The sequence below is a fragment of the Labeo rohita genome, chromosome 20 (assembly GCF_022985175.1).
Source record: "Labeo rohita strain BAU-BD-2019 chromosome 20, IGBB_LRoh.1.0, whole genome shotgun sequence".
NCBI classification, from domain to species: Eukaryota; Metazoa; Chordata; class Actinopteri; order Cypriniformes; family Cyprinidae; genus Labeo; species Labeo rohita.
The window spans coordinates 24,548,636-24,692,814 of record NC_066888.1 but is presented as its reverse complement, the minus strand read 5'-3'; the positions used below and the strand labels follow the sequence as shown (position 1 = coordinate 24,692,814).

Below are 144,179 nucleotides of genomic sequence, written 5' to 3'. Positions count from 1 at the left end.
CTATTCTTCAAATTCAAAAGTTTTTACTCCCTGACTCTTAATGCATCATGTTTCCTTCAGATGCATCAGTGAGCATTTCAACTTTCTGAAATGGTTGCAAATGAGTCCCTCAGTTGTCCTCAGTGTAAAATGATGGATCTCAAAATCATAGTCATCAAAGGGTTCAAATACACAAAAATGCCTAAAACCAAAGAATTTGTGTGACCTGCTAGATTTTTCTGAAGAACAGCAGGCAGTTTAACTGTTCAGGACAAAAAAGGGACTTGTGAACAACTATCACTAAACCAAAAAAAAAAAGAAAACAGCTGTGGATCATTCAGGTAACAACATTAAGAATCAAGAGAATGTAAACTTTTGAACAGGGTCATTTTTATAAATTCAACTATTATTTTCTTGTGGACTATATTAAAATGTTTATGTGAAATATCTTATTCAGGTCAGTACTAAATAAAAAATATCAATGTTTTTTTTCATCCTGTACATCAATCTGACCTGTCTTTGCCAATACATTAAAATAATATTGTGTAAGACACACCAGTTTGCAATATCAAGCAGTAAAATGAGCTGTTTTGTACAGCTAAAAATAGCTGGAAGTGAATCACAATGGAAGCAAGACTCATCAAATTTACAAATGGCCGCGCCCGCTCTTACGAGGAAAATAACAGCAAACTTTTAATATCTTGTACATAATTTTTCCACACCCCCTGCAGCTTGTCCTTAAGTAAGCATGTTCCATGAGCTGGACAGAATATTCCGTGACCGGTAGTGAGGGAAAAGTCAGGTGTTCCCTGCTTATCATATCCTGCTGTCAAGAAAATGACCAGATGAGAATCCACCCTGTGCTTGTGTTTCCTAGGACATACAGTACATGATGCAACAAACAGGAAGTCATCACTCATGCAGACCGCCCTGTTAATGCAGGACAAAGATCTGCTGAAAACATTATGTACCGTCTCCGTCGGTATGTTTTTATCATCCTGTACATCAATCTAACCGTCTTTACCATTTCTAGACACAGACATGCTTGGAATCGGGAAAAAGGGAACATTATTATTGCGGATATTGCATAACACAATTTTGTATTGTGAACTGCCATAATGAATAATTGCATGACAATTGCACAGTTCAAAGTCAAAATAATACTAAAAAAAAAAAAAAAAAAAAAAAAAATACAAAACTTATTTACCACTGATTTTGTTTAAAAGAAGCCAGAAAACACTTACTTTTTTTTTTTTACAGTAAGAAGAGTCAAACAGAAAACCCGAAGGACTTTTAAATGAGTTAGATCTTTATTAAGTTGAATAATGTCCACCTCCCTGAACAGTAGTCTCTCACATAGTTTGTCCACACTGGTTAAAACACAATGAGCAACGAGCACACATACACAGACTACTTCACAATACATTTTCAAACCATATTGCACCCATATACATGTACATACTTGGTCAAACGCACAAATGCACAACCCTACATTTATGGCCAAAAAAATATTTTGATGTGCAAAAACTTGATGAGCAAATCTGGAATTTTCTTTTTTAATTTGAGACTCACATTAAACTGCAAATGGAGCATTAATGAAAGTCTTTGAAGAATGTCTGTTTATTTCATGAGCATGTAATGGTACTGTAGAACACGACAGTGTGCTTTGTACATCTCTAGTGTCACAAATTGAGGCGGGTGTGTCTCAAGGCACCGAGGCAGCATATAGGTTTAACTGATCAAACTAAACAGACTTTAGCCAGTGGAGATATTTCACATAAGCAAATAGCCATTCAGATCAAAGCAGATCAGATTTAAAGAAACAGTACACCAAAAAGTAAAAATTCTGTCATCCTTCAGTCGTGTCCACTTTTTTTCATTTTTGAGCTCTTATATAAAATAGCAGTGCGACTATTTTGCTAAAAATTGAAATCATACAGGTTTAAAATGACATGAGAGTAAGTAAATGGTGACAGCATTGTTTTTTTGTTTTTTAGTGCACTATCCCTTTAATGACCATTTAGTTCAGTGCATAAAACCATAATTCACACTCAGATCCTAAAAATCCGAAAATGCTCTAGTTGCTTGTCAAGGGGTAGATATAGAGGTAAAGCTTCATTAAATGCCGATATTATAAGTATTATAACTAAATACATATTTAGATCCAAAGCCGCTGCTCTTTCAATGAGCATGTGAATGCAGAAACACTCAGAAAGAGAAGTTCACATCACTTGAATAAAGCTGTTTTGCAGCATCATTCTTTTCCCTCTTTGGAAATCAGACGGGAAGGATATAAACATTTCTATAACCCTAGTTAGTTTCGATTTGTTAGGTATTAACATATACAGTAGACTATTGACAAGGATACTAGCTCTACGGGTCCATCGAGAACACTAAACACTGAGTCTTCTGACGTGACGTCTATACAGGTTTAACAGTCTCTTGGTCAGGCTAGAAAGGACTCGCATTCATTAAAGATGCCGCCTTAACAAGAAGAGAATAACAATTACACCTACTTATAAAAGGAATTGCGCTTTTCTTGCTAGATTTTAATAGTTGCGCACTTAGAACAACAACTGATTCAGAATAAGATTCATGTTTTTCTGCATTAATTGATGTCTCGCCCCTTCTGAGACACAGATCAGTTTGATATACACTACCGTTCAAAAGTTTGAGGTTAGTGAGATTCTTATTCATTTTCATGTGACATGGAAGACGGGTAGTAACGGAAGTAATGTCTGATGCAAATTCAGATTTTCCATCACAGGAATGAATTACATTTTGAAACGCATTAAAACAGAAAAAAAGTTATCTTCAAGGCATAGTTCACCCAAAAATGAAAATCCTGTCATTAATAACTCACCCTTATGTCGTTATATACCTGTAAGACCTTTGTTATTCTTCAGAACACAAATACAGATAATTTTTATGAAATCCAAGAGCTTTCTGACCCTGCATAAAGAGCAATGCAACTGACACATTCAAGGCCCAGAAAGCGTGTAGCGCTGAAACCCTATTGTAATTGTTAGAATGGCCAGGGACCAGCAATCTCCACATTAAACTGATCGTGCAGACCAAACTGTAAGTCATAGAGACTTGAAACCTGGAGGGATGGTAGGACTCACACCGCTGACAACGTCACTAAGCCTCACCCCAATCGGCCTGACAGGGGTGCTACAGGATCAAAAATCGCTCATAACTTCTAAACTGTCAGTCACAGACTCAAGTCTTATGTCGTTGGAATCCTTGGCTCGCATTTTCGGTTATTTTGGATTTTTTAAATATTTACTTTTGTGAACTTTTGCGAATATCAAGATGACCTTTCAACTCACCCTTGTAAAGGGATGCCAAAACGTTTGAAAGGGGCAGAGCCACTTTTAGTAAAATGCCTATAACTCCTGAACGGAATGAGATATATTCGCCAAACTCAGAACACTTATGTAAGAACTCAGAATAAGATTCATGTTTTTCTGCATTATTTGATGTCTCGCCCCTTCTAAAACACAGATCAGTTTGATATACACTACCATTCAGAACACTTACGTAAGAACTCAATCTGAGGTCACAGGGAAAAATAAAATTGTGGAGCATGGCCGCTTGGTGGTGCTATAAGAGGGAAAAACCATAAAAATGGCTATAACTACACAACCATTTGTCCCCATCAACATGAAAATCACCACAACAGTCTGTAAGGACATTTTTGTTATCTCAAAACATAATGGCTGCCAATAGCTGCCATTGGCTGCCACTGGTTAATGGAGGGCCTGTTTGACTCACGGCCCCAAAGGTCTGAGAAATTTGAAATCAAGAGGGCAATATCGCATTTTTCAAGAGCCTAAATGATTGTACATTGCACGTTTTTCGCACATACACACGATATTCGTGTCATATCACAGAACTCCTCATTTGAGCTCATCAAAACTTTGCCTCTAGAACCACTGCTGTCAATCAAATCATTTGTTTGAGAAGATGCAAAAAAACCTACTTTAGCAAACTAGTCCTAGGTTTTTCACTCAATCTGGAAAAAAATACTGCAGTACAATTCTCTGGACTCCATAGGTCAATAATTATCAAAAAAATGCTGAAATTTACCCTTTGATAAAGTACTGTGTAGAAAAGGGGCCTGTCCAAATTTACCCAAAATCCTATAAAGCTGATGTCACATGGTTTATTTTAATGATGTCCTGTCTACCTTTTTTGGCCTTGAATGTGGTAATTGCGTTGCTGTTTATGCAGGGTCAGAAAGCTCTCGGATCTGATCAAGAAATATATTAATTTGTGTTCTGAAGATGAACGAAAGGTCTTACGGGTTTGGAATGAGGTTGAGTAATTAATGACAGAATTTTCGTTTTTGGGTGAACTAATCCTAATATTTCACAATATTAATGTTTTTACGACTTTCAAAACACAACTTATCGACCCTAAACTTTTGAACAGTAGTGTAAATTGAGCATGAAAATGAAATACATTGAAAAGCATTTTAGCGTGTCCTAACCTGGTGCAATGCAACAACTAATTGTCCGAACTTAAAACAAGAAGTAGGTTTTTAGACCTAGCAAGCAAATTGCCCCAGAAACTGAAATCAAGCAATCAGCAAAAGGTACACATCTGGTTAGGACACAGTGTTACAGTCATGCTAGCTGAATAGATGAAATTGAAATTATGGCATAAAAATATGACTAAAATCCGAAAGCACACATAAAACACTGCAGACAGCACTTTTTGTTCATTTAAAAAAAAAAAAAAAAAAAAAAACTAAATTAAAAACAAAAAAAAAAGGTCACAGGTCATACACAGGTCAACAGAGTTGAAAAGGTGGGTCATTTTTAAAATCCATTCTTGCTAGTGAAGCATAAACCACACATTTCAAAGAAGTCACTGTTTTTTTTCTATAATAATGGTTGTCCAGCCATCGATAATTCAACAGCAACCTAAATTCAAACCTATATGCTTTCCCAAAATCCATTTCAGTCTCACTCTGGAATTTTTCTCTTGGAGGGCGGCACAAGATGAGCGGGCAGTTCACTCGGAAGCTCGTGACCTTCTAGTTTGACCTTGATCAGGTGATTGGCCAAAGCAAACTCCTCATCATCGAGCATCCCATCTTTATCAATGTCAGCCAACTTCCAGATCTTACCAAGCACAGTGTTTGGCAGCTTGGACTTCACCATTTCCTTCTTAGCATTGGCTCCAGTCACTTTGCCATTGACGGGCGAGAGAGTGTAGAAGATTTCATCATACATAGGTTTATCACGTGCCACCACCCATTCGACTTCATCGATGCCCTCGCCGGCTCCCTCGCCATATCCGTGTCCGAACGGCCCGTTCATGGTGCCCTCGAAGGCACCGCCCTTTACTACCTGATTGGGGCGCTGCGTCTCCTCCTGACGCACCAGAACCATGAGCTGGGCAATGTCATGGGCCAACATGTCATCCACGGTGTCCAACAGCTTCATTTTAAGAGGCTGGAACTTGTTCAGATCGTGTGCTTGAAGCTGCTCCTATTCAGCAGGAAAGAAAGCAAGAAAAAACACTTGTAGGATGTAACAAAGAATCCTGTCAACATCTGTTGATATTTCCAGGGTAAACCAGCTCCGCTTCCTTCACATACTCTGTTCTAGACAGGCTGTGTCAGGCTGTTGATGCTTGGCAGCATGAAAAGGTTGATGCTTTGGCTTTTTGGAAATAGTTTCATTGGCAGAGAACGAACATACAAACTAACTAGCCAAATATCGCCTGAAACGCAAATGACTCAATATTCATTTGTTTATAAAGCGGTTGTATAAAAGTAACAGTAATCTAAACAGCATTTTTACACAAGTGATTTCTTAACTTAAAAAAAGGAATATGATCAGGTTTAGAGAGGTCCACCCAAAGCTGAAATTTAATTAGCTGTTTGTTGATTTAAAAAATGTGGGACAAATTATGCTGACTTTGAATGTGCACTGAAAGACTCCTTAGGAGTCCCATTAAAGCATTCTTAAATCAGCCTCTATGTTTGTTGGTTAAATTGACTTTACCTGCATTTTCTTAAGATTAGGGAAGTCTCCTGGGGAAATCTGGTGTTCTCTCTCAATGCGGCTGTAGATCTCACCCAAGCTATTAATCAGCTCCTTCTTTTTGTTCTCCTTCCCAAAGACTGAGGGCATTTCTTTTTTCAAGGAGCTAATGATGTACGCATGGACCTGAGAGAGCACAAAAGCAAAGCTCGTAAGTTTATAGAACAGACATCAGTGTATTACAATTACAAAGAGCATGCCTGGGTTGTTTTTAACACACACACAAAAAAAAGATAAAAAATGACTGAAACCTTTTGCTCAAAACCTAAAACAAAATTTAAATAAAATTCCTTGTCTCATAAATAAATACATTTTATTGTGATATTTTCTTAAAGGAGAAGTCCACTTCTGAAACAACAATTTACAAATAATCTACTCACCCCCTTGTCATCCAAGATGTTCATGTCTTTCTGTCTTCAGTCATAAAGAAATTATGGTTTTGGAGGAAAGCATTTCAGGATTTTCTTCATATAATGGACTTCAATTGTGCCCCTGATTTTGAACTTCCGAAATGTAGTTTAAATGCAGCTTCAAAGGGCTCTAAACGATCCCAGCCGAGGAAGAAGGGTCTTATCTAGTGAAACGATCGGTCATTTTTTCCGAAAAATAAAAATTTGTATACTTTTTAAGCACAAAAGCTTGCGTAGCACAGGCTGTCTGATGCGCGTCCACAGGTCGTTCTTGAACGATTTGTTCATTTTGAACGAATCTTTAAAGTGACTCGTGAAGAACGAGTCATCTCAGGCAGTGATTTGTTCAGTCGTGCATGCGCAACATCCTATTAGGTTTTGTACTGGAATTAGTTCACCTGTTTCGAGTCTTCGGGTTTTTCGAGTCGTTCGTTCATCTTATGGGGCTGTCACGTGACGCTGATTTTGCTAAATGAAATGACTCAAAAAAAAAGATTTGTTCATTTTGCTGAATGAGACTCAAAGGTCCGAATCGGTAAAATGATCCGAACTTCCCATCACTACTGCGAATCATGTCTAAGTTAATTGTCTGTGTACTCCAGCTAAAAAAGGTAGAGTATGTCGAAAAACTCCATCTTATTTTGTCCTACAACTTCAGAATCATCCAACACATTGTACTTTTTTGTTTATAAACAGCGTTTGACTTACTTGCACTTTCTTAGTCTTTGCGCGTTCGCTTTGTAAACACTGGGTCTGTAGTTCCACCTACGTTCCGCATGACCTTTCGACATGATTCAATAGTATGTCAGGAACGTGCATGCCAGAACCTGTGCTACACAAGCTTTTGTGCTTAAAAAGTATACAAATTTTTATTTTTTGAAAAAAAATTCCTTGGCTGGGATCGTTTAGAGCCCTTTGAAGCTGCATTTAAACTACATTTCGGAAGTTCAAAATCGGGGGCACAACTGAAGTCCATTATATGAAGAAAAATCTTGAAATGCTTTCCTCCAAAACCATAATTTCTTTATGACTGAAGACAGAAAGTCATGAACATGGATGACAAGGGGGTGAGTAAATTATTTGTAAATTGCTGTTTTGGAAGTGGACTTCTTTAAAAAAAATTAACATTTTTTCTAAATGTTTACAAAATACTTTGTAAACTCTGGAATACATGATTTTGATTAGTTAATTGAGCTGGCAATTTTTGCATATTTACCAACTCATTGGTCATTTTGCATCTGAATGTGTTTAAATATAATGAAAAAAAAAAAAAAAGATCCCAAAACAGGATTTTCTTTTTGGGATGTAACATGACACAAACATGTTTTTGACAGGCTGCATTAGACTCTATAGCTTTATTGATTTTGTAGTCAACAACAAATCGAGACATTAGCTATGTTTCCATCACCCTGTTTTTGCACATTTTGAAAAATCGCATCAGAAACGAGTAATGGAAATGCCACATTTAGAATAAAAATCCCTTAATTCGGAAAAAGGTTTTAATGCCCGCTTGAGGTGGTTTTTGAAGTGTGAAAAAGGGTTAATGCGAATAATGGGAGATAAAAACGCATTTACCGAATAAATTCCTCCATACGCATCAAAAAAGTCATGTGACTTTGCACTATGGGATAGTAAAACCTGTCTAACCGGGGGACCGATCTTGTTTCACAGCATCTGAAACGTTGTTATGTCACTCTGAAAATCTTGAGCAAAGTCTGTCATCAAAATTCTATATGAAAATTACTACATTCAGTGTTTCCTACTTTTCTTAGTAATTTATAGTGTCAGTTTATCAGGAAGTGACAATTTTGTTCTCTTTGACTTGTTGGATGGAAATGGTGCTTATTCGCAAATGTTTTATGTGAAATTCCATCTTTGGATGGAAACCTGGCTATTGAATATAAAACGCTGCTGCTTTTTACTACTGTATTTAACCCAAATGTGTTAACACATTTATTCTGAAGCTGGATAGTAGCAAAAATACACAAGCTACTAAATAAATCGTCGTCTGCGGCAGAGAGAGGCCTGGCCCCTGTGTGGAAGGAAGGTGACTGTATAAATGATGACAAGAGGGGAAGCACATCTGTATGATCGGGGTGAGGGACAGGGAGAGAACTTAAATGTGCTTTTTTAATGCATCCAGCTGGATCTGGAGATTTAAATTGAGTTTGACAAGAGACCAGTACTGATAGTCCCCAACATTTCCTCTTCCAGAGGGGGGTCTCTATAGCCCAGCCCATGTGTTTGTGCAACGTTTGTACTGATGGGGATAATAAAGGATTTCAGACATAAATGAACCGACATCAGAGCGTTTCAGTTTCCTTTTAAATGACAGCTTTATGTTCGACAACCTAAGTTACTGTTCTTTAATATATGTAGGTGATGGACTGTTTAAAAACAAGTTTTAGTGTAGAATCTGGCAATTTCAAGACATTAAAATATTAAGACTTTAATATTTCCAAATATAACGTACTAAACAATTATGTCATTTAATAATATCAAGAGACAATAATGTGTTTTGCGGATAAAGGCCTTAAATTATTCTCGTCTTGCTTTGAAGAGGAAAAAGTCACAGGTTTAGAACATGACAACATTTCTGAGCGAACTTCCTTTAGACGTGATATGTTATAATAAGTAATTAAAGCCAGGAAGGCTGTAAGATCACTCAAGGTCATTTATAACCATGTCTTTATGGAGAATGACATTATGACTCATGGTCCCGGAGTATCTTTCAACACATTTAACAATCCCCACTAATCATCTGACCCCTGAGTCAAAGTCAAGGACTTTCTTTGCATTTTCTGGTCTAGTTTTTCAGATGTAGCCGATTACCTGCACAACCAGTATCATCTATGACTTGCATGTTCAATATATGTATTCACATATGTTCGAATATATATAAAAAGAAAGATACACAGATATGACTACTTCATGTTCTTATGATCTTTTATACAGTTACAAAAACAGTCCTTAAAGGGACAGATCACACAAAAATTAAAATTACCCCATGACTTTCTCACCGTCAAGCCATCCTAGGTGTATGTGACTTTCTTTGTTTAGACAAATACAATTGGAGTTATATTAAACATGGCTTTTTCAAACTCTTTAATGACAGTGAATGGGTGTTAATATTCAATAGTCCAATAGAAGTTCAATAAAAACCTCCTGAACGAATCAATGCATAATGCTCCGCTTATGAATCATAATCATTATATGGACGGAACGCCTGAAAGAAGAAAGTCATATACACCAAGGATGGATTGAGGGTGTATGAATCATGGGGTAATTTTCATTTTTGAGTGAACTATCCCTTTAAATATAGCTGAATCAAACTTGGATTTAAAGTTACTGTAGAAGCAAACATTATGTGCTTAATGTGGAGAGAAAAAAATATCAATGACTGCAGGCAAACATTAGGCTCATGCACAGAGCCTCGTCAGCAGACGATACAGTTTGGAAAATGGCCTCATTACTTGGGCAAAGTCTGCAAGATCAGACAGACAACTGCTATTACTTTTACACTAGAGCTATATGCTGAACCACATCAAAACATGTTGAAACGACAACAGCATGTCAACTCAATAAATAGAGAAACAGACCTTTTATTCTGAATCACACATACTAAATATTGTCCTTTGAACATCAACATATAAATCCTTATGTGCTTGTTTTGCTTTGAACAAAATTTGCTAGCCAAACTTTGAGCAATTTCCTGTTTTTTGTTTCAGGAGTGGTTTGTTTAAGAACTTTCCAAGACTTTAGAACTTAAAGGATTAGTTCACCCAAAAATGAACATTCTATCATTATTGTCTGACATTCCAAAAGCTGTTATTTTTTCTGTGGGACACATTCTTTCCCATACACAAGAGGAGTTTGTAGTGCTGACTGCTGTTTTTATTTTCATAGCCATGGTAACTATGAACTATTGTTTGAAAAAGAGCAGCATAAAGAGATTCTTCAAATGTATTATTTTGTGTTCTTAAGGAAAGAGTAACAGTTAATGGGTTTGGAGTGGCATAAGGACAAATTATTTTTTGAATACAAAATTTCCAGAAAACTCAGACTTCCTTTATTTATATGCTAATTCCAGCTTTTTAACTTGTACTGTAGATAAAACCTTAGTAACAGTCTAGATGGGTCATTTGTGACCAAGGATGGGAATGATGGCGTTACAAATAAACGGCATTACTAACGGCGTAATTTTTTTTCAGTAACGAGTAATCACGCCTCAAAAAAACAAAAAAACAAACAACAACATTTTTTTACGAATAAATTTCTTTACGACTGAAGAAAAAAAAAAGATATGAACATCTTGGATTACAAGGGGGTGAGTACATTATCTGTAAATTGTTGTTCTGGAAGTGGACTTCTCTAAGTTAGGACAATATTTGGCCGAGATACAACTATTTGAAAATCTGAAATTTAAAAAAACAATAATAATAATAATAAAAAAAATCAAAAGTTTTGATACATTAACAGTAGGAAATTTACAAAATATCTTAATAGAACATGATCTTTACTTAATATCCTAATGATTTTTGGCATAAAAAAAATTGATAGTTTTGACCCATACAATGTATTTTTGGCTACTGCTACAAATATACCCGTGCTACTTAAGACTGATTTTGCTAGGCTACATGTCAAATCTCAAAGACTACTGTAACAGAAGCTTACCTTAGCAAGACGAGCTCTCTTGATCAGATCGTTGAGCTTGCGAAGGGCAGCATTACGGGGCAGCGACTGGATATCCTTGAACAGATCTTGTTCTTCCGCTTCAAACAGTTTGCGATTGTCTGGAATCAGCAAAGGATGCGACCAAAACGAGCCGATGTAGACACGAATCACCTCAGGTGTGTTGACGATCTTCCCGAGCGACCACATGAGAGCGCCGTAGACACGCATCAGCTGCTGCGTCTCGATCTGGTCGGCCTTGTTGAGAACCACGCGGATCTTGTCCTCGTGGTTTTTGAGGGCCTTGATGACCTCTGAGAACTCATCTGAGATGTCCAACTTATGGGCATCAAACAGCAGAATGATGCGGTCCACGCGTTCGGCGAACCACTCCAACACCGCGGCGAAGTCATAGCCTGAAGGAGAGATTGGATAAGAGATTGATATCCTGTCCAGTATTTACGGTTCATAAAGCTTTCGCGCCGGATGGATGCTCGCACGAGAGCGAGGAGGCAGTCGGCCAATCGGAAAGGGCAAAATGACCTTGTTAGACCTGGCGCTCAACAGTACCGGAGCTGCTGAGTCGCTTCCAAGTATCGTTAAAATTCTAAGGCCTGTTGCGGTTTTCATGATCTAATGTCTGCCAGTTAATGGTTTCTGCAGCTCGACTTTACTCCCTCTCCAAGGATGCAGAGAATCAAACAGCAAGTCCACCATTCAAGAGGACAGCCAGACGATGAATCATTTTAAACCAAAGCTGAATTACATAGAACATTCTGGAAATATTTTAACTAAATGATGCATTTAGATGCTATAACCAATATTAGCAAATGTCTTTTACTGTATGCATGAACATGCCTATGGTGAATTTTGGTTTTGACTTTTTTTTTTTAATGTATGATTTATGCATGCAATGTCTGTATGATTCAGAATAGCCATTTCTAAGTCTGGCTCTCATTTTAAGGAGCCACAGACATTTGTGAAGGATTGTAAAACTACCTTTTACATTATCTGGGTGACTGCACGTTCAACTTCCTAGCTGCTGAGATTTGGAAAGAAGTAGATCGCTAACTCAGCCAAGAAAGCCAGAATCGTCCAAATGAAACCTAATGCTCTGGTCTAATTAGTTTTGTAATGCATGATTTGATATCTCGGAATACATTTGCGCAGCTGCCAAGCAACCGAAGACAGAAAAAGGTTATGACAACGCAATATTGATAAAATTAATCAAAATCCACGCCAGTGTCTAAACCAGACTTAAAAAAGAGATTGTTATTGTGCAGAATTTTTGCTTTTAGTGGGGACAGACAAATTACAATCCCATCTCAACCGGTTAGGACGCTGTGTGCTCGTGACAAGAAAATCATAACCTTGCTAGAGAAAACAAAGCTCACACTGACAGATGAAAACCTTGAACTGATGAGCTATCAGAACTTATAAACCGCAAAAAATATATATATTTTTGTCTCCTCGGTCTGTCTCTAGGCTACATGATAACATTTGCTCTGCTCAGTGTTGCTGTTGTTTACTAAAATTAAAATTATTAAAATTTTTTGGTAAATCAAATGTTATAAAGTAAAAGTAAAATAGAAACATTACATGGAAAAACTTCGAACTGTTGCCAACTAAATGAAAAGTACTAAAGTAACCAACACAAAAACTGAAATAAAAAGAAATTAAAGCTACATAGAAATTACAAAAAATAAATAAATAAATAAAATAAATAAAAATAATATTTCACAAAACACTGATGCTTAAACTAAGATAAATAAAATAATATAAAATAAATTAATTAATTAAATAAATAAAATAAATTAAAATTGCATAAATATAACGGGGGTTGGGGTTAATAAAAGTTGACAAAACACTGACGCTTAAACTAAAAGCTATTTATTACTAACAATAAAACTGAAATAAAAATAAATTAAAGCTACATACAAATAACGAAAAAAAGCAAAAAAAAAAATAATAAAATAATATATATAAATTTGACAAAACACTGAAACATAAAGTTAAATTAAAATGAAAACCTAAAATGTAAAAATAAGTACTAAAGTTACTAACACTAAAACTGAAATAAGAATTAATTATTAATTATAAAAAGGAAAACCAATATATATAAAATTGGACAAATCATTGACGCTTAAACTACAATTAAAATGAAAACCTAAAATGTAAAAATAAAAGAATTAAAAATATTGATAAATACAATAATAGTATGTAAATTTTTCTATTATTATTATTATTATTATTCTATTATAGTATTCATTCATATTTTTAATTAGATTTTTTTGGGTACATTTTATGTTTTTGGCTCTACTTTGTCAGCAAGTTTGGACATAAAATGGTTTACGAACAAACTTAATATTTGTAATATGTTGTAATTTTCCACCCTGGAACATTAAGTTGAAAGATACTTGAAATGAGGAAAAGTGGAAATTGATGATTCTGACCAGGCTCTGCTTTTGTTCTGACGTTTATCTTTTGTAACAACGTCCAGCTTATCATCAGTTACACCATCAGTGCGCTACCTTCATACCCAAGCATTTTTTGGCATGACCTTGATTGAAAAGGAGTACATTTCCAAAACTGGCAGTTCTGCTGGCAGGAATTAGTATGTTAATATTTCAAATCAGTGACATGGAATATGGCAGAAATAGCCATTTCTTCCACAGGAAGATCCCATGCCTACAGGAATGGGGTGGACCATCCCTTCCGATTTGGCAGTTTCACATAGGGAGGCTTTATTGTCACCTGCAATAGTGTGGTTTGTCTTGTCAACAACTTATAGATCTGAATTGTTGTAACTTCAGACTGGGACTAGCTTGCATTCAATGAAGGTCTAAGAAAAACAACATCTACAGTAACAGACACATGAGACAGTGTCATTGAGAGCAGGACAATAACAGCGGTGAAACTGGGCTTGGTATTACAGCTGTGATTATATTGTTGAAGAAGGACAGATCTGAGGGTTAATATCAGGAGGGCCTGAGATTTCACAGCACGCCTGGAGTCGAGCGGTGCTGGAACTTCATTGGCGTAATAAGCTGCAGGTGTTAACAGTAGTTTGGCAGTATCTACAATACCTCCGTACGGACATTTACGCAGGCAGCTATAACCAAAGCCATCTTCTGTAGCAGCTGTTCATGGAGAGAGAAAGATACAAAGATGTAAAATTACAGTAACACAAGAAAAAAGGATAGACTTTTAATTATAAATTTCTTAGATTCTTCCTTGAAGGACAGAAGTGAAAGTTTAAGTTGTTCATGGCACTAGAAAGAGAAACAGTCTGAACTAAAAAGAACATGAAAAAAAGGAAATGGTTTTGGTTGATGCTGTACTACGTTTGCACTCTGCAACATCCTGAACTGATGAAGATGCTAAAACAGGATGTTATTGAAAGAACATGCACAATCAAAACCACAACGCATCATTCGGATGATTTCCTGCTATTCAGGTAAGATGTTGATTCAGTAACTGCTTTAATGGATTCAGTTTAGTGAAAGAATTTTAGTCAACGTTTTACATTTTTCATTAAAAGATACAATTCATTTGCCTGGGAATCAGATTACACTGGTTGTGCTTCACAAAAAGTGACTATAAATATTAGACTACTAGCTGTCATCTGTTTGTGAATCAAACTACACTAGTTGTGCTGGATGTTATCAATTCACTGAAAAGAACCAAATCATGAGAATCACTTGTTTATGAATGTACTACAATGGTTGTTTTAGATGCTATTCATTTACTGAAAAGAACCAGTTCGTGAGAATCATTTGTTTGTGAATTGCACTACACTGGTTGTGCTGAATGTTACTGATTCACTGAAAAGAACCAGCTCGTGAGACTCATTTGTTTATGAATCTTACTAAACTGGTTGTGCTGAATGTTACTGATTCACTGAAAAGAACCAGATTATGAGAATCATTTGTTTATGAATCATACTACATTGGTTGTGCTAAATGTTACTGGTTCATTGAAAAGAACCAGCTTGCAAAAATCATTTGTTTGTGAATTGTACTACACTGGTTGTGCTGAATGTTACTGATTCACCGAAAAGAACAAGATTGTGAGAATCACTTGTTTATGAATCGTACTACATTAGTTGTGATGAAAGTTATTGGTTCATTGAAAAGAACCAGCTTGTGAAAATCATTTATTTGTGAATCATACTCTACTGGTTGTGCTGAATGTTACTGATTCGCTGAAAAGAACCAACTCGTGAGAATCATTTATTTGTGAATCGTACTACACTGGTTTTGCTGAATGTTACTGATTCGCTGAAAAGAACCAGATTGTGAGAATCATTTGTTTATGTATCATACTACATTAGTTGTGATAAAAGTTATTGGTTCACTGAAAAGAACCAGCTCGTGAGAATCATTTGTTTATGAACTGTACTACACTGGCTGTGTCAGATGTTACTGATTCACTGAAAAGAACCAGCTCATGAGAATCATTTGTTTATGAATCATACTACATTGGTTGTGCTAAATGTTACTTGTTCATTGAAAAGAACCAGCTCGCAAAAATCATTTGTTTGTGAATCGTACTACACTGGTTGTGCCGATGTAATCAATTCACTGACAAGAACCAGCTCATAAGAATAATTTGTTTATGAATTATACTACACTGGTTGTGTCAGATGTTACTGATTCACTGAAAAGAACCAGCTTGTGAGAATCATTTGTTTACAAATCATACTACATTGGTTGTGCTAAATGTTACAGGTTCACTGAAAATAACCAGCTTGCAAAAATCATTTGTTTGTGAATTGCACTACACTGATTGTATAGAATGTTACTGATTCACTGAAAAGAACCAGCTTGTGAGAATCATTTGATTATGAATCATACTACACTGATTACGGTAGATGCTACTAATTCACTAAAAAGAACCAGTTAATGAAAATTATGTTTATGAATCATACAGCAGTAGTTGTGCTGAATGTTACTGGTTCACTGAAAAGAACCAGCTTATAAAAGTCATTTGTTTGTGAATCAGACTACACTGGTCACATGGTATGTTTTGTTTTGCACAGTGTAAATTAATACAATTTTCAGACCTTAATGTCTGTTTACACCAACTGTGATATGACTAAATGACAAATAAAAAATATTCACACCAAGTTTATTGCAGAATAATGCGGAAATCAATTTAAATAAAATATACCATCAGTTACGATGTATTCATTTCAATGTAATTTAGCTACAAGGTGTTTCAACATATTGTTGCAATCTAAACCTAACATTTTCACAATTAAACACAGCAGCAGGTGTGTGGTTTTGAGCCCTGAGGTTCAGGGCCGAGGCATTATGTACCACAGCATGCTACTACAACAAAACAGTAATGCCATTAAATGAACCTTAACCACAAACAGAGTGATTTAAGTGACCACTGCTTATCTACAAACCTACACCGGAGCCATGATCATCTGTTACACAGTCAGCTGAACATATAATACAACATAACCACTCCAGTGATTGGATTTGGCGGACAGCATTTCCTGGAGGAAATAAGATCTATTTCACAGCACCTGCCTGTGGTGGAGTTAGAGGAGAACTGGGAATGATAAAGCTGCTCATGGGAGCCATGTTGGCAAGCGCTCAATGGAGCCTTACAGCTGCATGCTCAGAAACTCACTGCACTGCCAAACACTTCATAACGGAGTAGAAGAGAGAGAGAAACGGATAATGGGTCCTGCAGTATTATAGCGACGAAAGGTTGAATGACAGAGCTAATAGCTATTCTCTACTAATGATTCTCTATGTAGAGGTGTATCTAGGATCATATAGGCCCATATTATTAGAGAGAGAGAGAGATGCTATGTTGATGTTTGTCAGACAAAGCAGTTTTTAAGCAAATGCCTTCTGTGAGATGCTGTTCTTGTAATGGATGCATAAAAAAGTGCTGATGGGTGTCAGAACTGTATAGATGTTATTAATGGAGTGATCTGGGTGGGGAACTGTCTCTCAGTGTCGGTGAGGATCAATGCACTACAACCTCTGATCGATCAGGTTACACAGTGATGCTGTAGGCACTGCAGTTAATCTCACCGAGCCAAATTATGATTACATATAAAATACAGTATTCAGAATGATAGATACTGCAGCATATTTTAATCAAGATCCGTCAACTCTGTCCGTCTGACAGGAAGAATCTATCTGACAACTGTTTAAAAAGGATTTGGTTTAGTAATATTTTTTAGTTTTTTAAAGAAATATATTTTTATTCTTCAAAGATGCAATAAAGTGCATAATTGTGACAGTAAAGCAAAAAGACGAAAACATTTTCAAAATCAATAACCATAAGAAATGTTCCTTAATCTAAGTAGTATATTAGAATGATTTCTGTATATTATGTGACACCGAAAACTGGAGTAATGATGCTGAAAATTCAGCTTTGCCACAACGGGAATACATTTTATTTTAAAATATAATAAAAGTAGAAAACAGTTATTTTATTTCATAATATTTCACAATAGACATTAATATTTTTATTCAGCAAGAAGTGCTCAGTAGTGACAGTTAAGACATTTATAATTTTACAAAGACATTTTCAAAATCATTAATATTAAGAAATGTTTCTCAATCTCCAAATTAGTATATTAGAATGATTTCTGAAGATCATGTGACACCAAAAACTAGAGTAAAGATGCTGAAAATTCAGCTTTGCCCTAACGGAAATAAATGTTATTTTAAAATATAATGAAATAAATACAAAAAAGTTATTTTGATTCACAGTATTATTATATTAGTAATAAATGCAGCCTTGGTGAGCATCAGAGACTAGAAACATTAAACACTTTGAACAACAGTGTAGTAGAAACATATGCAAATCTTTCTGTACATGTACAAAGGGGTCCAAAAATCCAGAAGTGAAAATGTTTCGATTTTGCACTTTTGATATGTTAATACATTACCTTTTTACAAATTATGTTACTATCCTAACAATACGTTGTAGGTAAAACTAAAGAAGTTCAGAATTAAAATCCCTATTTTTTATGCATTTTAAATATTTTAAAAATATATATACACTGTCCTTGTAAATTTTATGGGCCTGGCTTCCAGTCTCATCCCCATCCAGCTATTTTTAGCTGTACAAAACATCTTGTTTTGCTGCTTAATATTGCAAATTGGTGTGTCTTACCATATTATTTTATTGCATTATCTTAATTATGAGCACACTGGTTTGTATTGCAAACAGTTGCAAACTGCATGTTTTTCTTCTCGTTATTTTCCTATAGCAAATAATGAATGGGAAGTCCCACCCATAGACTTACTTCCACATAGATAAAACGGTGGATATCTAAAGCATTATTTCCACATTTTAAATCTGATTTTAAATCCGACTCTTCTATGTCTTCCGTAAAGCATTTTATAAACAGAAATAAGGATAAATTGACCAACTACAGAATTGTGTACAAGCAAGACAATCTGACTGGAAAGTTTCAGCCAGTTCTTGGTGTTTGTGCATGCAATATGTATCAAACAGTGTTCATGTATGATCTGTGGGTGTGCCGTCTGGGACGAAGGCTGAGTAGAAAGACAACAAGAGCTGTTAATTACAGACACACACAGTGGGTATAAACAAACATAAACATACACCTGGCTGAATACACCCGGCCAAATGCTCCTTAGAAACAGAATTCACAGAGCAATGCAGACAAGAGAAATCTTATGTTACTGATGTGATTCAGTGCATACGAGTAAAACAAACAAGATGAACTGCCAGTAGCCATGAATATGAGCAAGAAAGTTCCTCCCTATAATCTCATGTGACTGCTGGAGAAATTCCACAGACCTGCTTGACAATCAAAGAAGAGAGGACGCATGACAGACATTTTCTCATTATGTCCTGTTAAATACAACCATCACACTGATGTGTAAATGTAAATGAGACTTCTAGACTGGAAAAATGGAGGAGAAACAAAAAAGACAGCAGGGACGGGAATTAAACCAATCCGGTTCTTTTAAAATCAGCATGAAACAAAAACTCACCCTATCTATTTTGTAAACGGACATCATAGATCTTTTTGTTCACATTAATTAACCTTACGTTACTTTTTGGGTGCAATGGACTTTTAAAAATCAGTCATTCATTTGCAAATGAAAACTGGGAAGAGATTTCTTTTGTAAATCCGGCAACTCTTGTCAGCTGCTACAGAACCAAATCTCATGAAAATCATTCCGTTCCAGTATTTTTAAAACAAAATGAACCAGTTCTCGGTTTCCAACCCTAAAAGAGAGAAAGATGGTGAGACAAGGTTAAAACGATAACCGTTGTAGCAGCACATGCTTAGATACGGTGTCTAAACAAGAAGAAAGATCACTAAACACTACAAGATTGTTATGAGAGTAGCAGAATGCAGTTTAGTGTGAAAGCACAATAGTTGTCACGAAACTGCTTGCTCTTCTTACATGCACTCATGTGCGAGAACACTCCAAATGACTTAATCCACAATTCAATGCCAACTTTAAAAGCTCACAAACAACACGTTCACTGCGATCAATAGCTCTTTAAAGCTGAAGCTGAGCAGCCATAGACTAGCACACACACTGATGTCACTTGGTCACAGGGCACTGTAGCATAATAGTGTTTGAAATTATTTTAGGCAGTAGCGATTGTATATACAGTAGAGGTCAAAAGTTTACATACACCTTGCAGAATCTGCAAAATGTTAATTTTACCAAAATAAGAGGGTTCATACAAAATGCATGTTTTTTTTTTTTTTTTTTAGTACTGACCTGAATAAGATATTTCATATAAGTTTACCAATAGTCCACAAGAGAAACTAAGAGTTGAATTTATAAAAATTACCCCATTCAAAAGTTCTTGATTCTTACTGTGTTGTTACCAAATGATTCACAGCTGTTTTTTGTTTTGTTTTGTTTTGTTTAGTGATAGTTGTTCATGAGTCCCTTGTTTGTCCTGAACAGTTAAAGTGTCTGCTGTTCTTCAGAAAAATCTTTCAGGTCCCAAAAATGCTTTGGTTTTCAGCATTTTCATGTATTTGAACCATTTTTCAAAAATGACTATGATTTTGAGATCCATCTTTTCACACTGAGGACAACTGAGAGACTCATATGCAACTATTACACAAGGTTCAAATGCTCACTGATGCTTCAGAAGAGAAAAAAAAAAAAAAAAAGGATGCATTAAATTTACCCTGATCTTCAAATTCCAAAAGTGATCTTCAAATTCTCCCCCCCCCCATGGTTTTTACTTCTGGAGCATCAGTGAACCTTCTGTAATAGTTGCATATGAGTCCCTCAGTTGTCCTCAGTGTGAAAAGATGGATCTCAAAATCACACAGGCATTGTTGGAAATTTATAAAAATGACTGAATTTATAAAAATGACCATTTTCAAATACATGAAAATGCTGAAATGCATTTTCAAATACATGAAAATGGTGAAAAACCAAAGAATTTGTGGGACCTAAAGGATTTTTTTTCGAAGAACAGTGGGCAGTTTACCTGTTCAGGACAAACAAGGGACTCATGAACAACTATCACTAAACTGTGGATCAATCAGGTATCAACAGTATTAAATATCTGTATCTATATCTATTTTTATAAATTCAACTATTATTTTCTCATCTATATGTAAACATCTTCTATGTGAAATTCCTTATTCAGCTCAGTATTAAATAAAAAAAATAACATGCATTTTGTATGATCCCTCTTATTTTGGTAAAATAATTAACATTTTGCAGATTCTGCAAGCAAGGTGCATGTAAAATTTTGACCTCAACTGTATACTAGTATTCCAGTGTGCATCCATTTGATGCACAAAAATGACACACTTCTACTTGTTTGTTTTCTACAGAAGCTTCAGTATCAGCTGGCAACTAATTTCACTGCCAAATTAAAGCACTTGCCTTTAAACCTACATTTACTGCTTTAAGCGCAAAAGAGAGCTACTAAATATTCGCCTCTGAAACCACATCTAAAATGACCTTGGAGAGCCGGCTCTTGGCTCTGGCCTCAGAAACATGAGTGTCTATAATCCTCAGGCCGTATCAGTTCAGTCTGCGAGTCTGTGTGCAGTGGGAAGAGAGTGACCGGGTAAAATGGAAAGTGCTGATGCCAGGAAGCCTAGTGGTAATACTATGGGCCACTCAGCTGCAATGGGCTTTTCTGAATGAGCGATGAAGTAACCATGTGATAAACAAGCTTACAGTTACGAGGGCATCAGTACAGTAATTCTTTGTATAGAAATTAAATACTTGAATCAAATAAGTTACAAAATATCTGCCAAACTTGTTATACGTTACTATAAGTTGCAAACCAGAGAACAAAAAGGAGCACACATCCACTATCCTTTGGTACAAATACAGATGTGGCTGAAAAAATGTAAAACTATAAATACAATTTAGTGCAAACTCAAACTGTTTTATGTATCAGTTTCACATTATAAGGCCTGCATGAGGCCTTGTATCTGTCCTTACAGTTTTTTTATGAGCCGAAACAAAATCTTCATCGTGATAAAGCCCTGTCTCATCATATTGACACAGACTTTCAACACACCACAATTAAAAACAGATTGAAACTTCAGTTACACAATACACCAACACACAGTGTTGCTTTTCATGAGGAAATCACGAAGACATCATGAAAAAATTATAAATCACTTTTTTTTCTCAATAATGCGATCAAGTGAACTCTTTAGTGGTTAGAGTTTCCTAAGGAAAAATCTTTTCAGTTGATGCCACAGGGAAGAACAAGAACTAGTATTCAAATCTGAAATTTGAGATCACATGATCTTATACTCTTGTGCTTTGAAAACATTCTATATCTGGTATAACCAACCACAATAATGCTACATCATTAAACCTAGTTATACTAAAAGGAGTCATTTTAAACCTCCAACCTTTAATATTCAAATACTCCCTGCTAAATATTACAAACTAAATGTAAAACAAAAACAGGAAAATCAGACATATTAAAAATAAACGTTTGGCAAATCTCAATTAATGCATCTGAGATATTTCTAGATACCCAAAACAGGGGGGAAAAATGTACATTAAAACAAATGTTTGGAAAATCTCTTTGGAAAGCCAAGGAGAAATTTTGGGGTCTTTTTTTTTTTTTTTTTTTTAAATACTGTTATTTAATAGGGACGCATTGAATTAATCAAAAGGCTTTTACATCGTCTCAAAATATTTCTATTTCAAATATCTAACTTTTTTTTTTTTTTTTAAGTTCTACACTACCAGTCAAAAGTTTTTGAACAGTGAGATTTGTAATTTTTTTTTATTTTTTATTAAAGACATCTCTTTTGCTCTCCAAGCCTGCATTTATTCGATCCAAAATACAGCAAAAGCAGTAATATTGTGAAATATTTTACCATTTTAAAAAACTGCTTTCTATTTGAATATATTTTAAAATGTCACTTATTCCCGTGGTCAAAGCTATATTTTCAGCATCATTACTCCATGTCACATGATCCTTCAGAAATCTTTTTTTTTTTTTTTTTTTAATCATCAATATTTTATAATTTTTTTTTTTATTTACCAAGGATGGTTTAAATTGATCAAAAGCAATGAAAAAACATTTATAATGTTACAAAAGATTCCTATTTCAGATAAATGCTGTTTTTAAATGCTTTTAATTCACCAAAGAAACCTGAAATAATTCTACTTAGCTGTTTTCAACCTAATAATAATAATAATAATAATAATAATAATAATAAATGTTTTTGAGCAGAAAATCAGAATATTAGAATGATTTCTGAAGGATCATGTTACTGGAGTAAAGATGCTAAAAATTAAGTATTTAAAATCACAAGAATAAATTACATTTTAAAATATATTCAAATAGAAAACAGTTACTTTATATTGTAAAAATATTTCAAAATTTTACTGTTTTTGCTGTATTTTGGGTCAAATAAATGCAGGCTTCGTGAGCTGAGGAGACTTCTTTAAAAACATTTTTAAAACCAATCTTTTACAAAATGTATCATGGGTTTCACAAAAATATTAAACAACTGTTTTCAACATTAATAATAATAATAATAAATGTTAATTCAGCAGCAAATCAGGATATTAGAATGATTTCTGAAGAATCACATGACACTGAAGACTAAAGTAATTGATGCTGAAAATTCAGCTTTGCCATCACAGAAATAAATATAATATAAATATAATATAACATAACAGTTCAACAGTTCATCTCACAATATTACTGTTTTTACTGCTTTGACCAAAGCAGTCTTGACAAGAATAAGAGAGTTCTTTTATAAACATCACAAAATCTTACCCACCCTAAATTTTTGAATGGTAATTTACATATTTCAATAGCTTCTGATTCAGGTGAAATTTTTCATGCATGTTGATGCATTTTGGCAGCGAGTTACCTCTGCTGATCCTCTGTTTCTCTCCACTCAGAATTCCTGGAGTGTCAATCACGCTGATGCTCTCCAGAACAGGGTTGGGCAGCTGGGCACACACAAACCTGAGGGCCAACCCAAACAAACCAGAGTCACACTCAAGGACATTGCAGAAATCTTACAAGCACATGACTGGCACAGTTTCCACGCTTCATTCTTAATTTGAGCTTTGTCTTTGTTCTTTCTTTAAAGTGAAAACATTTTTCACAGAGTAAAACAAGCTCTTTGATTTCACACCGCTAAAAAGTCCTTAATATCTCAAACCGCTAACTCATAGTAACTTGGCATGGAGCAGAATGCCACAACTCATTATTTTGTTACCATCTATGGCAGTAGTTTGACCAAGCTGGACATAGTAAAACATATAAAGCAAGACAGACTTCAAATTTTTTATAGCTTAAAGAGAAAAGTCTGCTGCAAGATGCTTTAATACCAAGCCAAAAAATAGTATGCATGGCTTTTGTGGCTTAGTGTGTGAACTAGGCCCAGAAAAAGTATGTCATGTTTTGGAGTGAATCGCTTAGGACCTTAGGCTAGGAAAACATTATCCTAACATTTTCTGAACATTATTTACTGTCCTTTTGACAGTCCCTATTGCAACATGTTGGGCAGAAATAACTCAAAACCACTGGAGAACACATTCTAGCATACTGAACATCTGGCACCAGACCACACGCTAGTACAATGTGTTAAGCAGAAGAGTTTTAATCACTAACGCAAACTACTCAAAACCAAACATTAATCTACTTACAAAATTACCATATTTGTAGCCATTGTCAAATAAATTAATGTGCAATTCAGCGTGCTAGTTTACACCATGTGCACTGAGCTGCTGCTATTTGTGAATTCATAAATGATATACATCTCTAAAAATAAATCTGAAAACCAGGGCAGTTGTCTCAGGCATTTCAAATTACATAAACAGACTGCCAAACAGGGTGCATGGCAAGTAATGTCTCATGAGCATGTTTACAATCTCCATGTGCCAAAATGTGAAATAAAAAAAAATGGCGTTTCCTAGCATAACTCGGATGGTAAAAGAATAGTTCACCCAAAAATGTAAATTCTGTCACTCCATTTATATCCATATGGACATGTAAACACAAAGATATTCTGAAGAGAGTCTTACAGGTTTAGAAAAACATGAGGGTGAGTAAATGATGACAGTACTTCCATTTCTGGATGAACTTTTCCATTAAAGTGCATGTTGCTGCACTTCTAACAGAATTACATGAGAAATATTCAAAAATATGCAGGGTTTGTGATTGCAAAAGGCGAACAGACATTTTTCTCAAGAGTTTCTGCTGATTTGCACAACAAGCAGTGCAGCCTGCCAAACCAGACTACAGCAAAGACCACCTGCAAAAATAATCACATGCATGCGACTGCATCACTTGGAAGTTTTATAAAGGACTGCCACTCTATCATACATTTTATAGTGGATAATTTTCCATGCCTGCTTAATAATATGTGATCCTGGACCACAAAACCAGTCTTAAGTAACACGGGTATATTTGTAGCAATAGCCAAAAATACATTGTATGGGTCAAAATGATAGATTTTTCTTTTATGCCAATAATCATTAGGATATTAAAGGGGTCATCGGATGCAAAGTTCACTTTTACATGTTGTCTGAACATTAATGTGTGTTTTGGTAGTGTATGTATAAATCTACCCTACAATGTTTTTTTTTATCAATCTGTAAAAATAATATCCCTTTTTCAAATCGAGCCATTCTCAATGCCTGACGGTGTGGCATCACACCGAAAGAGGCCGCTCCCACGATAGTTGATTGACATGAGCGTCTTACCTCAGACCCGCCTTACATCAGGTGTAACAGTCCGACCTCCATTGTTTTGATGCCGGAGCAGGGATGTAAGTTAGACAAGAATATCTCCGATTGAGCGATGGAGGTGTTGTGTTGCTGGATGTAATGGTGAACATAGTGGTCGTCATTCATCCCAACATCTGAGCCACTGAAGATGCAGTGGATTACGTTTGTTTGTGAAGGGAATGCGCCTCCCGATCTACATATATCCATCTATGTTCACGCGATTCATTCGTGATCCAGCTTCACTTACAGCAGAAGTGAGTATATGGGTTTGTTTTTATGAATCTTTGTGATCGCCTTTCCTAATAATGTGCTAGTTATCAAGTTTAGCGGCTAAACGCGGCTAAAGTAAACAGGCTCGTCACTCCACAGGAAGAAGAGAGGGGGCGGGGCGAGCAGAGCTCATTAACATTTAAAGCAGCCTCGACCAGAACAGGATTTTTGCAGAGCTGATTTTGGCAAGGTAAAAAAGGTGTTATTTACACTACCATTGAGAATTTTTAACCAAAGCATGTTATAGACTTTTAATTAAAACCCTAAAGAATCATATCAATTTGTGGAAAACGGGCATCCGATGACCCCTTTAAATAAACATCATATTCCATAAAGATATTTTGTAAATTTCCTACCGTAAACATATCAAAATCTTATTTTTGCTTAGTAATATGCATTGCTAAAACTGCATTTGGACCACTTTATATGGGATTTTCTCAATATTTTGATTTTTTTGCATCCCCAGATTCCAGATTTTCAAATAGTTGCATCTCAAACAAATATTGTCCTATCCTAACAAACCATACATCAATGGAAAGACTGTTTGTTCAGCATTTAGGTGATGTATAAATCTCAATAATAATAAAAAAAATTAACAATATGACTGGTTTTGTGGTCTCGAGTCACATATGCTGGTGAGCTTAATGATATGATGTTCTGTCATCTGCCTGTTGCCAAATCGCATGACAGGAGGTCAGTGGATCAGACAGCATGAGGAAACTCAATTAGGACAAGGAATGTTTGCTAGCACCAGCCCCCCTCTGTGACATCATCATGAGTCAGGAAGACCATGTTACACATGCAAGCCTCTGCCCAAACTAAAGCTCTAAATGCTTAGTTTCAAATCATGTCCATTTTAATAAACACGAGAACTAAAAACACACTGTTTTATTGTTGTTTTAGTCCCACCTGTTTAGGAAGGCATTGCCAAAGGCGTTGAGTTTCCGAAAGGGTTTTTTGGGATCCACAACCAGCGCGTTTCCTGGAATTAGTCCCTCCATGGTGCCATGCATCACTGCTATGAAGGAGTCAGTTGTGGGTTCTGGACCAATCCGCATACCAGGGAAGTCCTGCTCCAGGAGATATCTATGAAAAAAAGATGCATCATTTAAAATCATGATGGTCATTAAAATCAGATAGTCATTTAAAATAATTTTATTTGAAATATACTGTGTATTTAATATATATATATATATATATATATATATATTTTTTTATTATTATTATTTATTTATATTTTAACTGGTAGTATTAAATTAAAAAATTAAACATTTTATTTTAATTTTCAACATAATTGTTGGAAGTAAATAAAAAAAGGCTAATTAGGTACTTAAAAATGACACAATCTTAAATATGCCAATCATTATATCATGACTTTTACATACATCAAAATTCTAAAACTTATTTCTGTGATTAAAAATTTAAGCAAGGGGGAAAAAAAAAGTTTAAGTCTCAGGGAAATAAAACGTAAAAATTCCAAAAATTCTAATGTGTTTTCAGATTTTTGGAACACGTATTGCTACCCGTTGACGTCAGTTCTCGTAATGAATGCCTCATGTATTTTGTCTTCCTTCCTTTCTTTTTCTTTTTTTTGAAAGAAAGAAATGAAAAGTTTTATTCTGCAAGTATGCATTAAAATGATCAAAAGTGACAGTAAAGACTTATAAAGCAACAACAACAACAAAAAAATGTTCTTTTAAAATTTGAAAAAATGTATCACAGTTTCCACAAACATATTAAGCAACTTTTTTGGAGCTAATAACACATTTTTTGAGCACCAAATCAGCATATTAGAAGGATTTCTAAAGAACCATGTGAGTAATGGCTGCAAAAAAAAAAAAAAAAAAAAAATCAGCTGGTAAGACTACGTTCCGGTGATTTAGATGATTTCCGCTGCTGTTAAAGGGAACACTGCAAAGAACACACTCTAATGGAGAATGTGAGCTTGCAAAGATAATGTTTATTCTTCTCAGCACAGAGCCATTCAAACAGACCCTGCTGTGAACATGTGACGGCACTGAGGCTGTTTGGAATACAGTGCAGGTCAAAATGACACTCTGAGTAACAACAGGACCCTTGGCTTCAACTGAAAACTTATTAGCTGTGGTTTATCCCAGTAACACAAGAGGGTAAACAGGACACTGGTGTCATTTATGATAGGATGTCTGGCCATGGCCAATTTATCCAATACAGAGGAAGTTATCATACCATTCAAACATTTAAGGAGTCAACAGGGTTTAAAAGCGACAATAAACATTTATTAAGTTACATAATACTTCTATTTTAAACTTTCTATTCACCAAAGCACCTTGAAATAAATGTATCACAAAAATGTTGAACAACTGTTTTCACCAAGCACCAAATTTAGCATATTAGAATGATTTCTGAAGGATTATGTGACAGAAGACTGGAGTAATGATGCTGAAAATTAAGAATCGCATCACAGGAATCAGTTTCATTTTAAAACATATTAGTTACAAAACCCTGTTTTGTTACATAACCCCGGGACTGTCAGTGGTGGATGTAGGGATGAAATAAAAAGTGACAAGTTCACTTGAGCATTTAAATTGTTCAGCTAGAATGATTGCTTCCACATCTCACTGTTATGAGTGCAATTCATTTCACACTGACAAAAATTACTAGACATGAGTGTCTTCAGCTACTATTAAAACAAAGTGGAAACTGGCCATAAGCCCAGCTTTTGTATTAGGTGACCATGTTGAAAAGATTAAATGTTAAACATGAAATTTCCCCTGACATTATAATGAGGTGTTTCATGCGCTTTCTCACATTCAGGAAGCATACACAGAAAGTGAAGCTTATTTACTTTCATAGTTATGTGTTCAGTCAGCAGAACAGCCGCTGTGTCCACTGAGGCTCTCTCACGACCCTTATGAATAATGCACAGGAGGAAAGAGAGCCAGAGCGAAAATGAGGAGGCACATTTGTTACTGCCAGTGCAGGACAATACCTCACTCTCACATTTAACACTCACCTCGAGCAGAAAACACAGCTCAGTTACTCAAAAAATACAAAATAATGTGATTAACTATAGCCAAATGACATATTTAATGATTGGAAAGAATTAGAAAAGACATTCTGTCAAAAGACACTACTGTTCAGAAGTTTGTGATTTTATACATGCTAAAAAATACTGGGTTAAAAACAACCTAGCACTGGGTGAAATATGGACAAACCCAGCGAATAGGTTGTTTTGACCCAACCTGGGTCAAATGTTTAACCAAACCTTCTGTATAGTTTTATTTAACTCAACTATTGTTTAAAAATTACTATGTGACTGTCTTAAAATGAACCCAAAATATGTTCTAAATTAAAAATCAGACACGTATTTGCTAAACGCATCAGCAATTTATTAAAGGAGAACTCCACTTCCAGAAAGCGAATGCGCAAAGACTAAGGAAGTGCAAGTTTGTAAACGCTGTTTACAAACAAAGAGGTACAACGATGTCCTCCTCTCAAGATGTAGGAGAAAATAAGTTTTTCACCATACTCAGTACACAGACGATGAATTACACGTTATTCGTAGTAGTGATGGGAAGTTCGAATCATTTTACCAACTCTGGCCTTTGAGTCTCGTTCAGCAAAATGAACTAATCTTTTTGAGTCATTTCATTCATTTTAGCAAAATATAATTAAAATATTATTTGTTACTTCCCTAACACATCTACTGCTTACATAAACGTTGATCACACTACAAACAAGACAAAACTATAATGCTATAAGAAACAGAAAAGATTAATTCATTGTTTACCTGGGTCTTTAGTCTATGATTAGCTCACCTCACCTCTTATCTGACAAGTTTTCGGGTTTGAGTCGTTCATTCATCACGTGACAGCCCCATAAGATGAATGAATGACTCGAAAAATCAGAAGACTCGAAACAGGTGAGCTAATTCCAGTACAGAACCTAATAGGATGTTGCGCATGCGCGACTGAATGAATCACTCACCGAGACGACTCGCTCATTGACTCACATTGAAGATTCGTTCAAATTTAAAGAATCGTTCAAGAACAACCCATTACTAATTCACAGCATCATGGACGCGCATCCCAGAGCCTGTGCTACACGAGCTTTTGTGCTTAAAAAGTATACAAATTTTTATTTTTCAAAAAAAAATGACAGATCGTTTTGCTAGATAAGACCCTTCTTCCTGGGTTGGGATCGTTTAGAGAACTCTGAAGCTGCATTTAAACTACATTTTGGAAGTTCAAAATCGGGGCACCAGTGAAGTCCACTATAATGGAGAAAAATCCTGAAATGTTTTCCTCAAAAACCATAATTTCTTTACGACATTTTTTGAACATATTAATAAATGTTCATTCCAACCTATTTTGGATTCATTTTTATAGGCAAGAATATAGTCATTTTCAAGCAATAGTTGAGTTGAGTAAAACTACCCAGAAGGCTAGGATAAACATTTCACCCAACTGCTTGGTCAAAACACATGTCTATATTTCACCCAGTGTTGGGTTATTTTTAACACAGCATTTTTAGTGTACAGTACAGTAAAACATTAATATTGTTAAAAATTATTAGAATTTTAAATAATTGTTTTCTATTTTAAGTATCCTTCAGAAATTATTCTAATATGCTGATTAGATGCTCAAGGAATAATCACTATTATTAGCAGTTGTGCAACTTAATATTTGTGTGAAAACTATGATTCCCCCCCCCAGGATTTTTGATTATTAGAAGGTTCAAAAGAACAGCATTTATTTGATATATATTTTTGTAATGCTAAAATCATTTCTGCCACTTTTAATACATTGAATGCATCCTTGATGATTAAAAGTATTAATTTCATTCATTTAAACTGAAAAAAATTCTCATTTACTCCAAACTTTTGGAGTAATTTCTGGGTAGAATAAAGTTGACTCATATTAAATGCTTACTTAATGTAATTGCTAAAATATCTACAAACTTGCTAATGAATTCAGAATAATCTTCCGTTTAGTTTTAAAAACATTAGAATGACTACACGAGTCCTTCTAAAAAAGATCTCTGGTATGTCTCCATTCACATTTCTATGTCTTAACTTTTCTACATTCTGGAACCTATTAGTGACAAGTTACTATAGCAATGCTGGAGTCACTGGAAGAGTCTCTCGTTGCCTGGTGATCTTTAGCAGTTTGTTGCCTTTCATCTTAGACCCATAAGCCTTAAATCACCCAGGAGACAACCATCATGCCACAGCAGCGACATTGTGTCATACAGATACATCTTAGAGCTGGAGCCAGGCCTGGTCTGTTTACAAGGTAACCGTCTCTGTCTAAGCTAAAATTATAGTACTATGTTGAGAACTTTGTTTAGCATGCAACACCGAGATCTGTTTTTAATAAACACAGAAATGTGGTTCTCATGTAAACAGATACAGAATAATGATAAATCTGTATCGCAGAAGAATATTTTGGCTTGAACTTCAAATGTCAATTTATTTTTTAATCTATTTACATGCTTCTCAAACAGATGAATCATGCTTGGATTAATAAAGCTTTTGTAAAGTCACACGTTTTCTCTCAATACAAGCAAGTCCTCCTGGTGAACTGACAAGGAGCCATTAACAATCCTATAGGACTGTGAGGAATCTCACATGGAGCTTGCAAAGCTGGTTTTGGGCGTTACAAATGTTTGCCAGTTATTCAAATATATACATTACCAGTCAAAAGTTTTAGAACAGTAAGATTTTTAATGTTTTTTAAAGAAGTCTCTTCTGCTCACCAAGCCTGCATTTATTTGATCCAAAGTGCAGCAAAAACAGTACAATTTTGAAATATTTTTACTGTTCAAAAGAACGGTTTTCTATCTGAATATATTTTAAGATGTCATTTATTTCTATGATTTCAAAGCTGAATTTTAGCATCATTACTCCAGACACATGATCCTTCAGAAATCATTCTAATATTATGATTTGCTGCTCAAAAATAATTTATTATTATGTTGAAAAAAGCGGAGTAGAATTTTTTTGATGAATGGAAAGTTTAGAAGAATTTATCTGAAATAAAAATCTTTTGTAACATTATAAATGTCTTTATCATCACTTTTAACGTCCAATTTAAAGCATCCTTGCTAAATAAAAGTATTAATTTCTATAATTTCTTTTAATTCTTCTAATCTATAATGTTCTTCTTAATTTCTACATGATCATGAATGAATTTATAATATTAACAAACATCACATTACACTCTATTTAAAACATCTTTATTGTACATTAAAATAGTCCTAAATTACAAAAAAAGACTTACATAAAAAGCATGTATATCCACTTGATACTACTCATATGATGCATTATATAATGTTTGTGCATGTATGACTTATTCATAAAAATATTATAAAGTGCTTAATTGACTGATGTCTTTAAAGGGCTCAGGACACCAGCAAATGTTTCACAGGAGCCAAAACTCACATCTTACCTTATAAAGCTTGTTTTGCCAGTGGAATACTGTCCCACCAGGAGAACCATGGGCTTATTGTCAAAGTCTGCATCCTCCAAAGCGGGTGAGTGGAACTCATGGAATTTGTAGTGTTCCTCCAGTGGAAGCAGTTTGGTTTTGTAAAGCTTCTTGAGTCCTTCACTGACAGTCTGGAAGACCTCTGGATCTTTCTTCCTCCTGTCATCGGTACCCAACCAGCTGAACATGATGCAACTCGAGTATGGGCAAGCTTAGACGATAAATCTGTTTTTCTTGGATAATTATTTCACAATATGCACAAACGCGCCGTAGTGTATTCAAATGAATGGATCTGTACTGACGTCGATGTATTTTAAGAGTCCATTGAAACTGTTCCCTTGTCTCTAGGCCACTAACGACACAAAACGCACAAAAGACTAGACCATAATTATAAAATATGATGCCTTACATAATATTCTGCTTATATGTTACGGTCTAAAACATGGCCAAACGGGCAGCCTTTCATTCAGGCTTTGTTGGAATAAAAGCGCGCGCCGCTAGAGGCTACAATGTATCACTCAGCAAATGCAAGAGATACAATTGCTATTATGAAAGAGAAGAGAAAAGAAAACGAGCGCCAAATCTTCCACCAGAGCAGATTCACTCACGATGACAGGCGTCCACAGGCTTCCCACTGCAGCAGATTTAAATGCCAGTGCGCTGGAGAAACCCGACACTAGAGGAAATGCTCCACTGACAAAGCCCCACCCAGAACACGAGAGCTCCAGTGAGGGATGCAGCGCCATTGTAGCGGATGGTGATGGTTGGTACTGCTGCTGCTTTACTGCTTTCCTTCAGAGAGATTTTTATCAGCAAAATGACAGATGCATAAAACCATATTTTATGAATTATTATATAATATAATATAATATAATATAATATAATATAACACAATATAATGCTCCAACGCCCCTGATACCCTATAGAACATGAGGTTTAGAAAATATAATATACAATAAGTAAATCAAATAATGCTCCTGCATTACAAAATTACAAAATAATATTAATTTACACTGGATGCATGTACCTCTAATAATATAATAATATGACAGTATATAATGTATAATATAGTGTAATAATATAATATAATGCTTCATCACCCCTGAGACCCTACAGAACATGAGATTCATAAAATAAAATAAAATAAAAAAAGCTCCATCACCTGAGACCCTAAAGAACATGAGATTTAGAAAATACAAAATAAAATAAAATGAAAAATAAAAAATAAAAAATGACCCTATAGAACATGAGATTTAGAAAATATAAAATAAAATAAAAAAAAAATAATGCTCCATCACCCGAGACCCTATAGAACATGAGATTTAGAAAATATAAAATAAAAAAATAATGCTCCATCACCCGAGACCCTATTGAACATGAGATTTAGAAAATATTAAATTAAAACAAAATAAAAAAATAAAATAAAATAAAATAGAACATGAGATTTAGAAAATATAAAATAAAAAATAATGCCCATCACCCGAGACCCTATAGAACATGAGATTTAGAAAATATAAAATAAAATAAAATGAAAAATAAAAAAAGTTCCATCACCCCTGAGACCCTATAGAACATGAGATTCATAAAATAAAATAAAATACAAAAAGCTCCATCACCCCTGAGACCCTATAGAACATGAGATTTAGAAAATATAAAATAAAAACAAAATAAAAAAATAAAATAAAATAATGCTCTATTACCCCTGAGACCCTATAGAACATGAGATTTAGAAAATATAAAATAAAATAAAAAAATAATGCTCCATCACCCGAGACCCTACAGAATATGAGATTTAGAAAATATAAAATTAAAACAAAATAAAAAATAAAATAAAATAATGCTCTATTACCCCTGAGACCCTATAGAACAAGAGATTTAGAAAATATAAAATAAAATAAAAAACAAATAAAAAAACAATGGTCCATTACCCCTGAGACCCTATAGAACATGAGATTTAAAAAATATAGTATAAAATAAACAACAACAATAATAATAACAACAATAATAATAATAATGCTCCTGCACACCTAAAATGGTATAGAACATAAGATTTAGAAAATAATAATATAATATAATATAATATAATATAATTATGATATTACAAAATAATATTAATTGACACTGGATGCATGCATCTCTAGTAAAATAAAAAACGTCTTATTAACAGATGATCAGCAAGAAACAATGCATTATTTTTAAGAATTAGAGACAATTTAACAAATTACTGTAAAGAATTATCTACAATATATGTCAAAAACCGATAATATTGGATATGTATGCATATTTAATGTATAAAATAAACCTAAACCAAGTGCAGTGGAAATATCAACCTAGTGGTAAGTCTTCGTTGAACAATAAAATTGATAATGAAAATCTCTCTCTCTCTCTCTCTCTAATGGTGTGTTCATTCAGTTTAGTGTTGATTGTAACGACCTATTCTGTTAGGAAAGACTAAGGTGGGCTGAAAGACTGTGTAGTCAAGCATGTCAGAACAAATTAAATATGCTGAAAGATAAGTCTGCTGCCAATATTCAGCATAGTGAGGGTACCATGTACTGTACATCACAGCAGTGGAAAAGGATTCAATAAATATTTTTTTAATTTAAATGATATTTCCACAATAATAAAACCTTGTAGAAATGATTGTAAATGTATTAAATCAACAGAAAAAAAAAAAAAAAAAAAAAAAAATAGAAAGCCAGACATTGTTTCAAATCATTTTTCTTTGCCAGTACGCAAATATTAACCAGATGCAGCGAGTGTAACAGAACACACCACTAGATGGTGCAATAAGACAATGGAACACTAACCTGGGGAGTCTATCTAACAATGACAGCTGTTAATAAACTGTTTTTTCATTTTTTCCTCCTTTTGAGTGTTTATTCCTAAATCTTTATACAGTAATAACCACTGTATAGCGATGCACAATAACATTTCTGGTCACTATTTTCCTTTCAAACTATACATTTTGCATTTCATAAAGCTGTGGATGAATGCAAACAGAAGCGAAGATATATTATCCGTCAAACTCAGACTTTTAAAACACAAACACGCACAAAGTACGTACAGTCTATCACAAAGTGAAAACTGTGACTATACGCTTTCACCACTAGATGTCTCTCCCACTCACACAATAGATTTTGATCTTTCATTTCCAAGTTTAATTCAAGTCGAGGACAAAAACACAGGATTACTGGAGAAACAAATGAAAACAAACTGCTGCTGTAATTAAATCATATTATTATTCCATTCTTGCGAGTTAAAAGACAGAGCCAGATAATAGATGTAATATGCTGTGAAGCAGTTTCATCATGTAATGGAGAATAGAAACAAATTCCTCTCCTTTGTGTTTTTGATGAAAGGAACATGGAAGTAAACAACCATGACACGTTTTCCTAGACGAGAGGTTAGAGTTTTTATAATTGAAAGAGGAAGATAATTGAAAGCGGGCTATTTAATATTCAGGACCTGTATTGTATCCCACTGTTGTCCTTGTTAGTGGCTGATGAAGCACAACAGATATGAAGACGCACTTCTGCTAAGCTCTGTTTCGTGTGCGTGAAGGCCTGAGGCTGTTCGTATTGCTCTCTGAATCCCCATTAAGAGCCAAATGTTGTTCAGTAGTACTCTGACACAACAGCTATTCACCTAATGGACAATCAAAGCAAAATAAGCAACCTGTTACACAAGATAAGAAGACTTTTGCCCTTGTAGAACTGTGAAAATGTCTTAATTTAACATGAAACTACACTGTATAAAAGCTAAACAAGTTTCAAAGACTATTAAAGGGACAGTTCATCAAAAATAAAAACTCTCTTGATTTGCTCACCTTTTTGTATGATTTTTTTCTGCAGAACATAAAATAAGACATATTGAACACTGTTGGAAACTAAACACATATTGTTTTAATATCTTCTTTATGTTCCAAAGAAGAAAGTAAATCATACAGTTTTGGAATTAAATGAGGTTGAGTAGATAACAGAATTTTCATTTTCAGGTGAACTATGCTTTTAATAAAAACATCCACAGTGCTTTTTTTTCTCATTTTTCTTGGGTAGAATCATTGTTCTAAAGTAGTTTTCCTATAAGAATTGTTTTAGCTATTATTAGAAGGACAGTTTATGCAAAAATTATTCATTCTCATATTGTTGCGAACTTTAAGACTTTATTTTTTGTGTGTGTTTCTGTGAAACACAAAAGGCGATATTTTCAATGACATACAGCATCATACACTACTACCAGTCAAAAGTTTTTGAACAGTAAGATTTTTAATGTTTTTAATGAAGTCTCTTCTGCTCACCAAGCCTGCATTTATTTGATACAAAGCGCAGCAAAAACAGTAAAATTGTGAAATATTTTTACTATTTAAAATAACAGTTTTCTATTTGAATATATTTTAAAATGTAATTTATTCCTGTGATCAAAGCTACATTTTTAGTATCATTACTCCAGTCTTCAGTGTCACATGATCCTTTAGAAATCATTCTAATATGCTGATTTGCTGTTCAAGAAACATTTATTTATTTATTTATTATTAATTTCATTAATATTTAAAACAGTTGAGTAATTTTTTCAGGATTCTTGGATGAACAGAAAGATCCAAAAATCAGCATTGATCTGAAATGGAGTCAGTATAATTATTTATTTATTTCGGAACGAAATTACAGAAACTAATATTTTTATTTATCATCAGTTTTGATCCTTGGTAAAGACATTTACAATGTTACAAATGATTTCCATTTCAGATAAATAGTGTTCTTCTGAACTTTCTATTCAACAAAAAACCTAAAGAAATTCTACTCAGCTGTTTTCAACATAATAATAATAATAATATTTTTTTGTTTGTTTGTTTTTGAGCAGCAAATCAGAATATTAGAATGATTTCTGAAGGATCATGTGACTGGAGTGATGATGCTAAAAATTCAGCTTTGAAATCACAGGAATAAATTACATTTTAAAATATATTCAAATAGAAAACAGTTATTTTAAATAGTAAAAATATAAAAAAAAAAAAAAAATCTGTTTTTGCTGTACTTTGAAAAACCCCCATTAAAAATTGTACACCATTCATCTTGTTACATGACTATGGACATAAAATACTAATTCAAGTTCCTATATTGTCCTATAATTTACAATTGGTCTTAAAACATTCACTACAAAAAAATAAAAAATAAATAAATCAATTTCAGCGTATAAAACAACCAGCCAAGCATAAATAAATAAATAAATAAAGTATTAAAATGGTATTAAGAAACTTCCGACAACTGAATACTGCTTGACTGAAATTGCAGGAGATATTTGAGTACATTTTGAGGGAACAATGAAAGAAGACAGTCTTGTAAAGCAGAGCGAGAGGTGGATACCTGGGGAGCGTGATGCTCCATCTGTCTTATCATATTTAAGGACTAAATCTCTGGGGCAGCTCGAGCAGACTTGATTTATAATGTGTCATACATCCTGACGAGTTCGCCGGGCATAGCATCTATGAGCAGCAGCGTGTGTTTGTGTGATTCTGTCACTTTGGCGGAGCCCATGAGGCTATGCAAACCTGCTGCTCGTTTGTGCCATTTCACTCTCGAATTATCTGGGCAAATCTCTATATAGTGATAGCACAAATAGAGGTTACTGTAAAGGAATCTGTCATCCTGCATTTATCTTTTTACGGTTTTGTCACACGTCCAATTTCCTAGTTCATGGCTATGTAGCATTACATACAGACTTAATGTATTGATGGGAAAAAACATCATTTTCTCTCACTCGCTCCTCTTGAGCTGTGATGTGGGCTGGCGGCTCATTCTGAGCATTTAACAGTTTGAGTGGCTCCACAAGGATCCAATTATACACACATATTAAGCCATACAGCGGAGTGTTTAATGGCATAAATGCTAAGGCGTATTTTTCAATCCTGTTAAAATTACGACCATATCAGGTGTTGGGTGTTTTGCAGCAAGAGATATCACAAATGAGATTGCTTTACAGTAATATCTTAGTTGTTGCTTCTTAGACAGCACTGAGATTAAATGAATAGTTCACCCAAAACTGAAAATCTGTGGAAAATGTGCTCCCACTCATCTGAGATGTAGATGAATTTGTTTCTTAAAGGATTAGTTCACTTCCAGGATAAAAATTTCCTGATAATTTACTCACCCCCACGCCATCCAAGATGTTCATGTCTTTATTTCTTCAGGCGAAAAGAATTAAGGTTTTTGAGAAAAACCTTCACAGAGTGGACTTCAATGGGAGCCATTGGGTTGACGGTCCAAATTGCAGTTTCAATGCAGCTTCAAAGGGATCTACACGATCCCAGCTGAGGAATAATGGTCTTATCTAGCGAAACGATCGGTTATAAATTTATATCCTTTTTAACCACAGATGCTTGTCTTGCCATAGCTCGACTTCATACATAAGGTCACACGTGACATAGGCTGAAGAACCAACCCAGTGTTACCAACCGAACATGCAAAGAAAGTCGATGTTGGATAATTCTGATGTTGGAAGAGAAGATAAGAGTTTTTTCGCCCTACCCTACCTTTTTAAAGCGAAGTACACAGGCGAAGAACTAACCAAGCATGACCTTTCCAACGTGATTATGTAATGCGTGAAGATGCAGATACGCAACGTAGAGCTAGTGCAAGACAAACATTTGTGGTTAAAAAGTATATACAGTTTAAAATGATTAATCGGTTTGCTAGATAAGACCCGTATTCCTCGGCTGGGATTGTGTAGAGCCCTTTGAAGCTGAACTGAAACTGCGATTTGGACCTTCAACCCACTGATCCCCATTGAAGTCCACTATATGGAGAAAAATCCTGGAATGTTTTCCTCAAAAACCTTCATTTCTTTTGGACTGTATAAGACATGAACATTCTGGATGACATGGGGTAAATTCTAAGAATTTATTTATTCTGGATGTGAACTAATCTTTTAATCAGAACAGATTTGGAGAAACATAGCATTACATCACCAATAGATGCTCTGCAGTGAATGGGTGCCATCAGCATGTCCAAACACTTGATAACAACATCATAATAATTCACAAGTAATCGTTATGACTCTTCCCTCTTCAAAATTTCAGCAATTATTCATGTTTTGGTGAACTAACTGTAGAGTAAAGGGAGGCCTAGAAACACCGGAGTCGTTTCAGATGAGATCTCATCAACTGTGATTTGGCAAAATATTAAATTATGCATTGAAAAGTCAGCAAGCTCCATATGAACTCATATGATCATTTGGTTTAGGAATAATTTCATTACAAATTGCTTGAGTCATGTTAACCACATTCATTTTATAGCCGTATACCTACTTAAAGTACAGTATGTCAACAACTGCCACATTTTCTATTTTTATTAGAACTTTAACAGAAATATTAGACACAGTATAATGAGAGCTCAATATGAACTAAAAATATGATGCTGCTTGTCGTGAATTAATAATTTGTAAAGCACATGATGTTCCAAAAAAAGGTTTGTTTTAATATCTTTTATCAAAATGTTCTTGCTCTGCCTCTGACATAACTTTGCTGTTTTACTTCTTATTTTTCATGAACGAATTAGTTCCTAGTGAATGAAGTCACTCCCACCCTGCATTTATTCTTATTTAATAAATATATATATTATGGAATTAAAATGGTTGTGAATGCCGTTTCATGTTTCAACTTTTGGCAATACAATAAACAACATTTAAGCATTAACATATCCTCTGAGAGGACTGATGGTTTTTCAGTCACACTTTTTATCAGACATTAGACAATAATCAAAATGAATGCACGGTGAATATTGTTCAAAGAGATAAAATAAGATAAAAAGGCATAATATGCATGCAAATGCATGAGTGTATAGTGGTGGGAGTAATGGAGAAATTGAAAGGAGGACAGAGTGAGATGTGAAAATTGCCCGGCCTGATCACTAATGGTGAGAAAGCTAATGGACTGATGGACTAAACTGCAGGTGGGTCAGAACCACAGGCAGATTAGTGGGTCAATCATACAGCACTCCCATCCACTGCACAGCAGGATTAAACAGCACTGTAAATGTGTGGCCTGTATCAAATATTACTGCCCTACGCTAATAGCTGAACATTATTATGGCCATTAAGGCAATTCAGTGTTCCCACAATGTCCAGAATCACTTCCTATGGACGCCTACTGCTACGTGATTTGTGCCTCTGATTTTCTGTGATTTTCAGAAAAACGTTAGATTTTATTATGTTAAATTCTCTATTCATTTTTAGATTGTTACATTGTGCTTCTTTAGCGGTTAATGAGATTTCAGCCTTTTATATGAAGGCATTTTCAATCTAATGCATAACTGCAGAAATGACTTTCTCTGGTTCTAGTGTAGATTCACAGCCTATGCATGAAGACATGAGTCATTTTGAAATGCATTCAAGTCTTGGACTGTAAAGGTCACCCTTCATGGCATATTAAAGTGTGATGTGTTTGCTCATTTTCAGCTGACAAAAATCTGTTCTAAGAACATTTTGCTTATTAAGTTATGAAATTGTTATTTCGGAATGTTGCGAACCAAACATTCCATTTGATCATTTTTCAAACATTTTGGGAATGTTCCCTGAACATTTGAAAAATGTTACACAAAGCCCAACAAAAACACATTGCATGAACAATGTATAAATAGTGTTTTTGTGCTAATGTTTTGAGAACATTACTATAGAACTTATAACTACTGAAAGAATGTTTGTTTATAATTTTGAGAGAACCTCACCTAAGAACTTTTCCTGTTAGATGGCTTGTTACTAATGTCTGCAATAGCACCGCTCTCAAGAATGATGCTTGAATGGCACATTAATTCATCTGACACAGAACAAGACAGCTTCAAAGATGAAACACCTGTAAATAATAGAGGAGCTACATCAATGCTAGCAATCTCACAGAGGAATACAAAGTTTTTACATAAACAATTCTAACTCTTAAATATCAACACAGCTGTTTTTAATGCATTCCGTAAGTGATGTACCGTGATTCAAATGAGCCATTGTTTAAGAACTCAAGGAGTTGTGTCAGTAAAGAGATTGAGGATGACGTCCTGCCAGTCAGGTGCACTCATGCGGAGTGATTCCCTCTGTCAGACACTCACAGGCACTCTTCCCACAGTTCAGCTCTTTGTCACCGCTCTGACTGGAGTGGGAATTTGCTGCTACAGCCGTGATGGATGACATTCTAATTGAGGATAGAGAAGGTGATGTTCAAAATAATCAGGTGGCCTCATGAGGTGACCAGATAATCAGAATAAAAAAAAATAAAAAAAAATCAGGACAGGCCAGAAATGTGGATAGTGTGCAGTGGTAGAAATAATATGCTGGGGAACTGAGTTTGAATCTTTTATGGTTTGTTTTAAGTGAATGTTTTTTATTTTAAAGGTAAATTTTTAAAGAATATAGCCTTCCTGCTTCACATTGTTTGTGTTTAAAAGGTGAATTGTTGAAAAATAGACGTATGCAGAAGAACACGTCTTCTGGTTCACCTTACTTTTCCTGTAAGAACGTAAATTTAATGTATCTGGCTTCCGGGCTCATCTGCGTCCAGCTATTTTTAGCTGTACAAATCAGCTAATTTTGCTGCTTGATATTGCAAACACATAGTGCTAAAACCGTATTGCAATTATTAGAATGGCCAAGGATCAGCAATCTCCACATAAAACTGATTGTGCAGACCAAACTATAAGTCGCAGAGACTTAAAACGTGGAGGGATGGTAGTACTCACACCGCTAACAATGTCACCAAGGCTCACCCCAATCGGCCTGACAGGGGCTCTACAGCAATCAAAAGTACGCTCATAACTCCTAAACTGTCAGTCGCAGGCTCAAGTGTCTGATGTTGTTGAAATCCTTGGCTCAAGCCAGACAACATGCATGAGCTTGGTGAAATTTTTGGGTATTTTTTGATTTTTTTGAAAAACCTACTTTTGCGAACTAGTCCTAGGTTTTTCGCCCGATTGGAACCAAACCAATGCAGATTCTCTAGAGAGTGAATATCAATAAGTTTAACTTTCGACTCGCAAAGTGACACCAAAACGTTTGAAAGGGGCAGAGCCACTTTTAATAAAATGCCCATAACTCCTGAACGGAATGAGATATTTTCGGCAAACTCAGAACACTTATATAAGAGCTCAATCTGAGGTCACATGACAAAAAACACGGAGCTTGGCCACTTGGTGGCACTATGAGAGGGAAAGAACACAAAAATGGCTATACCTACAGTACGCAAACATTTGTCCTATCAACATGAAAATTGCTGTGCATGGTCTTGGTCCAAAGTGCTACAAGTGTCTATATGGACATTTGCGTATCTCAAAAAACATAGCCGCCATTGACTGATGAAGTTTAAGCACCAATTAGACAAGGTTAATGGAGGCTGATCGGAATGAAACTTGGTGGGCATGTTTGGCTCACGGCCCCTATCGCATTTTTCAGACGATTGTATATTGCACGGATTTTCCCCAAATACACACAATATTGGTATCATATGACAGAATTGCTCATTCCAGACAACTTTGCCTCTAAAACCACTGCTGTCAATCAAATCATTTGTTAAATGATTGAGAAGATGAAAAAACCTACTTTTGCTAACAAGTTCTAGGTTTTCACTCTACTTGGGAAAAAAACACTGTAGTACAATTCTCTGCACTCTCACGGTCAATAATTATCAAAAAAAAAAAAAAAAAAAAGTTAAAATTTACCCTTTGGGAAGCTATAACGGGGTCCCTTATAAAAGGGGCCTTTCCAAATGTACCCAAAATCCTATAAAGCCTAAAGGAAAACTCAAAACTTCAAGAAACCTGGTGAGCACATGCGACAGGTGATTCTAAACAAGCATGCAAAGTTTTAAGCAGCTGGTACTATAACAGTTAAAAAGGATTCAAAAACACTGTATTTCTATGGCAAATTGAGTGGATCTGCCAAAAATAATTTTTGAAATCATTGATTTAGGTGGTTACAGGCTAACTAATGTCTTTTTTCATATGTGCTTAAATGCCTTAATGCGCCTGAACCCCGGTAATCGCTGGTTGCAGCTGTTTTCCTTCTTGTTATTTCCTTAAAGCGGCTAACGAATCAGAAGTCTCACCCATAGGCTTACTTCTGCATTGAAGAATAAGGTGGATACAGTAGCATACTGAAATGTAAGTAGTTTTTGAAACTAGTTGCTAGTTTTACTGGAACATGTTCCAGCCCACCTTTGCACGTTAATGAAAACAAATAGTTTGAGTCAGATCATTTCTAATGAATTAATCAATTGATCCAGTTCTCAAAATTGGTGTGAATGAATTATTCATGAATCAAACTGATTCCCTGGTCACCTAAATGACTCTGGTAAGAGCCTACTAAAATGAAGACATTTCATTATTAATGATTCTTGATATTACTTCTCTCTGAAATACTTGATTCTGATTTGTAAGATACTTTAATGTATCTCGTATCACACGAGAATGGCGCCATCTTGTGTCTCAAATATCAATTGTAGTGAAAATGATCTCAGTATTAGTGTATTACTGTAATACTGCTACAAGGTTCATCTTGCTACTAGGTCAGTTGGCTAATAAGCTATATTGTAATGGACTATTTTAGCGCAATTTTTAAAATGTAGCCTGCAGGTTTCATGCCAGTCACTATAATTGCATGCAAAAAAGAGACCTGCACAGCATTCAAAATTCTCCTGATTCTAGTTTCACAGAATGTCATGTGGGTTTGGAATGACATGCGGGTGAGTAAGTGATGCCAGATTATTCATTTTTTGGGTTAACTATCCTTTAAGCAAGAAAAAAATCACATCACCTCAAGGGGTTTAGAGTATTAAAAAAAACATACTGTAACTTTAGCTGCTATGTATAACAATTATTGTTGCTTTATAAATAGTCCCTAATCTATCATTTTGCCTAACATATGTTACAGACAGAAGCTCAAAATAATAAAGCTGCACTGCACAGATGGGCTTAGGTCTCTTTCTTTCACGCTCTTCTCTGTATTCGCACCTACAATAAAAGAGAGAGAGAGTTTCTTCCTGGCCGATTCAATATTGAAAGCATGAATGTGTCACTCCTTGCTATTATTGCCTGCAGTAACTGCTTTTCCGCCATGATAGGCCTGCAAATCTGAATTTAAAACTGCAGTAGTGCTAGTATAGGATGTAATACACACAGGTCCTAATAACTCATTTTGACAGAGTTGCTATATAGTATCTTTCTTTAAAAGTTCCTCAGTGTGGGCTGTGTGAGATAATGGTTCAGAATTCATGCACAGGTACAGCTAAAGATTGTGTATTGCTGTGAAGCAGCCCATTGTGAGCTTAGGAGAATGCACGCATGTGTTTGAGGCCATTTCTAACACATAATAAGACAATCAAAGCCAATAATTTTGCCTGCTTTAGGAGAATAACGAACATCCTCGTCCAAAAAGGCGAAATCCATTTGCACAGTTTCCATCTGTATTGCAACAGTCCCAAAACACATTAAAAAGTCAGATGAAGTGTACAAATTCATACTGATGCATTAAAGCACAGTCAAAATGTAAAAATAGGTACAATGCACCAGTCTCGCACAATAATGTTTCTGCTGCAGTCAGCAACTAAGAAGCTCAGCGGATCAATGAAGCTCTATTGACACCACATCTTTTTCATGTCATGAGCTATAGCTGCATGAATAATTAAACTGATCAATCTAAGCTGGGCAAGAGCTATTATCCCTATTGACTCTGACATTTCTTTATGAGCACAGTTGAGCTTTTGAATAGACGGTGAGATTGTCTCTTTCAGACAGTATGAAGAGACATAAGTTTATGTTGACAGGGCCAAAGGAAGACAACAAGAACAAGAAGAAGTTGGAAAATACAAAACTCTTTAATATGTTAAGACAATATTAGTTTGATCTCTTGTTAGAAGCAATGGAAATATTAGAATTATTATTAGTAGTAGTTCATAGTGAAAAACAAATATACTAAAATGTATTTAAAATACATTTATTTTATGCTAAGTATACTACAAATACATCTACATCTTATGTACTTGGAAAGTAAAGTACTAAAGTACTAAATTGGAACAACTAATTTTGTACCTAATGCACTTTAATTGTGTGGAAGAAGTCCAACTAAAGATATACTTAACTATATTTGATTGTGCTAAAGTGGAACTACAGCAAGTATAGTTTAGGTAAAATCACACAATCCTCATAAATAGTAAAATTGTGAAAATGTTTTAGGCTTAATATTAAGAAATGTGCATTGTGCACAAGTAGTACTCCCAAATGAAGTTTAATTACAACCAACAGTTTCAAGCGATATGTCTGTAAATATGTTAATAGACTTGAACTATGAATAGTATAAAATAAATGCATTTTAAATCTATTTTTTTTTACTAGGGGTGTTATAGCCATTTATATAAAAATTAAGGATTCATAATTATTAATAATCTTATTGTACATTAATTTGTTATTAATTTGCTGTATTATGTTTGTGTTATACTTTTTCTATTTATCAAATAAGAAGTATCACAGGATTTATGTTTTAAAATTAAATAAAAATAATTCTATTCTTGCTTTTTTTTTAACATCAAGTTACATTGCGGTGTAAACCCTAAAACTAACAATTAAATATTAATAAACACAACCAAGTGGTCTTAATTAAGTATTTTTTTGGAATCATAACTCTAATATCAAATACCTTTTTGGATTCCGTTTTTGGAATCATAACTCAAATATCTGCATTCTTTAAACTTTTTGGCTTCAGAATAATTTGAGTTTTAAATTATTAAATTATTTATTAAATTATTAATAATTTAATAAATGATCAAGAACAATGATCAACTGAGGCTGTAGGGAAAACTCATAAGTCCTTGAATATTTAATTAAGCACGGGAACTTATGGGGGCATGTAATAGTTGTTATGAAAAATTCATAGGTTTGAGCTGTTTTGACTAGTGTTGTTATAGCTCAAGCTTCAAACTGAACAAAAACACAGTTCCTTCATTTCACCTTGATTATTCAAGCAGTATTGTATTGTAGTTGTAAGCTCGACTTAAATTGTGTAGCTCAATACAATGCTGTATTTAATTGCACCTAATTAAGATGACGTGATAAGGGTCATTGCATCAAATCTGTCTCACATGACCTCACAGTGACTCTGAACTGACTCAGACAGTAACCTTGGTTATTATGGGCTGGTCAGACTGCCTCAGGTCTGTTCAGCTTGATTTCACAACTAAAGAGTAGAAAATCAATGAGCGCTAGGATGATCCGCATGGGTCAACAAGACGAACATGAGCCTGTGTACTTTATAGATCTCATTCATCTCGTTCGTTATGTCTCTCTCTTTCCACGTAATGACACACAAAATAACACATTAATTCAAGTGGATACACAAACATTTGCTTGATATAGCTCCAGTCTAGAATTATAAACTGGGGAATTTATTTATTTCTCTTGCATTGTATATATTTTATAGGCAGTCAATAGACTGTCAGTGTATTAGTGGTGGAGATTATTACATAGTTTCACCATTAGGGGGTGACAAACGACCGTCTTCATGAGTGAATCTTTAATTCATTCATTTGGTCGATTCGAAATCGTAAATCTATTTCACATGCTGTCAGATGGAGTGGCATTTACTACACAGTCGTAGTTCACTGACAACGGACATGCGCAAGTTAATGGCATCAGATTTTTTTGCACAGCCCTAGAAACAAGCCACTGTCCTGAATGAGTCATTGAATCATTTACTCAATCGATTCCTTGAAACACTGACTTGGTTTCATTTTAACTTTTTTCACTGGTGGAGCAAAAATATTAACTACCTAAGAATATTGTATCCAAAATGTACCTTACTCAATAGTGTCTTCTTGTTTATTTAACTGTTGAATAAAATCACATTTGTGGCCATCACTTTCACTTTGTTATTCTTCTTATTATTTCCCTAAAGCGGATAATTCACTGAAAACGGCTTAAGGCCCCGATATACTTCAAACTGACACGTCATTTCGAACAAAATCAGGCAGAAATGAAACTTGTCTTGAATTTGTTTAAGCAGTCTGAGAAGGCCCTGATATGATTCAATTGAAATCGACAAAAGAACTGATACTGTAAGATGTCACTTTGAACAAATTCAGGCCGAAACAAAGTTAGTTTTGAGTTAATTTCGGCAGTTTGAAAAGGCCCCGATATACTTCAAATGAAATCGAACAACGAACTGATATGACGTAATTTCGAACAAACTCAGGCTGAAACAAAGTTAGTTTTGAGTTCATTTTGGCATTTCGAAAAAAGGCTTCAATATACTTCAAACGAAATCAAATAACCAACTGATATGACGTTATTTCTAACAAATTCAGGCTGAAACGAAGTTAGTTTTAAGTTCATTTTGGTAGTTCAAAAGGCCTCGATATACATCAAATGAAATCGAAGAACAAACTGATATGACGTAATTTCTAACAAATTTAGGCTGAAATGAAGTTAGTTTTAAGTTCATTTTGGCAGTTTGAAAAGGCCTCAATATACTTCAAATGAAATCAAAGAACGAACTGATATGACGTAATTTCGAACTAAATATGGCCGAAACGAAGTTTGTTTCGAGTTTGTTTCGGCAGTTCTTCTGTGTTGGAAAATAAATCATTTTCCTGACAATATTTTAAAACTTGTTGTGTGTTTTCTATCCGGTCAATCGGCTCAGTTTGATTCATTCGGACAGTTTACTCACACACCGACGTTTCCAGCTGTTTCTCACATCGAAATAGTAGCAGGAGCCAAAATATAAGCCAAATTATAAGCCAAAATATATAACAAAACAAACCTGAAATGTCAGCGATGACGCACATCTATACTCTGACTTTACTACAGGTGAAAACATAGGTTATCAACCTTTTTCTTCCCGTAAGAGTGGGTGTGGCCATTTGTAAATGTTATGGGTCTGGTTTCCGGTCTCATCCACGTCCAGCTATTTTTAGCTGTACAAAACAGTTCGTTTTGCTGCTTGATATTGCAAATTGGTGTGTCTTACTATGTAATTTTACTGTTTTATTTTAATTATGAGCACACCGCAAACAGTTTTACCGTTTACTGCACATTCATCTAGTTATTTCCCTATAGCGGCTAATAAACTGGAAGTCTCACCCAAAGGCTTACTTCTGCATTCAGGAAAAAGGTGGATACAGTATATTAAGTGCAAACCTGTTACATCACAATCCTTGTCACTACTACCCTGTCCACTATCCATGTAGAAAATATGTCACTTTGGTTGAAAGTGTCAACTAAATGACAGATGAGTAATTAGTAAAACGGGGGCTTTAGGGGAGTAGCATCTTGATAACTGCAATATAAAATGGTTTTCCCCTATTAAAGCATTTAATGGCTGAAGGACGTACGTTTGGGCTGAGCAGTCACATCAACAGGGCTTGACAGAGGACGTGGTGTCATTGTGAAAGTGCACAACCATTGTTAAAGTTCCACATGGCACTTTTGACTCCAGCTAATTAAAATTCCCATTTCACCCTCAATAACACTTTATTATTTGGTTGAGTGACTTCCCCTTCCCCTGCAACACTCTGACTTTGTGTAGCAGTACATGCTTTGCTGTATCAGATGAGGTTTAAGAGGTCTAATCTGGCCAGACAGACCCAATAGCAGACTGATCCTCCTACCATGAGGTAACACAACAAAATAGCATAAATTACTGCGTTGTGTGCCCACTAACTGCCACTCATCACAACCGCTAATTTGCTTAGCAGTGCCAGACACACTTTGAAGCATCCAACATTTTCCTTTCAGAGTTAAGTTGTTGAAGCCAAGTTGAATACAACAGAGTACCATAGTGTTACCATGTTGGTTCGGCAACATAAAACAAGTGAATTTAAACTGTAAAAATATTTTTTTGAGTTGTAAATGAAGAGAGTATTGCAGTATGTGTTGTTACAGTTCAGAATGTTATATTTATTTCAATGAGTTACTTACTAGCAATTTCTGAGTGAATATTTAGTTTAAGTAAGTTTTCAGTGTATAAAACTTCATAATGTTTAATAAATTATCTAGATCCCAGAGGTATTGATCTTCTTGGCTGAATCTATATTAAATTTTACTGATCGGTTAAATTTTAAATTCTTAAAAACAATTTTTAATAATGAACATAGATTGTTTAAATTGCTAAATAGTCCATTTACTGAATTATTCAATTTCTATGAGAAAAAAACAACAGATCATTTTTCTTTATTTTGAGGGAAATATAAATACATTAAAAACTACAAATCATTTTCATTTTTGTTTATTTTTGATTTTCATCTAATAAGTATTGTAATAAGTACACTGTCACTTACGTCCCAATATGAGTGCAAAAATCACAAACCTCTTAGAAAATAAAACTATAAAAATAATAATATTATACCAATTATAAAAAAATATGCAGTTAAAAAAATAAAACCTAGTTCGACATTCAAAGATTGACAAATCCATGTTTTCTGAAAGTTAAACATCTACACTGTAAAAAATAAAATCAAATAAATAAAGAACGTCATAAATAAAACAGTTTTGGAACATGTTTTACAATAAAATAATTGTTTGCGAAACTTAGTTTCAGTTTTCAGTGTATTTCCCAAGATTAAATCCCATAATGTTTAATAAATTATCTAGAACTCAGAGGTCTTAAATTGAAATTTCTTAAAAACTATTTTTAATTATTATTAAATATAAATAATATAAATTATTAAATATATTTAAATGGCTAAAATGTACAATTCTATTTATTCAATTCTTATTTTTTAATTTTTTAAATATATATATATACACAGATAATTTGTCTTCATTTTGAGGAAAATATCAATACAGTAAAAACTGCTAAACATTTTTATTTATTTTTATCTAATAATTACTGCTAAAAAAAAAAAAACAGTATCACACCTATATGTCCCAACATGAGTGAAATAAAACTATAAAATAGTAATACTATACTAACTATAAAAATAACGTTTGATATAGTTTGAAATTCTAAGATTGACAAAAAATTAAAGTTGTGAATAAAATGTTTATTGAAGTATGTTTTACAATAATATACTATTTCAGTTTTTCTACTTTCTTAAACATTTAATGTTTAATTCAAAGTATTACTTGTCAATTATTTTTTAAAGGTATTAAAAATTTCTGAGTGAATCTAGCTTTTTTTAATATACCAGTAATTCTGACTACTTTATTTGTGATAGAATCACATGCTCACAGTAACATTGTATCTATTTAGAATGTTTGCAATGCTAGCTTTAATAACAAAATATGATAACATATTTTGAATGCCTCTAATAGCTTGAAGACCGAGAACATCATGTACACATTCATAACTAATAAAATTAGCCATAAGAACGGCATCAGTTTTCCTCAGACTGTTTTCGTCTCTGATGAAAGTATATACTGCTTAACTGTTAGGGCATTAAGCAATGTTATTTTTCTCCTCCTTTTCTCAGCAATGCAGAAGGTTGCGTGAAGTTCATCTGATTAATTCTGCTGGTGAGCTCTCTGCAGGAAACTTCAAAGACTTTTTATGGACACCTCTACATACAGCAATCTACATACTCATTAAGGCCTAATTCTGCTGGATTGCACAGGAGGCAGACACTATCATCAGAGACAGCTGGCTCCACATTTAATGAGATCTTCTCAATCTTTTACTGACCGTTTATTATAAACTGATTTTTATGAAGGTCTTTCGCGACACTGGATAAATATTTGCTACAGACAGACAAAAGCCATCACAACACAACAGAGTAAACCGCCACTTCTGCAAAGCAAATTAAACAACATCCATCCTCTGAAACACTGTGCCGTTCTTCTGTCCAGAAGACTTAATGCATGTTGTGAATACACTGGACCGACGGCATCTGCTGCCAACACACCGCAGTCATCACCACAGACTGTTGTTATCTCTCCAAAACAAAATCCAACCTGCTGTTAGATCACTTCACAAGCTAGCAGCTGCTTAGGAGAACCATAACAACATTACAACAGGCGCACTGCCAGGGCCCCCGTTTGGAAATGCTAGAAGCCACAGATTGCATTATTTCATTGAGCTACAAGGATAAGAACATTCTTTCCCAAGAAAGTAAGGTTATTATTAGATTATTTTTATGTCCTGGAAGCCATTAATCTTTTCAAGCTGTGACCACAGACCATGCAGATTGCATTTTCTTTCCCCTCTGTTGTATATTTAATTAAATTAATGGAAAAATCTCAGTGGTGCCCCAGTACAGCTGAATAACCATGTTTGAAATTCACAATGACTCAGTGTTTTCATATATTTTCATATAGGGCAATAAAAAAAAAAAAAAAGTCAAAAGTTTACATACACCTTGCAGAATCTGCAAAATGTTAATTATTTTACCAAACTACAAGGATCATACCAAATTCATGTTATTTTTTATTTAGTACTTACCTGAATAAGATATTTCACATAAAGGATGTTTACATACAGTCCACAGAGAAAATAATCTATTAAAAATGAATTTAATTTAATTATATAATTGAAACACAATGCCTTAAGAGTCGGGGGGGGCAAAAACTTTTGAATTTTAAGATAAGAGGGTAAATTGTGGATCATTCAGGTAACAACACAGTACTAAGAATCAAGTGTATGTAAACTTTTGTTTGACAGTTTGTTTGACAGCCATAGTCAGTACAAAATAAAAATATAACATGCATTTTGTATGATCCCTCTTATTTTGGTAAAATAATTAACATTTAGCAGATTCTGCAAGGTGTATGTAAACTTTTGACCTTAACTGTATATATCACAATTTCTGCAGTTTTATTTTGTTTTTTGTAGGAATATGCTCATCACAAGAATAACTGCAAATAAAGAGTTAATATATTTTCAGATTAATTAAGCTATTATAATATTATTATTTCACAGAATTAATACAAACATAAAATTAATACATACTAAAATGATTTATAATTTACAACTTAATTGTGATATTGCGATGAAACAAAGATGTTTTCTCTCTTTATAAACTGTGATTTCAGACATTTTATTCAAGATATTACTACATAAGGCTACTGTATAGCTAAAATATGAATATGACATTTTGAGGGAGAAAAATAATCCACTAAGTACAAGATTATCCGCCTAGCAACAAGACGCACACTGGGAGATGAAAGATGGCACCAGTTGCATCAAAAAATGTGAAAAATATAAAAAGCCTTTATTCACATGGCTTTAAAGTTTTAGGACACCCTGATGAAGGCAAGTTAGCCGCAACGTGTTGGTGCGCAAATGTGTTGTTTTTAAAATTTTAAAGGCTTTTTATATTTATCACATTATTCGAGAACCTTGGACTTTTTATGAGTTTTATGATGTAACAAAAGAATCAAGAACAAAAAGAAAAAAATTTTGTCTTTGACCATGTGAAAAAAAAAACTATTTATATATATATATATATATATGTATATATATATATATATCCTGTAACAGCAGGTGTGGCCATTTGTAAATTTTATGGGTCATGCTTTTGGTCTCATCCATGTCCAGTTATTTTACAAAACAGTTTGTTTCGCTGCTTGATATTGCAAATTGGTTGTTTTACCATATTATTTTAATTTATTTTCTTAATTATGAACAGACTGCTTTGTAGTGCAAACAGTTTTACCGTTTACTACACGTTGTTATTTTTCTCGTTAATTCCCTATAGCAGCTAATGAACCCGAAGCTTCGCCCATAGGCTTACTTCCATGTAGAAGAATAAGATAGATATATCTCTCTCTGTCCGCGATTGATTGACCAATCAGAATATAGTATTCCAGAGAGCTGCATAATAAGCTTGATCTAGTTAAGCCTAATAGTCAGACAGCTTGTGAGTGCAACACAATTAGAGTGGGTGGAAACATAATGTCTCTGAACCCCTCTGAAGCACTCAACTGAAGAATGTCATTTTTTTGCAGTTCAGTTTGCCAACTGGATGTCATTTTAGTCCATCCTTTAGTTTTCACACTCAACAGAAAACAAGAAAAATGATCATAGCCTTAAAAGATGATAAAGATAGCAACAGAGGAAACAATTAGTCTTTTTGTTTTCTTCATGTCTGCTTTAAAATGTGGGTGTAAACAGTTTGACTCTTAGCACTTTTTACACATTCATTAAACAAGGAAAGACGAAACAGAATTTGATTATGTAAGAAACAGTTCATCCAAAAATCAAAATTTGCTTAAAATTGACTCAGCCCCAGGCTATCCAAGATGAGTTTGTTTTTTTATCACAAAAGATTTGGAGAAATTTAGCACTAAATCACTTGCTTACCAATGGATCCTTGCAGTGAATGGGTGCCGTCAGAATGAGAGTTCAAACAGCTGATAAAAACATCATAATCCACATGACTTCATCCATCAATTAACGTATTGTGGAGTAAAAATCTGTATGTTTGTAATAAACAAATTCATCAGCAATTCTTTTTAACTTAAAAAATAGCTAAAATACAGGTCCTCTACACTGTAAAAAATAAAAAAGACAATTTGTTGAGTCAGCTTAAAATAATTTGTTACCCTGCTGCCTTAAAATTTTAAGTTCAGTCAACTAAAATAAGTTTATTCAACTTGAAATGTTAAGTTGTACTAAGTAACAACTTAGATATTTGTGTTTGCTAAACTTAACAAATGGGTAAGTAACCCAGCTGCCTTAAAATTTTAAGTTGATTCAACTCAAATATCTAAGTCGCCACTTAGTATAATTTAACATTTCAAGTTGAATAAACTTTTTTTAAATTGACTGAACTTAAAATTTTAAGGCAGCCAGGTTACAAATTATTTTAAGTTGACTCAACAAATTGTTTTTTACAGTGTATGCATAATATTGCTTTCTCTAGTGAAAAAGTCACCTCATCTGAATCAGGAGAAAAATATGCACAAAGCATCATTTAACAGAACTATTATTATTGATTATGCACTGGTATTTTGGAAGTTAAGAATTATTGTGATGACCTTATCAGCTCTTTGAACTCTCATTCTGACGGCACCCATTCACTGCAGAGGGTCCATTAGTGAGCAAGTGATGTAATGCTAAATTTCTCCAAATCTGTTCGGATGAAGAAGCAAACTCATCTACATCTCAGATGGCCTGAGGATGAGAAAACTGCCAGCAAATGTTCATTTTTGTGTAAAATATTCCTTTAAGAAATTAAGCTGTTGTAGGCTCACCTGTGCAAGTTAATATTAGGCTAGTGTTCACTTTATTAGCATGCAAATGCATTTTTCATGCTGATTCCACTTTTAAATGACCCAAGATTATTTTCTTCCCGAGACACAACTGTTTATTGAATTCGCTAGCTTTGTTTTTCAAACCAGAAATAAAATGCCCTTTCAATTTATACCTTCAATTAGCTTCACCTTCCCACCCCTCTCTTTGCCCTCTGCCATGATCTGTAGCCAGCAGCAGCTTGAAAGCGTGAACCGACACTACGAGAATGTTCTCTTGCACCTCTTAGCTGTGTAGTAATAGTTAGTGTCAAGACATACACCCATCAAACAATGCCCAAAGCCTGCTTTTCAAATCCACTCTCTGTCCAATTTAAGGTGAACTGTTTTTAAATGTGTTCACAGTTTCTGCAGAACTCAAGTTGAGATATGCTGTCAGGGTGGGAAAACTTTGGACCCTCAATGTGAGACGGTGACCAAGACAGCTAGACAACCTTATTAATGTTCTAGTTCTCAGCAAGCTGCTGTCAACATGTTTTAGATGTTGTGTACGCTCATATTCTCAAAAACAACAGCTCCACTGGCGGTCGAGTCGAGGCGGTTTTTAATTAAAATCCAGTTGCATGCAGGAAGTCATGAATCACCTGCCAAAACGTGCAAAACAGGGGGAAATTTGTCACACAGACATATGTTAAAAAGAGATTATTTATTTTATTTTTGCTAAGGAACGTCATTAAAAATAGGATAACGCTTTAGAACTACAAAATGTCAGTCATTCTGAATAGAGACAGCACAGATGAAAACTGCAGATGTTCGCTATCCAAGAAAAAGACTTTAATATGTTGAAGGGAGGTAATAGCTTGCTACAATTTGGAGACTAAAATAGCAAATCCCTCATGTAACCTGCAGTACCTTGTTCTATTCAATGGATGCCTTCAATATGCTTATAAGAAGCAATCTTCAGCTGCCGCTATGAGCTGCATTATTGTAGAGGAGCTTAAATTAGCATTTTTCCCCCTATAAATGTCAGTACAGATAACTTTTCACAGACTATATGGAACATTTGTACTTGAAATGTTAATTTGTCACACTGCAGGATATTTTTACATGAATTAGTGAAAGCAAAAAAAGTGACGGCTACAGAACACTTTCCCTTATACACTACCAGTCAAAAGTTTTTTGAAAAGATTTTTTTTTTTTTTTTTGGCCTTTTTCATGCTTTTGAACAGCCAGGACCATAGAGAATGACAGGAAAGCATGGGGTGGAGAGTTGGAAATGCAATATATGTCAGTGCTCTAACCGGCTATCAGCACTGACAGAACAGTAAGATTTTTAATGTTTTTAAAGAAGTTGCTTCTGCTCACCAAGCCTGCATTTATTTGATCAAAGTACAGCAAAAACTGTACAATTTTGAAATATTTTTTACTACTTTGAATATATTTTAAAATGTAATTTATTCCTGTGATTTCAAAGCTGATTTTTTAGTATCATTACTCCAGTCACATGATCCTTCAAAAATTATTCTAATATTTGCTGCTTAAAAAACACTATTATTTTTGTTGAAAACAGCTGAGTAAATTTTTATCAGGATTCTTTGATGAATAGAAATTCCAGAAAAACAATATTTATCTGAAATAGAAACCTTTTGTAACATTTTAAATGTCTTTATAAATCACTTTCAATCAATATAAAATCAATATTAAGCATCCTTGCTAAATAAAAGTATTAATTCTAATAATAAAAATTATACTGCCTCCAAGCTTTTGAATGGTATAGCGTATAATGTTATAACAGCTTTTTTATTTCAGATAAATGCTGGTCTTTGGATCTTTCTATTCGAAGAATCCTGGACAAAATATACTCAACTGTTTTAAATATTGATAATAATAATAACGTTTCTTGAACAGCAAATCAGCATATTAGAATTATTTCTGAAGGATCATGAGTCACTGAAGACTGGAGTAATGATGCTGAAAATGTAGATTTGATCACAGGAATAAATTGCATTTTAAAATATATTCGAATAGAAAACAGTTATTTTAAATAGTAAAAATATTTCACAATATTACTGCTGTATTTTGCTGTATTTTGGATCAAATACATGCAGGCTTGGTGAGCAGAAGAGAATTCTTTAAAAAACATTAAAAATCTTACTGTTCAAAAATATTTGACTGGTGTATTCAATAATATATTAATAATTACTCTACTTAAAGTTAGATATTCCATGGCAATTTCATTCATGTATCTTTTTCATACACTAAATGACTGTGTTTGCAACCCGATGCGAGCAGTAGGCCTATAAACATTTAATACAGAAGAAGCAACAAGAGACAGAAACAGCTGTCTGGAAGATCAAACCAGCAGACTGACTGATGCCAAGCAGCAAAGTGCACCAAGATGATGTCAGATCCTGGCATATAAGAGAAAACCCCCAGAGAGACTACAGACAACAGTGTAGTGGTGCCACTGGTGGGATCTTTTGAGAAACATGCGTCCTAGTTTCCAAACGGGTGGAGTGAAGGAACACATCCTCTGTTCTACTGATCTGATAGCGCGCTCCTTCCACACGCACAGCTGGGGGTCGCTTGAGATTTCCCACAAACCCATGGGAGCGACATCAGATGAGGTGCTCTACACCATGAATGGCTCACAAATCTTTTCGGATTTTTTTACGTGGCTCACATTCTTTCATGCATTACTTTAAGCGCAAGCTATTAAAAGATCACAGGTGAGCACTGACTCAGAAATTCAGGTCACAAAATCTCAGTGGAGACGCTTAAAGCTAAAAGTCTTCATAATAGAATCGTGGCATCTCATTAAAATCTGAAGCCGCGAATACCATATCGAGGTGAAATAAACAAGTAGCAAGCAAGGAAAAATAGAGCCTATACTGTACATTTAAAGACTTTTCTTAAATAAAAAGTTGCAAGGGTGAATTTAAATATTTAATTTACCAATACATGCTATTGTTCAAAAATGTGGGGTAGGCCTATTAAACTGATGAAAGGTGAAAGTAAAGACTTTTATTTTTACAAAAGATAAATATACAGTTTACCTTGCAAAATGTTCATTATTTTACCTAAATAGGAGGGATAATACAAAACACGTTATTTTTTTATTTAGTACTGACCTAAATAGGTATTTTACATAAAAGATGTTTACATAAAGTTCACAAGAAAAAAATAATAGTTGAATTTATAAAAACGACCCTGTTCAAAAGATTACATACACTTGATTCTTAATACTGTGTCACTACCTGAATGATTTGAATTTGAAGACCAGGGTAAATTGAACTTATTTTGTCTTCTGGGGAACATGTAAGTACCTTCTGTAGCTTCTGAAGAGCAGCACTAAATGAAAAAAATACGATAATTAGGCGAAATAAGAAAAATGCACACATCTTCATTCTGTTCACAAGTTTTCATCCCCTGACTCTTAATGCATTGTTTTACCTTCTGAAGCGTCAGTGAATGTTTTAACTTTCTGTAATACTTGCATATGAGTCCCTCAGTTGTCCTCAGTGTAAAAAGATGGATCTCGAAATCATACAGTCATTACTGGAAAGGGTTCAAATACACAAAAATGCTGAAAACCCAAAGATTTTATGAGACCTGAGGGACTTTTCTGAAGAACAGCAGGCAGTTTAACTGTTCTGGACAAACAAGGGACTCATGAACAACTATTAATAAACAAAGCAAAAAAACAGCTGTCGATCATTCAGTATTAAGAATCACGTGTATGTGAACTTTTGAACGGGGTCATTATAAATTCAACTATTATTTTCTATATCTATTAACTGTATATATTAGGGCTGGGTTTTGACACAAATTTCACAGTTTGATTTGATTCTGATTTACAAGCTTCTATTTTTGATTTGATTCAATGTTGATTATTTTGGATATGTGCAGTACATGCCAAATTTTTCTCAAGGAAAAAGAAATCTCAACTAATGCTGTAAAATATAAATGAGAGTCAGTTGGTACTACAATACTATATTGAAGGTCAAAATTAACTTATTTGTAGGCTATAAAATAACATTTAAATAGTGGCTGTCACAAAAACCTGACGGATTAAAACAAACATTAAACAAGAACAGTAAAAATTATAATGAATGTGTTATATAGTGCATATACTTAGCAAAATACTCCTCTCAAGAGTTAATTTTAAGCTGTCTGTCTAGTTTATGCTCACCAAATATGTTTTTTTCTGAGGTAAATGTGACGTTATGTAACACTGTTTACATGCTATTATAGGCTACTGACGTATTTCTGCCGTTGAAACACTGATTAAGCGATTACATGAGACAAGAATCAGATTTCAGTAAGCTGTACTCTTTCTTTTAACTTACCTTCGGATGATTATTCATCCGGTTAGGTTATTTCATGGTTTAGGTTAGGTTTAGGTTATTTCGTGATGAAACTGGTATTAAAACGGATAAGATGATCAGTCCTGCCGCTTCTCTTGAACTGAGGCGCTATAGTGATCTGTCACTCCACAATAAACAGCGCCAAAATGAATGAATATTGTAAAAGAATGGACAGAAATTAAAATCTGACACTGTTTCATATCAAAAGTAACAAGGCACGAAGCACATCGCAATTTATTGGATGGGAATTGAATGTTCCGTTCATTAACTGAAAACTAGCTAGACTAATCGATTCTTGGGCTTTAGGAATCGATCTCGTTTCCTAAAAATGAGAATCGATTAAAATCGAGAAATCAGTATTTTCACCCAGTTCTAATATATATTTATATAATAATAATAATTATTATTTTTATTATCGCAAATGATCTTTGTATAAATCTTTGCATGATTTGTATGATCTATGATAAATCTTTGTATATGTATTGTTTTGCAGTGTGAGAGAAACACTCTTGAAAGCCCAAATGGCCAGTCAGCACTCATGCAGCAGGTCTAAATAATGCAGGAATGGAGCAGCGGTTGATGTGATGGACCTGACAGATTGGGGTAAATGAAAGTACAGTCCTCAATGTCAAGCAGACAGTGGTTAGGCGGACAGTATTTATTCACCCATTGTGTCTCTGTCTGCCCATTGTGTGCTGTGAGAGGTAACAAATGTTATTAAGATTGCCTAGTTTAATTCGAACCCAACTCGGGGCCTTATCGTTAGCGGGATCTTAAAAAGCCTCTCGGCAGTGTATAGATTTCAAATATAAGATTTTACAGGGGCCATGAAGGACATTTGGATGTCATTAAACGGATGAGAAATAATTTATAGCCTAATTAAAACTGAAGAACATTTTCACCAACAATGCAACAGCAGAGGACAGAATCAGCATTCGTGAAAAAGGTGAAGACCTGCAGTTAATGATGCTTGCAGTTTTAAATCGCTTGCATAATAATACAAAAAAAATCATAGATAGACTCTAGACTACCACAGTTTGGGTAAAGAAGGCCTGAATTTCATGTATTTTTATATTCGACAGCTCCGGCTCATCAGGCCCTATGAGATGTGGAGAAGCAGCCACACAGAAGAGAAGGTGGACGTGTAGTTTGACACATAGTGCTGAACAGCAGCTGTGATCTGAGATGCTTGTACACGTCGCATGTTTGCTGTAAACACAAAGCACCAAAGCAGAAAAAAGCTTTTATGTCAGACAGGTTAGTGTGTACAGTGTACTGTACATGCTCACATTGTCTACTGGTGGTATTAGGAAAGAACAGTTCCTGTTACAGAACATTCCTATGCGGATTATTCTGGAGTCTCTTTGTTTGGTTTGGCTACTTTTTCAATACTAAAAAAAAAAACGCCCATGCAACCAGCTGGCAGAAGCTTCAGCTAGATCCTTTAGGGATAGTTGTTCACCCAAAAATAAAAAATTCTGAAAATCTGCCATAATTTACTCGTATTGTTTTCGAAAGGGTGTTTTTTTTTTTTTTTCTTCTTCTATGGTACAATAAGTTATATTTTGAAAAACAGTGATAACCTACCTATATTAAAGATATATAATTGTAATTAAATTATAAATTTAAGCATATATATTTAAGCAGAATGAGGAACTTAATATAACTGCTGTAAATTAAGTTGTTAATAATCCATTTAATTTCCAATATACTATATAGAAACAGTAATATAGTAATTTGTGGTAGTCTTGTGTATAATTTGTTTCTTTTATAGAACAAAAAAAGAAGATATTTTGAAGAATGTTGGTAATCAACAGTTTTACTGACCACTAACTTCCACTGTATTAATATATTTATACAATATATTTTATTTGTGAACTTTTAAATATTTTGAAATTTTTCGGATCATTAGTCATCAAAGCTTGATAAATATTGGTCACAAGCACTAAGAATTTCACTGATTACTCACTAAAAACTCTCATAGGTCATGTTTTCATGCAAATTTAAGCCTTATTTTGAAGGAACAATGTGGTTATATCTAAGTGTGCAAGTTGTTTACTTTTTAAAAATTAGGCGTCCCATTAACAGTATATTGTTTATTCAGACTGATTCGCACACTAATGCAAGAGGCGGGATTTACTGCATTAACCAATCACAGCCGAACATAGCCAAAAAATAAATAAATAAAAATCCACATTTTATATTTGTGTTCTAATAGAAGCAGGGTTGCCAAGACTGCAGTTAAACTAAAAGTAAAAGTAGCCCCGAATAGTTTTTAATGTCCGCGGGTTGAACCAACCCCAGTAGCGTCATATTTAGCCCCTGAAATGTGAATTTACCTGGGGAACAAATGTGTGCTTTATCCCCCGGAACGTGATTTTTAATGGGGGAACCCCTTCAAAACGCGGTTAGGCTAGTTTTGAGTTGTAATTGGGCGGGTTTTGTTGTGAAAACCTGGCAACCCTAATTAGAAGGCCTCTACTGAGCAAGGAAAATTTCCATACGTAGGTGGCTAATAAATGAACTTATCATATAATGCAATTATAAAATGATTTCTTTGTTTGAGTTGGTTCCTAAGCAGTTAAACATCAGGCCGCATGAAAACCGCATTAGTCGGAGGGACCCAGGAGGCATCAAAGCGCAATCAACTCATTTAGTGCCCCTGTGCTTGCTGTGTAATTACTAAACCACAGCAGCCAAATGGAGATCGATGGCTGACCGAGAGGCAGAGCGATGAAAACACCGAGCGAGAGAAAAAAGGCTTACGCTCAGCTGCACATCTGAAATACCATGTCTGCGCAATAAAATGTCACAACACGCCGTGTCTGCCGCAAAACAAGATTACCTGATGTCAAAAGCGCAAGATACATATACAGCCAGTCATGCACGGGGAAAAGCTTCAAGCATGGAAGATTCACTGCAGCTCAGACATCAAGCAAAGTCAAATTTGCTAGTGAGAGCTACAAAGGAGAGAAAACGAGAGAGAGGTAATGCAAGGGTGAATCAAGACAGTATTAATTTCACTCTAGAAGGAGCACTGATGGGGAATGAGGAGGGATTTTTTTCTCTCCAGAGTCGTCGTGTGGTTAACTAATTTCATTTAGCAAGCTACAGGAAAAGAAGCCGGTGCAAATCACTGAAATGCACCTTCTTCATTCTTATTATGTTAACATGTACAGGACTAAATTGGGCATTGCACAACACCCTTTATCATATAAATAGAACTGATACTGCCATATTTTAGCATTAAGAGAGGTCAAGACCACCTTCCATTACAGAGAATTTAAAGGAATTGTTTCCCAAGCTGAAACAACAGTCCCACAAAATATCCCCACACCATTACACCACCAGCAGCCTGAACCACTAATACAAAGTGGGATGGATGCATGTTTTCATGTTGTTTACACCAAGTTCTGACCCTACGATCTGAATGTCGCAGCAGAAATCAAGACTCATCAGACCAGACAACCTTTTTCCAATCTTCTACTGTCCAGTTCTGGTAAATCTGTGAGTTGTAGCCTGTTTGTAGCTGACAGGAGTGGTCTTCTGCTGCTGTAGTCCATCTGCTTCAAGGTTTAACATTTACAGATGCTGTTCAGTGAACTGCAGCTTACTGGATATTTTTTCTTATTGGACCATTCTCTGGAAACCCTAGAGATGGTTCTGTGTGAAAATCCCAGAAGATCAGCAATTTGTGAAATTCTCAGACCAGCTTGTCTGGCACTAACAACCATCCCATGTTCAAAGTCAACTCAATCTTCTTTTTATCCCCCAATCTGATGCTTGGTTTGAACATCAGCAGATCATCTTGACCATGTCTACATGCGTAAATGTTTTAAGTTGAGCATATATTTGCATTAACGAGCAGTTAAAGACGTGTACGTAAGTGGCTGGTGAAAAAAAAATATACATATGGATCATTTTATAATATAATCTCATGTCCTTGAAGTATATTTTGAATATATTTTCATCAGTATAAACCCCAATGCTTAATTTAATCTAGTACACAATTATATTTTCCCTAAATGTTGAAAAAGCCATATCTTTTGTTGAAAAATGATATTCATATCACATACTTTCCTGGTATTCAGCTGTCCAATTTTGTAAAGTTGCTCATTCTACTCTGCATTTAAGCATGAAAATTACCTCAAATATAAATTAATTTCAGTTTTTCATTTATTGTGATATAACTTATTTTATTTGTGTCCGAAAAACCATTGTCAACTAAGTTACCCACTGGAAAACCCCTCCTCATAAAGAAATGGTTTGTCCCATTCTCACATAATTTGCACAATATGATGATATTTTCATCTAGAAGCACATGGATGAAACACTAACAGTTATGTTCTCTCTCTTTCCCCTAATATTGGTTAAACTAGTAAACTTGTGTCAAGAGTGGATTAATTGACTGTCAACAGTGTTACACAAGTATTATTGCTGCAAATTTTAACATAATTTAACTAAAAGTTATGTTTTGTTCATGAAAATATATTTCTAAACATACCATATGCTCAGTAGTTCTAGGCTTCAGTGTTAAGTATAGGCCCAAAACACTAAAAATGTCAACTAAGTTACCTGTCAACTATGTTACCCAGTACAGGTAATATGGTGGATAGTAGCAAACATAGATGGTATTTTATGCACATATTTCTACAGATCATCTTTATTTATATAGCACTTTACACAATATAGATTGTTTCAGAGCAGCTATGTAAGGTCATGTTTGGGTTTTGGAAAACAGGAAAACTTTTCCTCACATTGTCAAATCCTAAATGTACCCCTAATTATAGAATGACCCATATATTGACCATATAAGAACAAGATTTTGTGAAAATAATTCTACAAAGGTGTCAGTACTCTATTAGAGAAAGTTTATTAATACACATTTGAGTAATTCTGAGAACGTAAGTTGATGAATAATGAAAAAAACCAAATTGGCTCTAAACGCTCATGTTCAAAATTATTCAACCATTAATTCAAATTTAATCTTTAAAACCCACCAATAAACACTGCTTGGAAGTGCTTAGAAGCTTGTCACCTCTCTACTGCAATCTTGGACCATTCCTGGCCTAAAAAAGCTTTCAGATCATTGATAATCTTTGGTTTTCACTTCGCCTCTGCTTTTTTCAAATTCAACCAAATATTTTCAATGAGAATTAAATCTGGAGACTAAACAGGCCATTCAAGAACATTCTGCTCCCTGAACCGAGCATAAGTAGATTGGGATGTATATTTTGTTATCACTAGTTTCAGTCTTTGCACCAAAGGCATCACAATTCTTGCCAAAATGACCTGATACTTCAAAGAATCCATGATGTCCTTCATACAGTCATGATTTCCACTTCCTGCAACAGTAAAACACCACAGTAACAGGACTGGTCCACCTCAATGTTTGACTTCAGAGATGGTGTTCTTCTGCTCATAAGTTTAGCTTTTTTCGTAAACCGCTTCTCCATGGGTACAACAAGTTCTAGTTTGGTCACATCACTCCATAAAACATTCTTCCAGAATTCCACAGGTCTATCCAAATGAATTTTAGGATATTCAAGTCAGCGTTTTACATTCTTCTTGGTCAAGAGTGGCATTCGGCAAGAAGCCTCAACATGAGAGCCGTGCTTGTCTTGTGTTCATCTTATTCTCTGCATTGAAATGTTTTCCTCCTTTCATTAGGTTATCTTGAAAGTCTTTGGCTTTACATTGCTTTTTCTTTACATTGGTTTTTCCTTCAAACATTTTATGATATTGTGGTTTTTCATCAACACCCTTTCAACAAAAGTTTACTGGTACGACACATTTTAAGCTAAGGAATAAAGCTGCCAGCTGTGGTGTCTCTAGGAACTTTTAATGTCTTAATAAAGCCTTAGACTTTACATATATATGGAATGAATGGGGGGAAGTCACATGAGAGGAGGCAATGCCTCCATCGCAGTATGACTGAAAATGACTGGTTATGATTGGCTATGATTGGTTCATGCGAGTGAGTAATCAGCTTGGTGAAATTTAAGGTAAAATCTCTCTCTTTGGAATAAATGTAAAATGCTTAAAAACATTAACTTGATGACATTCATCAAACTTGAGAACTGTGATTAAAACGTTTTCTTTGCAGGTACTTTTATGGACAAGACCTGCATAACAATTCTTGAACAATACAATATGCAATTCTCTTTTTGATTCTGCATGAGAAACCAAAGTCAAATGGGTTTGGAACTACATGAGGTTAAAAATGGCAGAATTTTCATTTTTTGGTTGAACTATCTCTTTAAAGAAGATAATCGTCAACCTCTCCAGAGTGACTGACAGTTTGAGGCGAAATCAATGAAAGGAAACCGTATGCACTTGAACACGAACGGAGTGATCAGCACGACGGGGCGAAGAACAAAGGCTGAGAAATTACTGCCAAATCCTCAATTCTTCATCTGCTGACAGCAATTCATCCCCGCTCATCTTAGTCTTTTTGGCAGGATTTTACATTTTCTCGCGGCAGTAATTTTCTTGACCTTTGTCTCCGGCAGTGCAATTTCACCGTCCTCCCTCCAATATCACAGAGAAATATCAGCAGGGTTATGCCGTTGACAAAGGGGCCAGCACATAACAAGCACTGCCAAACTCCTAGACATGAACTCAGCAATAACAGAGAAAATCAATAATGGCCCCCACTGTTCCTGATCTTTTAAACGATGTGGACTGATGGGAGATGTGGGTGCTGGCTGAGCTGAACAGAAAAGAAGCAAAAGTGGAACCATGGATCTTCCATTGTTGACCTCTTGAGCGACTAGCATTGTGGAGTCAGTGGGGTTACGCTAACACACAAACCCAGCAGAGAAGCTTTTGTGTCCTCCCCCTCAAGTGCACAGAACCCTGCGCTGATGGTGTTGGCAGGGGAGGCTTCATAATAGAAACTTTTGACTGGCTAAAACAGAGAACTCTATGATCCTGACGATTTCGGAGAGACAAATTGAGTGTTTAACCCTATAAAGTCTACCATATCATATTTTATTCATTGTATTGCATTGTATTATGTTTTGCTCCCCACATTATAAAATAGTAAAAATATTTCACAATGGATCAAAAAATGCAGGCTTGGTGCAGAAGACAAGATAATTCTTTAAAAAAACATTTAAAAAATCTTGTAAGTAGTCTCTAGTAAAGATCTTTCTGATTTACATTACACGCTATCAGAATTACATATTACTTTTTGGCATATAAATATCACCAACTGCACCAAATTGCATACTCTCAGTATTCTCATGCTTTTTTTCAGACTAGTTCTTACATATGTCAGGCTTTCCCTGACATTTATTAAATGCCATCTGAAACTACAACAAATTGTCACACCCCCTTTGGACTGTTTGTGTTGGTTTCTCCCTTCTGTGCCCATATTTGGTCGTTCTTGTTTTCTGTTCTCATTTATCATCATTAGTTAACCTGGTATCACCTGTGTCTTGATTAAGTTCATTGTAACCACCTGTCTTTATAAGTTGGTTCCAGTTCAGTGTTTGTCATCTACTTCAACGTCAGTGTGTACGTGTATGCTATCCTGCCTGTGGATTATAATAAAGACTTTATCTTTAACCTTCATCTTTGTTTGCCCCTTCCTCGCACAAAACGTGACACAAATATTAGAACTTTTAGCCTATATTATTTTGTATTATATTAGAACTTTTTAATATTAGGCAACCAAAAAATTCAGATATTTACCTTATTTTAAGTAAGCCGTTTTCTGTGAATGGGCAGATTTCTGGGCGGAGCCTATCTGGTGACAGAAAATTACTATTTTCGGGTGGCAGTCTATGGAGCCATGGAATAAAAGAATAAAAAAAAGGTAAATTTGATTTTGTATTTCAAAATTCAGACTTTATTCTTGCAATTCTGAGGTTATATCTCATAATTCTAATAAGGAAAAACTTTCATTCTCTCATCATTCTCTCTTTTCCCCTCGGCTCAGAACAGGAGTTTATATCCCACACTTCTGTCTTTTTCCCCCCCTCAGAATTGACAAAATCACTATTTTTGAGTTAAATCGAGTTATAAAGTCAGAATTAGGAGATATAAACTTGCATTTGCAAGAAAAAAAGTCAGAATTGTAAGATAAAAATGAGAAATGTTATGTAAAAATGTTAATAGTAATAGGTTTAAATAATATTTCATGCTGTAACTGTAGGGCTAATACAATACGGTCCCTGTGAACAGCATATGTGAATATTATGTAGACCTATTGTTTAAATCAAATTTATGCTTTAAAGTAATCATAGCATTTTTCATCCATAGTATGTATGTTTAAACGTATGCATTTAGCTTTAAATAGCGTCTTTGACGACAGTATTCTATAAAAATTATTTACATCCAATTTTGACATCAAAAGGCACAAAAATATTTTTTTTCTCTTATTCCATGGATTTTACCCATTTACCTCTACTTGTTACCAGTGTTTTTCTACAACCACTAGTTACCGACGTAACTGTAGGCATGTTTCCATTACAGATTTGCGCAAAACTTTGCCGATATGTTATACGTCGATAAAAAAGTATTGCGAAATGACGTTTCCATTAACCGACGTTATGCAACGTAATTAGTTCCTCTCGCGATAAGTCATGGCAGCGGATTTTGGTGGGATTTGGATGGATTTTGGCTTTATTTAATTGAAAGAGGCGTATACATGTATATTTACAGAAGCAGCGTGGAGAGACGCTTCAGAAACGTGTGCAACGCTGCTGAGAGATATATATATATATATATATATATATATATACATATATATATATATATGTGTATATGTATATATGTATATATGTATATATATGTACAGTATATATGTGTATATATGTATATATATGTATATATGTGTATATGTGTATATATATATGTATATATGTGTATATATGTATATATATGTATATATGTATATATATATATATATAACATCAGCTCCGGTGACAGTGTTGGAGCCGTTTCGTGCCACAGATGCGTGCAGTGTACATAGTCTAAACATTAATATCACGGAAAACCCCTTATACTTGAGAACGGCTACATATGAAGTGTTTCTTGGAGTTTATAGCACATTGAAGAAAGATCATATGACTTTTTACATATGCAATGTGACCTGTAAATGTGAAAAATGTCGTTTCCATTGCAGTTTTGCGAAATATTACTTTTTCGAAATGCCTGAAAAACCACCTCATGTGAGCGTAAAAACTTTAATGGGAGTATTTTCAATTCGCAGTTTAAATTTGTGCATCTTGAAGGGTCATGGAAACACAGCTAGTGATGTCTACTCCAAATTAGTCTATTAAACGGCGCTTTGAGAATACTTAATTCTGATTGGTCAGTTGTGCCATCCAATCATCTGACGTCCTAATATTCACCGTCATCCATAGCAGGTTTCTTCTTATTATTGGAGACACGTTTACAGGTAAAATGCTAAAATAATTTTCTCACAAATTAGCATTTCATATACGACTTCACACAACCCCTTTCATATAAATACGAAGAACCTATTTTAATTCATGTAAATGGTTTTCAAATTATATTTACTGGAGCCCAGTTGTGATGATTTCACAAATAGCCGCCAATTACTTTAGTGGGATTTCAAATGGCAATGTGGCCAGAGGCTGTGTGCTTTTCAGTGGAGTGTTTAAGTGCTCTGTTGCTGGGGATCCTTTCACTCTCTCTTTCTCTCCGTGACTGACGGAGGGCAGACAGACCGTAGGGGTCTTGGCCCAGCTTCCATTTGAGAGTGACAAGCTATGTTTTCTCTTCACAATCTGCCAAAAGATCATCGTAGTGTTTACTCTGACAAATACAGATGACTTTGGACATGTTTTCTCTTTCTATCAGCATTGAACTCTTAGTCTCAGAACAACTACATATGGCATACACTATTTCTTTCTGTCTGTTTTAATTTTCAATATAGCTATCTTGAAAAGCAAGCATGATCTGAAAGTGACCTCTAAATGTGTTTTCTTAGTATAAGGCACATCTTGATTTTACCAAATGAGACGTGTTGCTGGGACAAAAATAGTAAACGTGACAGGATTCCCAACACATTAAGCGAAACGGAATACATACATTTTAATTAGAAGCACTAACTATATTATGTAGGTGTTATGAGACAAGCCTAAACTAAACTTAATCTCTATTCACAAATTCAGAACAGGATTGCATTTAAAATCTTTATGTTCTTTATACTGTGTGATGTGAAGCGCTCAGCGGTGCAGTATAAGTGTTAGGGCTGTAGCTTTGAGTTATTTGGTCACTGGCTGCGATAACCCATAGCCATTAACCCCCTTGATAGCCATTCTGAGAGCTGGATAATGATGACCCCCCCACACCATGAGTCTTGAAGACAGGAAAATCTCTCCGAGACAGAGGGATGCACACAGAGACAAAAGCCTTTTCTGTCGACTACTGCGAACGTACAAGAGGAATGAAACACCTGCTGCTGCTTTTCAGTGATTACATTTCATTTTCATGTGAAGCCAAGGCTGGAGTAATTGTTGTCCACTGAGACACAATAAAGCTGGTTAATATGTTTCTCTATCTGGATTCCAGCCCCTTTCCTTCAATACAGTGCAAGTTAATCCACCTTGGGTGAATGATGCTCAAGGTCGTGGCAGGGGCTGCTCTCTCTATTTAGCATCAGAGAGACACTGAATTTGTCTTTATCAGGCTAATGCAGAGCTGCAGTTTCCAGCCCTCCGGTGATGCAGTGTTTCCTCTCTCTGCCATGAAAAGTTTAAAGCTTAACACCCTGGACATTTTGAGACATGAAGTGTGTAATTATCTTAAAGCTTCCGCTAGGAAAAATTGTTCACTACAATGTACAAAACAATTGGCCCAGCAAGATATTACAGTAATATTAATGCTTAAGTGCTGTGATTTTCACTACATTCTGAGATACAAAAAGTGAGAGCGAGTTTGCAAGTGTGATACAAGCAACATTAAGTACCGCGGCAAATATTAAGGTGTGGTCACGTTTACTTTCTTTTGGCAAAATTTTGCAGGTGAAATCCACTCAACCTTGAATTTCATCTCACAGCGATTCTGTCATTGGATGAAAAACAGATAGCCCCGCCCTCAGCCCACACTAAGTGTGCCCACCCACTTTTTTTTCGTGACCTTGGTTATGGGGGGGATTTTTAAAAAGTGTTAGTTAAACAGTTACAAAGAAAGAACCAATCCAACCTGTTACAATGTGAATCACAACATTACAAACTTTGATCTGAAAATTGGAAAAAAGCAGAAGGTACCAAGTACAGCTGTGTCATAATCAAAACAAAAATGATGGATAAATATCAAAATGTTTTCACATTTATTGCAAAATGTGCATATATCCACCGCTTTTTCTGAACGTGGAGGTCTCGCCCAACTAAAAGCATGCGTTACATTTCCAGTGTTTCAAGTCATAGATTAGCAGCTGTTTCTATACCATATTCTATACCATATTAGAATCCCTTACGAAAATTAACCATGGTTTTACTACAAATAAAACCAAAAAAAAAAAAAGGTTACTTCACTTAAACCATGGTAACTACATATTAACCAAGGTTTTGGTATTCTAACCATAGTTCAACCATGGAATTTGTAGTAAAACTGTGGTTTTACAAATAGTAATCAATATGCCAAAAACAAGGTTACTACACTTTTACTATATTAAAACCATGGTTAATTTTCGTAAGGGATCTCGGTGAACACTCAAGAGCAAGTCAATGCATTTGCACTTCAACTGGTTGTGTGCATGTATGAATATCTAGTCTATATCTTATGTAAACTTCATAAGATGCTTTGCTAAACTAACACAATACAACAAGATGAGGCCTTTGGCTAACAAGGCATTTAAAAGGTACTTTAGTTTAAAAACCTGTAATATTGAGGTAATACATATTAAAAACACAAACCAACACATTCTTACCTGTGAAAGGTTATCCCGTTTTTTCGGGAATTTAAATCCCGGCAGTTTTGAGGATTGTTCATTCGAATATTCATTTATTATTATGAAGTTGACGTTGCAAAATGGCGGACGCGTCAACGTGGTTGGATCGGTCCAATGAGGAATCTTCACGATTAGGTCAGTTACCTAATTCACGGCAATATCGACCATACTTGGATGTAAATAACAGATTGCACGTTTAATGTTCTACTGAATATGTTGTTTAATTTTGTTTAATTTATACTGTATAAACTACGGAAAAAAACGTGTGGAAGCTGCTAAATTAAAGCATATACAGAACTTAGTAAGAAGGAAAGGGCAAAATATGTGTTTTGTTTGGTTTAGTGGCATTGTTTACATTCAGTGCCGACTGATGATGCGTCCTGAAAACTACTTATTTTCCTATAATATAAATTTCCATATTTGCCGATAATATAACATTAAATGTATGAAAATTGTTTTAAAAAGCACATAGCGCCTTTTTACAGTGTCACAACCCACCTGTCATAGTTCAGTGGGGGTGTAGATGACATGAAGTGATGAGAGGTTAGCTGCATTGAAAACAGACCAGCAGTCAGGGCGAACTTCGGAGGATTTTGTTCACAAAATTATGAGCACACATTATTTTAACACTTTATTTTATTATTTCACACACATCATTTTAACTTAAACGCTGCAAATCACTGTTTTCTTTTGGCATCATTTATGTAAGGCATTCAGTGCTGGACACAGACAGTTGCTGGTACGCAAAACAAGTAATATACAGGAATTCCTTATGGCGGCAACCAAACATTTTTATATGTAGTTATATTGTAAAGGTTTCAGTTTAATTAATTCAATCTATTGTTACCCCGTTTTAACATGGATTTCTATAGAGACCGGAGCAGGACAGCACCCAAACGTAAGTTAGAATCCATATAGCGGTGCTCATCAGTTACTCAGGAAAAAGGTGGATAAACAAATATTTAAGTATTTTTAGAGCAAATTGATACCGACTTGATTATGTCATTTGCAGTGATTCATGGGCGTGGGTGGGTGTTAAATGTTCTTTTGGCAAGATTTGTTCACTTGTTTCAAATGTCTAATTGGTGATTTCTTTGCAATATAGTTTTCCCACCAGGACTTCTGCTATTAAACACAATTACTTAAAAAATAAGGCAAAATATTGCAGACAGACAACTTCCACAAAAGAATATACAGTTGATTAACTGCCTTGTAGCGCTCAGCATGTCTGACTTTAATGGTTTATAAGTTATGGTTAAAAATCAGTGAAAATGAATGGTTTTACTCTTGGAATGTTGGTGTACCGGGCTGATTGTGAGCTAAAAATGAACATTTTGATTTCTGTCAAAATGTGAAGTGTGAAATTTAATGTGGAGAAATCCACATTTAAATTTCCTATAATTGTCTGTGCACATTAAGCTGGAATAAAGTGTATTTTAACATAAAGAAAATGACACACTTCCGCTTTAAAACATGGTTACAGTGTTGCTGAAGCAATTTGTACGTCAAGAAAGATCTCTCGGATATAACGATTTTCATAAAGAAGCTTGTCTGTTGTGAGTGACATACCATCCTTAACCACAAGGATTCCGAGATTCCCTAAAAATAGACTCCTCTGCATTGTGTTGACTAGTGCAGCTCTCCTACACATATTATTAGATAACACGTCTGAGACAAATCTTTCTGCTCTCAACCTTCTCATCTCGATCTTCCCTCATAATGACTCATTCTCGCAGAAATAAAGCAGGCATGTGGCAACTTGGGCACGCTATTCAGAGCACGCATGTTTAGAATGTCAGGACTCAATGGTTTATTCTTCAAAGCTATTAGGTTCAAACTCTGCAACAAGAAAATGCGGTGCAGCATCGGGAAGGGCTATGTAAGAAAACACCAGCACCTAATTGGTCGTAATTGCCGGGTGCAGGCAGCCAGACTACAGCAAGTGATGAGGGCATCTGAGCTGCGCCACGTCTGAGTCTCAGTATTCTCCCGGCTCCTGCAGAGCTCAGCCTTCTAATGAGAAGAGGAGGACAGACTGAGGAAGTGGTAATTGGATCCTCCCTGTCCTGTCGCCTGGGCATGTGTGGCAATGTGGCTGTGCTTTATTTAGATCCTCTAGGCAAACAGTCTCAGTTCTCCACTTGCCAGCAGCGACCGCAGAGCTTGTGAGAACAAACCACTCCTGCCCATCTTGAGCTCATTCGCTTGCAGAACAGAAGTTTGCTCTCTGCAACTGCATGCCGCGGCTATGCCATTATATTATGGACTAATGAGGCTGTGCCGACATGCTAATTAAAGCAGGCTGCCTGTGCAATTCGTTTGGGATTCTGCTATTTTTGATGATCGTGTAAACAACTACCTTGAATATACTTTTGATCACAGCTTACTTAACACAACCAGACGACGAGGAAGAAACGCAAAAGGCCGTTAAGAAAAAATAGGGTATTTATTGTATGTCGATGTGCTAGCAGATGTATCTCACAAGTGCTTCGTATTGGGGTAAATTCAAGCGAAACAAATAAAAAGGTTGTGCGCTGTTCTCCAGTGTGAGTGTGTGTATCACACTCTGTGTGTGTCCCACAAGTTTGTGTGCGTCCAGCTGCCAAACTCTGTTCTGGAGAGCATCAGTATGATTGACACTCTAGGGAACCTAGGGAGGAAGACAGACGAGAAGATCAGCGCAGGCACACACAGGCAGACTGGATAGGTTAGACTGGTTATTATGGAAGTATGTCGAACTTTAATATGAGGCTTATCAATTTTTGAAATATAAGATAGAGGGTGTGTCTAAAACGTTCAAAATACTGTCTGATTATATTTGAATTTATTATACGTTTTAATCTACAAAGCTATAACAATGTTTTTGTACAAAAAATAACTGGGAATAGTGCAGTACAAATTAAGCATGTTACGAATTTTGGGTGCAATAAGCAAGATTTATATTTTTTATATGTATAATATATCATAATACCTGAGCTACACTTGTTCCTTCCCTATAATGTAGTCAAGGCGTGCCCATTGTGTGCAACAAAGTGTCTACACTGCAAGCGGGTGGCATGACGCAAAAGCAACAAAACTAGGCCACCCCCATTATAATCAATGAAGCTGACTGCAAGACTGTCAGCAGGACAAACACAGCAAAAAGCACCACTTTGAAAGTAAAAAAAAAAAACCACAACAAGCCAAGCTCAGCATTGACGTTTTGGAAGAGGAGGAGTCTCAGGCAACTAATAACAGAAAAAGTCACAGTAAAAAAAAAACAGAGCTCGAAAGTAACTAATAATTTAATTCCAGTTAAAAAAAGTCAGAATGTAACAACTGGTAGTGTACTTCTAATTTCTATTATATACGTCTTTTCTGCTCACCAAGCCTGCATTAATTTAATCCGTAAATTTTTGAAACATTTTTACAATTTAAAATAACTGTTTTCTATTTGAATATATTTTAAAAAGTAATTTATTTCTGTGATTTTAAAGCTGAATTTTGAGCATCATTACTCCAGTTACATGACCCTTCAGAAATCATTCTAAAATTCTGATCTGCTGCTCAAAAATGTTTATTATTATTATTATTATTATGTTGAAAACAGCCGAGTAGGTTTCTTGATGAACGGAACGTTCAGAAGAACAGTATTTATGTGAAATAAAAATATTCTGTAGCATTATAAATGTCTTCATTATCATTTTTGAACAATTTAAAGCATCCTTGATAAATAAAAGTAATCATTTCTATAATTTCTTTCCCAAAAAGAAAAAATATATATAAAGAAACTTTTAAATGGTATAGTGTATAATGTTACAAAGTTTTTTTTATTTCAGATAAATACTTACTTTTATTAATCAAAGAATCCTGAAAGAAAATGTACTCAACTGTTATACATTGATAATAATCATAATAAAAATGTTTCTTGAACAGCAAATCATCATATTAGAATGATTTCTGAAGGATCATGTGACACTGAAGACTGGAGTAATGATGCTGAAAGTTTATCTTTGATCACAGGAATAAATTACATCTTAAAATATATTCAAATAGAAAACAGTTATTTTAATAATAATAAAAAAAAATGTACTGTTTTTGCTGTACTTTGGATCAAATAAATGCAGGCATGGTGAGCAGAAGATGCTTTTTTGAAAAACATTAAAAATCTTACTGTTCAAAAACTTTTGACTAGTAGTGTATATACTTTTAAATATATAAATATACTTTTAAAAGTAACTTTTCTCCAACATAAATTACAGTAATTAAAGGTGAAAGGTATAATTCGCAGCTAAATGTAATTATGATACTAAAGTAATAATAAAAAATATTTTTAAACAATTGTTTAAAAAAAAAAAGATCATCCTGCCTATTAGTTGTGCCACTGTTGCTATGTCAGGTTACATTTCCTGGAAGTTTTAAAGGGATAGTTCACACAAAAATTACAATTTTGTCATTAATTACTCACCTTCATGTTGTTTCAAAACTGTAAGACCTTCGTTCATTTTCGGAACACAAATTAAGATATTTTTGATGAAATCCGAAAGCTTCTGACCCTGCATAGACAGCAACACAACTACCATTTTCAAGGGCCAGAAAGATAGTAAACACATTGTTAAAATAGTCCATGTGACATAAGTGGCTCAACTTTAATTTTATGAAGCTACAAGAATACTTTTTGTGTGCAAAGAAAACAAAAACAACAACTTTATTTAATGTTTTCTTCTCTTCCGTGTCAGTCTCCACCACATGTCCACAAGAGTATCATGACACATGCTTGAGGTGCTGCTGATGCAGTCGTTAATTTTGTTTTCTTTGCGCACAAAAAGTATTCTCGCAGCTTCATATGATGAATCACTGCTGTCACATGGACTGTTAACAAAGTTTTTACTACCTTTCTGGGCCTTGAACGTGGTAGTTGTGTTGCTGTATATTCAGGGTCAGAGAGCTCTGGATTTCATCGAAAATATCTTAATTTATGTCCTGAAGATGAACGAAGGACTTACGGGTTTAGAACGGCATGAAGGTGAGTAATTAATGACAGAATTTTAATTTTTGGGTGAACTATCCCTTTAATTTAATTCACTCTTATATTCTATTTTAATACTACTTTGTTTAAATGAATAAAACCATGTTTAATAATTTTAGATAACAACAACAACACTGCCCAAAAGCATTGTGAGCCTAATTAATCATATAGATCATTGAGTTTACTTTGCTTTTTGGAAATGCAGCACTGGTTGAGATGCTCAAACAAACAGAGCAATGTTTTGATTGTCGCAGTGTCTTTAGGGGAATCAGCCATGAGCAGCTTACTTCTATTTGACTTTGCATATTAAACTGGGATAGGAAAAAATATTACCATTACAAAATTACACACTTCACCTTTAAGTATTTGCATGATAATCTCTAAAGCTCACTTGAATTTGTTTTGCTTAAGAGTTACCTTCTGCGCTTCACAGCACTTGTGTTTTATCAGACAAACCCAAATGTAGAATGAGACATTATTATAGCGGCAGTAATGAGGTCATGTCATTGAGTCAGAACGTCCTGCAATCCCAGCATACCTGGGGTGTGCCGAAGAGACAAAGGGAGTGGACATAGCAGAACAGCAGGACACAGATGTAGCCCCTCCTGGAGGTACACACTCACACTCTCTGCCTCTCTATCCATCTTTGACTCCAGCTGAGCTCTGAAAGGTGTGGAGAGGCCAAGGAGGAAGGATCACGAGAAAGGCATCTCCCATCTCTGAGTGTGCGCTGACAGCTCGCATGGGCTGATCACCAGCATTTTACTGCTCTCGATGCCATCCAGAGCCATCTCGCTGTCCACGCAGAAACGAGACGCCAGGTGCTCCAGATGAGTGCCAGATTTCTGCCAACGCTGCAGTAACACAGGGGACATGAACACATGCGTAAGTTCACAGCATAAAGTATCTTTCATATAATGTGTAGCACACATTTATGCATTTACTTATATGTACGCCTCCCTGTGCAACAAACAAAGCGGATGTTTTCTGATGCTACAGTGTGCCGCATGTCCCTGACGCTGACGTGACAAATGTGACGTGTGGAAACGCTGACATCGGCCTGAGAGTAAAGCCTCTCCTGAGGGGCTGTCTAACACTGGGACTGATACTCATAGAGCTGATGTCAGTGGGTTCCTCCGGGAGCTTTCTAAGTGCGGCCTGATTTATGGTCTGTCACGGATGTCTCCTGCGTTCTCGTCGGGAATGACTGCAGCGGAGGTACCTGCTTGCCGTCGCTGATGTTGCACAGCACGAGCAGGATCTGGGAGGCAGGAAAAGTGGTGGAAACAGACAGACAGTGCTGCTGCTGGCGGATTTGCTGTCCATGGGTGTAGATCCACTCCTGTGTGGGAAAGAACACAGACTTTACTGATACCGACCCAGTGTAGAATTAAATGAAGTAGCAAAAGCAATTTCTTTTTTAAAAGATTACACAGATTATACAGATTGCATGTCATTGCTGTAAATACAAAGATCTTACAGATGTTTTAAATGAATGGTTCACCCAAAAATGAAAATGAGCTTACTCTTAGGTAATCCAAGATGTAGATGAGTTAAAATGGCTTTGTTTTTTTAATTACATGCAGCTTTATGTTTCACAAGATGTCAGTTGATGGACTGGAGTCATGTGGATTATTGTGATGTTTTTTCTCACTCTGACGGCAACCATTTACAGTTTGAGGTCAAAATTTTACATACACCTTGCAGAATCTGCAAAAATGTTAATTATTTTACCAAAATAAGAGGTAATATGCATGCTATTTTTTATTTAGTACTGACCTAGTTGTTCACAAGTCCATTGTTTGTCCTGAACAGTTAAACTGCTGTTCCCACAAATTCTTTGGCATTTTTGTGTATTTGAACCCTTTCCAGCAATGTCTGCATGATTTTGAGATCCATCTTTTCACACTGAGGTGAACTGAGGGACTCATATGCAACAATTACAGAAGGTTCAAATGCTCACTGATGCTCCAGAAGGAAACAATGCACAAGAGCCAAGGGGTGAAAACTTCTTGAATTTGAACATCAATTTAATTTATTTTGTCTTCTGGGAAACATGTAAGTATCTTCTGTAGCTTCTGAAGGGTAGTACTAAATTAAAAAACATATAATATTTAGGTAAAAAAAGAAAAATGTACACCCCTGGCTATTAATGCATTGTTTTTCCTTCTGGAGCATCAGTGAGCATTTGAACCTTCTGTAATTGTTGCATATGAGTCCCTCAGTTCACCTCAGTGTGAAAAGATGGATCGCAAAATCATGCAGTTGTTGGAAAAGGTTCAAATACACAAAAATACTGAAAAACAGAATCTGTGGGACCTGAAGGACTTTTTTGAAGAATAGCGGGCAGTTTAACGGTTCAGGATAAAACAAGGCCTGTGAACAACTATCACTAAACAAAACAAACAAAAACACAGCTGTGGATCATTCAGGTAACAACACAGTATTAAGAATCAAGCGTATGTAAACTTTTGAACAGGGTAATTTTTATAAATTCAACTGTTATTTTCTCTTGTGGATTATATGTAAACATCTTTTATGTAATATATCTTTTTCAGGTCAGTACTAAATAAAAAAACAACAACACACATTTTGTATGATCCCTCTTATTTTGGTAAATAATTAACATTTTGCAGATTCTGCAAGGTGTATGTAAACTTTTGACTTCAACTGTACTGCAGAGGATCCATTGGTGAACAAGTGATATAATGGCAAATATCTCCACAACAAACTCATCTACTTCGTGGATGGCCTGAGGGTAAGTAAATTTCCAGCAATTTTTTTTGGTTAAACAATTCCTTTAAAATGTTGTGACAGTTTGGACTGATACCAAATAATTCTTTAAAATGGAAAACTAAATAAATGTCTTTAATAAGATCTTCTAGTTTATTAGCTTCGTTTGTAGGTTTGCATTTACATTACATTTATGCATTTAGCAGACACTCATCCAAAGCGATTTATAATAGAAGAACATAAGCAATTCATCACAGAGCCAACAATATTCATAGTATAGAATGCCGTATTTATTAGAAAACTAGATTAGGAAACAAGCTAGAGCATTTACAGACTTGTTCATTTAAAGATGTCTGCTCTCATATGTCAGCTCTACTTAAATGGTAAACGGATAGAGAGAGAGAGAGAGAATGTTGGAAGAAAACACTTTTTGCTTCTCTTTGAGAAGGTGGTCTCATTTGCTGTTCTGAGACATGTAGGGAGAGAATGACGCATGAGGGCAGTGCGCAAATGTGCTTTTGTGAGCCATGCTGATGAACCACTTCCCATCTGGTGAGTCTTACAGACGCTTAACAAGGTCACACGCAGCAGGCAGCAGGGAAACATGCTCTTGTGGTGTTATGAACACACTTAAGTGCTCTGAAATCACTTTTGTGGTGTTCCGGCCCCAAATCTACTGTCTACCATCATCATAGGCTTCATAATTTAGAGAATAAACATCTGAAAAATGCACCTTTTCTACAGTGCACAGAGGAACATAACAGAGAATCAGTTCGATAAACAGTGTCTGAGCTGAATTAGAGTCTATAGCAGTGGCTTTGGCTGAAATATATTCTCAAGTTTAAGAATTGGTTCTCTTTGCATTTTTGAGCTAGATGGAGTTTTTCCATCATGATCTATGAAATAAAAAGAAAAAAACAGCTCAAATCCAAAAATCCAAATTTCAATTCTGTAACATGGACAGCATTTAAAATCCAGAATTTTGATATACTATAATAGCCATTCTCTATTCAGTTCTGAAAGACGCAGGATTGTGTTATATTTCTTCCAGGCTCATGCGCAGGTGAGGGAGCCATGAAGGGTGACAGTAGGGCAGATTAGCTGCTCAGAGACCAGAGGGCACCTCTTTGTTTAATATAATTACACAGCAGTGCACAAATGTGACCTGAATTAAATCCCATTACCCCGCTGTAAAAGCTGCCCTTTCAACATGCCCCTGGTTGCACAGCATTTAATGTAATCTAGCATCTCAAAGTCGCAGCCTAACCGTGTGAGATGTCACTGATTCCTGGCGTGAGAGTAAAGACGCACACTACCTTTGCTCCTCTTTTGATCTTCACCTAACTGTTCAGCAGAATATGTGACCATGTGCTTTAAGGCAAGATAAAAACCCAGTGGTTTTTATTCAATCCTTAAAAATACGGGTTGATGTCTGCAGAGCTGACAAGGTAAAACGGGTTTTGTTTTACACTACCATTGAGAAATCTGAACCAAAGTATGTTTTAGACTTTTCACTAAAACCCTAAAGAATCATATCAACTTGTGGAAAATGGGCATCCGATGACCCCTTTAAATGATATGGAAAAACAAAGTTGATCTTTTAATACTTCAAGCATGGTTTTTATGATATTATGCCAGAGAGTCTTGTACCTGGTTGGCTGCTGGTACGTCTTTGGTGATGCTGCAGGGTGCCAGTGTGAGCACTGGGAGATCCTGACCTTCGACTATTCGAGATTCTAAACAGTTCTGTCTCTGCCGGATCACACCAGACTTCGCATCTGAATCATCAGGAACTCTGGATTTGGTGAATGAAACACCACAGTGTTATGACAACAAATACCTCACAGAAAAGAGTGGGAAAAATCCAAAAATTAAAATTACCCCATGATTTACTTACCCTAAAACCATCCTAGGTGTTTATGACTTTCGTTTTTCAGACGGATATAATTGGAGAAATATTAAAAAATATCCTGGCTCTTCCGAGCTTTATAATGGCAGTGAATGGGCGTTGAGATTTTGAAGTCCAATAAAGTTCATCTATCCATCATAAAAAAAGTGCTCCACACAGCTCCAGGGGTTAATAAAGGCCTTCTAAAGTGAATTGATGCATTTGTGTTAGAAAAATATCAGTTTTTAAAACTCTAAATTGTAATCTCTAGCATGCGCGTTCACAAGAGAGTGGCGTTCCAGCAGATGACGTAGGACGTAGGTGAGCACGGTAACGAACGCCAGAGTAACGCGCGAAAGTGCAGAAAAGAGCAAAACACTGGTCATGAATTAAAAGTACAAAATGAGGATTTATAAAGAAAAATGACAGAGGATTTTGATATAAGCCAAGAGGAGACTAAAACAAAGGAAACTTTGCTTTCTTTGCTCCTGTGAACAAAACTTGGTTTTTGCAAGACTAGCATATTTTCACAGGAGCTTACGCTACGCCTACGTCCTACGTCATTGACTTAAACGCCACTTTCTTGTAAACACGTGTATGACAGTTAATGGAAACTAGAGTTTATAAAGATTCTTACAAAAAAAGCATTGATTTGCTTCAGAAAGCCACTATTAACACCCCAGAACTGTGCGGAGTACTTCTTATGATGGATGAACACACTTTATTGGACTTCTCTAACAAAATACCCATTTAAAAGGTTGGAAGAGCCAGGACTTTTTTTAATATAACTCCAGCTGTATTCGTCTGAAAGAAGAAAGTCATATACTCCTAGGATGGATCAAGGGTAAGTAAATCATGGAGTAATTTTTATTTTTGGGTGAACTATCCCTTTAAATATCTCATCTTAAATATCTTGTTTCTCATAGGAAGCAAAAAGCAGCAAATAAAAAAAGTCTGGGACAACATTTCTTATCACATACTTCCAAAACCAATTTATATGGTATATGTGATCCATGTTCATTTTATTTCTTTGTACTCAATTTCAATTCTCACTGGTGTCTATTTTTATGAAATGAGGCATAAAAAGGAAGCATAAAAAATTTATTGACCAAATTAAAAACTGAACGAAACATAATTGGGAACTTTTTATCTCCTAAATTGCGAGAGCAAAATCTAAATGTTTAATGTTTTTTTTTGTTTGTTTTAAATAATTAAGCTTTTGTCAGTTTCACTATTCAATAAAAACGTCTGCAAAAAGTGCATTAACATTGACTAATTTAGATGCCGAATTAATGAAAATGACACAAGGACAAAAATACTGAATGCATGTGAAATCTGCCATGGTGGGTGGAAAATCTTTCCCTCGAGAGAGAGATGAGAGCAACTAGTGTACAACAAAACAGCTTTAGACATAGAGGGGCCATTCACTGCCATGCTAAATAATAACATGGCACTTTGCAATCATCAATCACCATCCACAGACACTCAGATACACACACTGCGCTGACTCCTCAACTCACTTGAGCTCTGGATAGACATTGTCCAGATACCACTTGAAGGATTTGCACTTGAGACTCTTGCGGAGCTCCTGCCTGCCGTGAATGCTGATAAGAGAGGAAGAGAATGAGCGGAATAAGAGATGAATCTTTTCCCTAATGCCTCCCTATTATAGATACACACATAAACACACGCATGCTATCAGTCACTCACTCTCCATAGGATTTTCCCCTAGCAGCCGGTCGAGCCGAGTAGTAGAACAGTTTGAACTCATCCATCCAAACCTCAGCAGTCCTTCTGGTGTTCCTGAGACAGAAAGAGCATTGAATGTGAACACAGAAGTGTGCTATACTGAACACTTCACTCAAAGATACACACTTCAGTTTCAAGAAGATCGTTCGGATGACCTGCCAATTTATCAGTAGAGCTACTCAAAATATTGCTTGTACAGACAGGTACTGAACAGACTTGCAACTGCAATGCTGAAGAAAATCTGAGCGGAAAATTCGCTAGGGTGTTGTGGGTGTTTGTCAGGCCATTGCTATGTGGTTGCTAAGGTATTCAGAGCTTGTGTTACCAGTATGCCATGCAATTGCAAGGGTGGTTCATACTGGCTAAAGTCAAAAGATCGTACATATGGCTCCCTGTAAGATTTTTTTTACACATTAAAAGTCCAGTTACTTAGAAAACTAACAACACATTTCTCTTCAAAAAGCTGCACAGCTGGAGCTCTCATTCATGTGTATGCCACAAACATAGCAGGATGAATTACAAAGCAAAGTGTAATACTAAAGGTTAGCGGTTTAGTACAAGATACTTTATATTTTGTAAACAATTATAAGTGGATGCTTCCTCATAACAGAAAAAATTCCACATCCAGGTGGATTTTAGTATTTCTAAAAAGCTTTATTTGCAGGGCTGCATATTAAAAACTTTGTATATTGTTTTATTTAGTTTTAAGCAGCTATTTCCTTTAATTCAAATATTAAAGGAGACGTCCGCTTCCAAAACAAAGATGCACATATAATGTACTCACCCCCTTGTCATCCAAGATGTTCACGTCTTTCTTTCTTCAGTTGTAAGTAAATTGTTTTTTGAGGAAAACATTTCAGCCTTTTCTCCATATAACGGACTGCTATGGTGCCCCGATTTTGAACTTCCAAAATGCAGTTTAAATGCGGCTTCAGACGATCCCAAATGTGATTGTAAATGATCCCAGCTGAGAAAGAAGGGTCTTATCTAGCGTAACGATCGGTTATTTTCAGAAAAATAATACATACTTTTTAATGCCAAACGTTTTTGTTCCGGTTCATGACAGTTAGGGAATGTCAAAAAACTCCCATCTCATGTTCTCCCTCAACTTCAAAATCGCCCTATATCACTGTTTTACCTTTTTTGTTAAGGGTGTTTGATCTTCTTTGCATGTTCACTTTGCAAAGACTGGGTCGGTACTTCTGCAGCGATGTAGGATGATTTTGAAATTATTTTTGAAGTTGAGGGAGAAAATACGATCAGAGTTTTATGACATACCCTTACTGTCTTGAGTCAGAACACACAGAGTTCAGGGAGAGAAAGGCAAGACGAACATTTGAGATTAAAAAGTATTTAAATTGTATGTTTTTAATGAAAATAACCGATCGTTAGGCTAGATAAGACCCTTCTTCCTCAGCTGGGATTGTTTACAACCGCATTTGGGATCGTTTGAAGCCGCATTTAAACTGCCTTTTGGAAGTTCAAAATCAGGGCACCATAGCAGTCCATTATATGGAGAAAAACGCAGAAATGTTTTCCTCAAAAAACATAATTTCTTTACGACTGAAGAAAGAAAGACATGAACATCATGGATGACAAGGGGGTGAGTACATTATATGTGAATCTTTTTGGAAGTGGACTTCTCCTTTAAATAAAGGCATAAATAAATGTACAAATAAATAAAGTAGCTTACACCGATTTGCCAAAGTACAAACAAAGTAGTGGCATGATTGCTGCCGACAACTGTAGAATTGATATTCAGAGGGAGTGATGGTGTTATATACACATCAGTGACTTATTTCTGTATCAAAACTGGTCATGTATTGCATGTCTCAGTTTGGCAAGACATTTTATTACAGGCTATGCACTAAAAACTACACCTAAACAAACCACATCTGATTGTTATATATCTAACATAACTCTGCTAACAGATGTGAAAGGACACGGTTCTTAAGAGTATCTAGTAAAGCCAGCTAATGCCTTCAGCAATTATTCATTAGCGCCTCTGAACTATATGAGGAAACAGATTTTGTTGACTGAGCACACTGCATAGCAATTCAGATTCAGAAAGAATGTTGTGCTATGCCCTTAATATTTCATACGGTTTCATGCTGAGGTTTTTCCCTGGAGGCGAAACGTGATAAAAGCAAACAAATTTTACACAGCAGATTTTCTTCCAGGCAGAAGTTGGAGCATTATCTCTATCTTCGGAAAGGAAAATCCGACAAATAACATAGGAAACATTCAACAGAGATAAAAATAAAAAAGATTAACATATATTCAAATGTACAGGTTGACAACCCCCAAGGACAACACAAGGTCTTCTGATGTTAACAAAAAGTGTTGCATCCTTTATCGACAGGAATATATTATTAAAAACTCAGCTGTGCTGCACATGAATTAATATTATAAGTATGTGCACTTCTCAGGACTCTTACTTTATGTAGGTGTTGGCATTGCCCTCTGGGAAGATGTAAGGATGTTTCTTGCGGAATACGTGGCCGACCCTGCTACAGGGAATGATTTCTAGGCTTCCTCCACACATCCATACTCTAAAAGAAATCTCTACAAACACAACACAATAAACAACACTCACAGTGTGCTATACAGTATTTTAATAACATTATGGCATTATATTGACAGTTTTAAGTCAGTAAGATTATTTTTTTTAACCAAGACTACACTTATTTGTATGGAAGCCCGTTTCTCAGTGTTGTGTCACATAAACTCGCAATTCTGACTTTTTTTCAGAATTATGAGATACAAACTGCAATTGCAAATTATAAAGTCGAGTTCTGAGGAGAAAAAAAGACTGATATGTTCACAAAATTGCAAGTTGATATCTCACAATTCTGACTTAATAACTCACAATTGTCAGTTTATATCACATAATTCAGACTTTATTTCTCATAATTGCAACTTTATATCTCAGAATTCTGGCTTTATAACTCGCAATTGCGAGTTTATATCATGCAATTGTGAGTTTATATCACACAGTTATGACTTTATTTCTCAGAATTGCGACTTTATAACTCGCAATTGTGAGTTTATATCTTACAATTCTGAGGAAAAAAAGTCAGAATTGTGAGATAAGTTGCAATAACCTTTTTTTTCTTTTTATTCAGTGGCAGAAATGGGCTTCCATTTGTCTGATTAAAAATACAGTAAAACTAATATTTAAAAATTTTACAATGTATTTATTTATATGATAACAATGCTGAATTTGAATCAGCATCATTATTCAAGTCTTCAGTGTCACAAGATCCTTCAGAAATCATTCTAATATGCTGATTTGGCATTCAAGAAATATTTCTTATTGTTGAAAACAGTGATATCAGTTCATTTTTTGTAGAAACTGATACATTTCAGCATTTAAAATAGAAATCTTTTGTAATTAGAAATGTTTTTACTGTCATTTTCAATCAATTTAATGCTGAATAAAAGTAGTAAAAAATCTTACTGACCCCAAACAGTAGACTATATTGCAGAAATGTATTAAATTCATGTGACTTATGTCATGTAGAGTGAAATAACTTGCTGACATGTGTATATGTGATTTACAGTAGCCCTCTAGGATACAACTTCACTCTTGCGCCAAGAATTAGATCATACGGTTGAAATCTCCTGTCTAAATATGCCATTGCCCAATGCTCATTTGCAATTATGAGCACAGTACCCTACTTAAGTCTGAATAAACCAGCTCCAGTCTAATTCTGTCACATATGCATGGTTAATGATGGTTTAACTCAGTGCAGGGAGAATCATCCTATTCCCCACAGTGCAATGCTCTTAAAGGAGAAGTTTACTTTCAGAACAAAAATTTACAGATAATTTACTCACCCCCTTGTCATCCAAGATGTTCATGTCTTTCTCTCTTCAGTCATAAAGAAATTATGTTATGTCAGGATTTCTCTCCATATAGTGGAGGTCTATGATGACCCTGAGTTTGAACTTCCAAAATGCAGTTTAAATGGAGCTTCAAGGGGCTTTAAATGATCCCAGCCGAGGAAGAAGGGTCTCATCTAGCAAAACGATCAGTTATTTTCTTAAAATAATTGACAATTTATATATGTTTTAACCCCAAATGCTCATCTTGTCTAGCTCTGGGTGAACTCTTTATATTCTGGTTCATGACAGGTAGGGTAGGTCTAAAAACTCCCATCTCATTTTCTTCTCTAACTTCAAAATCATCCTCCACGTTTCAGAAGTACCGATCCAGTGTTTACAAAGTAAACATGCAAAGAAGATTAAACGCCCTTTGAGGTAAAAAAGGTAAAACAGTGATATAGGACGATTTTGAAGTTGGAGAAGAAAATGAGATGGGAGTTTTTAGACCTACCCTAACTGTCATGAACTGGAATACACACAGAGCTATTCAAAATGAGCATTTGAGGTTAAAAGGTACATAAATTGTCAATTTGTTTGGAAAATAACCGATCGTTTCATTAGATAAGACTCTTTTTCCTTGGCTGGGATAGTTTAGAACCTTTGAAGCTGCATTTAAACTGCATTTTGGATGTTTTGGGGGCACCATAGAAGTCCACTACATGGAGAAAAATCCTGAAATGGTTTCCTCAAAAAACATAATGTCTTTACGACGGAGGAAAGAAACACATAAACATCTTGGATGACAAGAAGGTTAAGTAAATTATCTGTAAATGTTTGTTCTGAAAGTGAACTTCTCCTTTAAGAATTTTACAGAGCCACAGCAGTTAAATAAAGGCACCCAAATATGGTTTGAGAAAACTGATTCCAAAGCTATTTCTAAGTTCAAATGTCATTGCGTGCCATTTCCTCCCTGTGATGAGACAACAACTCTTAAGTTTCCTCTGTCAGAGCTTGATCGGGTAAGGAAAGTGATTGAGGCTTACGCGCCGTCAGACAGGTGCTCTCATGCATAGTAATAACTCACCGAAGTTCTCCCCTCCCCAGATGTCCATGGCTGTGTCATATTTTCCCAAGCGATTGAACCAGGATCTGTCAATCACAAAAAGTCCTCCTGCGATGATGGGCGTTCTGAGGTTTGAAAAAGAGAGAGAAAAAAGAGTGAACATTAAGTCTTGACACTAAACACTTCAATCCAGGTGACTGCTTAAAATACTGCTGTCACTCAGGATTGATGTAGGAAAACATTTCTTCTTGAATGTGGTTTGGTTGGAGAGTCTTGGAACGAGGACAGAGAATAAAAGGTCACAGAAGTGCGGGTGTGTGTGCAACAGTGCAGCCCAGTTCTCATTCTCCTGATGAAGCTTAGCTTGCCCTTCAAAGTCACTGTTACCCAGAGAGCTGCTTCAAACGCTAAGGACACTGGAGGAAACGGCTTCGGTATTATCGGAAGCATTTGAATTCCATCAGCCGTAATCTCTCATTGTGAAGTGGTAGGACGCATTGTTTCATCTGCCGTTCCTCAGGGCCTCTCACGTACTTTCATTTCAGATTCATTTACTTTTCACACAATTGTTCTCATTTTGTTTTAAAAGGCAGAAACAAAGCCCAAAAGCTTTAACAATTGGGCTCAGTAAATGAGTGGAAAGTGGACAAGCCTGTCAAGGGTTTCATAGATGAGAGAGTACAAATGAATCATTGCAGTAAAATTAATTTCTAGGAAAAAGGTAAGTTATTGTCAGATTTGTAAGTATGTAGAAATCATCATCAGATTGCTTGGAAAAATAATAGTGCACATCTCCTTGACTGGAGATGATTGGAGATGTCCCTAGCACAAACATGTGGAACAAATACGAGTTTGAACAGATCTTAATCCCAAATATGAGAAACATTAATACTGATGTTTGCTTTTCAAAACACCACTTATAATAACTGTCTTATGTGAGGCTCATATAGGAACTACTTTTAGTATCACCAAACCAACTCTGGATTTTAACTGCATACCTCTGCTGCATTTGGAAAATTTTACTGTACATACATTAACATTAAAAAGTCTGGAGTCAGTAAGATTAGTTTTTTTTTTTTTAAAGAAATACTACTACTACTACTTTTATACATCAAGGAGGCATTAAATTGATACAAAGTAAGAGTAAAGACAGTTATAATGTTACAAAAGATTTCTACTTTAATAAATTTGTACTTTTCTATTCATCCAAGAATCTGGAGGGAAAAAACTATTACAGTTTTTCACAGAAATATTAAGATATTTTCAACTTTGATAATAATAAGAAATGTTTCTTGAGCAACAAATCAGCATATTAGAATTATTTCTGAAAGATCTGGCTGAAGAAAATTCAGGTTTGTCATCAAAGGAATAAATATATTAAAATATGTTAAAATAGAAAACAATTATTTTAAATTGTAATATTACTATTACAGTCTTTACTGCTTTTATCTAATGAATGCAGCTTTGGTGAGCATAACTATGGAAGCCCGTTTTTGCCACTGAATAAAAAAATAAATAAAGGTAATTGTGACTTTTTATCTCACAATTCTGACTTTTTATGTCACAATTCTGACTTTTTTCTCGTAATTGCAAGTTTACATCTTGCAATTCTGACCTTTTTTTCAGAATTACGTGATACAAACTCGCAATTCTAAGAACATATCAGTCTTTCTTCCCCCTCAAAATTGGACTTTATAACTTGCAATTGCAAGTTTGTATCGCACAATTCTAAAAACAGTCAGAATTTCATGAAGATAGTCAGAATTGCCCAATTGTGAAAAATAAAGTCATAATTGTGAGATACAAACTCGCATTTGTGAGAAAAAAGTCAGAATCGCAAGTTATCTCACAATTATGACTTTATTTCTTGCAATTGTGAATTTATATCATGCAATTCTGAGAAAAAAAGTCAGAATTTGGAGTTTATATCTCACAATTTTTACTTTATAACTCGCAGTTGTAAGTTTATATCCACAATTCTGATAAAAAAAGTCAGAATTGTTCGTTTTTATCTTTCAATTCTGACTTTATTTCTCACAATTGTGAATATATATCTCACAATTCTGACAAAAAAGTCAGAATAGCATGAAAAAAAATCTAAATTGCGAGATATAAACACAATTGTGATAAAAAAAGTCAGAATTGTAAGTTTTTGTCTTGCAATTCTGACTATTTCTTGCAGTTGTGAATATAGATCTCACAATTCTGAGAGAAAGTCAGAATTGCACGAAAAAAGTCAGAATTGCGAGATATAAACTTGCATTTGCAATAAAAAACGAGTTGCGAGTTTTTTTTACCTGCAAATCTGACTATTTTTTGTATTGTGAATATATATTGCGCAATTCTGAGAAAAAAGTGAGAATTGCATGAAAAAAGTTTCACTGCATTTGTGAGAAAGTAAAAATTATGAGTTTTTATCTTGCAATTCTGACTTTACTTCTCGCAATTGTGAATATATATCTCACAATTCTGACAAAAAAATCAGAATTTCATGAAAAAATCTGAATTGCAAGATATAAACTCCCCAAAACCTTGAATAATTGTGTATGTAACATGCTATATATATATAGAAAAATTAGACTACGTGTTACAATTCCAAGTTTCAATTTCAATATTACATCACAAACATGCACAAACTCCTGCCAGCCAGCGAAACAACTGGCTGTCAGTCATGGGTCATGGCTGTGCTGTCCCTCTCACATATCATTGTGAAACACGCACTACTGCTTCCCATCTGTGTCTACACACACACACAGCTTTCAGTGACTCAGTTATCACCGATCTATTCTGCATCTGTTGGCGAATGGGCTGCGAGAGACCCAGGCCGGCTGCAGTGCTGCACCGGTGCACAGCATGAGCAGGAGCAGACGGGATCTGAGCCCCTCTCAGCCTGACTGCCTGCTTATCTGAGCTATTAACAGCCTTCATTACAACAGCCTCTGAGAGCGCTAGGAACAGTGTGAATTACACCATAACAAGAGGAGAGAGAGAAAGACGATAGAAGAGGAGGAGGAGGAGGAGGAGGAGAAAATACGACCAAGATTTAAATGTTGATGTTATGTTTATAATATAATAATCAAAACAGCTTAGCAACTCAATATTTTACTTATGACATAATAATTCAATTCTTAATAATCAACAAGGCTGAACTTCTCAGTAGAAATCAATGCTTCAAATACCCCTACTCCCTTTAAAGACAACATGAATTTAAAATAGTATTTACATTCCAATAAATGTCGCTGGTCTAACTGGGAATGATTGACCAATTCATTTTATTCTTAAGAAAAAAATGTTTTATGCAAAATGTAGCAGCTTTTAATTTTTTGTGTTGCCAAGGCACAAATTCTATGTAGATTTTAAACACGGTGCTCAAAACCCAATAGGTGCTGGACCAAACCTATTCTTAGCAGAATAGTTTTTATGAAAGCCCTTCTGCTTCTCTTCACCTACTTAATAGGCTCTGTAGGGTCATCTCTCTTGGCTCGCTTTTCAGCTGATAGTTGCTCCCATTTAAAATGTAAACTCCAGTCAAAGCCTGCAGCAGAGAGAAAGAAAAAGAGAAGGAGAGAGAGAGATCAATGAAGATCTTTTTGCTCTAATTTCTTGTAACTTTAATTTTTATAAGTCATAATTATACACCGCGGTGGTGGTGATAATTAAAGTGCGCTGCCGACGATAGGCCGAGGCTTTCATCACGGCTAATTGTTAGATTTGTTTCTGTGTGACACTGCTGATTGGGGACTGTGACCATCGGCCCTTGATGTCGGCAGTGGGACAACGAATGGAGGATTATAATTGCAGCTTTTACCTCCTCGCAAGTCTGAGGAAGCGGCGACATAGGCAAACGTGTCCATATTAATGATGTCAATCACAGGGCTGGCGACACAGGTCGGGTCCTGAAAAATGAAAACATTACAAAATGAGACAAAAGAGCACAAGAGATTTAATAAGGAATGTGAACGGCTCCACTCTCTGTCTGTTCAGCTTGATTTCACAACAAAGGAGGTGGAAAATCAGTGAGCGCTGGGATTATCTGTGTTACTAAGCGCGCGAATGTGCACACACTCTCGTCCAACATCATTACACCAGACACTCTGACCTCATCACTCAACTCTCTCATGCCTCACAATACCGTCCTGCTGAAAGAAAAGAATACTTGAGATGTGTCACCAATACTGGCTTTTCAAACTATTGCTAATGAAATTCATTTTGAAAAAATGTGATTTTGTGTAAAAAAAAGAATCACTTTTTAGTTAATGACTATAATGATTGCAAAAAAAAAAAAAAAATCACCATTTTTGTGGTGTGTGCTGCTAGCAGTTTTATATGAACAAAATATATCAAATAAAAGTTTAAAATTTTTCCCAAAATACTTATTTAGTTGAAATGTGCTGCTAAAACTTGTCAAATAACAGTTCTGCTAGCAGACAGAACAAAGCATCAGGATATTCATGCATGTGCTTGGCAAGCGGTGCTGCATTCAGCGCCGCCTCCGTTCTGCCTGCTGACTCTCTCCTGTTGAAAATAAACTGAAAGAGGAGATAATTCCACAGAATCCATGTAGAAATGCTCAATAGACTACTGACTAGGGATGTAACTATATCAAAATCCCACGCTACAATATTTATTGCGATATTTAAAAAAAAGACAAATAAAAAATTGGAAAAAATTTTAAACTTTGTACATTTTAAAGTTAAATTATTCTATCTAATGCACTTTGAGAGTTCAAAATAAAAGTTCCAAATCATGTTATTTAACTAAGAAAACTTAAGTCAGAAAAAAGTTAGTGAATTACCTTTTACCTGAACTTTAAAGGGGACTCAATCCTCTTTTTATTTGTATATACTGTCTTAGTCTAATTTACATTCACAGGAAAACCAAACAAATAAGAATATAATAATAATAATAACAATGACAGAAATAACCATATAGTGTAAACAACTGCACTGCAAAATAAATGAAAATGAATATTTCATAGGTGTATTATTTTTGCTTTACATTACAGTAAATGGGAAATTACAATAATTTACTCATTTCTACACTTGAAATTTTGAATTTGGATGACAACTCATTTGGATGACGAGTTACATCATTAGAAAAGTAACTAATTACCAGGGAAAGTAACTATTGTGTTAAAATTTTCAAATATCTTAAATAACTTGGATGTCAAATAACAGTGAAAACAGACTTGATTAAGGGATTAAGCCATATTGTGCTTTTGGGTTTTTAGTTCGCTTGACAGACAATGTGTCAAAGCATAATGACCAAAAATACAACTTTAAAGACCGTTTATGTTAGAATACGATGTTTAAATATATTTTAAAAACTAGACTTTTTGCCCAGAAGACCTATCAATTCATATCGTCATGTGACCACGATAATATTGAGGTTTTGCTATCGCGATATCACGATATTGATAATACCGTTACATCCCTACTACTAACCTAATGTGAGTAAGTGTAAAACTGTACCTCTTTGACCCTCTGCAGCAGTGGAGGCAGCCAATCTTTGTTGACCTCACAGTGACTGTCTAAAAAGGTCAGGATCCCGGCTCCTGCAGCGTCCGCCCCTCGAACCCTGGACCGGATCAGTCCTATGATACACACAGATAGATCAGGGACACTGGAGAATTCATTGTCCATCAGAGCTGCATATTACATCTGTTGAGCAGCCTGTTAAACTGACAAATTCTCTCATCTCAACAATCTCATTCACAGAAAAAGATATGAGAAGAGCCATTTAAATCTGATTAGTTGAAGGGACAATTAAAGCCTTATGGTTATTATCGAATCAGAGCAAGAAGCTTTTCTGTGAATGCGAGGCTGTTAAGTCGGTAGAGCCTGACTGAGGATGCATAATAATTGTAAACGTGCAAGACTCGTGCAAAGTTTCACGCTGCACGGCAACTTCAGCCAATTAAAAATCCCATTTCATCCTCAATAAGGCTGTATTTTCCAGATGGGTGAGCGCACCCTCTACAGAGTTGTTGAGAACAGGCTGTGTTTGTGTGTGCGTGCATATTGGGCCAGTGTGGCCCCCTCTGTGTATGCGCTGGGCAGATGGAGAAGGAAAGAGAGAGTGAGAAAGACAGACAATGAAAGAGAGAGTGAGAGAGAGTGAGTGAATGGCAGAGATTACATTCACCTACAGCTAATAGAGTTAACATAGCAGAACCGCACACCCTGTTTGTAGCTCCGGGACGACAATAGGGTTTAAATGCCTTAAACCTTTTAACAATTTTCTCTTGTACAGAGTTGGCTGCACAGGGGTTTTATGCATTAATCAATGCTGTCTAAGCGACAATGTGTGACAGTGTGTAATGGAACCTCGGAGCGCTGGAATAAACAGGGAGGGAGCAGCGAATAGATGATCATTACTAATAAGAACTTTGCAGTGATGACTGAATATTACATTATTGTTCTTATTAATATTAGCATTATTAGTGGTGCATGCTCATACTTCGGTTTAGGGAACAAACCCTAAGCCCTGGTATTAAACTTTTATGCTTATATAGCTAGGGACGTGACTGATTAGCTTATTTGTGCAGCTTATTTAGAAGAGCTGTGCTATTACTTTTCTAAGTGATTGGACTTTGCCTGGCAGATGATGACATTAGCAAATAAATCCAACAGTCTTAAAATGAAAGGGAATCAAGCATTATCTAGTGAGCAGAGTATAAGAGACTTTCATAGTGGACTTTTGACCACCTAGCTAACTCTTAAATCCAGTGTTTTTATCTAAAACTATACAAAATTGTTCATAGTAATTAAAATAAAATAAAATATTAAAATAAAAATATTGGAAGAAAAAAAATTTACTTAAAAATGTTAAAAATTTAAAATGTTGCCTTGGCAGCTTACTGAAATGAATAAATTTTAAAGGGACAGTTCACCCAAAAATGAAAATACTGTCATTAATTACTCAACCTCATGCCGTTCCAAACCCATTAGACCTACGTTCATTTTCAGAACACAAATTAAGATATTTCTGTTGAAATACGAGAGCTCTCTGACCCTCCACAGACAGCAATTTGTGTTTTGAAGATGAACAAATGTCTTACGGGTTTGGAACAACATTTCTGACATAATTAAAGGAGAAGTCCACTTCCAAAACAAAGATTCACATATAATGACAGAATTTTCATTTTTGGATGAACTATCCCTTTAAATATAAAAATGATAAAAAATAAATAAATCTGAACTAATAAAATTAAAGCTATATAGAAATATAAAAACAGTGACAAAATACATGAATTACTAACGCTTAATTTAAAATTAAATCTGAAAATATAAAAATAATGAAAAAGCTCAACTCAGAATATTAATAAATAGTTCAGAGTTGTATCGTTGCATTACCACCGTGAGTTTCGCACAAGGAAGCCCTATTCATATTGCCTTCAGAAAGTATGAAAATATAGTTATTAACGTCTGAATGCATTTCGGCCCAGTGACATTAAAAGCATAGTGCTAATAAACTACATGAGAAATTTTAATCCGAATTGGACATGGAAATTTATGTAAACCTTGACCTGCTTAATTTACCAAAAAGGTAGCCAGCCATAAAGATGACTTAACCTTTCAACATCCATAATGTTGTTAAACCATGCTAATGGGATTTCATTAAATATTAAGTGGGCATTTTAACCAAAGTCGATCTCTTAGGGCTCAGAAAGCCATTTTGAACAACGCCCGGCATAAAATCTGCCACAGGCTGTACAGCAGTGGTAAAATCAATATTTGCTATAGCAGTTTAAGACCAATGTTTTCAGTTAGATGCACACCGAAATGCTATGCTTACAAATGGATTTTTAAATGTTTATTTATTCTATCAAGAGAGTAAATCTAGGTCTATGCAAGCTGTCTGCAAACTAATCCATGCTCTGTCAACCACTAGATTCAATATATCTGTTCATCCGAATGGAAAGATACGGATGACAGTACGAGTGCATGGCGGAGGAACCGTATCTGCTCTGTTTTCCACCTGTGCAACTGGTACATGTAAGAGAGTGTGAAACACTGGCCAGAGCTTCAGTCAATGTGCAGTAATCTTCCTCACAGTCTGTTCACCATCACCCTCCCAGTAACGTACCACCTGCTGTTAAAACACTCACCAGCACACGGGCGAAAAGCAAACAGCTGCTTTTAGAGTCTGGATGGTATTACAAACAGGCATGTTGCCAGTGCAAAACGAAATATTTAATTCATAGGGAGAGGGAGAGAGTGACAGAGACGTTATCACTGGCTTACCTTCTCTGCGTTTATTGCGAAGACACTTTACTTTGGGCAACTTGGTGAGAAGAAGGCAGTCATTTGCTGAAAGGACAACAATTATTTTAAATATTTATTAAATATATTACTTAAGAGTGCATTTATGACATTAGACTATACATTTAAATATGCTAAAATGCACAGTACTTACGATCTTCGCTGAAATCGTCTACCAGTATGATCTCATGAATCAGATGCACAGGAGTCCGATTCAACACACTGAAAAGAAACAGAATTAAATCGGTTGGAATTGATATACAGCAAAAAACAGTAATGAATGTTTTTAGGCTGTAGGCTGTACAAGGGATCTATCTTGAGGTCTACATCAGTGTTTATTGTTACATAAAACTAACAAATTGTTTTTTTAAAATTATTTAAATTATTATTAAAATTATTATTTAAATTATTATAATTTATTAAATTATTTTAAAATTAATACTTTAGCAGCTAACAAATATAAATTAGTCTAAGTGCTACAAAAATGTATAAATTATCAAAAAAAATATATAAATTAAAACTACACTGCCATTCCAATTTTTTTTATGCTCTTTCTTATGCTCTTTCTTATGCTCATCCAGGCTGCATTTATTTGATCAGTAATATTGTGAAATATTATTTCAATGTAAAATGTAAAAAAAAAACATTTTTTCTATGTAAAAAAAAAAAAAAAAAAAAAAAAAGTAAAATGTAATTTATTTCTGTGATGCAATGCTGAATTTTCAGCATCATGACTCCAGCCTTTAGTGTCACATGACCCTTCAGAAATCATTCTAATACTGTATGCTGATTTATTATCAATGTTGAAAACAGTTGTGCTGCTATTTTTTTCAAGTTTCTTTAATAAATAAAAAGTTAAAAAGAACAGCATTTATTTAAAATAGAAATCTTCTGTAACAATATAAACTACCATTTAAAAATTTATGGTCAGTAATTTTTTTTTCCCTTCTTTTTTGAAAGAAAATAATACTTTTATTCACCAATGAAACACTGAAGACTGAAGGAATGGCTGATAAAAATGTAGCTTTGCATCACAGGAATAAATGACATTTTAAAACGTATGAAAATAGAAAGCCATTATTTTAAACTGTAATAATATTTTACAATATTACTGTTTTTTTCTGTATTCTTGATCAAGCAAATGCAGCCTTAATGATCCCAAACTTTTGAACGGCAGTGTAAATTCACATTAAACACAAATAACAAAATTACTAAAACTAAACAAAAACTATAATTAAAACAATATCAAAAATTCCAAATATTAAACCATATATATTTAAACATATTTTATTTAAAAATACAGACACTGTAATCATAACGGCTAGTTTATTCACATACAGAAAGTTGTCATTCCAAAAATTCTCAAATAACTATTTGCAAGGAAAAAGATTAGATGAGCTACTTAAATTTAATTTCAGAACATGCACCATAATTTGCAGTTGAATACTTTATGGGTCACCATTCGGATTCAATTTAACGTATCACATGAGATCTGTTTCTGGAGAGACAGTCTAACTAGCTACCAAAATTGAATAAAACTGAATTTTCAATAATTAATTTGTTATACTATTCTTCAAACTATTAAAGAATATCATGTATAATATTATAAAACAGTACCACAAAAATGTGCAGCTGTTTTGGGTCAGTCTTAGCTCTTTTGCTTACAAAAAGCCCAGAGATAAATAAGCAGTTATGCTGTTAGCCAGGTATGGAGGGAGACACTGAGGCTGCAGTGATGTGGACTTGAAGAGCACGGACCTCCTCTAAACCTCTTTTCTTTGTCCTCACGCTAGGTGACTGATTGCACTGCACTCACGCTCATAGGTATGTTTCCACATGTCTGAGTCAGTGAGACACATTCATCACAGCTTGGACTTGTACAGCACATGCGCACACATACACACACTCACATATACACATGCACAATTCAAATTCATTAAGCATCTCTACATCCCATATTTCAGTCAGTCATCCCACAAAATACCTTCCTTCTCTCAAACAAAAATAGAAAATATATTGACTATAGAAAATGCTATCTTCTCTCAAACAAGGAAGTTTATAACAATCAAAATATTCTATATATGCTTTTCATTAAGATGTTTTTACTTTCTAGTGACAGTTGCTTTGCACAGTGATTTGTTTTGATTGAAATATTCATTTGGAATACTGTCCCTTATCGTTTTACACCTGCTTAAAGACTAATTAAAAATCAAAGCAGTTTTAACACCAATTTCAGCTGCTGTTTCCTATCACTGCTGTACTGACTGTGGGAGTGAATGTCAGTCTATTGATTTTCGGTTTTGTAGATGGCTTTGTAAGAGCAGGGTAGCGGACTGGCTTTGATGCCCATCTGATGCTTTGAAGCCCACCCGAACCACAAAACAAGGTCAGAAAATTGGACAGTGTAGCTCTGAATTGTGCTGTATTTCATAAAAAACAGTTTCTGCATAGTTACTTGATTAAAAAAAAATGTTATTCCAACTTATTATCTACTTATTATAAGCAGTTACATTACATGTATGGAATATGCAGATGTTTTTATCTAAAGCTACTTAAAAAAGGCACTAAAGCAATTCATCAAAGAGCTAATAATATTTGTAATAATGAAAGGTTTATAATCAACAGTTACACTACCAGTCAAAAGTTTTTTTTTTAAGTTTTTTTTTAAAGAAGTCTCTTCTGCTCACTAAGCCTGCATTTATTTGATCCAAAGTACAGCACAAACAGTAAAATTTTGAAACATTTTTACTGTTTAAAATAATTGTTTTCTATTTTAATATATTTTAAAATGTAATTTATTCATGTGATCAAAGCTAAATTTTCAGCATCATTACTCCAGTATTCAGTGTCACATGATTTGCTGATTTGCTATTCAATATTTTTTTTTTACATTATTATTTATTATTTTATCAATATTTAAAACAGTTGAGTACATTTTTTTCAGGATTTTTTATGAACAAAAAATTATAGAAATTAATACTTTTATTTAGCAAGGATGCTTTAAATTGATCAAAAGTGATGATGAACACATTTATAATAAGTTACAAATTCACAAATTCATTTCTATTCATCAAAGAAACCTGAAAAAATTCTACTCAGCTGTTTAACATAATAATAATAATAATAGTTTTTTGAGCAGCAAGTTAGAATATTAGAATGGTTTGTGAAGGATCATGTAACTGGAGTAATGATGCTAATAATTCAGCTTTGAAATCACAGAAATAAATTACATTTTAAAATATGTTCAAATAGAAAACAGTTATTTTAAATAGTAAAAATATTTCAAAATTTTACTGTTTTTGCTGTACTTTGGATTAAATAAATGCAGGTTTGGTGAGCAGAAGAGACTTCTTTAAAAAACGATAAAAATCTTACTGTTCAAAAACGTTTGACGTGTATATGAGGATTAAAGATAAAAGAGTTTATTGATATAACAACATACCTTTCAACATACCTTTCAAAACACTTCCTTATGAGTCCTAAAAAGGCCATTCATCACAAAAAAAAGCATTTTTTACATCACAAGTAGTCAACAATACAATATGAACCTAGTAATTTATTGCCGTCTTGAAAGATATAAAGTATCTCCTGTTATGTATGATTTATTGATTTTATAAAATGTAATTAATTGTTTTTAATACAATGGTGAGAGCAGCTATATAATAAAGACATCAATAAATAGTTAAATACTCTGAATAAATAACTCTTCAACAACAATTTATAACTTAGCATAAACTCTGTGCTGCCTTCGGATGCAAATAATGCACCATAGCTGCTTGCTATCCATCACACTGACACAAGAATGTTAAAAGTTTCTTCAAGGCCCTTCTGGCAAATCAATTCACGTCCCTTCTCATCCATATCCTGAACTGCTTTTTTTTAGTCTGCAGTAGGAATTGCTCATCTTCAGACAGGAGGAAATAGTGTCTGTGTTGTGTGGACGTCGCCAAGGTCTGTTCTGACCTCCCTATACCTGAGGGGTTAAGAAAAACAAACAGCCTCTCCGCACAACACCTCCTCTCACATCTCTCTCGCTCACTCTCTTTTGCCCGATAAGTAGCCGCAAGCAGAGACTAAGGAAACCAAGAAATGCTCCAGAAAGTTCTCTTCCACCTCTTAGGACTTCCCTGTAGTAATAACCTCTGTCAGCAGCAACACCCATCAAGAAATGCCTGGGGCCTACACTTCAAACCCACTCTGTGTAAATGCTTAGTCTATGAGAGCGTTCATGTGAAGAGATGTTTGTGTGTGCTCATGTGCATGACAGAGAGAATCCCCAAATAGGGAAAAGGTCATAGAAAGATAAGGATTAATACCGCTTTGCCATCAAGGTGTCTGAGCATATCTAGTCAGTCAACAGGATATTTTGACGTTATTATCGGAGCTGTTGTTAAATGGCTGGTAACTTTAACAAAGGTTCAGGGTTAAAGCAGGGCAGAAGTCATTTCTGCAGTGTACGGGAGCTGCCGTGACTAATGTGTGATGAGAGTAGTTCAGATTCCACACACTCCAGGGCAAAACACCTCACACCACATCCCTTCACCGCAGCCTTAGGAGCCAAACCCCACCTGGATACTGTTAAAGCTAGAAAAACAGTTTTCGGCTTAATCTAACACAAACACGCCTGGGTCATATTCATCCCAAAATTTAAAAACTGTTATATTTTAGTTTTCATATTATAGTTAGAATACAAAAAAAGCAACAATATTGCTTTGCACTTTAGGTGCTTGAATCAATATTTTTTTAGATGTTAATTAGTCCTTAATTTGTAATTATTCTTTTTCACAGCTCAATTAAAGAGGACATATCATGAAAATCTGACTTCTTCCATGTTTAAGTGCTGTAATCGGGTGCCTGATGCATCTACCAACCCAGAAAACGTGAAAAAGGACAACCCAGTAACTTTATTTTGATGAGCCTTTCTCTGCAAGCATGTGAAAAAATGAGCTGCTCAGATTTTGCTCCCTTAGTGAAGCAGGAAGGGGATCTTATTATAATATTACCCCCCCTCAACCTGCATGTTCGACCCATTTTGTTTTGCAGTTTCTTTCCCAGCTGTTTACAGACTTAACTGTTTTTATAACTTGTGCCTTTTTAACATAAATTTGTCTGTATCAGACAGTTTAAGCGCAATAAGAGAAGAGAATTTTAGAACATATTTAAGTTTTTAGTCTTTTAGTCTGCGCTCAGAAAACAGCATGTTTCTGCTTCCATTCAGAATAAATATTTTCAAAATGGTATAATAAATTATCTGTGGGGTATTCTGAGTTGAAACTTCACAGACACATTCTGGGGACACTTGAGACTTATATTACATCTTGTAAAAAGGGGCATAATAGGAGCCCTTTAATGTAACAGCAAGTCATCTAAAAAGAGTGATCTCTTACTATTTGGCAACACCCAGCCCTCATATTTCTAGAACCATTAAGAAAATGAAGCCTATCTGTAAGCACATTAAGAAGACTTTACATTGTGACATTACTTTCACGAAACGTTTGTTACAATACATTTTTGATACTTAGCTAGAACTGATAGAGTGCAAGATCGCGTCTTTTTATAATTTTGAGTTGACAGTGGTGTTGACTATTTTTCTTATGCACCTATTTGAAGGTTTGAGTTGACTGACACTATTTTCACTAAAATTTATAACAAATATTATATTATTATTATTATTATTATTATTATTTCGCATTATGATAATTAGAAGATGAGGAAAATAATGTCTTAACGCAATAAAAAAAAGTGATAGAAAAATTGGCTTTATTTTCTTATATATACTATATGTATATGTATGTTTGTACGCGTACATGGTCCTAAAAATAGGCTTCACTTTTATGCATATCTGAAATAACTGCTTAGGAACTGATGATTAAAATACCCTTTAAGGACTCTAAGTCTCTTGTGGCCTTTTCTAAGCTATATTGACATGTCCCTTGACCTGGAGCTACAGTCAGATTTGCTCAGTGCTCCATCACCCTACAGTAGAGGTCAAATGTCAAGACTGAAAGTGAAGTGGATTTTTTTTTTTAACATTGAAAGGGGAAAAACATCTGCACAAACACTGTCAGAATTTTTTTTTTTGCAAAAATTGTACCTTTGGGGTACAAGGGCTTGTTACTAATTCGTACCTTATCTACTGCTAAAAGGTGCATATTAGTACTTTAGAATAATAATAAGTACCCTTAAGGTACGACTATGAACCTTTTAGGGATAAATAACATACAAGCCATTCCTTTGAGAATACAACTCCAGTGACAAGCAGTTATATCCCTAAAGGTGCCATTTTTGCACATTTTGTCTGAAAGTGAATGAGGCAAAAGGAAATAATAGTGTTCAGTTTTATGTAGCTCAATGGGGGCTAAAAGCTACGTGTTTTCTTTGTGACACAAAAAGGAAATGGAACAAATATGCATAGTGGCAGCATATGAGAATAGAACTAATGGATTTAAGTCTTACCTCCGAACTGTGCGCAGCAGGGTAGATCGTGCCTCATTGTGAAACGTGATCACTATGGTGGTGGATGGCAGGTCGGGGTCATAGTGCAGTGTTGTACACCTGGGAGAGACAGGAGGGAGTCAAAATAATGAGACTCTGTGGTACTAATTAAGCATCAAGTTTAACGTGTGGCAAAGCCTTTGCTGAATTTACACCTACTTAATAATCAAACATGTTAGAGGTCAAGTCATCCCTTAGCATATGGCGAACAACAGCAACTACTGAGTGTTTTTAAGCTGCTTTAGTATCCAGTGAGCACTTAAAAGTAGACAACATAAAACACGGGCCGTGGTTAAGAGAGATGTTGCCTGTGTTAACAGGCCAACAGCACCCCATTGTGTGAAGGAAAAGGGAACATGTGGTTAGAATGGAAAGGACAGCAGGCAGAACCCAGAGGAGCGAGAGCATCAATAATGGAGGATCTGATTAAAAATAAATAGCATTTTCGCTTCACCCCAACAGCAGCAGGAGTGGGCCAGTAAAAAGCACTTTGTTTTGAGGATGAACATTCTGACTTGTGGTAAACACCAACCATTACCCTGCAGTGCTCCACCTCACAAATACCAGACACTCAAGGTTTTGGTTGTAAAAAGTGTAAGTGGACAAGAATAAACTAAAGATCGAAATGACCAACTCATTGTTATGTGATAAAGTATATGTATAGCCTTCCCGACTCAAAACATAAAGCTACTGTATAATGACTACTGCAAAACGGTTATGGGAATAATAGGTTACCTACTGAGCTATTTGGCCTTGGTGTATGAGAATAGCCTATACAGAGTAAAAACAGACAGAGGACAGCCTTTGTAGAGAGCTTGTGTCCTAGATTCAGACAGGATGGGGTGCTCCCAATCCATACACACATCTTTTCTGCAATGATCATTTCATTTTTACACAGATGGAGAGAAATACATCTGACCCTTTAAGATGGGGTCCAAGACAATCTCTAGAAACAGGCCTATTTTAGACATTAAAATTGTCATTTCTGCGCATGTCTCACAAAGACTGACAGGGAAGAGAAAAAATTGTTAAATAAAGTCGTTATTTTAGTTTTCTATGCACACAAAAAGTACTCTTGCAGCTTCATAAAATTAAGTTGAACCACTGATGTTGCATGGACTATTTTAACAATGTCCTTGAACATGGTAGTTGCGTTGCTGTCTATACAGGGTCAGAAAGCACTCAGATTTCACGAAAAATATTTTAATTTGTGTTCCAAAGATGAATGAAGGTCTTATGAGTTTGGAACGACATGAGGGTGAGTAATTAATGACAGAATTTTCATATTTGGGTGAACTATCCCTTTAAATATTTGTGCTATTTGTATTGTTTTTATTCTGTAGCTTTACATATTAATGTTCGTGTTTTAATTACATCACTCACAATGCTTCAAGGGACAAGTAGTTTATCCACCAATAAAGTTCACATTCTATCTATAAACTAAATGTGACTCAGGACCACAACACCAGTCTTAAGTAGCACAGGTATATTTGTAGCAATAGTCAAAAATGCATTGTATGGGTCAAAATGATAGATTTTTCTTTTATGCCAAAAATCATTAGGATATTAAGTAAAGATCATGTTCCATTAAGATATTTTGACAATTTCCTACCGTAAATATATCAAAACTTATTTTTTGATTAGTAATATGCATTGCTAAGAACTTCATTTGGACAACTTTAAAGGGCGATTTTCTCAATATTCAGATTTTTTTTGCACCCTCAGATTTCAGATTTTCAAATAGTTGTATCACAGCCAAATATTGTCCTATCCTAACAAACAATACATCAATGAAAATCTCATTTTCAAAAAAATTGACACTTAATGTGGAATGCGTCACAAATCTATAATAAAGTATGCTCTGCTAATGCAGTAAACATTTATTTTCCATCAGATTTTATTTTTTTAAAAGTTCTGATTAATCTTGGAGCCACTGTTTTGGTTAATGACTGAGAACCCTTATTGAAGATATATTAAAAAAAAAAAAAAAACCAATGAATGGGTAAAATATTTCCAGTACCAGTACAAAAAGTGGACGGTCATTGTTGTGCTCTATTGTTATGGCTTTCATAAACATAAAACATAAAAATGCATTATCTTTATACAAGTACACACATCTGTGAACATCACTAAACTACTTTTTATATCACTACACTAAAAAGTTGAGGTGGTCTAATGTAAACCCACTATTCAAACTTAAATTAGTTATATTAGTAGCAGCATACTTGCATCATAATCACCTAAGTGAATGTATATTTAATTTTGGGCTCAATATGGCTTGGCTAATTAATGGCTCTGTTCCAACCTGAGCCGCCTTGCTGTCTGCTGCCCACACAGGCAGTCTTACAAACTACATACTGTAGTCACAAAACTTCTATCAAAAACTCACAATCACACTCTAATAAGCATAATGGTATTGGGCCAAAATGGTCAATTAGTTATCTGAGTTATGCTGTCTACCTTTGGAACAGTCTTTGCATCAAGGACCTTGTGAATGATGTTAATAATGCTGCCTATGTAGGCAATTCACTTGGTTTTGAAACAGAGCCAATTTGTCTGGAAAGCCTGCTAGTGAAAAAGTGAGAACTGACTGAAATTGACTGTTTACTGCATTAGCAGAGTGTAATTTAGGCCTTTCCATCTTTTTCTTCACTCTAATGCAATCATTTAAATATTGAGTCAAACTGTGAAATAACGTGATATAGATTTCACCAATCATTAGATAAGCCAGAGCCTTTAAAATGGTTTAATCAGAGAATCAGCGCTCGGTTGGAAGAACACATATACTGTAAAGTGCAGATGTATTTATGTTTGATGACATAACTTTTGGGGGTTAAACAGTCATGATAAATTTGCTTCGGAATGAAGTACATATATATTCCTACTTTGCTTATTCATGAATACAGTTATATCAGCTTTAAACAGAGTTTATGAGCTAAGGGCTGTGTTCACAGCATTATATGCTGTTTGAAGCCTCTACTGGAGGCAGCCTGGGAGCGGGATCCATCGCTCAATGCAGCTATAGCCCAAGGTCTTTTGAGATAGGGGGATGCTTTAAACAGCAAAACACAGAACATCATTAGAGTTTCTGTCAGAAAACAACATCTGGGAAAGGGGAAGCATATTGCTGTGTACTTGATATTTCGCCAAAATGATGGATGCATCCCTGAGAAAATTGGGAAATGGGAATGTGGTCTTAGCGTTTCTCATTATGATGTATCCAACTCACTTTCCTTGCGATTGCTACTGCTGGACAAAAATCACAACATAAGCCCTCACCAATAGAAATACAGCATATGACAAATAGGAAAAGGCAGTAAAAGCTAATTAAATAAGCTGCTCTACTGAGTAATTGCATTGCATATGTTTTATTGTTTATTATACACGGAACAATGATAGGACCCGACCAGGAAGTTTATCTCAAAAATATGCATTCACGTCTCAGATTCTCTGCGGAGATGCAAACGTCCTTCAGGTGCTGCTTTTGTTATACACACAATAGGATGTCTAAGAGCTCTAGGGAACCGAGTGACACTGTTTCAACCTTGGCAAGCCTGAAAGGCCCAGGGAGACAGCATGCCTTTCGTTAAGCTCGAGCTACGATGAGAATTAAACAAGCTCATGTATACAGTAGATGGCCCAAAATATTCAAAGACCTCCAAAAAGAAGCAGTTTTGTTCATTTTATTGATAAGGCACAGGAAACAAGAGATGTCATGGTTCCTCGAGTTGATAATGAGCATGAGATCATCAGTTTTAAAGGGCCTGTGCTTGATTTGCAAGGATGCTGGTGTGAATACACTGTCTAATTGGCTACTGCTGATGATCTGAGGCACTTCCTCTCAGGAATGCCACATGCACATGCCCGTTTTCACTCAGCAGTGGGAGTAGATACAGGGTGGTTGACTCTAATTAGAGGAAAGAATGACACTTCTCTAATATGAAGCCTAAAACGCAAGTCATAAAGGCATCAGTGAAAAACTGTCAATCATGTTGCTGAAAGGCAGACAATAAACAGCAACCTTTTCCAAATATATTGCTAATAAGGAAACAAAAGAATTTCACTTCAATCTTGTCCTTCGTGCATACATTTTCACTGACTGCCAGGCTCTGTAATGGATATTTACACCTGAATAAATTACATCTATTTACTTAGCGTCCTTGCAATGTTAAAAAGTCTGTTGGTGCTCAGCATAATGGCTTTATATCATTGCAGAGATCTATTGATTGTAGTTGCTAACACTGTATTGATTTACAAATTCATCGTTTCACCATTGCCATGTAGGCTATTTGAATGTCATTACAGCAGCTATAACTCACTGAATTATAGTAACATTTCACTCATAAATGGCTGTAAAAGAGTTCAGTCCCTGACTGCATTCATCAAGAAATGAAGGTAGATTTACAACAATAAATGTCTGTCTGCCAAATGTGGTCATCTACGAATGCATAAATGATCCCAGACTAAATCTGAAGTGTAAATGGGTTATATCATACATTTTTTATTATTCCATTTTTGCCCTGGGATGCACTTGTAGTTTGGAATGTAACAGGATTTTCTTTGTTAGAATGAAATTATATTGTGACACGTTTACAAAATGTAGTCAGTCATATATTCATATGTGACCCTGGACCACAAAACCAGTCATAAGGGTAATTTTTTCTTAAATGAGATGTATCAATGAAATATTGATGGATGGTTTGTTAGCATAGGACAATATTTGGGTGAAATACAACTATTTGAAAATCTGGAATCTGACAGTGCAAAAAAAAATCGAATTATTGAGAAAATCACCTTTAAAATTGTCCAAATGAAGTTCTTAGCAATGCATATTGCTAAACAAAAATTAACTTTTGATATATTTATTAAATTTATCTTAATAGATATGTTTATGAAACTAATTATTTACAAAATATCTTAATAGAACTTGATCTTTACTTATAATGATTGTGGCATAAAAGAAAAATCGATAACTTTGACCCATACAATGTATTTTTGGCTAATGCTACAAATATACCTGTGCTACTTAAGACTGGTTTTGTGGTCCAGGGTCACATATATATTCATCTCACTCAATGACTCCTCTAGTAAAAAAGTAATAGATTTAAAATGCATTCATTTTATACTAAGTATAGTTCAAGTCTGTTAACATATTTACTGACATTGCTTGAGACTTACTGATGTAAAAATTGTGGAGTACTGCTTGTGCACAATGCACATTTTTTAATATTAGTCCCAAAATACATTTTAATGTCACTATTTATGAGGACTGTATGATATTTAAATAGTATCAGTCTTTAAATGCTAATTATTTAAAGTGTACCTAAAGTATACTTGCAATAAATCTACTTCAGCACAATCAAATATACTTCAGCACTATTAAAATGCATTAAGTACAAAATTAGTTGTAAAATAGTTAGTACAATTTTTTTTTAAATATACCAGTTTAGTATACTATAAGCACAATTGCAGGATACTTTTACTAAGTAAATAATATGTAAATGTAGTTGTAGTATACTTGAAATATAGCATGAAATAAATGTAATTATTCCTGAAAGAATCAAAGTTTTAAACGAATTGGTTAAATAAATGACTCAGTAACTCACTTATAAAGACAGTCACTTGTTTGGTTTGAACAAATCAATAGAATAAATGATTCAAAGACTTAGAACTTCCACTGCTGTTGGACTGTTATATCAGCATGCTATTTTAGGAATCACTTGAGAACTAAGTAAAATTTGTGTAAAAGTAAATGTTGTATAAAAATTAACAATTTAAAACTAGAAATCCTGAAAGTATTCTTCTGAAAGAAGGTGCAAAGTAGACTGTAAAAATGCAAGCGCACTTTACAGAATCTTCACTCCCAGTGAAATTCATCAAGTGTTTTAGTAATCTTAAAAACTACAGACCTTCTGTGCTATGGTTATATTCCACCCCCTCCCCGGTGTTTCATCGCAGTGACTCGTAAGTCTCTTTTTGAATTGAATAAATGGCAGCTTTAATGAACAACATTTGCAAAGCTCCTGGCGCCCGAGCTTATCAGTTATTAGCCCTTGAGGAATGGAAGTCCTTCTGAATTGAGGTTCATGCTAATTTCCTCTGGTGGTGGCTCTTTTCTCTGCAGCAAAATGAGGTTCAGGCACCAGGCTAAGTGAAAGGACCAGGGTCTTGCCACAGATGGCTGTCAAAGTCTCATTCTGCATTTGATTGAATGCGCTGCCAGTTCAGCCTGAGACGTAGCATTTTTTGCCTTTTCCACATTGATATGACTAAGCTTGCCTGAAGACACCTGAAGGAATGTGTAAACTGAGTGCAGATGTTCATTGCGGATGCATAACCCGTGTTAGGTTGCTTAATAAACTCTAATCTGATCATGCGGTAGGAGAAAATGCAGCAAGATCCAAGAAGCCTAACATACAAATCTGGCGAGGTTATATTTATTGACCAAATATAGTCAACACTAACAAATACCTTGCATCTACTGACGTCCAAAGCCAGAATGAAACAGTGGCTCCTGCTGGAACGGTAGAATTATCTTTTGTTTGTTCAATTTCAGCTTAAGTTAATTAAGAGGTAACGTTGGCACTTTGATTGCATTTCCCTGGAAATTTCAATATTGCTACTGGTCAACAACAGCATGAACAATGAGTGTGGTGTTCCTACTGTAATTACAAAGGCATTTGAGTCGTGTAAGAGGAAGGGAGAAATGAGGGTTACATAGAAAACAGACGACACAGGGAAAGGGAAAAAGAGAGAGAGAGAGAGAGAATATAGCATTAGAGCACTGGGCCTGCATAATGAGCCGCCTCCTCACCTTTTATCGGAGATTCTCTCTACTGTCTCCAAGCCCCTGCATGAATTATTTTATAGAGAATAATATTGCACCACTATAGAGGCCCCAAAAGCTCTCTAGATGATTTCTCATAAACCTGACACATACCTGCATATTTTTGGAGACTGTGCAACTGAGAATAACCCCATGGTTAGGTTTTAGTTGACAAGGCAAATTCATCAATAATTTTCTCTGTTGACAAAAGAGTGAGTACGTGGACCCACATTGTGAAATACATCTGCAATTCTCAGAAAAGTCTGCATATGATGTTTACTAGACCCCAATAAGGCTATTTTAGTTACTGTTGTTACAAAATGTAATATAACTGTAATATATAATAAGCCTAGTCTACTAATATGTATATTGTTTTATGCATATAAATTATTTTAAATTTTTAATTTAATAAAAAAGTGATTAAAACTAAGAAAATTAAAAAAAAATGTCTGCTTATTTTATTTGTGCCTAGATTTAAAATGCTTTTTTTTTCTTTTTTTCTTTTTTTTTTTTTTTACTAAGTATACACGCTAAAAACTGCTGGGTTAAAAACAACCTAGCGCTGTGTAAAATATGGACAAACTCAGCGGTTAGGTTGTTTTGACCCAGCGGTTAGGTTAAATGTGTGACCCAATTGCTGGGTTTGTCTATATTTCTTGCTTGAGACTTACTTATATAAATTTGTAATTAAACTTTATTTGGTGTACTACTTGTGCACAAAGCACATTTCTTAATATTAAGCCTAAAATATGTTTTAACGTCACTATTGATGAGGATTGCATGATCTTATAATATCAGTCTTTAAATATTTAATGTGTACCTAAAGTATACTTGAAGTAGTTCCACAATCATATACACTTAAATATATCTTTAGTTGGACTTCAGCACTACTTCTGCACAATTAAAAGTGCATTAGGTACATAATTAGTTGTTTCCATTTAGCAGACTTTAAATATACCAGTTTAGTATACTATAAGTACAATTGCAGGGTATTTTTATTAAGTACATAATATGTAAATGTATTTGTAGTATACTTAGCCTGAAATAAATGTATTTTAAATACACTTTAGTATATTTATTTTTCATTTCTGAACTCAGACTATGATGTTGAGAAAGTTATGATCAAAGTTCTTGTTTATATTCGGGGAATGCAAATAAAAGATTCATCAGTTGTGTATAATACATGAGACTTTGACCCTGTTTATACCTGGATTTAACATCTAAACACGTGAACAGTGATCACTTCTACACATTTACTGGTAATCAGAAACATTTTAGACCATGTCACGTTTGTAGTGTAAATGATTATGTATCCTGATGTGTCTGGGACAACAATGAAGAACTGCCTACTTATCTATCAACCAACCATCCTTAACCAACTTGTTGGTTAAGTGTAGCTTTGAAATAGAATAACTTGGAAAAGCCTATTCAATACATGTAAATCCCTGGGAATCCGTGTAAGCATAACATTCGCAATGAGCTTTTGGAAGCGACAGTGTTTTTTTTTTATTTTGTATTTTTTTGCACTATCAACATGACACATTCCCCACAGTGAAATCTGATCACAAGTGGTCACATGAGGTATAAACATGAGAAAATCTGTCAGAGCAGACCACACATGATCTGATTAACCGAGATGGATGCTAATATCAGGCGTAAACATGGTAAACACAAAAAGAATCCAGAAATAGCTGCAAAATGAAATGTGGCACTCTGACTGACGAAAGTGACATGCACTAATGAGTGACTGACCTCCCACAGTGCTGCAGAGAGTGAAAACGTACTGTGGCCAGGAGCAGTCTCATTTCACGAGCTACAAATACCACAAGGTCATGTTGCCACCGAGAGCTGCCAAATATCACAGACAGCCTTCATAAAGAAGCTCAATTAGCAATGCAAATGAAAGCATGTTCACAATCAATCGTATATGCTAAATTTCTGAAAGAGCACCGATCCACCTCTTTTTTGTTAGTTATTACATTTGCTGCCCATTGCATATGGTAGAAAGTAGGGGTGTGCACTATATATTGTCTACAATAACATCGTAACTGTTGTTTAAACGTTATGCGATTTGACATTATCGACTATATCCCAAAAAAATGTGTCTATTAAAATACATTCAGAATTCCCTCTAAATTAAAGATAATGGAGCAAAAATGCCCTTTTTAAAGAAGAAGTTCATCCAAAAATGAAAATTAGCCCATTGTAATTAGCGTATTACATCATCCACCCAGAGCTGCTTCCATGTACAACTGTTAGCACAAGGTAGATTAAAGTGATTATTACGTTTTAGATTATTACCTTTTTTCTCTCCCCGGAGGCACTTTTCATTATGGATGGGTGCGCTTTATTGGACTTGTTTTGGACTGATGAAGAGAAACGTGCTCATTGCCATGATAGAGCTTGGAAGTGCCAGTATAATTTTTAACATAACTCTGACTGCATTCATCTGAAAAAAGGAAGTCATATACACCTAGGATGCCTGTAGGGTGAGTAAACAATTGGCTAATTTCCATTTTTGGGTGAACTAACCCTTTAACTTTTATCTTATATTTTCCTTACTGAATCGATCAGCTGTTTGAATGAAACTGTTGAATGAATGACTCAATGACTCACTCATGCAGTTATTTGCCGCCACCTAATGGTGATTTGTGACCCTGGACCACAAATTGAGATTTATACATCATCTGAAAGCTGAATAAACAAGCTTTCCATTGATGTATGGTTTGCTATGATAGAACAATATTTGGTCAAAATACAACTATTTGAAAATCTGGAATCTGAGGGTGCAAAAAAATTTAAATATTAAGGAAATCACCTTTAAAGTTGTTCAGATAAAGTTCTTAACATTGCATCCCAAATCATTTAAAATATCAGTGAATATTCAATGTTTTTTATTATTATATTTTTGATCAAATAAATGCAGCCTTTGTGAGCACAAGAAACTTATTTCAAAAACTTTAAAAGTTTTACCAAACCCAAACTTTTGAATAGCAGTGTAAATGCTGCATGATCCAGCATAGCATATCTCCCTTAGAGAGCCTGAGAAGCGCTCGCTACCCAGCCATGAACTACTCATAAAAATGTTGCTCATGAAATTTAATCCTTACTCTTTTTTTTATCTCAGTACACCTTTCATCAGTTTCTAAAAGTTTTCAAGAACTCACAGATGCACCTTCATTAATTTAATATGAACTGGGTGGATATTATATATAGATCACACACATACACACAGGGCTTACCTGTAATGTCGGGTGTCTCTAAGTGCTCTGTTGCTGGGGATTCTCTCGCTCTCTCTTTGATTGAAGGCATACAGACTGTAGGGGTCCTGGCCTGGCTTCCATCTGTGAGCACTGAGGTAGCTTTTCTCTTCAAACTCTTCCAGCAGGTCATCCCACTCAGCATCTGAAATCTACAACATCATAGAAACACAGCAATCAGATTTATTGTAATTATTTAGCCTATCCATATTTCACCGTCTGTTGTCTTGTTCCACAGTAATACTAGAAGTCAAAGACACTTCCTATAGGTCTGACCAAAACCTAGCATCTTTGAGAAAGTAATCTAAAAATAATAACAATCCACTGCAAAACCCAAGACTCTGATTTAAGCAAGTTCATTTAGTGGAAAGACATGTTCAGTAAACTATTTAAAAGAATGGGAAAAAGTAAACAAAGTTGCTGTAGGCAATATTCTCAATTATCATAAGAAAGTCATTAATATTTCAGCATTCTGCAGCACCATCACACCAAACCCCTCGAAATATGAGGCACACAGCAAGCTGTAGTCACGAATATTGAGGGTTGAACACACTACGTCTTGAAATCCATAAGGCCATATCAATCATAATTTAATAAACCTCCACATTCTGCACCGACAGCAGCTTGAGAGTTTCCATGTTTTCCCACTTATTATTTCCTTGAGCTTTTTTGCTGATGTTAGACCATTAAGGGGGCTGCAGGCTGTTGGTTATGGTTGGGGCTGGTGATTACCCATGCCAGCAGGTTGCTAGTCTCTCCCCAGACGCCTGTATGAATGCTGACTGATGATGATGCTTCCTTCTCTCCTGCGTTTTCAAATGTAGCTACTGCCCTCCATGGAAATAACTGCCACTAGCATTCGGTTTTGTGTAGAGATTTTGCTTATAACAACAGCAAAGGTTGTTACAATGAAAACACACATCATAAATCAATGACGCATATTTATGACAGGTGCAGTTTCAGAGGTATTGCTAATTAGGACTACGGGGATACAGAAAATATAATGACCTTTTTTTTTTGTTTTGCTTTGTTTTGTTATACAAAAAGCACTGAATCTTTCAAAACATAAGCTTTAATGGAAGTCAAGTGCAGACATGTAAAATATAAAAGTATAATCAGAAAAACTCATCTGAATTTTAAAAAAAGTACTCTAAAAAAAATATATACTAAAAAGTCAAGCACAAACCACAACGTAAAGGCCCATTTTAAACTGTGCCTACAGGCACAGACCAATGGCGACAGCCAACCGATTACAGTGTTACCTCTCAGACATTACCAAACCCAACAAACGCTGATTCAACATGTTCAGTCAGCACCAACTAATGCCAACAGACGCCAACAGGGGTAACACACTCGACGAATGTGTCTCGTTGTCGTTTGCCCGCGTTTGGTGTGAATTGGCCCTAAAAGTTCTCACTTGGAATCGTTTCAAGAAACTTTATACCCTCTTTTTGCAGTAAAACAACAGCATTAATATTGAGCTATTAAATTGTACTACTAGAGTGAGTGGACTTCAGGGCATTGTAAACACAATGAGTTAAGAATTCACCAGTGAGCTCACACGGATTTTCACAGTATTGCGTGTGTGTTTGGGATGTCATGGCCTGCTGCTTTACAACAGCCACAACAGCATCTTTACAGCCAGTAATAGAGGTGGGTAATTGCACATGTCTGTTTCTTTAGACTGCTTAGCATGATAATGGCTGGGCTTTCTATTCCATTTGCCAATTCAGTTTCCAAGTCATATCGGTATCAGATAATATAGGTGGTTTCTGTCTGTCTAAAAGTCAGGCTGATATTCAAATGCAGATAGACACATTCTCATAACACAAACAATATGTAAATGTTCTCATTAGAGATACGCAAAAGTATATATTTTTAAAATTACATTTGAATAATTAGGGAACCCAAATCAAATGAGTCTCTCATGGAGTCGATTCTGGACACAGAATAGACAGAACACACATTATTTTTAGTTGACTTACTGGTTTAGAAATGCAGTGCTCACTGTGAGGCACTAAGAAACTCAGTGAGCAACAGCTAAAGATGTCTGTCTGCATGTGTACATAGCCCAACAGGTAAACAATGCAGACTCAATACAAGTACGCACGGCTCTTCAGCTGGGTTGCTGGGACATATTCAACAAATATATAAGCTAAATATCTACCTTTATTGTACAAAACTCCCACAGTTCTCACAAAACTAATATATTTGTATTATGTAAAATAAAAGGTATTTATATAAACGTAATCTTTTAGAGCAAACAATTTTAAGCCCATGCTAGGTGCTTTAAAAAGCCTTATAAAAGCATCTCTTAATTCATCCATTAAAATTTAAAGGGATAGTTCACCCAAAAATATATGAGATTACTGTTTATAAAGTATTAAAGAAGAAGTTCACTTTCAGAATAAAAATTTACAGATAATTTACTCACCCCCTTATCATCCAAGATGTCCATGTCTTTCTTCAGTCGATTAGAAATTATGTTTCTTGTGGAAAACATTTCAGGAATTCTCTTCATATAGTGGACTTCAATGGTGCCCTCAAGTTTGAAATTTTAAAATGCGGTTTAAATGCAACTTCAAAGGACCTTAAACTATCCCAGCTGAGGAAGAAGCAAAACGATCTGTCATTTTTGGAACAAATTGACAGTTTATATACTTTTTATTCTCAATCGCTCGTCTTGTCTATTCTCTGCGTGAATTGTTTTTTTCCAGCTCAATACAGTTAGGGTATGTCGAAAACCCCCATCTCATTTCTTCCCCAACTTCAGAATTGTCCTACATCACTGCAGAAGTACTGACCCAGTGTTTACAAAGTGAACATGCAAAGAAGATCAAATGCTCTTTGCATTGCTCTTTTTACATTGTCAATTTGTTTCGAAAATGACCGATCATTTTGCTTCAAATTGGGGGCACCACTGAAGTCCACTATATGTAGATAATTCCTGAAATGTTTTCCCTTAAGAAACATAATTTCTTTACGACTGATAAAAAGGAAGACATGAACATCTTGGATGACAAAGGGGTGAGTAAATTATCTGTCAATTTTGTTCTGTAAGCGAACTTCTCTTTTAAATATAGATATGTGTATCTGATGTGGATATGTGGATATTTTTCCCTACACAAATGTTTTGATACACTTCAGGATGCCTTTATTAAGCCATGTGGAGCACTGATGAATGGATGCACTTTATTAGATTCTATTGGACTATTGAATATCAACAGCCATTCACTGCCATTATAAATGGTTACAGAACAAAAACTGGGCATTGTATTCATCCATCCATCCATCCATTCAGAAAAAAGTACCCAGATGAACTACTAAGATTCCAAGATTCCAAGATTTTGCCAAGATTCTAAAGTGCACCTGATGGAACGCAACTGTCACATGACAGTAACAACATGGCGGATGCAGTACGTCCAAATTTCATTCATAATACCCATATTTACAACATAGAATGTACTTTTCTTTAAAGCCAGTTACACTCCAAACATAGTACCTTCTAGACATTATGCACAACTAGTGTGTTCCAAAATCGGCTAAAATATTAAATATGTTTGATATCCTCCGACTGGATGGATTCATAGTCTAAAGCAAATGGATTTTCTGTGAAATGTATTGAAGGGATACTTTATCATTATCCCAAAAATTTAAATTCTGTCATTAATTACTAATTATTCTTGTAGCGTCATAAAATTACGGTTAAACCACTGATGTCACATAGACTATTTTAACGTCCTTACTATCATTCTGGCCCTTGAACGTGTCAGTTACGTTACTGTCTATGCAGGGTCAGAAACCTCTCAGATTTCATCAAAAATATCTTTGTGTATAATTTGTGTTCCAAAGATGAACGAAGGTCTTACGTGTTTGGAACGACATGAGGGTGAGTAATAAATGACAGAATCGAACCAGACTGCACAAAATCAGACTGACTCTGACTTTCTGCAACTAGCACTGACTCATCCAGACTGCAAAAAAAGTTGTGTAGTATATTATGCCCAGTATATCAGTCCAGTCTTCAGTTCTTATTACTCACAACACCACGGGCACTTCATCCATTCGGAGTTTGTCTAAAACAGCCAAGCAACTTTAAAGCGACATGCCAAGCCTACAGGCTGAGCTAGTGTTTAAATAACAAAAGGTGAGAGCGCTAGTAAAAATGTAACATCGTTGGTAATCTCAACACTTTGGATTAGGGCACAATGACTCACTGCAAAATGAACCCTTTTAATGATTAAGCATACTCAGTAATAGAAACAGAATTTAATTAGCACATGAAAAAAGATGACAGGTTCTGAATCAATGTGTCAAATTTCCTATCTGCCTAACAATTTTATTTCGCCTTCAAAAGGCAGCGTTCGCGCACCCACCCCCACGCTCCCCGCTGAAATCATTAGCTCCTTGATGCTCCACAGTCACTGATCAGGGCATTTGAGCTGTGCCACGTTTGGGGCTCAGTGTTCCCCTGGCTCCCACAGAGCTCAGCCTTCTAATGAGAGGAGGAGGACAGACTGAGGAAGTGGTAATTGGATCCTCCCTGTCCTGTCGTCTGTACTCTGTATGTGTGGTTGTGTGGGTCCTTTTTATAGAGCGTTCTACTCCACCAAAGCCTCTGCCCTCTTGCAATGCACAAAACCACACATCTGAACTTCTTTTGAAACCCTGCTCCTTTTTCTAAAGGCCTCAGCACACTCTCAGCAGGTACAGAAGTCGTGGACGACTGTAAAATTGGTCTGCGGTGTTGCATTAAAATGATTCATTCCAACATTCTGTCAGAATTCATGTGCAGGCAAATGATGAGTCCATCAAACTCCATCTGTCCGGTCTAACACCTCAACGCTGGTGACACGAAGCCTCTGTGAATATACCCCACAACAACACAGTCTTCTTGTGTAATCTGTATTGTGGGACATATCTGCCATGAATCATGGTAATAGCAGATGTCATGGGTGATATCTCAGTCCTCCCTTACCATTATAAAGATAATGCATCACTCTGCTGATGGGGGAGTATCTTCCCATCGAATCTGAGTGAGATGTCACCACCATTTGATGAATGGTTTGAACACACTGGCCACCGTGACACACACCGCATTCACCTCAACAGCCGCTGCGCCAACCCTGTATTTCACATTCCTCCTCGCCAATAACAGCTATTGCAGGTTCGGCCTTCCCTGTCAGGGTTATTACAGAAAATAGATATTGAAGCAAACAGCAAATGGAAACATGATGTTCAACACAGAATACTAAAGTAGACATTTCTCTCCCAGGGCTTAGTTGTATTTAAAGGGGGAGTGTCTGCAAAATCGTTCACCCGGCGCTTTTCACGGCCACATTAACTGTTTTACTTATTTTTAGTTTTACATACTCGCACAAAGATGTACAGAGAAAGAAAAGGAGTTTTAAAAAAGCCAAATCCATCACTACTCAAGCATCAACCAGCTAAGAATTTGTCTTGGTCGTTATACCAAAAAAATTCCATCAGTCTCTCTACAGATGTAAGGAGCATGTGCGAACTGTTTTCATATTTCCCTTTCTATAGTGTTGTTCAGTGTTGAGATATATTACTTCATACATCATGTTTCATACCCCATTACCCTCAGTGATACTTTATTGTCATATACCAGCCGCTGTTTGAATGAAAAACCGACTTACAAGATGTACAAGACTTTGCTGCAGATTTAAGCATCTTACAGCAATAGCAGCTAGACCAGTTTATTAATGCAACACATACGTGAATCATCTTGCTTTATACTGTTTGTGAATATCCTTGACCTTCTGCTCCCATTCTTTCTATCTTAGTCTGAATTGATACGGAACAAAATAGTGGAATTATTTATTGATTGGTGCCTCCTGGTAAAATCTTCAGAACAAGAGAAGTTATTCATTGCTTCATTGACTATTTAATCTCACACATAAAACTAACTATTTAATATCTGACCCTGAACCACAAAACCAGCCATAAGAGTCTATGTTTTGAATAAATAAGCTCTTCTTTGATGTATGGTTTGTTAGGATAGGACAATATCTGGCTGAGATACAGCTATTTGAAAATCTGGAATCTGATGGTGAAATAAATAAATAAATAAATAAATAAAAATGTAAAAATGGCCTTTAAAGCTGTCCAAATGGAAGTTCTTAGCAATGCATATTACTAATCAAAAATTAAGTTTTGATATATTTATGGTAGGTAATGTACAAAATCATCTTCATGGAATTTGATTTTTACTTAATATCCTAATGATTTTTGGCATAAATGAAAAATCAATATGTTGACCCACATCTTAATAGGAAACATATATAATATATGGAGAAAAGTATATGATTAGTTCAAACCTCAAGTTTGTTTATTGATAGACTTAACAGAGTTCTTTAAGAATCTGTTTTGTCCCAGATGTTTCTCTTCAGTGGCCTTAAGGATGAATGACACAGCTGCGTACATACAGTAAAAATTTAGAGAAATAAAATGTATGTGAACAACATAGCTCACGTAATTTCATTTTTGGAGGAATTCGATTTTTAATTTCATGCTGAAATCTCAGACTCGTGTCCTAGCAAACAGAGACTCTTCGGAAACTCCAAAACAGATAAGCCACATGAGAGATGATTGTCAAGAGAAAATAGACTTTCTCTTAAGAAATAAACCTTATAAAACTCATTGATGAGAAACAACTGAGATAAATCTCATTTGCGATTTGTCTCGAGTCAAAACGTGGCTGAACACTGTTTCTAAAGCAAATGCCAGGTGTACAAATGCTCCTGGTTCGTTTATAGCGTTAATTAAAGCCATTTCATACAGACTCTTTAAATATTTACTTTTCACTCAATAATCTAGATTGAATATCTGCTCCCTCTTGTACGCGCTTATATATTAAAGCTATTTCCGTGCGTCCATCATACTGACTGATAGGAATTCACGCTTAAATAGGAGGAGAGACAAAATTGGCTATTATAGAATTATATTTGTCAACAAACAAAATGTGAAAGGTTATTGCAAAGCATACTATTTCGTCTCCCGAGGGAAAAGTAAGCTAAATTTCTCCTTCAGGTTCAGAATAAGTTTAGAAAAGGAATTCATCTCACTAAATTGTTCTCTTTCACACACCCAACAAGATATGTATATTGAATATATACATATTGAACTGTTTTGCCTTTTATTGTCGGCTCAGGTATTGTGAAAGTGACGCACCTTCACAAATATTTTCTCTCAGAACACGAAAAACAGAATTAAAGAGTTACTGACAGGTTTTTAAAACCAATAAACCACCCAAATCGAGGCATTTCGTCCACAAGGTTTGTTGTTTCTAACCTATCGTGATGTTATCACTCACCTCTTTCACTTGCGGTTGCTCGGTTCTTTGGTCAGGTAGTATTTTCCGGCTATTCAGCAATATGAAATAGAGTAAAGCGGCTATCCAAAACAGCGCTGCGAGAGCTAAAGTCAGCTTTCGAGAAAGCCTCTTCATTTTCAAACGGCCGTTAACGATTCATTTCAGTTTGAAAAGCATTCGCGCGCTCCTCTCTCAGCGAACGAAAGGCGAATTGTGTCCGCGCGCCGCGCTCGCGCACTTGCCCCTAGTGCCTAATATCCAGGAATGAGGTTGTTGCTCTCGTACGCAGCGCGCTGACTTGCTGAGACTGTGAGTGACGCTGGACGCTGTCCAGCGCGATTAAAATCATCCTGTGTACCCACCGAGGTACCGACAAAATGTGAATGAGTTTAGCACCACCTACCGCGGAACGGCGCTTTCACGGACCTGCCTGTTCTTGATGCGCTTCTAACACAGTAGACTCGCTCTGAATCTCTCTCCGTTATTTGTCTAATGGGCTTACAATAAGCAGGGCTCCCACTGCGATGCAAAGTCTGGAAATATCAGAGGATTTTCTAAGGTGCGATTTGTGGTCCTGGAAATGCATGAATACTTGAATGCATATACAAGAATATAATATTAAACATTAAATATTAATGTAAAGTTGAAGTCTAAAGTTACATACACCTTGAAGAATGTGCAAAATGTTATTTTACCAAAATAATAGGGATCATACAAAATGCATGTTATTTTTTATTTAGTACTGACCCAAACAAGATATTTCACATAAGAAATCAATAGCTGAATTTATAAAAACGCCCCCATTCAAGAGTTTACAAGTGTTGTTACCTGAATGATCCACAGCTGTGTGTTTTTTGTGTAGTGTAGTTGTTCATGAGTCCCTTGTTTGAACAGTTTAACTGCCTGCTGTTCTTCAGAAAAATGTTTCAGGTCCCACTAAGTTTTTGGTTTTTCAGCTTTTTCTGTGTATTTGAACTCTTTCCAACAATGACTATGATTTTGAGATCCATCTTTTCATACTGAGGACAACTGAGAGACTCACATGCAACTATTACAGAAGGATCAAACGCTCACTGATGCTCCAGCAGGAAACACGATGCATTAAGAGCCGGGGGGTGAAAACTTTTTGAGTTTGAAGATACAGGGTATATTGAATTTATTTTGTCTTTTGGGAAACATGTAAGTATCTTCTGTAGCTTCTGAAAGGCAGTACTAAATGAAAAAAAAAAAAAAATGACATTAAGGCAAAATAAGCAAAATGTACACATCTTCATTATGTTCAAAAGTTTTCACCCCCTGGCTTTTAATGCAGTTTTTCCTTCTGGAGCATCAGTGAGCGTTTGTAATAGTTGCATATGAGTCCCTCAGTTGTTCTCAGTGTGAAAAGATGGATCTCAAAATCATACAGTCATTGTTGGAAAGGGTTCAAATACACAAAAATGTTGAAAAACCAAAGAATTTGTGTAGAACAGCAGGCAGTTTAACTGTTCAGGACAAACAAGGGACTCATGAACAACTATTAAAAAAAAAAATTATAAATTCTTTCAAGGACTACCTGTAAATGTCTTTTATGTGAAGTATCTTATTCAGGTCAGTACTAAATAAAAAATAACATGCATTTTGTATGGACCTTGGATTTTGGTAAAATAATTAACATTTTACAGATTCTGCAAGGTGCATGTAAACCTTTTTCTTCAACTGTATATACCCAGGTGAAAACGTCCACAATGTACTTAAAGTGCTCTATTTTTGCGCACTCATTTTGTACTTAATATACTAAAAATTATTCTTTAGTACTTCTTAAGAACATCTAAGTGTACTCAAATGTGCTACTTTTGGGACATTATGAATAGGAAAAAATAGGCTCTATAGTACACTTCAACGCACTATATGAAAGATGAGTTCAAATGTACTTCAAGTGGTAACTAAATACATTTTTTAATACAGAGATAGTATGATAAAGCACATTTTAGTTCATATTGTGGAGTCCCAAAATTGCACATTTGAGTATTTAGATGTTTTTAAGATTATCTTAAGGAGTACTGAAGAATAATATTTAGTATATTAAGTACAAAATTAGTGCATAAAAATGTACATTATGGAAATATAACCACAATAGCACTAAAAACCTTATTTACGTAAGTATCAGTCCACAAAGCATAACAGGCAATTTTGCTTCTATCGAGTTTTTATTGCTACAATACATTTGATGCTAACCTTGTAAACACTTAATTCCAGATGGACGTTTTCCCTTGACTCCCAGATGTTGCATAGTACCAGCCAATCAGATTGGAACCAGTGATTTTGGCTAACTCTAGACATATCTTGTAACGCAATATGCATCAGACAGCCAGTATACAGACATGCCGTCTGAGGCTGAGACTAAAGATGATCCATCACCATTTCATCCTTGAAACAGAGCACTTAACCTAGAGAGGACTGTCTTAAATAAGTGCACTGTAAGACAGTGAGGACAAAAGTGACAGCTAAATGACAAATTATTAATTATGCTTTGCTAAAGGACACCAGGACCATAAATCAAATCATTTACAACAGCTATATTTAAATATGAAGTAATTTCTCACAATATGATCTGCACACTACACTCTTAAAAACAAAGGTTCCTCAACCTTTCACATCCATGGAACCTTTCCACCTTTCCATTCCAATAATAGTCCTAGAAAAAGGTTCTTCAGATTATGAAAATGTTCCTAACACTAGAAAAAAAAATCTTAAAAGAATTTTCTATTGCATCGCTATGAAAATAACCATTATTTTTAAGTGTATAAAAGTTAAATGTAAATAATTCATTAAAAGTCAAGTAAAACTGATAAGACCACCTGTAAAAAGTAAGTTTGAAGAATGCAGACCTATATTATGCAGGGTCTGTAGTGTCTCAGAGTCATCCTTGTTAGCGCCTGCTGAAGCATGACAGATATATCAAAGCACATAGTTGGTTTCCTCTTCAGTCGCTGGGCCTGAGGGAGCACATTAGCATAGTTCTAATTAGCTCTTATGCCATATGCCAAAGGTTGAATATGCAGCTCAGGGAATATTTTCACAGAAACCTGAAAAGCTCCCTTAGTTATGCTACCCACTCTCAAATTTGAGCATATTCACTAGTATTGTGAATAGTCTTCATGAGACACTGGTATCTGGTATGCTATACGGCTGTTGAAAAGCATGTGCTTATTCGTTGTTTTCTATTTTGCAATTAATCTCTTATCTTAAACTGGTTAAAATCGTTGTGAATTGGTGTTTGTAACCCAATTTATTTCCACAATTTGACATTTTTGAGCGCCCAGCAGGACATTCAATGATAAGCATGACAATAAAGGTTCCAAAAGGCAGTTTTCATAGTGATAGCATAGAAGTACCATTTTGGATTCCCCCAAGATCCTTTGACTGAACAGTTCTCAGTGTTAAGAACATTTTGAGATTATGAAAAAACTTGTTCAATGGAAAGTTTCCATGCATGGATGTTAAGTGTGGGTTGATTTTAAACATTGGGATTTTATTAGATGGTGAAAAGTGGGAGTTACATACATGACTGGAGCCAAGAATGCAAGTTTGTGAAAACAATGGCCATCATGTGTGATTCCTGATGAAATTGCATTTATTGATTTTATGATTTATGATTCTCTCTATGCCATTCTCAGCATCTTTGGAAAAGCACTTTGGATAAGATGGGGAAAAAACACAATAGCAGTCAAAAGTTTTTGAACAGTAAGAATTGAAGTATATTATATAAGTAAGTTTTTTTTTCTATTTGAATATATTTTAAAATGTAATTTATTCCTGTGATTTCAAAGCTGATTTTTTTTTGCATCATTACTCCAGTCACATGATCCTTCAAAAATCATTCTAATGATTTGCTGCTCAAAAACATTATTATTATTATGTTAAAAACAGCGGATTAGAATTTCTTCAGGTATCTTTGATGAATAGAAATGCCAAAAGAACATCATATATCTGAAATAGAACTCTTTTGTAACATTATAAATGTCTTTATCGTCACTTTTGATCAATTTGAAGCATCACTGCTAAATTGTTACTAATTTATATATATATATATATATATATATATATATATATATATATGAATATAAAGATCCAAATATATATATATATATATATATATATATATGTATATATAATTATACTGACTCCAATTTTTGGATCTTTATATTCATCAAAGAATCCTGAAAGAAAAAAAGTAAATGTTTCAAAATGTTTTAAATATTAATATTAATAATAAAAATAATGTTTCTTGAACAGCAAATCAGCACATTAAAATGATTTCTAAAGAATCATGTGACACTGGAGTAATGATGCTGAAAATTCAGCTTCGAAATCACAGGAATAAATTACATTTTAAAATATATTCAAATAGAAAACTGCAATTTTAAATAGTAACAATATTTTAAAATTGACTGTTTTTGCTGTATTTTGGATTAAATAAATGCAGGCTTGGTGAGCAGAACAGACTTCTTTAAAAAACATTAAAAACCTTACTCTTCAAAAACTTTTGACTGATACTTGTACTTGTCTTTTATTCCTGACCAAAGGAGCAGCTATGTATGTCTTTCTCCCATAACTTAGCAATGTATTTCAGTTATGACGTTAGGAATAAGAATTAAATGCAAATACAACCTTTTTTGTTCTTTCAAAATTGCTGACTTGCCTTCATTTTGATGTTACCTCCCTTCCAGCTGTTACCATTCAATCTAAATGTGCAAAGCCAGACTTTTGGTCAACAGCAAGCACTCTGATCCACACTGCAGCTTATTTTGACCAACCTGCAAAACATTGTTTTTGCATGCCATTTAGGGGCAGCTTTATCTGAAAAAGAAGATAGCACAGTGACAGACAGATGCAGAAGAAATGCATATAGTAATGGCAAGACAGAAGAAATATGCATAACCTAGCAGTGGTTGTTTTATATAACTCAGAAAGCTGAATAGTTCTGCTCATGAATCTCTAGTTAACTCACTACCAAGTACCTTTGACAAAACATTTTAAAAAATCTGAAGCCACTTATCTGGCAAACCTTATCCAGTGATTAATGGTTCTTCACAAATGTTCATATCAATTTGGTACATTTTAAACATGAGTTGTTTCCAGTAAGACTAAAAAAACAAAAAGCTGCATTCCTGTCTAAGCCTGCAGTTTTCACTTCTTTTCAAACAGTATCAGACAGTCATAAAGTTCACTGATACTGACACCGTAAAAACGCAACTTTTTTATAATAAATTTTCCACTAACCAACAAGAAGACCCAAACAGAACATGGCATTTCAAAAGGACGTAGTTATGTCAGAGGCCCTGGTTATCCTGGCATGAACTAGACAGATAAATTAGAGGTAAAGAGCATAGACCAAGGATAATGTTACATGGACAGGTCTGTTCTACAAGGCAATCAGCCAGGAGTGAAAGGGGAGAGAAACACGGCCCCTGAAAAACGAATTACCTTAGCGTGACTGAAAGGGAAACAATAGACTAAGAGGGTGCAGATAGCTAGAAATTCCATTTTGCTTTGTCTAATGGGTCGATAACAGCGGATGGCCAAAAAGCAGCCAACAGGAGCGTGAAGAGAGAAACAACATCTGAGAGCATCATTTAGGATGGCTAGTCCTTCAAGTATGTGAACAAGCACTGTAAAAATAACTGGAATTCAACCACATTATTATGATTCCATTTGAAGAGAGAAAAGATATATATAGACATGTATATATATGTATGTTTACCCAAGACGAATTATCTCTCATTTTTAACCACTATAGAGACATCAGAGTCGGTGACAAATTCCAGAAGACCTGGCCGAGGTAAGGCTGCTCTCGGTGGGTTCATGAGCAGTGAATGGGCGCTGATGCCCTGGAGCTCACATCTCTAAAAATGTTGAAGCACATTTTTAAATACAACCGCATATTTGAAGTCTAAACAGTACATTCTCTAATAAACATTTTGTGACAAAAATAGTGTTATTTATAAAATTATAGTGGATGTGGGCATCTGCCATGAGAAAAAACGCAAGTGAAATAATACAAACGGTGAAACAATTGGAGTTCCGATATCATTAGAATATCACAATCCTCTCAGCCAATCAGATTTGAGGACCAAAACAGAACTGTTGTATAAAATATAACATAATATTCAGTTGAAGTCAAAAGTTTACATACACCTTGCAGAATCTGCAGAATGTAAATTATTTTACAAAAATAAGAGGGATCATACAAAATACATGTTATTTTTTATTTAGTACTGACCTGAATAAGATATTTCACATAAAAGATCTTTACATATTGCCCACAAGAGAAAATAATATTTGAATGTATAAAAATGACCCTGTTCAAAAGTACATACACTTGATTCTTAATACTGTTGTTATCTGAATGATCTACATCTTTTTTTGGTCTAGTAATAGTTGTTAATGAGTCCCTTGTTTGTCCTGAACAGTTAAACTGCCCGCTGTTCTTCAGAAAACTCCTTTAGGTCCCACAGATTCTTTGGTTTTTCAGCATTTTGGTATATTTGAACCCTTTCCAACAATCACTGTATGATTTTGAGATACGCCTTTTCACACAAGGACGACTGAGGGACTCATATGCAACTATTACACAAGGTTCTAACGCTCACTGATGCTCCAGAAGGAAAAACCATGCAATAAGAGCCAGGGGTGAAAACTTTTGAACAGAATGAAGATGTGTACATTTTTCTTATTTTGCCTTAATATCTTTATTTTTTTTTTTCATTTAGTACTGCCTTTCAGAAGCTACAAAAGATATTTACGTGTTCCCCAGAAGACAAGATAAGAAATTTACCCTGATCTTCTGCAAGGTGTATGTAAACTTTTGACTTCAACTGTAACTTTTTGGTAGACGACTATGAATAAAACTTTCAGTAGACAACTATGAGTTAGTTGAGAATACTGTACCACAAAGTCTATTGACAGTGTGGGGAGATTTTTTTTCACACTGCAATGCTTTATCTGAGTGGGCGCAGTAAAATAATAATAAATGAAATAACGGGTAAAAGTGCTGCTGTTCTTGGCAGTGAATGTGCAAAAGTGCCAGCACAGCCAGAAAGTAAAAGCAGAACGACAGGTGATGAGGCAGTCCTGCGTGTTTGGATGTTGGAAAGGCAAAGCGGAGGCAGGACTGTGGGAGCAGAGACTTAGTCAGATTCCACAAGTGCAAGATGAATCTTGTCTAGCGAACTGTGAAGATCGGAAAAAAAGCTGACTTTAACTGAATAAATGGTTGAGGGTGAGAAGTCTAAGCATGTTTGTTCAGACACAGTGAATGTGGAGAGCTTAATAAGGACATACTTTCACACCATCACAATCTGCCTGTTAAGCTACCCACAGTTCCAACAATTAGTGCTGATCCCGTGAGGCACAAAAATGCTGACAAACTTTCTCTATTTTGGACTTTTTCTCTCATATAAGAGAACATTTATGCTTATCCCTCTAATCTACACCCAGAGTATTGTCTATCTTGCAGATAATGTATGAAGTATCACAGTTTGATCGTTTCTGTTCAATGCCGTCAGCTATTTTCTGACCCTCAAAGGATTTTATTATTATATAACGCTCTTTTGGCTTTTAAATATGTTCATATAAGCACCTGAGGGGCAGTAGGTTGCGTCTTATATTCAGCTCGGCTATTATTCAGGTCGGCCTAATGGATTTGTCTCAAATGCCAGACAAATAAGTTCTTATAATTTTCACTATTATAGTGTCAAGTATCATGGCACAATGTTAATACCTCTGCACAGGGTGAACGTGCTGGATTGTATTGCATGGTGAAATGTATGGTAATAAATTGAGCTGGAATGGCACCGTCATTAATCAGAAGTAGCACAGTAGACGAGCCTCAGCGGAGAGAGAGATGAAGCACTTTGTAAGTAATGGAGGAGCTGCCAGTGGGGAAGATGGGAGGCTTTCAAGCCAGCCTTCCCCACATAGTCAGCAAAGATCAACAGCAAAGCAGGCAAAGTGCGACTGTAAGGGAAACAATTTCACTGAATTTACGCCAGAGAAAAGCATTCACAAATATATTGCTCAAAAACTAAAATTCAATTCAGTTCAGTTCAGCAAGATGTTTGAGCAAAAGCCTTAAATGCATTTTAGATTTCAGTTGCAAAATAAAATAAAATAAAACAAAATAAAATAAAAATGCATTTTAGACTGTTTATTTTTTAAGATAAAATAAATTCTTAAACATAAAATTAAATATTTTTTAAAATAAAATAAAATAATATAAAATAATAAAATAAAATTTTAGACTGTTTAGAATAAACATTTTAGATTTCAGCTGCTAAATATGATAAACTAACACTTGAGCCATCAGTTCTGAAAATATGGCAGATGCAGTTTGTTGAAAGATTTCTGGGCTGATTTTTTTTTAAAGAAAATAAAATAAAATACATTTTAGACTGCTTTTTTTAACATAAAAGAAATTCTAAAAAATAAAATTAAATATCTTTTAAAATAAAATATATAATTATTTTTAAAATAAAATAACATAAAATAATAAAAATGTAGACTGTTTAGAATAAACATTTTAGATTTCAGGTGCTAAATATGATAAACACACTTGAGCCATCAGTTCTGAAAATATGGCAGATGCCATTTATAGAAAGATTTTTAAATAAAATAATAAAATAAAATAAAATAAAACACATTTATTTTATTTTTTTAAATAAAAGAAATTCTTAAAAATAAAATGAAATATAAAATAAAATTTTAGACAATAATCATTTTAGATTTTTAAAAATAAAAAAATAATATAAAAATATAAATATAAAAAAGGTATTTAAAAAATAAAATAAAATAAAATAAAATAAAATAAATGAAATATAATAAAATTTTAGACTGTTTAGATAAACATTGCAGTTCTGAAAACATGGCAGATGCCGTTTATAGAAATATAATGGTTTTTTTTTTGTTTTTTTTTTAAAAAAAGACATTCTTAAAAATACAATGAAATATAAAATAACATTTTAGACTGGTTACAATAAACATTTTAGATTTTGAAAAATAAAATAATATAAAGATATAAATATAAAAAAATAAAATAAAATAAAATAAATAAAATATAATACAATTTTAGACTGTTTTAGATAAACCAAGCAGTTTTATGGAAGACATTTGGACAGCTAAAAAATAAAATAAAAAACTTTGAGTTCATGTAGTCTTCCACGAGTAAAATTAGGGTCTTTGGGTCAATAGGACCAACATCATCCTGAATAAAATTGCTGTTCTCACTGGCTTATCATCAAATATCCTCTTTGAGACCACCGTCTTACACACCAAATAACCATGGTAGATAAACCAACAAAGAAGAGACATTCATCTCTCTGAATGTAATATTGTGAGATGTGTTTGTCCTGCGTACTCACGCACACAGTCTTGCTCTCCTGGACGGGTGTTGTCCAAATACCACTTGACGGATGTGAACAGGAGACACTTGCAGAACTCTTGCCTGCCTGCCACAAATTCAGATAAGAGTGGTGAGGAATGGAGAAACAAAAGGAATTATTTTCCAATGTATCCTCCATTTCTTATCAATAACATACACCACCACACACAAGCATCTGCAAATGGGCACCAAAAACAAATACAATTCCCTGATGACTACCACACGGAGACTAACCAACATTTTAATTACACATGAATGTTCGTTTATTCATTGATTAAACTTAAACATGAAAAAGTAATGAGTTGCCATCAAAGAAAAACCTGCCCGGTGGTTGTCGTTAAGATACAAAACCGAATTGTGATTTTTTTCCCCCCTCTTCCCCAGTAGGTGCTTTTTTTTTATCATGCTGTTCTGACATCGCTTTCTGTCAGGCTGAGTAAGTGAGCTCGTAAGAATCTGCCTCTGGGGATAAAATCATCCATGGACAAAGCTGTAAAACCACAGATTAAATGCGCCACCAAATCCCTCCTGATTACTGTTTGTCATTAAACACTACATCTGTAACAGGTCTGCCAGAGCTATTACGAAGCTGAAGGTAACGGTGATGATTAGACAACGGAGATGTGTGACATGACGGTCAGTGTCAGGAGGTCTGAGCCAGTGAAGATGAGTTACAGACCCTGAGTTGCTTTGCTAAAGTTTCAGCAAATTATTTTCAGGTGGAGGAGGATGAGAAGTGCAGAGATGAGACAGGAGTGACAGATATAGGGGGCGTGATGCAGAAAGATGAATGGCTGTCTACAAAGCACTTCGGGAGAAGGATAATATGGTTGAGACGGACTCGGTCTCATTTTTCATGCTTAGGGAAAACAGCGGCAGTACCTCTCCCTCTGTCTCAGTCTCTCTGTATTTTCACACCCATCTGACTTTGCAGTACACGAGTCCTCAGTCGCTGCATCAATTAAAGGTGTCATTCACTGAAAATAGAGCATAACTTGGTATGAATCCACTGCATGTGTGTCACGCTTTTGTCAGAGCATCTCTTTATCACATGCTCGCTTTGAGTCATCCTCCAGCTCATCTAACTGACAAAAATCCACATTAGTTATCACTGTAACATCACAAGTCCTGGGTTTGTAAGATAGCATCAGGGCAAATTCACTCATTCTGACATCTTATTCACTAACCAGTATCGGCGGTAAAATGTGGAAGTCGCTGTGATTCTACACAGCACGAATACGCCTCTTTTTATGTAAATTAGGCTTATTATTTATAGATTGTGGCTTATTTACAAAACGCAGCCATATCACTGCCCACAGGCAGCAGGAGGTAAACAGAATTTTATTAAAAAGAGATGTTTGTTTGCATCTTATGGCAGCAGTAATTCATCAAATAAACATCAAAATGATGAAGAACAGTGCAATAACCAGGCATACACCCAGAAGTGCCTTGAAACACAAGTTTTTGGCCTTTTAAAGGGATCGCAATGGTGTAAAGTATGCCAGATTGTGATAGTCTGCTGTATTCTCCACAACTGTGCCCATTTTCAACAAGTTGGTATGGTTCTTTAGGGTCTTTATGAAATGTCTGCAACATACTTTGGTTAAAATTCCTCAATGGTTGTGTAAAGCAGCACCCTTTTTACCTTGCTCTTTTCACAGCAACCTGTTTCAGTGCATGGCTCTTTAAATGATAATGAGCTACTGCTCACTCCACCCCTCTCTTCCGTTTTTTGTCTATTCCGTGGCGCATTACCATCAAATACAAAACTAATCCACTGTGTCCTCAGTGGCTCTGATATTGGGAGAAAATGAAGATTCTGCATTTCTTACAAGACGTTGTTGTTGCTACAGCTGCTCGAGCGCTGAGAAAATAGTGGACGGCGTACAACTGGCGGAGGGCCGAAATATGTTAATACAGGACTTGATCATTTAAGACTGTTCAGGTTTTTTGGGTTTTAAAAAAAAAGGATTTCATGGATTTTTATCAATGTAGGTGGTTGTGTCCACACACTGCTAACACATTTACAGTTGAAGTCAAAAGTTTACATACACCTGAACAGAATCTGCAAAATGTTAAATGTTTTTCCAAAATAAGACGGATCATTTTTCATTATTTTTGTGTATTTGAACCCTTTCCAACAATGACTGTATGATTTTGAAATCCAACTTTTTACACTGAGGACAACTCTGATGCAACTATTACAGAAGGTTCAAACGTTCATTGATGCTCCAGAAAGAAAAACAATGCATTAAGAACTGGGAGGTGTAAACTTTTGAACAGAATGAAGATGTGTACATTTTTCTTATTTTGCCTAAAAATCATATTTTTTATTTACTAGTGCCTATCAGAAGCTACAGGAGATACTTTCATGTTTCTCAGAAGACAAAATAAGCTAAATTTACCCTGATCTTCAAATTCAAAAAGTTTTCATCCCCCTTAATGCACTGTGAGCATTTGAACCTTCTGTAAAAGTTGCATATGAGTCCCTCAATTGTCCTTAGTGTAAAAAGATGGATCTCAAAATCATACAGTCATTTTGGAAAGGGTTCAAATACACAAAAATGCTAATAAACCAAAGAATTTGTTGGACCTGAAGGATTTTTCTAAAGAACAACAGGCAGGACAAACAAGGGACTCATGAACAACTATAACTAAACAAACAAACAAAAAAAAAAACAAAGCTGTGGATCATTCAGGTAACAAAACAGTATTAAGAATCAACCGTAACGTAAATTTTTGAACAGGTTCTTTTTTTATAAATTCAACTATTATTTTCTCTTGTGGACTATATGTAAACATCTTTTATGTGAAATATCTTATTCAAGTCAGTATTAAATAAAAAATAACATGCATTTTGTATGATCCCTCTTATTTTGGTAAAATAAATAACATGTTGCAGATTCTGCAAGGTGTATGTAAACTTTTGACCTCGATTGTATATGCAAACACTATGTAAAATGAATTTTGCATCTGATGTCTCCTTTAAAAAAAAAAAAAATACACATTTTTGGAAGCATGTTGCTGTGTTGCCTAGATTTGCATAATTCCTTTAGTGAATTGGGCACTAAAACAATGCACAGCATGCAAATAAACTATAACCAGGCACACTTCATTCTCAGCAAATTCCTTCCTATACTTTAAGGCTGATAAATCCGTAAATTTAGACAGGATTCAAAGATGGATGAAACCAGGTTGAAAATTTTCAAGGTTGAATTGAACCTGGATGGACTTAATTGGTTTTGATGTTATCCGGCGCTACTTTCTCATTACTTTGCCTGGACTTTCTGTAGTAATCATCACTTCCTCCAGCTGCTTTCTCAACATTGAGTTTCAGCCTTATAATGTACTTAGATCACAGCACAGATAAAGGCCACAAGGGCTTGGGGGTTTTATTGCTTGATGAAATGAAAAACTGAGGCCTTTTCCCACTTGACTGACCAACACCTCCCCAATTTCACTCACCACACCAATCCCACACACACGCTATCTACTCATGCCAACCAGATCCCACTTTGCTTCTTTTTCTTCCTTTCAGAAACTTTAGAGGTTAAAGGGGTCGCTTCTCCCAGCTCATTTCTCAGCAACCATGTGCTTCCAATTGAATCTGGTCAAACCTGCGAAAAAGAGAGAGATAGGAGCTGCGTTCCAATTCACAGGGTCCCTACGTGGTGTTCAGGTATCTGAAGATGTTCACCTGCAACATAATGAAATAACTGCTGAGTCATGCACATAATGAGTTTTGGATATGAAGACTGGATATGGAAATGAATATTTCTGGTGGGTAAACTTCCCTCTAAATCGATAATGTGTATCATTTAAAAAATTGTAATATGTAATAAAATACTGCTAAACAGGGGAGTTTCTCTGAGGAGGCAAAGGCAGTGTCTCCCCAATAAAACTGGATAAGAAAAAAGCATAGTACAAAAATAAAACAGTGCAAATATTACAAAATATGACAAAAAGCATATAAATCACTCAGTTTGACGGTTTCACAAGTAAAACCGTCAAACAGCGTCACCATCAGGCAAAGTTACAGCGGGAGTCTCTCTTGCCTCCCCTGAGCCCATTAAGTTTTAACAGATCCCCTAAAGCGTGCCGTGAGTTTGTAGGGGGTAACTGAGAATGAATGGGGGAAAGTAATAACCAGTCAGGAAAGTCCCACCTCTTGTATTCATGTTCGTGAATCAGTCTAAATGAACAATATAATGATGTTAACGGGACGACTAATAAAAAACTAAGTAAACAACTCCCACACTTTGAGATATTACCACTTTTTCAAGCCAGAAAACATGATCTGTGTTTTTTTAGTGAGCAGTCAGCTTGTTAAAATTAGATCTCTGCGTCTGTGACCAGTGTTTACCAAGCTCTAATGACTAATGATCTGAAAAAAGGTTATTGTGAAAAAGAACAACTGTTTTTTAGTTAAATTAAAAACATATTGTTTAAATTGTTACTATCTTGAGTTGTTATTTTGGAATAAATGTAAAATGCCTAAAAACTCTAAACTGATGAGATTTATAGTTGGTTTTAATAAACAGAATAGCCTCTTAATTATGTTAATATAAAAATACAATATAGATTTTTACTCTGGTAGTGCAAGTAATGTTTATTTAACCAAGAAAACGGTGACTGGGACATGAATTTACATTTAATAAATAAAAAAAGTGAGGACTTTGCATCCTCATTTCAGAACACCACTGCTGCTAAATGCATTATTATGAATGTATTATGTATTATTTACTGTATATATAAAATGAATATTGTATGTTTACAGTTGAGGTCAAACGTTTACATACACCTTGCAGAATGTGCAAAATGTTAATTATTTTACCAAAATAAGAGGGATCATACAAAATGCATGTTATTTTTTTATTTAGTACTGACCTGAATAAGATTTTTCATATAAAAGATGTTTACATATAGTCCACAAGAGAAAATAATAGTTTACATGCACTTGATTCTTAATACTGTGTTGTTACCTGAATGATCCACAGCTGTTTTTTTGTTTAGTGATAGTTGTTCATGAGTCCTTTGTTTGTCCTGAACAGTTAAACTGCACGCTGTTCGTCAGAAAAATTCTTTAAGTGCCACAAATTTGTTGGTTTTTCAGCATTTTTGTGTCTTTGAACCCTTTCCAACAATGACTGATTCATCTTTTGACACTTTGACACTATGCAACTACTACAGAAAGTTCAAATCCTCACTGATGCTTAAGAAGGAAACACTATGCATAAGAGCCGGGGGGTGAAAACTTTTGGAATGTGAAGATCAGGGTAAATGTAACTTTTTTTTTGTCTTCTGGGAAACATGAAAGTATTAAGAGCCGGGGGTGAAAACTTTTGAACAGAATGAAGATGTGTACATTTTCCTTATTTTTCCTAAATAATGTCTTTTTTTTTCAGTCAGTACTGCCCTTCAGAAGCTACAGAAGATACATGTTTCCCAGAAGACAAAAGTTACATTTACCCTGATATTCAGGTATATGATGTCATCATATATAAAATTCACCTCTATGTAACTTAACATTTATTTCATGACTTTGCAGACTGCTCTTTTTCAACAAATTTAACCAAATAAGGCAAACATCTTTATAAAGTGAAATATCACTTGTTCCATATCCAAAGTCCCCTTTGTAATGAGCATATACGCTTTATACGAACTGGAATCTCAATTAATACACATAGATCAGAATTACATCTGGAGAGCATTTAGTTTGTTAAGGACCGGCTGACAGGAATCCCTCTCTCTGCTTTAATTAATTTTTAGTGTAAAGGCTGTCAATGATTAAAGCGATAATTTCTGCTGGCGAGGGCTTTAATCAGTATAATGGTTCATTAATGGCTCGATCCCATCTGCCCAATGCTTATGCTGGCAATAACCTTCACATAAACCTTTAAGCATAGCTGCTCTGTATACAAGACGTCCTTGAATCACAACTTCGGTTGTAAAAAAAAAAAAAAAAAAAAAAAAAAAAAGTTTGAGGCCATTAATTCCAAACTACCTTCTGTTTACATCAGATTCAATGCTTTTGGTAAAAGAACAGCTTGTTAAAATTGTGTGATGCATTATGAATACCATGCATTTCGAGTCTGCTTTTACACTGGTCGATAAGCAATACATTTAGAAATACATACACGCGCTGAATGAGAAGCCAGCGATGCGTGAAGCTCTGGGTGAAATCCTTGCACCTTTCAGATATTGATTTCCCAAGAACAACAGGCTTTGGAGCATGATAGGTGAGCCCTGGAGTCCTGCATTAATCATAAATTCAGAGGTAAAGTTAATGCAATGCAGAACTTGAAAAAAATAAAACTTCTAGTCTGACAGAACATAATGCACTCCAGAACATCTAGTCTCCAGTGTTTAATAAAAACAAATGAGATATTGCCGTGCTACTAATCTAAACCTGTCTAAAATGCAAATACTGTGTCATCAGGGAGTTTAATTTCAGAAAGGCCTGTATTCTGCTCCATGACTGCTTCCTCCCATAATACCATCATTCCATGTAATGTGAAGAGACATGCATTTATGCCTCGTATTGTAGGACAGTGTCATTGTGACAACACCGGACCTGTCGGAGCCCTTACATGGCACTGTAACCCTAGCCAATTAAAAATCCCATTTTATCCTCAATAACGCTTTATTATGGATGGGTGAACTCAGCCTCCTCTGGTTTACACTGTCTATGGAGTAGGTGCATACTGACTGTTCAAATGAGGCTTGAGTTCTTCTATCGGAGCTGGCCAGCTGGGTAAAGAGAAAGCAGAAGCGATTATCTTCAGCCAAAGTTAATGGAACCAACATAGCAGAACAGGGAATACTCTGTGTGGAATTAGGATGACAGTTGAGTTTAAACATAGTTAACCTTTAACAGTTTTGTGAGCTGAGATGTCTCATTCGGTTAGTTCGCAAAAAGATGCATCCGTGTTGAACCCCAAGTAGTGTTGATGAAAAAATAAGGTTGCCTTCCTTATTTGGGCACCCTTAGGCCATGTTCACACTTGGCGTCTTTTTTGAAACTGCCATCGTCTGTCTTACATTCTAATCCTATGGAGTAAACCGTGTTTTCCTGAGCGTTTTTTTAAATGCCACCGCCGGCGTCTTTTTCTGCAGCTCAGAGCGTCTTTTCAAGTTGAAAAAGTTCAACTTTTCTGAAAGAAACGCCCTACGTCAAGCGCCTTTTTGACAGCTGACCAATGACAAGCGAGTAGCCAGAACTGACGTTTCTAGAACAGCAAGAAAAAATGAAGAAGATGCTGGTAGATAGACTTTTATTTTATTGCTGTGAACCGACATTCTCCTCCTCGTTAACTTCAAAAACCGACGCGCGGCTCCGATAGCCATGTGGGCAGTGCGTCGACGTGAACGTCGTTGCGCTTCGGGCGTCCCTTTTTCCAGTCCTGACTCACAGACCCTTCCAGATTCCGTCCCCCTCTCTCTCTCCCACTCTGCTTCCTGTCTAAATACTGCCCTATCAAATAAAGGGCAAAAATGCCAAAAAATAAAACACCAGCGCAAGAGCGAGCTTCCTCTTTTCTTAACATTCATACGGTTGCAGCTGTTGTTATAGCAACAAAACAGCCTCGGCCGCAATGCTGGCAGATTTTTTATTTTATTTTTTTTTTTACTAAAAAAGCGCCCTTGTCAACTTTTTCTTGTCAAAAAAGACGCCAAGTTTGAACATAGTCTAAAACTGTTTTATGTATGCTGCGCCACTGACTTAAGAACTATGACTATCTATTCATAATAGTTAAAGAAATTGATTTTGAAATGGATATTCAGCAAGAATGCATTAAATTGATCAAAATTACATTGCAGTGTTCAAAAGCTTGGGATCAGTAAGACTTTTCTTATGCTAATCAAGGCAGCATTTATTTGATCAAAATAACAGGGAATAAACAGTAATATTGCAAAATGTTAGAACACTCTAAAAAAAATGCTGGGTTATTTTTTAACCCAAATGCTGGGCTCAAGTTGTTGGGTCATTTTATTGGGTTATTTTTTATATTTTTTACCCAGGTGCTGGGTTTTTTTTTTTGTTGTTGCTGGTTCATTATTTAACGCTGGGTTATTTTTTCTTCCCAATCGTTGGGTGGAGCCTGTTTCCGACAAAACAACCCAGCTGCTGAGTTACAGTCAGAGCACAGGCTTTTTGAGTCATCTACAGGAGAGAGCAGTTTTCAATGCCGTTGATTTGGTGCACCTCTTCAGTGAAATTATGGTTTGTATACATTTTATTTAATTTATGAAGTCTTTACTGTGCTGTAGATTATTTTATGCAACACACAGGACGAGATGTCAGTCAGCTGCGTTAGCAGTGGTCACTTCGCATGATGGAAATGCCTTTTGCCTTGCATAAATTAAATAGATTTTTTTTGTTATAGTACTGAGTTTAATTTAATTTGATGTTAAAATATTTTCTCTAATGTCAGTACTGTTTGTTTATGGGCAGGTTTTGGAGTCATGGCATCTTTCAGCTATGAGTTAAACGCAAGGCCGTGGTCTGAAGTTTGCAGTTACCCTGGTGATAATCAGCCCTTAACCGGCTCAGATTTCGATGACACACCAGCACGAGAATTAGCGCTATTTCTGTAAGAAGCAATTGCAGAGAACGGTTGAATACACTACATTTAAAATGCTACTTTTAAATTTTGATTATTGCTGTTGCCTCTTTGTGTGTTTTTTTTTATAAGCTTCAGTCCATTTTAAGCCAGCAATATAATAATTTTTAAACAATAGTTGACTTAAATAAAACAACCCAGCATGTTTGGTAAAAACATTTAACCCAACCAGCTACGTCAAAATAACCCAGCATGTGTTCTGTCCAATATTTACCCAGCGCTGGGTTGCCAAATCACCCAAGTTGGGTTGTTTTTAACCCAGCATTTTTTAGTGTGTACAATATAAAATAAAGGTTTCAATTTTAATATACTTTAACATATAAATTATTCCTGTGATGCAAAGCCTAATTTTCATCAGCTATTACTTCAGTCTTAAGTGTTACATGATCCTTCAGAAATCAATATATATATGGTGATATGGTGAATTACTATTATTATTATTTAATTATCTATGTTGGCAACAGTTGTGCTGCTAAATAGTTTTTGTAACCTGTAATACTTTTTTTTCAGGACTCTTTGATGAATAAAATGTTAAAAAGAACAGCATTTATTCAAAATGTTATTTTATTCTAACAGTATAAGTCTTTGCTATCACTTTTTATCAATTTAACACATTCTTGCTAAATAAAAGTATTAATTTCTTTAAAAAAAATAATAATAAAAGGAAAAATAAATATTTGGAACAGTAGTTTATATAGTTGGAAAATATTTCTATCTTAAATTTTAAATGCTGTTCTTTTAAACTTAACTTTATCAAATAATCCTGAAAAAAGGAACACGGTTCCAAAACAAATATTAAGCAGCAAAACTGTTTCCAACACTGATAATAAATCAGCATATCAGAATGATTTCTGGAGGATCATGTGACACTCAAGACTGATGCTGAAAATTCAGCTTTGATCACAGGAATAATAAATTAGATTTTAATGTATATTAAAATAGAAAACATCATATTTTACATCAGAATAATATTTCACAGTATTATATTTTCCTGTATTTTTGACCAAATAAACACATCCTTGATGAGCATAAGAAACATTAAAAACATTAATAAATCTTACTGATCCCAAACTTTTATATATATATATATATATATATATATATATATATATATATACACTGTAAAAAATTTCCCTGTAAAAAAACAGTAATCTACTGGCAGTTGTGGTTGCCAGCATCTTACTGTAAAAATACAGTGTGCTACTGTTTTTGAAATTAACAGCAAAATGCCGTTTTGTCATCTACAGTATACAACTGTAATTTAGCAGCATATATCTGTTAAATTACATACTACACTGTAAGAAAAAAATTCCCTGTAAAAAAGGGTAATCTACTGGCAGCTGTGGTTGCCAGCATCTTACTGTAAAAATACAGTGTGCATATACATATAAGCAGTACAAAAACTGATAATAATAAATATTTTTAACCAAATCAGCATATTAAAATGTCTTCTAAAGGATCATGTCATACTGAAAACTGGAGTAATGACTACTGTAAATTCAGCTATTCAATCACAGAAAAAAAAAAAAAAAATTAAAACATATTAAAACAGAAAACAGTTATTTTAAATTGTAATAATGTTTCACACCATTTCTGTTTTTATTCGTACTTTTGATCAAATAAATGCAGCTTAGTGAGCATAAGAGACTTCTTTTCAAAGCATTTATTTTTAAAAGCATATTTTTAGAAGTTACACTATAATCATTTTGATTTCATAGTGTCTTTAAATTGCAACACTTAAAATGCATTTGCTATTTTTTAGTAGTACAGTAGGAGATCTGATTCAGCCATCCAGCAATTATCTGCATCTCAGAATAGAAGTAAAAGCTTAGGTGGAACCAAAGAACACAAAACTGGGGGAAATTAACTCTTAGGAGTGCTTTGAGTCATGAAAAGAGCAAACCTGCTGAGCAATCACAGCATGGGAGGCATCGCACACGGCTTTCATTAAACGGCACACGCTCGTATATTAAGAGACCTCTGGACCGTCGACGCTGAAGGCACAAACCTGCTGAGCACAAAAAGCATCTCAATCAATACTCTCCTCAGAAATGCCTCCTCTAGATTTTCAGCCGAACGTCTGCTGAAGTGTTTTACCTAACTAATGGATTCTTTCCGGTTCTGGCAGTCGTAATCACTACGCAGATTGGTAACAACATAATTTATATCTCATTATACTGTTTCAGATGCTACTCATTAATCACAAAGCTATTCAAGTGAGAACCAAGGATGAACTCCAAGATTTTTAGCGTAGATTTGTTAAATGGAGCAGAATCTCTTTATGTATCTCCCACTATCACCACGAAGAGGAATCATTTACTTGACATCCGTTAATACCTGAGTCAGGAAAACCCTTACACAGGAACAAAGCTGCTCTCTCCAGCCTTCTGTTTCAACACGACATAATCCAAGTGGGTGGATAAATCTTGCTTTGAGCGCTCGTCTATTGTGAGACGGCTTAGTTATATATATTTTGTACCATTGTTCTGATCCAATCTGTGCCAAAAACAAAATGATGTGAGGGGAAAGCAGAAATACTGCATTGATTGTCCTCGTACAAAGGATGCAGTTTACGTCTCCCAACAAAAGATTCAGTGACGTGGTGCTTTATGAGAAAAACAATGCAAAAACGGCAGTGCGTTGAGTTCACACACTTAAGTGGGAGTTCAAAATCACAGGATCTTAGAGTTTGGCACACAGAAACACATTCTAGTAAAACAAAATAACAGTTCCTCGAGAGACGATTCTCACAATATAAATAGAAAATAATACAATAGATGGATTGTTCCACGCACAGAAAGTGTAAAATGCAATTATCACCTTTACAACTGATATTTTCCAATTTAACACAAGCCTGGCAATAGCCTGTTTTTCTGTTCTTTCTGGTCCATTTGCACATATCCTGCTGTGGAGAATACGGATTTTTGGAAAGCTAGAAATGCATGGCAGGTTGCTGACAGAATGCCATTTGATCCTGGCATATGACGGTATTCCTTAGAGAGAGGAATACAGGCGACAGTGTAGTGGAGCCAGAGACAGATGAGTCTTTTGAGGGGTCTCGCCTCCCACTTTCGCATTGGGTGGGGGTGACTTGTGCGAGCGCACACACATGGCTGTGTGTTATTGATCTAATATGATGCTCAACCCACTCATAACAGGAAATGGAACTGTACTCTGCTGGGTCACAAATAATAAGCCAAAAAAACGTGTCGATGTTTGTGCTAATATATTGCAGCAATAATAATTTGCATCGAATGAGGCTGGGTGACTGTAACGTGTGACGGAACGTTATTATGAATGCGCGAGGAGCAGAAACACGGTCTTAATAATTCACCGTGCTGTGCGTATTAGTAACTAGAAATACATCTCATTCTTCACGGACATGCTATAACTGATGGTATCATCAATCTTCATATCGGCCTCTGCTTGAAGATCTTAATTAAAATGCGCAGCCTTACTGTCGAGTTTGAAAAATACAGATTTTGGAACAAGGATTTTAGGATTAAATCAAAATCTAAAATAGAAACATGCGGTTCTCTGCGAGGTGAGCGTGATAGTGCTTATCTACAGTCGCTGTCACTTTGGAGCATGAATTAAACCTTTTTTCTCTGCTGAGCAAGGGAAAACTGTACTTTTCCTAGAAACTGGTTAGAAAATGCTGATGTTTTTGTACCAAACAGGGCGTTCTTTGCTGTTTTTTTAACATTACAGAGACATCAGCTCTGTTCCAAAACCTAATGAGCTAGCTCGCTACCTGACAGCATCTTAACTGAAATGGAAGCTCATTTGAAACGCTCTGCATAGCATGCATCATTCAAATAGTGCACAACCACAGCAAAAGCAATACACTCCAACTCCTGAACGACTGAGTCTTCAGTTAGTTCATTTTAGTGAATCAAAAGCATCCAGCACAACCAGTGTAGTCTGATTCCTGAAAGAATGATTCTAATGAATCAGTTCTTCATTGTGAATCAAACACATACGCAGAGACCAGCATATTCTGATTCATCAAAGAATAATTTGGTTCTTTTAAAGAAATAGTTCACCTGAAAATGACAATTCTGTCATTAATTACTCACTCTCATGTTGTTCCAAATTCGTAAGACCTTATCTTCAGGACATAAATTAAGATATTTTTGATGAAATCCGAGACCCTGCTTACACTGTTAAAAATAATGGTTCTTTATTGACATCGATGGTTCCATAAAGAACCTTGAACATCCATGCAACCTTTCAAATGCAGAAAAGGATCTTTATCATCGAAAAAAGTTTTTTAGATTTTTAAAATGTTCTTTAAAATGGTTCTTTTAAGAACTGTTCACCGAAGGGCTCTTTGTGGAACCAAAAATGGTTCTTCAATGGCATCACTGCAAAAACACCCTTTTGGAACCTTTATTTTCAAGAGTGTAGACAGCAACGCAACTAACAAGTTCAAGGCCCAGAAAGGTAGTAAGAACATCAATAAAATAGTCCATGTGACATCAGTAGTTCAACCTTAAGTTTATGAGGCTATGAGAATACATTTTGTACACAAAGAAAGAAAAAAAAATAATGAGTTGATTCAACAGTTTCTTCTCTTCTGTGTCAGTCTTAGTATTCTCATAGTTTAATAAAATTATAGTTGAAACACTGATGTCACACAGACCATTTTAACAATGTCCTTACTATATTTCTGGGCCTTCAACCTGGTAGTCGCATTGCTGTCTATGCAGGGTCAGAAAGCTCTCAGATTTCATCAAAAATATCTTAATTTGTGGTCCGAAAATGAATGAAGGTCTTATGAATTTGGAATGACATGAGGGTGAGTAATTTTGGGTAATTGAGGGTGAGAACAGAATTTTCATTTTTGGGTGAACTATCCCTTTAAGTGTATCAAACTCATACAATCATAGTTCAGTTCTTAAAAGAATTTGCTCTTCTTGGTAAACACTGAGACCAGTGTAGTCTGATCCATGAAAGACTAATTTGGTTCTTTTTAGTGAACCAAAACACGTACCACTGCATAACCAGAGTAATCCAATTTCCAAAAGAATGACTGTAATGAATCAGTTCTTTCAAGGCAACATGTAGACCAGTGTAGTCTGACTCATGAATGAGTTATTGAACAAACACATACAGATTAAAACTTACAACTGCAAACACACCAATTATGATAAATATAATTATAACTATAAAGTAAAAAACTGCTGTCATTTTAAAAGAATAGCAGAGTTCAAACAATAACAACAGAAGAACAAAATTGCTGCAATTGTATTGATTTCTTTCCAGCTGAGAAACAATAACAAAACCTTACTACTTTAATGCATACTATGCAACTGAACATAACTGAGGTGTCTGTTTAAAATAAAAATAATGTTATTGTTTGTTGGTGTGGATGCTAATTTTGTTAATTTGATCTTAAGTAGCATGGGTATATTTGTAGCAATAGCCAAAATCACATTATATGGGTCAAATTTATATTTTTAAAAAGCCAAAAATCATTAGGATATTAAGTGAATATGAGTAAATTTCCTACTGTAAATATTTTAAAACATAATTTTTGATTAGTAATATGCATTGCTAAAAACGTCAATATGACGATTTTCTCAATATTTTGATTTTTTTATGCACCCTCAGATTTTCAAGTAGTTGTATCTCGACCAAATATTGTCCTATCCTATCCTACATCAATGGAAAGCTTATTTATTCAGCTTTCAGATGGTGTATAAATCTCAATAAATAAATAAATAAATAAAAAGACCCTATGACTGGTTTTGTGGTCTAGGGGTATTTTTACATTTACAAGTTGTTCAAAAACAATATAAACTTTTTCCTGCTGAACACAAAAGATATTTTGAAGAATGTGTGTAACCAAACAGCTGATTAAATTTCATAGTATGAAAAAAATATAATTTATTTTGAATTACTGTATCTCTTTAAGGCTCAGATCAGTAGTCACTGACTAGTTGTTCACATTACAATGTGTAGCTAAACACGTTGTTCATTTTGTAGTATTGTACAAAGTAATTACTTTATAAACAAATTAATTTGTTTTTTATATTGAGGCCAAATATTTCCTTCTAAAAAACACGAAAAGACACCAATGTCATAATTTGGCAAGTGAATTGCATTTTGATTCTCCAAATATGTATTCATTACAGATACTAAAAGAATCAAATATGGAATCGTTAAGCAACAGGAATTGTTAAAAACGATTGGAACTGGAACTGTTAAATTATTCAAAATTCCCATCCCAAAGTGAGTAAACTGAAGTAACTGAATTTGAATGACTAACCCTTTAAAGGTTCTATCTGAACACAAACTATTGCACTTCAGAGTGCCGTCAATGGGCACCATGCAGCACAGAAAACAAACAAACCGAATTCCAGCCTCAATTGCTGGTGTATCAACATGATCACTGCACTCTCAACTGTTCACAGCTGCTGGTACACAGAATTTCCATAATACTTTACACCACTACTTCTATTATCAGGACGCTTCCAGAGAAACATCTGAAATTGAGAATGAGGTTTCAGAGCTAATGGTTTCGAAATGCCGAGATTCTTGTGCAAATTTAATGAGCATGTGCTCTGTCTGTTCTGTAATTGGCTGCTGTTGCAATTTTGAAACCCCACTCGCTCAACACCTCTGGAAGATCGCCATCAGTCACATTCTCTCGTAAACCAAATCAGAGGCGCATGAGAGGGAGGAAAACACTCAGTAAAGCATCATCTCTGATTGAGCATAATTGTCCCTCGCTTGAAAAACGGCTTTTGACAGTAAGCTATCTGTGCTACACAGCTGCGGTGCTCAAACGCCAAATTTGGCGTCACAGCACACCCTGGGCAGAGCCAGACGCCTTTGAGTGCTTCAGAGATATGATGTTTCAGTCTAAAAAGTCATGATCAGTCTTTCTGTCCCAGTCTACTGACAGACAATCATTTGTTGGTGCATTCAGAATGGACACCAATTAAAATCAAATCAGATTGGCTGGAAATGTTTATTTCAAGGTTTTAATGCATTGTATTTCTTACCTGTAAGTTCAGAGGGAGATGTGCTTTGAAAATGCATCACCACTAACGAAATAAAACATGAAAGAGTCAGCCTAGTCAACAAATTTGACAGTAGTATTGTGTTTATTTATCTTAGAGAGACAGTTCACCCAAAAATGGAA

The 144,179-nt window shown here is 35.2% G+C and overlaps 2 protein-coding genes across 3 annotated transcripts; both read right to left on the bottom strand.

Annotated features, from left to right (window-relative positions):
* Window positions 1–1,267: 1,267 nt before the first annotated feature.
* ehd3 (EH-domain containing 3) lies at window positions 1,268–32,758 on the bottom strand. The gene is made up of 6 exons (XM_051138223.1): window positions 32,046–32,758; window positions 26,524–26,700; window positions 23,478–23,575; window positions 11,123–11,535; window positions 6,000–6,164; window positions 1,268–5,480 (listed from the first exon to the last, which is right to left on the bottom strand). Exons 1-6 carry the CDS (start codon window positions 32,270–32,272, stop codon window positions 4,953–4,955), a joined length of 1,608 nt encoding a protein of 535 aa, XP_050994180.1. The 5' UTR covers window positions 32,273–32,758; the 3' UTR covers window positions 1,268–4,952.
* Window positions 32,759–72,958: 40,200 nt separating this feature from the next.
* On the bottom strand, window positions 72,959–119,310 carry galnt14 (UDP-N-acetyl-alpha-D-galactosamine:polypeptide N-acetylgalactosaminyltransferase 14 (GalNAc-T14)). Of its 2 annotated transcripts, none has more exons than XM_051139337.1 (16): window positions 118,982–119,310; window positions 111,628–111,797; window positions 101,521–101,619; window positions 95,219–95,286; window positions 95,047–95,112; window positions 92,272–92,393; window positions 90,609–90,696; window positions 90,251–90,335; window positions 86,822–86,925; window positions 84,348–84,474; window positions 81,871–81,963; window positions 81,681–81,764; window positions 79,923–80,067; window positions 76,762–76,881; window positions 76,078–76,393; window positions 72,959–73,181 (listed from the first exon to the last, which is right to left on the bottom strand). In XM_051139337.1, the coding sequence occupies exons 1-15, from the start codon at window positions 119,114–119,116 to the stop codon at window positions 76,235–76,237; spliced, it is 1,665 nt and encodes a 554-aa protein (XP_050995294.1). In that variant the 5' UTR covers window positions 119,117–119,310; the 3' UTR covers window positions 72,959–73,181; window positions 76,078–76,234. The 2 variants fall into 2 exon arrangements, with proteins under 2 accessions (XP_050995294.1, XP_050995295.1); XM_051139338.1 differs by having other exon boundaries at window positions 76,163–76,393.
* Between the last annotated feature and the right edge of the window lie 24,869 nt (window positions 119,311–144,179).

Excerpts from the sequence above, each read along its gene's own strand:
- ehd3 (XM_051138223.1), bottom strand. The coding sequence starts at position 32,272 with ATGTTCAGCTGGTTGGGTACCGATGACAGGAGGAAGAAAGATCCAGAG. Across the intron at positions 23,576-26,523 it reads GGCAATGCCTTCCTAAACAG|GTTTGTGTGTGCCCAGCTGC; the intron begins GTGGGACTAAAA and ends GTTGGCCCTCAG. Across the intron at positions 6,165-11,122 it reads AGAGAGCTCGTCTTGCTAAG|GTCCATGCGTACATCATTAG; the intron begins GTAAGCTTCTGT and ends GTGCTCTCTCAG.
- galnt14 (XM_051139337.1), bottom strand. The coding sequence starts at position 119,116 with ATGAAGAGGCTTTCTCGAAAGCTGACTTTAGCTCTCGCAGCGCTGTTT. Across the intron at positions 92,394-95,046 it reads TCGCAATAAACGCAGAGAAG|GACTGATCCGGTCCAGGGTT; the intron begins GTAAGCCAGTGA and ends TGTGTATCATAG. Across the intron at positions 80,068-81,680 it reads AATGTCTATCCAGAGCTCAA|AGTTCCTGATGATTCAGATG; the intron begins GTGAGTTGAGGA and ends CACCAAATCCAG.